Genomic DNA, 122579 nt, shown 5'->3' with positions numbered 1-122579 from the left:
CGAAGAATTTAATCAAATGAGGTGTTCTAAGTGCCGACTATTTTCGTTCAGCAGCATCTTTTCTGAATATGTTGTCCCTGAATATTCTTTGCTGAATTGATGAGTTCTATGGAAGTAAGAGAAGCAAAAACATGAAAAACAGCCATTTCCAGTTCTTCTCAATTATACCTTTTAGCTTCCCCAGAAATATTTGACTATAGGTGTTAAGTCAGGTGACCTAGCCGGTCACTTGTTCTGACCTTGGCTGGCAATGCAATTGTTGCCAAAATTTCCAATGAAAGAATTCCTAACGATGATGACCTTGAAGGAGGAGCGCTCTTTTGTTGGAAATATTTAATTTTCCCTTCGGGGAAGATTAAAAGATTATAATAAAGGGTGTTTTTTCTTCGAGCTATAGAACTTTAAATTGCAATAAAACAACGATGGATTATTCGATTGACATGAATTTTATTTATCCGCAAGATAATCTTGTGGCATTACGTTTTAAATATGATTTCTGGCATATGACTGGCTCAGATGTAGTCCAATCTGGACGTCCAATTTTCGATGACTTTTTCCAACATTTGTGGCCGTATATCGGCAATAACACGTAGAATGTTGTCTTCCAAATGGTCAAGGGTTTGTGGCTTATCCGCATAGACCAATGACTTTACATAGCCCCACAGGAAGTAGTCTAGCGGTGTTAAATCACAAGATCTTGGAGGCCAATTCACAGGTCCAAAACGTGAAATTAGGCGCTCACCACGTGGTGCGAAAACGTTCCACGTAGAATATTTTTTGTTAAAGTAGGGGGAATACTAATGGTCGAACTAGGTAGAAGGTAGAACAGTGTGAGACTCTCAAGGACAGTTTCATAATCGAAAGTAAAGTCTCCTTCAGAAATGAAACGTGTTCCAAAAAGATATTTCAAGGTTAGGTTAGGTTAGGTGTCATTTTAAAGAACTTCCAACTCAACTTTCAAGTGATTTGATTCGATAGTATCTACCTATCCTGAAATACGTCATCCAATCGACACCCTTTTAGTGAAAAAAACTTCTTTCAAATTGAAATCTTGATAATTCCAAACAAAACATGCATTTATTATATTATACATTCACTGAAAAACTACACCAATACGAGATAATTCAATTTAAATTCAGATGCTTGAATCTTGTTGGCTATTTTGGAAGAACAAATCAGAAGTTGATACATTTTTCAAGGCTAGGCTGTCCTCTTCAATTTTTTTTTCGATTTCAGCGATTTTTTCTTCATATTCATTAATTTCCTCTTCCAAGCGAAGCGTATCCTTTTCATTTTCCCCATTCCAAGCAATTTTGGGTTTTAGGTGCCCATTCTTGTAAACATCATTTCTTTTCTTAAAATTTTTTACGACTCGTATTCCTTTTCTGAGAGATCTCTTTGCATTTTTGATATTCAGCTCAAGTTGCCTCAGAGCCGCTTTTTGTTGTTCCTTCTCCTGTTTTTTCGATTGAATATGGGCAAAAAGATCGAATTTTGTGGATTCTAATTGGGCTTTTGAAATGATTAAATTGTTGTTCATATTGGAAGTAGTTTCAAATATCTTCTGATAACGTATTAAATCTTTTCTTGCTTCAACTAAACTATTATCCATAAGTTCTTATTCGAAAGAAAAAACAAATCAATTTAAAGAAAGTTTTGCTTTGCTGTAAATAACATACAGTAAAAGTATTATAAATTTTGATATCCTACTCGAACATAGATCTCGTCATATCTCATAGTTATTATGGAATCTATGGGTTTACCAAATATCTATAAGTATCTAGAAACACAGAAGTCGATCCTAAAAACTCACTCTCAAGCTGAGTTCAGTTTTGTTGAATATCTATGTTCTGTGTATCTATGACGTAATTTTATGAACTTTCTTTTCTTCTGCGATTGATCCGGATTCCACAGAGATCTTGTTCCATAGAAGAAAAATAAAATTATGTTTGTTTTAAGATGCATAGAATCCCTGGTGTGGGTACTGATTCTATTTTGTTTCAGACTTTTTGAGATAGTCCACCTGTTGCTTTGGTATTCTGATTAACCAGAGTTTTGTAAGGTGGCAGAATTGTTCGAATTCCCGCTATCGGTTTGGCACTTAAAAATGAAAAACAGATTTTAGACACTGCAAACTCACGAAAAATTACAATTCAATTCCTATTGCATTTTTAATGAAATGAATGGAATATAGATAATGACAGACGGCTATTGGTCTATTATGAGTATAGAAGAGCCGAGTATCGAGAGAAATGTCAAATAAAAACGCTGTATGCGCCATCTCAAACAGACGGGATCACCCGAAATCAAGTATGTATAATGGTAAGTTTATGCACCGTTCCTTAGAACTAAGACTAAACCAAAGAACTAAGAATTGAACGCTAACAAATCAATGAGGTCGTTTATGCACTTTACCTAAGAACTAACACTAACACTAGAAAGTTGAGTGTTGACCAACTTTTAACTAAGAACTTAGGTAAAATATAGAAGTGCGCGTGAATTTCAATATTCTCGAGTACCAGTTTCTATCATTTTATGTTCCATTATTCGTGTTTATCGATGAAAAGTATTAGGTGTATCTAAAAAAATTGAATTTAATTTTTTCACAATCAATACAATGTCAAACATCAAAGTATATAACAAATAGAAAGTAGTTCGAGCACGTGCGCATTCCTTAACTAAGGCCCAGTTTCACCAAGCAGCACTTGATCCCAGATTGATTAAACTCCGCTTGTTACTAAAGCAGGCTTAACAGTGTTTTCTGTTTCACCATGCATCAACCCGTCCGAAGATGATCGCGATTAACCAAATCGCGATTAAATAGTCAGACCATTTGGCAACGTTGTGAACAAAGAGTTATATAGTGTTCTGTATCGTATTAGCAGTGATGACCACCATTGGCGCTAGGTGTCAGGTGTCATTCATTCATAACTCATAACATTTCAAATCATTTGTCATCTTGTAAACAAAAAACAAAGGTAATTTTTGCCGAAAATGTCGAGTGATGTGCTTCGAAATGTCGGAAACTTGCAGAAGTTAAAAAAAAATTACCCCATTTCACAAAACCACACATTCTGGAAAAAAAACTATATAAGTAATTTTATTAACTTATTTATTTTTATTAACAAGTTTAACTGCTTCTTAAATAATATTTCAATCAAACATATCAATAAATTATTCTTTGCAATAAATTTCATAAAACACAAAAACAAAGTTTACGTGTATTTTAAATGAGAAATATTGAGCCTATACATATAGTCATATTTTGATAAAATTGACCCAAAAATTAGAAATTTCCGTAAAAATAATTACATAGACAAGAGTTCCATACTGATAAATAATTATTAATCTCAACTTGAAAGGTTATAATCCTCCAAAAATGGCCGATTAGTGCTAAATCGCGATTCGTCGATTAAATGGCGCTTTGGAGTGTGGTGAAACGCTACATTACATTAATTGTGATCTAAGGCCTCACTTAAGAGCCAAGTCAAGATTAAAGCATTTGGTGAAACTGGGCCTAAGAACTAACAAGAGAGTGCATAAACATCACTGAATTCTTAGGTTTAGTTCTTAGTTCTTAGGAATGGTGCATAAACCCACCATAAATCTGAAAAATCTCCCGTTTTGTCTGAAAATTTTACAGGTTTCAGCTTTTTTATGCATCTTAGTTTGTTTCTCACTGACAGCACTTCATTTATAATATAATATTGCCTTATCTTTCTTGTAATTTTAACCTATGGATTTTGATCGTTTGGATATTCAATAATTGAACAAACCATCCAAACATCTCTATTATTCCTCAGAAATTATGGTAGAATTAGAAAATAAATTCAAAATTAAATTAAGAAGAACGTAGATAAGTAACCAATATTCATTCTATTTAAGAATAAATAAGGGTTATTCATTTAAAAGGACTCAAAAGAATTGTCTTTTCTCACGCGTTTGACCCCATTTGTAGCTCAAAATTTTGGAGGAATTCATTCTGATTTTACATCAATGCAACAAATTGAGACTGGTCGTTGTTATTAAACATGAATTTATTATTATTTAAAAAGACGAACTTGAAGGATAAATAATTAATTTGGATGAATAATAATGCATATATAGATACTTTGTCTAGTTCTCCTGTTCGAAAAAAATTTGGATTGTAGGTTTATTTATTCAATTTGTTGTTTTCAATAATGAATGGACCTCCCGATAATATAGGATGTATAAATAATAGTGCAAAATGAAGACATGAATTATGAACAAAAAATAAATTCAAATGAATAAATTGTTCAAATAATCATAAAATATACCTAACATTCTGCATCAAATTCAATTTCAAAAATAAAAAGGAAAATTTGAGAGAGAAGCATTGATTTGGAATCAGTAGGGGACCACAGAAAATGGTTTTATATATGACCAGATTCTTCATGGTGTTATTATTGTTTTTTAGTTTATCTAGATATTTCGCTTGAGTTTTATCAAATCGATTAGATCTGCTATAATGAGATTTTTTCATATATTGCTCTAGAAATTTCTGTGGTTGTGGTAACGCGATCGACATGATTTTCCGCATAAGGCTTAAACTATGTTAGTTTACATCTGAACACAAAATTTCATCTCGATTTAATTCGTACTTTTGAAATTATGAAGTAGGAAACAATCTTTCAAATGGTCACATTTACGGAATCCTAGGTCGAATTTTCCCTCGGATTTTCCCATCAACGACCTTAACTTCGGTATTCGAGATCGTAACCTTTCTATTGAAAATGTCTTTACGACCGGATGGCCGGCACAACAAAATACAAACTATAGGTAACATCGCAATGTAATGCCTCTATTATAGGATCGGCGAGGTGCTGCCGTAATAATTGTTATTTTTTTATATTCAGTTTTGATTTTAAGTAATTTATAATATCTTGAGAGTGATCAGGAGATTAGAACTCTGTACATTAGGTAGCAAAACACGATAACGCACTACCTTCACAGTATTTACGGATTTAAATATTAGAGTATTATATAAATAAGGGGATTATTGGTTTTGAGTTAGTCTTCGATAGAAGTAAAAATAAACCTTCTATCTTCGAAATATTTTTCCTGAATGAAGTTTTTTTTTCATATAGAATCATCTTTCAGGATGTATGTAGGTAACAATAATTTCTATCACGTCAAGGTTGAAATGGAATTTCGAAGCCTCCGGCCAAATGTAGCATTTGATGATCATAAGAAGCACGAACACTGATTTCTGTAATCAAGCCTCATTACTATAAATAGACGAATATTTGTTTATGATGATATCTGATGGAAAAAACAAGAATACCTAGAGGGTACCCCATGCAGAATGGTCTAAAGTTCGATTCAATATCACCACTATACCAATTGTCAAAGCTCTGTCGTTTCGGATATACAGGATGGTTTATGATTTTGGTCGAAATTTGGAACCACCGAAAATTTTACATGAATGCAAAGAATCGAATGAATGTTTTCCCAAAAAACTACTATACTTGGTTCCAACTATCAATCCAGTTCAGATCCAAATCAAAACTTGACAATGAACTCGATAATGCACACTCTTTTTTGAGCGTTCGGCTCCCCTTATCCCTCTCCTCTTGGGTACGCCCCTCAATTACAGACATTGTGACAACTAACAAAATAACAAAGCGATCTCTTTGAAGAACAAACGCTCAAAAAGCCTATTGGACTGAACGGTAATAAGAATTTCTCAACATTAAGAGGGATTACCACCACGTATAGTATCAGTTAAATTTTGGTACCCATTCATTTCCCTTCTGGCTCTCCTGCGATAACCAAACTATGAACGGTGTACAAAGTGTATTATGGTGACATAAAAACAAAACTCGAGTTAAAACTACACTGTACAACTACAAACGGCGCGAGAGCCTTGGCGCGGCTAAGTATTTAAACGTAATTTATGGTGTAGCGATCACAGGCAAGTGGCGTGACGTCACAGACGAGTCGGAGACCAAAGACGTTCCGCGCGAAAATACGTAAATTTAAATAATCTATTTCTCAGTCATTTATTGATGGATTTTCAAAATTTTTTCACTGGTTTATCAGTTTTGCTCTATATTTTGATTCTATCGTGTCAAATATAGTATTATCAACATCACTAAACTAGTCCATTACCAATTGGAAAAAGTCCATAATTTCAAATTTTCGCCATTTTCTCGTGAATGGGGATTCTAAGAATAAAGTGATCTGAAGAAACTCATCATTATTTTAGCTAGCGATTCCATTTTCGAATTCATATACAGGGTATTATAATGAAAGAAGTGTAACTTTGGTATATAGCTTTGTATACACTGTATACAGGGTGTTAGTGAATAAGTGCGAAAAACTTCCGGAGGTGATTCTGCATGAAAAAATAATGACATATGCTATACAAGGTGTTTCATTGGCAAACGGAAGTACTTCACAGGTGTATAGGTGGCACCAAGGCGGTTCTGGAGGAAAACCAATGTGAAAATGTATTACAAAGTAATGTTATTATAATTATGGATTCAATGTTTTTGATAATTCATTGTTAAAAGTGACTTCAAACAACTTTCAGGTATTCAAGTTCTTAAAAACTTCACTTTTACATTGAAAATTTGTGCAGTAAAACTGTCTGCGCGAAAATTTGAAGTACACGTTTCAGTTTAGTTTTTAGTGGTGTTTCCGAATATTAAAATAGATTTTCAAAGTCCGAGGGTGTTGTTTCGAGGATTCAAACGATTAATAATTTTTTGTTAACCCGGACCTTTAGGCTCTCAATTAGAAACATATTTGCCAAATATGAAGAAAATATACCGGATGGTTCGTTTGATATGGCCACAGAAAGAAACGGGCAAAATTCATAAAACACCCTGTATCTCGGCTACGAAGACAGTAAGACCCACTAAATGGAGTATCTCCAGAACCGCCTTGGTGCCACCATTGTTTAAACAATGGTGCCACCTATGTACCAGTGAAGTATTTCCGTTTCCCAATGAAACACCCCTGTATATCTCTAACTTTTGTCCGCAAATGCTTCGTTTTCCGAGATTAAAGTTTTACTTAAAAAAAATTTATTGAAATTTGGGGGGTTTCAGGAGGTAGTTATTAGGCATTTTATGGCATGCAATTAAGAATTTTATGTTTATCATTGGCGCGCATACGCGTAATGATCTAAATTTTTTCAAGGAAAAAATGGAACGCCACTGAGATATTTCAAACTAACAATAATTTTTGAATTTTTCAATCAATTCGTGACAAAAATCTCACCTGCCTTTTTTCGTATGAGGCCCCGTTTTTTTGCAAAAAAATAAAGTAAACATCTCAACGCGTATTTAGCATTTCTTTGATACATTTAGTAGGGACGTTATCGCAAATTGTTATTCGTTATTCGAAAATGATTTTCAGTTTGAAATATCTCAATGGCGTACTATTGAGAGTAGTTTAAATGTTCACTTTTTGATGAAAACTTTAACACCATGTATCTCGGAATACGAAGCATTTTCGAACAAAAGTTTTATAGCAAAACTATTTTTCATGCAGATTCACTCCCTGACGTTTGTTGCACTTATTCACTAATACCCTGTATATGAAAATAATTTTAGAATGTGTTCTAACTACCCTATGCATATTACAAAAAAAGTTTATCAAAATATCTTCATTTAATCCCTCAAAATGATATCCGAGTCTGGAGTGAGCCACCTGGTATATATTCAAATGTTTTAGGAGCAATTTTCTTCATTTGGTATGATATACTTATAAGTTACCATTTCCTAATTCTAATACCTATAATAAAATTAAATAAACTAGTTTTTTTGAGTAAGAAGGTTGACTTCCAAGGCGCTAAAATTTCATTATTTCTTATTTGACTTGTACAATCCAATTGTTAATCTAGGAATAAAAAATAATAGGTCTTCTGGCTCCAAAATCATTCATAACTTACCAAGCAAATTTTGCACTATGCGAATCTCGCATGACCATCAAAATCAATTCAATGGAGATTTAAGTCTGACTTTATTATTGTTCTATTCCAGTGTGAAGATTGGGAGTCGCCATTGAAAAAGCCCTGGCCCAATCAATATTCAGATTTAAATTCAAATGGATGAGAAAGATCTAATCTTGATATATACTATGAAATATTCCGAAGGAAATTCAATGATTTTATTTGAATGTATATTGTTCGTTCGGGATTTTTTTTCTGATTCACTATTGAAAATCTGAATATACTGTTAATCGAAAGTCATTAACACACATCCCATCACGACGCACAGTTCAAAATACAGTTACAGATTTGCGACTTCTCTCATTTCAATGCCCTCAGTTCTCGATATTAGTGCCATATAGTTCGCCGACTTGAAATAAATGAAAATGAGGACCACGTTTTTATTGTTGAATGTTTGTATTGTAGGCTGTTTAGGTGAGAAAATATTTTTATTCTATAAGAAGTGTGCGTAGTTAAATAATTTGATAATGTTTTAGTGACCTTTTTAAATTATGCCAAACTTGTCAGAATATTGTGGGAGTATGGAGAATCGGTATCTCACAAATATATTAATTTGTTATATTATAGACCTTTAGACATATTAAAAAGTAACTAGTGGCGGAGTCGTTTGGAGACTTTTCATCTCTGAAAAATTATAATAAATTTTTTGTATTCATCACCAAAATTTATGCGTATAAATATTTTATGATTTGAGGCTCAATATATCCCTATATATTCAACCGATTCTACATCCTTTCTTAATTTAATCACTGATTTGGTATGGTTATCTATTTTTCAAAGACATGTCCATTTTTCAAAATCTGGTAATTATCTCTTAAATTAGACAATCGTTAAATTGGAATACACCCAGTAGAAATACCTCAGAATAGTTGTGAAAGAATAATCCTAAATAAGGTAAAAATTACGGAACTAATGTAAGATTTTATTCAAAAATATTTCGCTCTTGTTCTAGGGTGCATCTTTCTGCCAAATGTATGTAATTTTCGAATTTACTGCAGCTAATAGTATCATTCAGTTATTTAGATTTGATATGATTCCGAATGAAAAGATCATAACCAAATTTATAGCAGTGAACACGATAATATTCGAAAGAAAATTTTTGATCCACCTGAAATAAAACTAAGTGTATTCAATTATCGAATGGAAAACTCATGTTGATTCAAAATTTCATGAATATCGTATGACTGTAGCTTTTCGCTACATTTTATTGAAGATTGTTGTGCTTATACAGGGTGTTATTGAAAAAGTGCGACAAACTTCAATGGGTAGTTTAGCATGAAAAAATAATGCAAGTTTGCTAAAAAAAATTTTGTTCGTAAATGGTATTCCAAGATGCAGAATGTTAATTTTTCTTGAAAAATGTCAATTTTTATGTATGTCTGAAACCAGTCGAAGTATTCAAATGAAATCTGGTTGATTTCAAGAGGTAGTTATTGCGCATTTATTGACATGCTTCAATTAACATCATTAGCTGATGATGTTAATTATTATTCGAAAATAATTATTAGCTTTAAATATTTAACTGGTGTATCAATTTTTTTTTGAAGAAAAATTGATACACCAGTTAAATATTTAAAGCTAATAATTATTTTTGAATAATTCCTTGTTCAATCTCTAGAGATTATTTTAATTCGTAACGCAAAAAAAAATTAAATCTTAACGCGAGTTTTTTTCATTTGTTTGATAAATTATTAGATAATTATTATTATTAGATAGTTCTTGATAATTTATTGATATCAAGATGTTTTTTTTGCTTAAAACGGCGGCTCATAGAAAAAAAGTTGAGAAATTTTTTTCACAAATCAAAACAAGCGATTAAAAAGTTATTTCTAGTTTGAAATATCTCAGTGGCGGACCATTTTTTCATGAAAAATATTGAGAGAAAGATATAAATATCAACAAGAAAGTGGGTTTGATATGCAAAAATATATTGGACTGTTAAATTTTTCATTTGGTTAATTATTTCAATTGCTAAACGTTCAACCTTCAGAAACGTTTAAAGAAGAAATATTTTTCAGCCAAATGACTTCAAGCGTTCTATGTAATTCAGAAAATATTTCATGAAACTATGATCTTCCTATTCTAGGATTATTCAACGAGCCCAATAATCCGCAGTACACATTACAAGGTCTGAATGGTTTTGGTTTCAACAATGGTATTAACTCTTTGATAAATCCTTTCGAATCAAGAAGAAGATGCCCAGAATGTGATCGTTCAGTTTTTAGCTACTGTGGAGACAAACTTTTTCACGATTCCTGTTGCTGCAGTAATCCTAACAATCCCTATGGTAAGAAAATTATGACTTATATTTTCAAGATTGGCATTCTATTGAAAGTCTTGCAGCTTTTCAATGGCTCGTTCCCCGAACATTGTTCTATAGTTATCATGCCGTCATGACGTCTGTATTTATCGAATTTTGAGCATTTTCCACTCACTAATGACGAACCCGTGATCATAATTCAATTTTGTCCTAACCTAAAAAAAATAATTCTTCAATGGAAAAACCAACAACTTAAAATTTTCAGTGTAGGTTCTAATTTTGATTATGCCGCGTGTGAATAGCGCAAAAATAATCACTGAAAATTCGAACAGAATATCGAAAAAACTTAACATTTTATCAACGACATAAACAGATCCGACTAGATTAGATTTAATTAAGGAGGTTCCTTCTCACTGCTACCTAATATGCCCCCCATATTCTCTCCATAACGTGATTTACTGCTCTGGCTATTCCATCTGGGATGCTTTGCAGAATACCGCTTGATAGTCAGTATCAAGCATCAGTGATCTCCCAGGTTTGTTGTAACAAGAAAAAAGGTGGAGTAGGCCATTTGACGTTGGTATATTCAGTTGCTGTCGGTACTCTTGCTCCACATAGATCACTGTTCCCCCTCCGTTTCCAGTTGGGTGGGCTGAACGATTCAGGTTGTATCCTAGGATCCTGGAGTGCCAGTAGGATGGCTTCAGTTTTGTGTCCCTTATATCTAGGTCATCCTGAGATGCGAACTCTTCTAGTTCATCTCTCGCTGGTTGAAGTCCATTATTTGCATTATATTTGTGTGTCAATGCACTACCTAGCATTCAAAAGCCAGAGCTTCCCCTGCTAGAAAAATATGAATCTGCGTAAATTATTTTTTCTACAAGCTTGCGCTTACAACCCTTTTTTCGTACGTACAGAGTCACTTTCCCAGACAGTGTGGAAAAAGCACCTTATATTTCTTTTCCGCACGAATATGCGAACAGAAGAGTATCAAAGAATGTTAAGTATTAAAGAATTAATTAAATTCGTCTAGGAAAAGTGAACCACTTTCCGCACTTGTTAGGAAGTTGACTATTTTCCTTCACCCGGATTACACGTTTACCGCAACACAATAATTAAATGACAAAGAAATAACACAGTAATGGTGTGCGAAAGAAGGTAAATAAACAAATATCAGACGGACAAAAGTAGAGAAACACTATAACTTGCAAGAAGGAAGGATGGGTTTTTGAACGTCCAGGTCTAACATGCTCGAGAGTTGTATTCGGTGGCCGTATACACTGCTCAACAATTGATAGGGATCACTTACTTGTTCTAAATTTATTTCTGAAATATCCGCTCCAAGATTATAAATTTAGTCAGATATCAGATTATTTTCAGTTGATAATATGGTTCACTTGAATGAAGAATGAAAAAATGGAAAGTTGGAGAGAAAAAAAGACTTTATTAGGAACACTCAAAATTCTGTGTTTGAATAACATAAAAATTTTATGATGAAACCACAAGAAGGCTGAAGTTTCGGTTAAGCCAGTACCTAGTTGGTCCCCCACGAGCTCGTCTCAAGCATTCTACCCTACGAGGCATACTTTCGATCAAACGATTTATAAAATTTTGGGGCAAATTCGTCCAAATATCCCGTAAAGCGTTAGAAAGGTCCTCCAGGTTATTGATCGGTTATTCTAAGGTTGACAATTGTCTAGACATCTCAGACCAGACATGTTCGATGCAATTCATGTCTGGAGAGCGAGCTGGCCAGTCCATCCTATCAATAGCATGAGTTTCTAGCGCTTCATTAACCAGACGACTACGGTGTGGACGGGCATTATCGTCAATTAAAATGAAATTCTCGCCCACGGCAGCCGCAAACGGAAAAATTATGAGTTCAATAATCATATCGTGATATCTCTGGCTGGTCATGGTGGTGTTCTGCAGAACAACCAACTCTGTGCGTTGGTTCAAACAAATGCCTCCCCATACACATATAGAACCTCCGCCAAAAGCTGTTGTGGGTTCCATAAACTGTTCTGCATACCTTCGACCTCTTTCCCTCCAAGCAATAATACGTCCATCGGAGTTGACCAAACGAAATCTAGACTCATCCGTAAATAAACATCGGCTCCAATCTTCAAGTGTCCAATTGCGGTGCTCCTCAGCCCATTGCCGTCGATGAACCCGGTGTTCCCTATTCAAACGGGGATGTTGTACCCTCCTACGTGCTCTCAAACCACGAACATGTAGTCGTCGTCTTACAGTCTGGTTCGAAATTAGAACTCCTGTTGCAACTCTCAGTGATCTGAGTCGGCAGCTGTTGTACTGCGCTGCCGACCTCCCCCGAACATAAGCTACTGAGTCGTTTTGGATGAACCTATTCCAAGCCCGACTCACGACACTTTGCGAAACATTCAACCGCCGGGACACTTCTCGCTGGGACAAACCTTCCTGTATCCACCGTATGATTTGGTCCAGTTGCACAGGAGCCAAACGTCTTCTCGGCATGACTGATAAGCTGATATTGTTCTCATTTCTTCAATTATTGTCACCTTATGTGTTTGAACGAGAGAAAAAACAGATTTAATAACAAATACCACATTGCTTTTCACTCCACCTGTAACAGCCTACAGATAATATAATCGATTTTGTGAACAAGAGCCGATGAAGTGAGGAAGACTTTGATATAATCAACTCAAAACATCTTACTTTTTCCTTAGAGAACATATAATGTACAGATAGACACTTTCTTACTACCAAAACGAAGACTCTCTTATGTGATACATTAGTGTTATCTCAATTCAACTTTTGCGACGTATTATATGGCTCATTTTTATCATATAGAAATGTAAAAAGAATTCAAATGGTTCAAAATTCGTGTCTTCGTTTTATTTATGGTATCAGAAGACGAGAACGGATCTCTCATAGAATAAAAGAGATTGGCTGGTTGGACATAGATGCTCGCAGAAAGCTCCACTGTGCGTGCATGTTCCATAAGGTAGTACTCAATAAAACCCCTGCATATCTATATAACAAGATAACATTTAGGACTGACGTTCATAATTTGAACCTGAGACATAGAGGGGTGGTGATGATTCCGTCACATCGTACTCAATTTTTCAAAAAGGGGTTTTCATATAAAATATCTAAGGTATACAACAACTTGCCAAATTTCCTGAAGAGCACATCCATTCATCGTTTCAAAGCAGATTATGTAAGATTTTTTCACCATGTTTAGATATCCATATATTTATATACATATTTACTTATTTATTTTTGTTTGTTTTATTTCAATTATAAGATATAGATTATTCCCATTACACTTCATTTTACTTTATTTTTGATTATCAGGGTTGTACTGGACTGTTGAGTTTTCATTTTATGCACCTCCCCATGAAATGTTTATAATGAAAGATTGTTACAGGGATTATTTTCGTTGGATATATTTTTCCCAATTTGGTATTGTAGACTAGTTATTTTACTATTTTTTTTTTGTTTGGTCGGAATTGAAAACCGGTGGGAGTTTTGTTTCAAAACTCTCTTCGATATTCTCACCAATTTCCAACAGCTGTTTATATATAATGTATTTTTGTATGATTATTGTTATGAAAAGTATTGTTGGAAATAAAGTATATATCCGACTTTTGCCTATACGCGTAGGATTTATCCTCGCCGTCGGCTTCTCACTCCTCGCTAAGAGGAACATTCACTCAATCCCAGATATTTAAAATATCAGAAGGGTAGAGCTCGGTCGTGTCCGGTCCTTGTGGTCCCCCTGGTTGTCGTCGAACTTCTGGTCCTCTTACACGCGATCCTTGGACCTGTCCTTCGCTTCCTAGGAATTTTCTCACCGTCCTTGCAGTACCTAAAAGAACAGCTTTTTGCATTACATTACATATATACTCACTAAGCCCTAGTTGCTTGATATTTCTCTTGAGATTTTTGGGTACTATTCCTGTTGTTGAGATGATAATTGGAATAGTTCTCGTTGATATCATTCCCCACTGGCGCTTCATCTGAAATTCGAGGTCCCTATATTTTGAAATTTTTTCGACCTCTTTTTGACGCAAGTTGTTGTTATTAGGTATTGCTACGTCGATGAGTATAGCTGCCTTTTGATGTTTATCAACTAGCAATATATCTGGCCTGTTGTGAGGGACTGTTTTATCAGTCAAAACTGTACGATCCCAGTACAGTTTATAGCGTTCGTTTTCCAGGATGGTCTCCGGTCGGTACTTGTAGTATGGTACTTTTTCAGATTGAATTAGTGTTAATTTAGTTGCCATTTCTTGGTGTAATATCTTTCCTACTGCATCGTGTCTCTCTTTATATTCATTTCCTGCAAACATCTGACATCCACCCGTGATATGTTGTATTGTCTCATTTGTTGGACACCCATATCGGCATCGATCGTCGGTAATAGTTCGATCCTTTATGATATGCCTGCAGTAATTTCTAGTTGAGATCACTTGATCTTGGATGGCTAAAAGAAAACCCTCTGTTTCTGGGTACATCGCACCTGATGTGAGCCAATAGTTCGACGCTTCAATGTCGACATGATCCTGGTTCACCTCGTTGAAATGTCTTCCATGCAGGGGCTTCTCTCTCCATCTATCCAATTTTTCTTGGTTTGTCTGGTGGTTGTATGAAAATTGCTCCTTGTGAAGTTGTAAAGGTGTTGATTCGTCTGCTTATTATTATTATTATTATATTCACGAGATAACTTGAAAAAAATACAAATGATGAAGAGAAGTTCATAAGTGATCCCTAGCAATTGTTGATCAGTGTATAAACAATTTTGACCTATAATTCTTCATCTGTGTGTAGAAACCAATAGTTCAAGCTCAAAATTCGTAAATACAGACATTTGGGTGAATTGATAATACGCTGATAATCCTCTGGAATAAAAAAAAAAAACATTTGAAGATTTTATGGAAGAGAGGAGGTTTCAGGTTGTGATAAACTCCCATGTTTTTTCTCGTATTTCAGATGAGAAAAATAATTTTACCTCATTCGAAATGTTCAGCTTAATATTATAATTTTTTTTTTTTTCAGAACAATTACCACGACAGTGCTATTACGCCGACTGTAGTTTTCTTCATGCTAACTCTTGTAGGGAACATAAGCTAATCACTGCATGTTGTTGTGTTAAAAAATGATAACTTTACTTTTGTGATATTCTATTTAGCCATTAAATATTTATTTCCACAATTTTTTTACTCATCAAATCATATAACAATCAATTTCAGTATTTCAATGATATTTAGTTGAAATCTACACATTCTAGTTTACAACATAACAAACAATACAAGTTGCAGATTCTCACCCTGAATTATAAATAATTTTTGAGAAAAACATCCAATTCATTTGTAAGTATTTATTTATCATCCTGAAGTAAATAGTTATAACTCGATTTTTTTATCTGTGGGATTTTTTTTCCTGGACGAGAGACAAGTGAAACATAAATATTAATGAAATAGTTGTCTGTTCAAGTTTTTTAAATAATCCATTCCAACCAATGCTAGGAAGTAGGAATAATAACATATTACTACTATTACATTTTAAAGACCGAAAGTTATAAATCAATCGAATTTCTAATTTCCTTCTTCATTTAATTCAAAATCAATCAGTTCGGTTGAATTTTCTACTATTTATGATAAATTCATCAAAATTATTTGTCCACAAAAATGTTTTAGTTAGACAATTATTCATTTTTAAATTATCACTAATTTTTAATGATACAAATAAGTAGTTTTACAATAAAAGAATTATTTTTCACAGGAGAATTCAGCTTATCTTCAACCTTCATAAACTCTTTTTTCATAAAGATATGACAAACTGAACATGACTAGAAATTTTTTATGCCCAAACATTATTTATCATATTATTATGATAAATTTGAATGAATCATAATTTCAACATTCACAGTGGATTGTAAAATTTGTGCCCCTTATTTTGAGTCAATATGCTTATATATTTTCTTACTGTGCATTACTTACAGCTATCAGAGGTTGAAAAAGGCAAGGTGATTGTGCACATATTTGTTTTCTTCAAATATTGTCCTTTCATTAGAAAAAAATATGCTATTGAGCATTTGAGTTTTTTTTTTCTATTATCTGGTTATTCCAATTACTAAAGATTTTATAAGATTGCTGTATAATAAGAAGAAATAGAATATGATGCGGACTTCAAGTAGATCATCTCTCCAATAAGAGGAAAAAAAAATTGGTATTGAAAAATTAGTGCAAAGTTTCAATATAATAATAATTATAGTATCAATCATTTATTTCAAATAATTCAGTACCTATTTTGAAATTGTTCGTGTTAAAAATTAATTGTATGATGAATGCCTTATTTTTGTTTGATATTTCTTACGTAATGAGATCAAGTATGCATATGGATTAACATGTTCTATGTGCAAATCTATGAGCATCAAAGTTCATATAACAACAGTTATTTATCTACATGTAGCACTCAGTTAATAGTTCATTTCATCTGAAAATTCTCTTTGAACCTATAGTTTCATGTTTTTTATACAAATACGGTATAATAGTACTTATGGACTAGGTTTTTCTCAAACCTGTTTCACAACCATCTTTCAGTTCCTATTCATAGGGAGGAATAAATCAAAGTAAAACTATAATAATGTTAACAGAATATCAAGTGGCTGGATAATGGCAAGTGAAAAAAATATTTTCAAGGCAATTAAAAAACCATTTTTGAAATGAAACATGAGGAAAATGTTAACATAAAGAATTTGAATGTTTTTTATTCAAATCAGTTTTTTCAAACATGTCCTAACTTCTAGTCTAATTATCCAAGTCAAAGATTTTACTAAAAAATTTTATGGAGCTAATTATTCTTCTGGTTCAATTTCTGTATAAAGAAAATTGAATTGATTATATCAATCTTAGGCATTTGTAACAGGCTATTCACTTTAGGTATGAAATGACGTCATTTCTAATGAGATTATAGAACTAACTAAAAACTTCTTGTTAATGAAATTAATATCAGTATTAATTTCATGGTTAAACTAAAAATCTAGAGTCTGTCAATGATGCTGAAAAATATTTTATGATTTCATTTCATTACTAAGATGAATATAAATATCATACCTATTCTATTTTGTCCTACCATCAATTCACCTTGAGGAAATCTTGTGTGAATTAAAATGGCTAAAACAACAATTTCCACTAATTTAGATTAATCGAAATTACTAAAAATTTAAAATGTGTTATTTGCTGTCAGCTTACCTATAAATTAAGACAATATGTTCTTAAATCCGCTAACAGAGATAATATTGATGATATTCAGAATTATATAGCAGTTTCAAAAATTTCATCCTTTCCCTGTCACTAGCACCATAGTCCTTTAAACTTTTTTCTGGGATATATCAACTAATGTTTATTCCTTCTTTCATTATTCTATTTCTTTATTTGATTACAGTAATAAGATGGCTCCTTGTGTTGAAATTTTAGAATACTATTCTATCTTCTGGAGCAAAAGCAATTTCAAAATACATGTTAGGTTTAAACTTTCAGATGAGAGCAAGTTGAAGCTTCACTAGGAGCTGAACTATTTTACAGAAATGGACTCATATTTTGAAAATTCTGTTATCGTGGATAAATTATTTTTCTGATTCAGCTATCATGCCAGAAAGACCAAGTTTGCTTTAAACAATGTTAACATGTCAAATGTTTCATTCGACTATTTAAACATTTCTATTTATCCAACTCCATTGCATTTTTCTCACTTCCACATTTCACAGCAATATATACATTGGAAAAAAATTATCAATGAAAACTAGAAAATACCATCTGGTAATAAGCATTTCTTCTTTGATGTACTTATTGTATTGAATTGCATCTAGTTGTACCATTAAACAAAAATTCAGAAATAGATAATTTTTCAAAAGACAGTTCCTGTAAGACTTTTGTGACAATATAATTGTAATGTATAATTTTTCAGTTTAATTTTTGTGAGAATTACGAAATCATAATGGTTCCCAATTCGGAAGACTAAATAATTGTCACAAGACTTATTCATATATATAAAATTAAAAAAAAGAGACAAATCTCAACAATTTCAAACTAAGACTCAGAAGAATGTAGAATAGAAAGTGTGTGTTATAATCAATCTCTTATTATGAATAAGACTCAATATACCCATACAAAGACTATCTTAAGAAAAATCAAATGAGATAGATTATATGCAATTCGTTAATTCAACTGATGTAGCAGGTAGTTTCAGCTATAAATGATCTAGAAATAATTTATATATATGTATAATGATGAATGCATTATAGATGGAAGGGTGATTGCTATTAGATTTTTTAAATTAAAAGGTTCAATTGATTGCAAGAGATTGCAGAAATATATTTGTATCAGAAAATGAAATCAATTTAAGACTTTGAAGTATTTTGTGCACTGTCTGAGCCTGACAACCCAGATCTAGGCACAGGTTTACAAAATCCCAACCTAACAGGTCCTGGCACCGTACATTTCAGTGCTTGAACAGCTTCATCCAAAGGTACATTGATGATACTTTTATTGTTGACACTAACCAATTTATCCCCTGGTGTTATTCTACCATCTTGTTCTGCAACACCTTTCGGTACTAGGCTCCTTACAACGATTACCTAAAATAAATGAGATTGGGATTTCATGATCTTTACAATTCCAAGCAGATTAGGAATCATAAGTAACAAACATTGAGAGGATTTGATGTTCACAAATCAAATCTCAAAAAAGAAGTGAGTATTACTTACTGTAGATTTTGGATCAATGGGATCCTGATAATCTAAGATAGAAAATCCAAATCCTCTATCATTTTTAGTTAATTCAATATACTCTACTTCGTCCTTCCACATTGCTATATTTGAATCTTCCATTGATCTTGATTTTTCTCTTGTTAGATTCAAGTCATCTGATACTGTCAGAGTGCTTGAAGTATTAATACTGGTGTCACTCAAAGCTTTTAGTAAACGCTGTTCTGGATGAGGGAGTAAATTTTTCAAACTGCCTCCTAATATATTTCTTGCTTCAAAACCTAAAAATATTTATGGATATCATCATATCAATTCTACTCATAAATATATTATAAATATAGTCCAATCAGATACTCGGAACCTTCAAGATTTAGAAATATTTTTTCAATTACAAGATTAAAAGTATTTAAAAGTGATTTGTTATCATGTTCATACTCAGAATTGAAGTCGATAAGGCTCTCAATAAAATTGACCATAAGCAACACTACTCAAGTAATATAGACAACAAACTGCATGACTCAATTCAATGCAACGATGGCATGATTGCTCAAAAAAAAGTGTTTAGCTTTTTTATGTAGTCGATGAAAAGGGATAACACATGAGTTCACACATGTGAAATATAGTTTCAAATTAGATTTAGTTGACGAATTTAATAGATTGCTATTACAAAGATTAACATTCATTCAGATAGCAGTGCAGTTATTGAATTGTTCAAACTTAGTTTTCAATTGAATATGCAATGAATTCAAATGGAGAAGTTTTAAATGAAAGAAAATTGAGGAATGAAAACAAACCATTCAACTTCAACTGACTATAACATGAATAGTTTCACTCAATATCCCCGTATTCGTACGGAATATATCCCCCTATCTTGAAAATTCTATTCGATTTTCCGTATTTCCTAATCAAATAAGGAAAATTGAGGACAAAACAGGCAAATGCTGAGAAAAATATTTCCTTCTTTCCACAGAAATTGTTTTCAACTGTTTGAAAAATAATCAGAATATAAATATTTTCTTGTAGTTTGAAATAAAAAATCAATGTAGATACTAGGATTTTCAAATCTAAACATTCCAAATATACTTGGTGACATTATGAGTGTTACAACCATCAGGAATAATTTTTCAACTCGATTTTTTGGCAAAATGTGTATTACATTAAAAACACGGCAAATTTTATACTATGGTTTATTATTTCCTCGTTCATTGACCAGTATCTCGACATGTAAATTAAAAATATAAAAACATTGATATAAAAATTTCAATGAATATGCAGTGGCGGAATTCGAACCTGGGACCATTAGTTCCGAATGCAAGGATATAGCGGTAAAAAATATTGTATTTGGTATCATCATCAAGGAGCGCTCTAGAAGCTGGCAAACCGTCTTTTTCCCGGCGCGGCATTTTCTACTTTTTCCGAGAAAACCGAATTCTTAGAAAAATGTATTGAACAAATTCTTTTTCAATTCAACGAATTTCAAAGATGATTTTTCGTATAAAATTAACTAATATTGGACGTGTGCGCATTCGAGTTTAATGAAATAATCGTTCATCCGATTGTTATACTCAATCATTTAAAAAAAAAAAACAAAATGTTCAAGCGTTTTATACATTTGAAACACAACGAAGAACCTGAAACCAGAGGAGAGTCAAATATTATGGGGCGGAATTTTCTACTTTTTCCAAGAAATCTGGATTTCTAGAAGAATGTATTAAATCATTTTTTCAATTTCAACTAATTTCAAAGATGATTTTTTATATCGAATTCACTAATCTCAAACATCTTTGCGTCAAGAATGTCTACAATATCTATCCTTTTTTCGTTATACCTAGTGTTGGGCGTGGGTGCATTTGAATTAAAAATAAAAGTTCATCCGCATCATCTGATTGTTTTATTCAATCATCTTAAAGAAAAAAAAAGGAAATTTTAGAGCGTTTTTTAAAGTCGAAACTCAGCAGAGGATCTGAAACCTGAATTCAATTCATATAGTTCATCATTTATTCAGAAGAGGATAAAGGAAATTTTGTTTTGGTTGAAGAGGAAGTCCTTCAATATAAATTATGTCAGCTTATTCTGTAAACGTTTACACAAACCAGTCACTACACCGATACGGGGAGACAGAGTTTTTGCTGAGGTTTTTATCTGTTCTCTTGTATCATACGTTGAAATGTATGATGCCCCGTTACATTTCCTCTGCTAATACTGAGATTCATCGACACATATGCTTGATTGTTTGAAATTAATATTTTGTATTTGCTCTTTCTCAAAAGAATATATATATATATTCAGAAGATTTCAGTAGAGCACGTGAATAGTGGCTCTTTAAATTTTTGATGCCTTGATTCTAATATTTGTTTTATTATTACTTATATTCTATAATTTAATTTCAGTTATTTTTTTGGAAACAGTCAAACAGAAGCTAAATTATAAGCTTTTCTCTTAAACGCGCCTAGAGACACCAAACAGATCCCAGTCAGAAGACAAGCTGTTCAGAGCCGTATCTAGGGCGTGGCAAAGGTGGCACTTGCCACGGGTGCAAGGTCCGCAGGAGCGCCCAAAAAATTTGGAGCACCAGGCGAAATAATTTGAAAGATCACAACTCAGTTTTCATGAATAGGTCACACAACAAGCGATGCAGAGGAATCTGGAAGCATTTAAAATATTGCTAGCCTTCCCTAGAATTTGCGTACTAAGTCTAAAATAATCACAAGATCAGCAAAACGAAAATATAGGGCTCAAAAATTATGAACAAAAAAATACTATAAGAAAATATAATGGATAAAAAAAAGGTCGAAAATGAGGGCGATGTCTAATATATTGCCACAGGCGCAATAGTACCTAGATACGGCACTGAAGCTGTTAAATTGTTTCACAGTTTTTATTATTGACTATTACAGCTGATTAACTCCTTACATACTTGAGAATAAGACATGGAAATCTGAACAAAAAATTGCATTGTTTGGAAGTTCGCGGGGCTCAATTTTAGCATTTGTTGGTTTCAACTTTCAACTATTCAGGACACCCATATCGTTTTTCCCATTAAGTTTTACCTGCCTGCCTTATTTCATTGAAGTTCACTTGTGCAGCTATGGGGGGGACTGGGGACTGCAACCTTCTCCAAAAATGCCATCAATTCAGAGAAAGTTTGTCAATGAAGAGAACATTATGTTTCTAATGGATTTTAATTTATTATTTACAACCCAGCATCATTTATTGTCTCGAACGTCATTTTCAATATAGAAAAAATTTCTTGGTGGTTGCTTCTCAAAGTTAACCATAAAATTGGAATATTATTGCCACCAGATAGTAGTTCAGTAGTTGAACACCATGATACAAAGAAATATTATTATTTACTTGTATCGAGTATCATGGTTGAGCACGTCCTACAAAAATACATAGTAAAGGCAACGAAGTTGCCTATGAGTGCTGGGATTGTTCCAATTATGCTACCTGGAAAAGGTTCCGAAGCAATAGTAACATCAAGCTTCAAAATTTTCGAATGATTAACAGATTTCTCAAACATCAATCAATATTATCATCATTCAGGTGTTTAATTGATCGGAGTAATGACTCTTCGAATTAATAGAATTGTATGTAATGGATTTAGAAACAGCCAAGAAATAACCCTTGAGTATGAATTCAAGATGTGGAAGATGGAATTATCGAGAATTCCCGAATCATAAATTTAATGCAAAGTACTTTCTAAATATGATGTGCATATCTTTTACGCAAAATATTTTGTGCGATACCAGTATAGACGGTTTGTAAGAATTTATTCTACCCTCAAGAGACTGAAAATGTACTTAAGAAGTACAATGGTAAGTCAGAGATTGCCTGGCTCGCTCCATTGAATATTAATTATGAGTTTGAATTCGATATTCAGAATGTAGTATCGATTTTCCAAAATCTTGATTGTTCTACCGGTTAATACCTGTTTCCTTTTTAATGTGACACAGCTTTAGAAAATAAGGTCGTAAAGATAGGAGATTCAACGTTATTCCAGAGAATAATCATGGTCCACTGCAAAAATCAAAACATCTGCGTGATATGATATCGAATAAACTCTTTCAATAACGAAGAGGGGATGGTCACACTAGCGACCTGCCGCCTGCGCTGCGGCGTTGCAAGATCTTTCTGTTTATAAGAATCTGGGAGAAAAATACTTCGGGTTTAAATCCCGCAGCTAAATATTCATAATTTATTATATTGTTTGATCAATTTTTTCAAAGTTGTCGAGATATTTTGCGTTAAAAGAAGAAATAAGAAATAACAGACCAGACAAAATTTGCAGTGCTTTTCCTATCTCGTTGCTTTTAAAAGGACTTTAAATTTAGATTGATATTCAGCAACTATTTTCACTTTAGACAGCAACATTTTGTTTTGTCATATAGAAACTAATTTCTTCCATTGAAAGAAAACAACAGAAAGCGTAATTAAATAAAGTTATTACAATGAGTGATAAACTAAGCAGGTATGCTGATATTCCATATATATTCGTAACCCTTGTACACTCCTACTAATTTCAGTTTCATGTTCCGTCCACTTCATTCTCGTTTATACGTAGTAAGCAAAATTTGAGTTCCAACTTTTAACTAAAAAATGCTCGAAGCACACAAGCAGCTAGGACGACACACTGTCCTCCTTTAAAATTAAACTTGTGTTTGTTTACATTGTCAACAAACAAACCAGTAGAGTAGAGTAGAATTGTGGAAGTGGGGGTGGGATAGTAGAGTGTACTATTCCACACATCCACTATCCACTTTACTGTCCCCTGCACTATCTGTAGTACTCTCCTATCACTAGCACAACTTTTTACACTATTATAGTAGGGGAATAATAAGCACTCTACTACCGAACTCTACTACTATATTTATGCAATTTACTCATTCTCAGCATTAAAAAGACCTACTGTATTTTCAGACTCTGAACTATAGTAACGAACTCACTTTAAGACACCCTAATGGAGACTTGCAGTCTTCTGACTAGAATTTTTGGGATTGCGAATTGATAACAAGCTCAACTGGCGAACTTACTGCATTTATGTTTGTACTCAATTGAATAGTGCTTTTTTTTGCATTGAACCGACTCAAGAATATTTTACCTAAAGAATCACCGATAGGAGTGTATCATTCACTATCCTACACCCATATGAATTATAACACCATTCTATGGGGAGGATCTCCAAATGAAAGAGAGGTTTTTGTTTTTCAGAAAAGAATCATTAGGTTGATTTTCAGCTGGACATCCCAGAAGTCATGTACACCATCATTTATATTATATCGAATACTTTGGTTTACTTTCATTTATATCTTTAATTTCTTACTGTTTATTTGTAAAAATATACAAAACCTGAAATAGTGTTCTGAATATCACAAGTATGATACCAGACATAAGAATATAATCTGTCTACCAACGCACAGAACCACCAAATTCCAACAATCACCCATAAATCAAGCTCTTCAATAACCTACCAGAGCGAATTGAATATCTTGAGTATTTAAGGTGTGAAAAAATTATCGAGGATTTATTGCTGGAGAAGGAGAATATTTTTGTTGCAAAATCATTTGAATATTCAATATAATTTTTTTCCTGTGTACTTAATTTCTGACCTGTTCTATATAAATGTAAATTCATCTCATGGGATGTAATAAATGATTATGATTATACCAATATAAACCAGGCTTATCACGGTGGTTGATCAATTTGTTTTTTCTCTGTTCTTCAATTTACTTTGTTCACATATATTATTATTGTTGCAGTTCTATTTACACAATAGAAGACAACAAGTTTACTAGTGAATGGATATACACAAACTAAAAGCACCTCTCACAAATCTGTTATTTCTCAAAATAAACTAAGAGCTTTTTATGAAGATCATGTAATATTATTTTACAATATTAAGAGATGAAATTTTAGTTTTACCAGAGCATTAAAAATACTCATCTGTTAGCGAAAAAATCAAGTTAAACAAATTATTATTACCCCTATTACATTATTATTATTTTATTACACCTTATTATTACATACACTAAGGGTCTTTTTCATCCCTATTAGTCTGGTCAACTGACATAGGTTGAAATAAATGGGATACTTATGCACTCAAGCTTATTTGTTAATTAATAGAACCAGCATCATTTGCCACTGTAGGCCAAAATGGCCTACATTTATTTTTCTTTTGATACATTCAGACTTGACTTCAAGTACTGTTTTTATTTAATCTCACATTTTCCTCTAAATTTCATTAGACATCAGGATTTATATCCAATTAAAAAAAGTATTTCTTGTTTCTTAATCTATCTTACCTTCAATATCTTGGGAAGTATTAATAACTCTATTCTTATTCTTCCTTGCACATACTAATCGTACAGTGCTAGGTAATTCTTTAAGTAGTTTCACAACTTCAACATGTCGTATTCCTAATAACTTTTGGCCATTTACTTCCAACAATTCATCTCCAGAACATAATTTTCCATTTTGTCCAACAGGTCCCTCAGGTAAAATAGATCTTATGTAATGATGTGGTCTTAGTTCTACACCTTTTTCTACATCTACAGTTCCCTCTAAGCTGATTCCCAAACCTTTAAGCTTTGTTAGGTTAGCCACTACTATTTCACAGTCTGAATCTACAAGCGTTTCCCACTTATTCTTTATTGCCGATTCCAAATCATCTTCTGGATTAGCTTCAAAATTCTCTTCAATAAATATTTCTTTATGATTATTGGCTTGTTCATATATCTCACTATTTTCACTAATGGAATCTATTTCTGGTTCAACTCCAGACTGAAAAGAGTTTTTTATCTTTAGAAAGCTATCACTCTGTTGGATTCTAAATATGCAAATGAAATTTCCAGAATCATTTGTAATGGTACAATCATATGAAGCAATCACTAAAAAGTAGTTCATTAGTTTTTTTCACAAAATAAAATGAAGTGAACGTTCAAAACATAACATAAATAATGCTTCAAAGTCTAATGAACACAGAGTGGTCAAATAACTTTTGGATTAAAAAAATATTTGTCCTCAGAGTTCCAAATTACCACTAGCAAAATGCATATTAAACCATACTGAAGAATTTTGACTTCTTGTTTGTGTGTTAGTTCTCATATAATTTAATATATTTATTATGGACAACCTGCTTGGATTGTAGAAGGTCCCATACGTATTTCAGCTATTGCTATGCATGCACAAACATGTAATTCCCAACGTCTCTAATATATCGTGTACTGTTCGTCCAACTTTCATGAAATTTGGTATCTATGTTCAGGTTGGATGATAAGTGATTACATCGAGCAAAGGGTAAAGAAGGAATTTGTCACACCCATTGGCACAATATATTTTTTTTTTGTCAACTGTAAGGGGAGAAAAATATACTCCTGAAAGTGATATCTGAGCAAAACTATCATTATTGTTTTAAATTACTTCTCTTGATATGTTTCAAATTGAAAGGATTTTGAGAAAAAAATTCGTTGATGGGTATGTGGCACAATAACATAGACCAGAATTCAAATTGGAATTTAAAATATCTAGTCGGTTAAAAGTATTATACCTAATGACATAAATATCATAGGACTAGGAGGTGGCGTGTATCAGGACCTAAAACAGTGATCATTTTTGCTTGATTAAACTAAACTACTAAAGTAGATAAGGTCCCAATATGTTCTTTTGTACTAGGGTCCACCTAGCTAATCCACTGCTTATACAATAAAGCAGTGCTAATTTCACAGTAATTAATCCAATTTGTGTTTGTGAAGTCACTGCCAAACTTGATTGTTCTAATCTCGAATATTGAATATGTATGGAAATTTAATGTCTTATTGAAAACCAGTAGATCAGATGATGTAAACAAGTCATTTGCTGAATTCACTTTCACTGTTTGAGACTAGGAAAGGGATCTTGCGAAAAATATTGTTAGGTCAGCTAATATGTTAATCATACCACAAAATATTCATGCATGTTTATTTCCCTTTTGCCATTTCATATTAATTGTCTATGCAATATGATGAATACATTTTACAAATTGTTGTTAACCTACCCCAGAGTGAAATTTTGAAGGAAACTGTAGACACAGTGACATCAATTGATGACAGAGTATTGAAAAATAAGAGGAAAGAAGAACTATGTGAGAGATCTTTTTTATGCTAGGTTGAAACTATTTTCATAAAGGACTCAGAATAAAGTTTTAATGCCTCAATTTTTCCTCAATAAGATGTGCCTTAAACTCCCTATACTAACTAATATTCACTAGAAAAATCAGTCGCATAGGTTCATGTGACAAACTGTATAGTTGTACCAAAATAAATTTGAAATATTTGATTGGAGTATATATTTTTGGTCATATGGAATGTTCTGTAAGTAGTCTTCTCAGCCTTCTCTTGCATTATATTCGCATTATATTTGGATATTTTAATTCGCTCATTGTGTTTCTTGTTGGAATTATGTTTCTTGTATGAAAAATTATAATTACACCTCTCATTCCACAATTCAAAAAACTTTCTTATAATATTTAGTCACTTATTCGGAATCATAACAGCAATATTTTTATATATTTTTAACATTTTAATTATGTTGAGTAATCAAAGAGAGTTTTAATCAATTTTAAGATATTGACACCAGGAATTTTATCTCACATATTGATGTCTTTGTTATGAGATTGTTAAGGGATTTTTGTTTCTAGATAATAATCATTCATCATTTTGTAAGTCAAGTTTAAAGACAAGATATGGTCATGTGGTTCATCTGTTACATCACTATAATGTGTATTATGTATATAAATATATTGATATTGAAAGATAGCTTATATTGAGCACTCCATCACATTTCAAGCTTGTTCTCAGCAAAAATAAATCAAAACAGATTAGAGTTAGCATATAACAAAAAAAAAGAACTAATACAGTTTGTAACCCTTCTTTTCAGATAAATATTATCTCATAAATTCCAAATAGATTTCTCACAGAGAACTTCATATTGAGAATAGTTATATATCTTACTTCCTGGATCTTGGGAATTTGGTCACTATGGAGCGGATCGCATGTTGTGCGTACGCGAATTTTACAAAAATGGTAATTCTGAGACACAGCGCAAAGACATTTTTCCAATATTCGAGGTTTTTATCACTTAAAGGTTGCGCCAAGCATTCGTCTCATTCGGAAATTGGTAAAAAATTTGAGGAGACTGGTACAACAATATGATGATCCGACTGCTCCATTCGAAAAGGTGCAAGTGCTTCGAATGGGCATAGATCATCACTATACCACAAAGATCTTTAACCAATGAAGATGTTTCTAGCAGGATGGAGCAACTTACATGTGTCTCAGCTGAGATTTCGTCAAATTTTTTCAGGCAAGTTAATCTTCTGGACAGACGAAAAGTAGTTTTTAATTTTTTTCTTGAAAAGCAAGAAATTCACGAAAATGAAATTGAGTTGACATTTTATGCAGGCAAGAAGGCATCCAAAAAATTTTTGGTGGTGTTCGTCTATGATTCCAAGGGGTAGAAAAAGCCACCCCTTGATCTTGTTTTGCAATAACTTTTTCTACATTCATATTTTACAATAAGAAAGTTAATTTTGGATAGACTGATCAATTCTTAACAACTTAGGTCTCTTGTAACTTATTGCTAAAATTCTCGGTTTTTGAGAAAAAAAATTTATCAACAGATAATACGCCTGAGTTGTGGAGGCTGGAATTATTTACGACCTTAAATTTATCTAGTACAAATGTGAAATAAATGTAAAAAAAAAAAAAATGAACTTTTCACAAATTAAAAACTACTTTTCGGGCGCCATCTTTACTGCAACTAAGCAGGGGGGTTAAAAAAAGTTTATATGAAAGACCCACCCTATTATTTGACATGGAATCGTCCCCTAAATTTTTTCGCAACTATTCATGTACACTCAGCATTTATCAAATATCATTTCTGTGTTTGTAGGTAATTTCTGATAATATTTAGGTCAATAAAGTATATATAAAATGTTTAAATTGGAAGTAAGGCCTATTCTCTTACCTCATTGTTTTCAATGGGTATCCAACTTAAAGTAGTAACTGATGGTGAGGGTGGACTCAAATCATTTTCTTCCTGACTTGCCAAGGCCTCTCGTAAATGTTCAAACTTTGGTCCTCTCAAAAATCTCTCAAATGTAAGTTTTACTATATCACCAGTTTTTTTCAACTTTTCAACAGCCTCATGATTTGAACAACTCTCTATTGACTCTCCATCAACTTCTATAATCCTATCATTCAACTGAATTTTACGACATTTGAAAGCTTCACTGCATTCACTTAGACTCTTCACAAATATACCACTTAAGTCTTCTCTCTCACAAACGTAGCCTGCTACAGTTATGCCCAGACCATATTCATTTTTGTTCAGTTCTACTGAAAACTTCTCATTCTCTGGTAACGTATATTCTAATTCAATAGGTGCATGAGTTAAAGTTTTTATACTGTCTGGAGAGATACAATTCTGATTTCTTGTATTATTAATAGTAACAGCTGTTTCATGCTCGATATCATTTATTCCATTCAAAGTTTCAACTTCTACAGAGCTATTATAATGTATATCTTCTTCATCTTCAATACAACTATATTTTCGATTATAATTGCAAAATGCTGAAAAACCGTTTTGTAGAAGAGTTCGATCTAGTTCTTCAGGATCAGTTAAAATTCTTGTGGGAACAATAGGTGCGCTAAAGTCCAAATTGTGGAAGTCAGCTGATGAAGGTTCTACAGGTCTAGCCACTACCATTCTAACCTGCAAAATTTATACCTATGGAATTATTAAATCATCAGAAATTAAAATTTAAATAATATGTGTAAAAATAAGATATAAGATAATTTCAGACATTCACTAATCCATAATTCGATAAAAAAATTATATAAAATGAATAATATAATACACTATCATTCTATTATTTTTGATTATGTATAAAAAGCATAAAACATTCACATACTAGCTTTATAATGACTTGAATATTATTTTTAAGAAGAGTCTTACATTTTGCTACTCAAAATTAAAATACATCTATATTTGTCAATAGGATCACTTATTGCTTTGATGTTCACAATACCAATATTGAGTTGAAGGGTACTCCCTTAAGCATAGAATTGAAATATATCCATAATAAACCCTTGAGCGTCAGTAGTATTAATAGTTCAAGTGGCTTTAAACATATGCTTCCCAAAATATTTATGAGATTGCAGAATGAAATTTAAATTTGATAGTATTTATAATTCATAAACTTGATATAGTAATTAATTTTTATATATCATATTTTTTGTATACTGTTTTGTATCATAAGGTATTGAAATTTTTGATATTGTTGATTATAGACTACTCTAGAATCAAAGATAAGGTCATGCAGTATACTAGAACACTGTACTCAGTGCACTAAATCTCTGCTTCACTTAATTGTTATTATAATTAAGATTAGTTAAGTTATATATTCTCTAATTTGGAATAAAGACCTTAATAACTATTGTCTTATTATGGCTAAAATGATAATTGTCATAAAGAAATTATTTATTAAGTTGTTGAAAAAGACATTTTTGTGTTTTGTATATTTGTTCTATTTAGATTTATAAGGTCTACAACTACAATTTTTTTTATTCAATTTCGAGCAACCAATAGTTGCATAGGTACAAATTAAACTTACTTCTTGTCCAGTTTGCCTTAAGACGGTTGCAACTTGATCAGCTGCAAGACCTCTGAGATTAACATCACCAATCTGAAGTATATGGTCTCCACTTTGTAAACGGTTATCTTTATCAGCTATGCCACCAGGAAGAATAGATTTTATAACAACCCCTGTACTTTTACCACCCACAATTCCAAATCCAAGTCCAGAACCGTCATTTACCAAGTCTATCACTTCAACTTGTGACCATTCTGTACTTAACACCATATTGTTGCTCAATCATCTCTTTACTTTAAGAATAATATAACTTTTATCATGAAATTTAAATTTTTCTATTATTTCAATTTCCTGCAAAGAAATATTTGTCATTTTTCAAATGAATGAATATATAAAACTATAAGAACTTGATCAGATATATAATGAGTTTGAATAACAGAAAAGAATCCATAACTAATTGGTTCAAAAATTTTATTTACCTTATTTCAAAATAAATATAGATTATTTCCATCATCTTGAATGAAAATATCTATTCTAGAAATAGAGTTGTTCAATTTTTTCAGAATGAATATGTTATTTAGATTTTATAATATCTCGAAAATTATCCATTTCTGCCAGTAGAATATCAAATAAAAATTTAAAATCCGATCGAATTTCGAAGTTTAAAACACAGAACATCCAATATGAGGAAATCGCTAATTTTAATTTTGACACTGACAATCTGACATCTAAATAACCAATAATCTGTCAACTAATGTCGACCACAGAACACTAATATGGTCGACTGTCCAGAGCATAGACTATATCTTTGGTCCAGAGACTTCTGGAAAAAAAAAATTCTACTAAAGATTAGATAGCTTATTCTATGCATTTCCAGAATATGTTTCTTGAGCGGTTGTTCCCCGAACAGAGTGCTTTATTATTTTGTCAAGATGTCTCTTGTCTCATCGAATATCTAGGCGGGGATGGTCTCAAACAATAATGTTGACTTCGTTACGGGATGTAATATACATTATATCTGGCCGAGCCAAAGTTCTGCTACGAGATATATTATATCTACAATGAGAAGGGCAATATTGGAAAGTATATATATAACGAGCGTTCATTGAAATTCGTGGTCAAGAGTTGCTGTGGAGAAATTAGAGTTGATTTTCTTTGAGTGTGAGAGCGCTTTGATTGTACCATATTCTTCTCAAATTCTAAGTATTTAAACAAATGATAGTAATATGGTACAAGCTAAGCGCTACTCGTTGTCACAGATAATTCACTCGAATTTCTCCACAGCACTCTTGACCACGAATTTTAATGAACGCTCGTTATAACTATATCGCATGATGAAAAGTCACTTTAAAACTCAACTCACTGATGACGAATCAGTATCTAATTCAATTCTATCCGGTTATTCATAACCGTAATTATCGAATGGAAAGATATAGAAATTTGAAGATTTCAGGGTAGGTTTTAATTTAATACTTCGGTTCGGTGCGTTAATCAAAAAACAATTATTAAATATGGCCGTGAACACAAAACCAACGGAGTTGATATTTTGGGTCTAGGTATAAATTAATAATTTTACAATTCGTGCAGTATTACAAGCTGATCACAGCGTTAGAACTTCAAGCTTCCTGCGAAATTTGATATTCATTGCATTGTCCGAACCCTATAAAATTCAAACCGAACTTCGAAAGAAATCGTTTTCGTGTACAGCATTGTTTAAACAATGATAATAGCAATTTTATGCTTAGTACCTATAACTTTCATCTTTCATGCGAATCACATTATTACCAGAACAGAACCATAAGGAATTCAAGCAGAATATGGGGAAAACTTAATATATCCGTAACAACAGATTCGATTACGTTGAATTTGGACTGTACATTCAAATAATCACGAGAATATTCATAACAAATTTCTTGAAGATCAGGGCCACTCATCGAGATAAACAAAACCTACTACAATCAGACAAAAATTTTTGTATCTGCTACAATAACATCATTATGAATCATATCGTATATAAATGTTTTTTGTGTTGTTGTGAGCTCTGTGGTCTCCAAGGGAACATACATGAACGAGCGCTCCAAAACTCCTGATGCCAATTCAGTGCTTTTCTTAAATGTTTTATCCAATTTTTAATTTAAATACCTCATCTTTCCGACGTAAACCGTAATAAGTTCTTCTCGGAAACGACGGAAACTAGGAGCTACATACAATTTTTCCCACCAACAGTGAACTAATCGCAAATGAACGACCGTTTACGTCATAATACGAGCTTTAAACGTCAGTACAAAATCACAATCACAGATGAATTTTGAATATCCAGCAAGTGTACAATAGTGTTGTGATATCAAAGATTATTATAACAATTCAACCTTTGTTCTTTCGAATATAAGTTTTTCCATCGAGTGGTCCTTAATCTATCAAGAAGAGGTTTTATTTTCAAATCAAATTTCTTATATAATTGATATGGAAACAAATCAAAATGACAGATCAGGAATTCAGGCAATTTTATTCGACCTAGATAACACCATTATCGCCACAAGACAGGCAGATAAATTGGCATGTAATAAAGTAAGTTTAGAAATCATTGAATTTATCCTATGTTTGATTGTGTCCATTTAAAACCGCAATATTTATTGAATTTTGTGTGCAGTGTCATGAATTATTAAACTACGTCTCTGGTACATCAGCTGTTTTTGACACTAGCACATTTTCATTACCTGCTTTTTCAATTCATTTTCACCGTCATAATAAAAGGTTAGTTTGTTCAGCGTCAGTTTGTTTTGTTGCTACTTATAGAGCTTCCTGCGCTTCGTAACAAATTTCAATCTGAAAGAGTCGATGACTCGTTCTAAATATAATACAGTGATTTGAGACGCTGGAAATGACTGAATTTAGAAATCTTATAGAATGTAACTCATTCTAAATATAAAAGTACCCCAATTTCAACGAACTCAGTATTAGATGGTGAGGCGCTTTGCACAGTTTGAATGAGTGTAATATTGTGAAGTATTTTGTGCATTTGATCAAAAATAAAGCTCAAAATGTCGGGTCAAGTGTCCGACGCAGTGAAAAAATGCTGTGCAATTTTGCAAAACTCTACAAGCGATACGGAGAAATTTGCTGCCTTATTCATGGTCACAAAATTAGTTAAAGGAAGAGATTGTAACTTGGCTGCAAAGAAAGCTATCTTCAATGCCATTGGTTTTGATTTTCTGAAAAGATTGCTGCTTACAACTGATGTTCCTGTAGATTGCCCACCATCAATCTATAAATCCATAGCTCTTTCAATATTGACAGTGTTCTGCAATGAAGAAGAGTTGGCATGCCTTCCAGAATTGCTAGAAAACGTTCCAATATTGCTGGATATCGTGAAACAATCAGATAATAGTGACTACGATGATAATTTAATGGCAGTGGGTGAAGCTTATAATTGTTTGAAAGGCATTGCTTCTTATCCTGCTGGACAAGATGCTTTGATTAATGCAGATGGAGTAACTAAAATGAGTGAAATTTATTATCAAGGAAGCTTTCAGTCCGATGAAGCTCTTCAAGTACTTGTTTTACTTATATCTCGAAAAGGAACCAATAGTTGGGATGATAATATTAAGGCATTTCATACTTTAATGAACAAAATAGCTTTAGACTTTGAAACTGACCAAGACAAAAGAAAATTCGAATTGTGTGAAATATTGAAAATTTTGATGTTCAATTGCCCTCGAAGGGAAATGAAAGATACATTTCTCACTGAATCTTGGCCTCAGAGTCTGTACAAAGGTTTGAGTGACATATTACAGAGTAAAATTGGTGCACAACAGAGAAATCCAGCCCTAATGTTAGCTGCTAATGTCATTGATATATTGGGAGTTGAATGGGTTGTACAAGAGGAAGAAAAGTGTAAACAATTTTTTTTACTCTTGATACAGTTGGCTGCTGTTGAAATTCGCATGCAACTTGATGGTAAATCTTTAAAAGCGGCTAATTCTAATGCCCAGCTAATTACTGCTTGTTACATTATTCTTGAATTATCCATGACTTATATTGCTACAGATCAGTTGGAATTGGATCAGAAAGAAAAACAAACTCTCTACACAGGTCTGAAAGGTGCCTTCACTGCTGTAATAAATTTCTTAATCAAAATATCAAATGATAAAAATCGACCTGTTGGTGAAGATAAGTTATTTGTATGTGCAACCATAAGAGTTTTAGCTTCATGGCTAGCACAAGAAACAACTGCAATGAGAGCCCAAGTGTATCAGCTTTTACCTTTCATACTTGAAATGGCTAATGAAACATTCAATGCATACAAGTCAATAAAAATTGCAGAAAAATCAGGAAAAACTGATGATTCTCTAGATCCCTTGGGTAAAGTAGATATCCTAAGAATTCTTATGCCGGCTCTTTGTCATCTTGCAGTGGAGGATACTTCAAGAAAAATACTTCTGAAACAGAATGAGCACCAAGTCCTATATGAATTTATTGAATTTCATTGGACAATCGTTCACTATAAACGTCCACCAGTTCCAAGGTCTGAAAGATTGAAAGTTTTAGCTCAACCTAAGCTAGAGTTGTCACAGGAAATATTGGAGGACATGAAAGATTCCCGAATTGCTATGATTAGTACCTGTAATGTTTTCATGAACTTAACCGTCCTTGAGGCTAAGTTTGTTGATGATTCTCCAGTTTTTAATAATTTGATGAAGTTCATTTTTGAAAATTTGCCTGAACTGAGAGATATTCCAGAAAATTTGGTTCTTCATGGAAATCTAGCAGTTTTGGGATTGCTGCTATTGAAACAAATGACAAATAAAGTCAAGAAAAATGATTTCTCCATTTGCAGATATATTCAGGCAACAATACGATTTCTTTGGGATGCATATACCATTGATGAAAGTAACGATCCAACTTCATTAGTTGTGGCTATGTCATATAAGGAAAATTGGATGGAACTGGCTGAATTGTGGTTCCTAGGAATGCAAACGATGTCTAGTGTTATTTCACTGATACCTTGGATATCTGAATTTGCTATTGAGAGCGGTTGGGCGGAGGGAATAATAAGTTTATTAAAAGAAGTAAAAATCGGTTCTCTACCATCTAATGTAAAATTGGCTTTTGAAGATTTTCTTTGCCACTTAGTTGATGCTAATGAATCTGTTGTTAGTGTTCTCAAAAAAGCTGATGCCCTGAAAGTGTGCAAAAACCATAGACTAATGGAATTTGGAAAAAAATTGTTTGGAGATTGATATGTATGCAAAAATGGAATAACCATTTCGTAAGGCTGAAAGAATTTAATATTTGAATATTAAGATAATACGAAGTTTTGTGATTTTATATAAACAACTTACATTGTTTTTTATGTTTTTTTGAATTATATATACCTAAAAATAACTGTTTCTATTGATTAAATATAGATCATACAATATTTTTTTGGATGCTTGCTGGGATTATCCATACTATGATCATTTTATAACCACTGAACTTCATTTGCTGATTGGTGAAAATTTTTGTTTCATTTTCAAAAGTTGATTTATGTAAACCTCTGAAAAACAAAGTTATATCTTCTGAGTACCTGAAATCAAATGCCAGTAGTTTCTCACTCTATATGAACTAGTTAAATAAAATTCTGTTATCCTACAGTAATCCTCTTTATTTTCCAATATTCAATCTATAAATTTGAAATTTTATCTAGAAATCTTGTTTGAAAAAGTGTTAGTGAAAACTAACCCAATTATTATTAGAATACAAGAAGATTCCACACCGAAATTCTTTAATTTGTACAATAGTATTTATAGAGATACAAATAAATATTTTAGGAAATATGATATGTGGAGTCATGAGGATATAATGTCATGTTTGAAGTTCACAAATAAATTAGTGTTAATTTAATAATGTACTTGTTGAACATAACAAATTTTCTCTTTGAGTGAATGTTTCCTGAAGTTAGTGAAAAATATTCTCATTCTGTAAGTTGGTGTGATGATACGTATAGTATATTTGGCATTACATTGTTGAATACACATTATGATTATATTATGTATGCATAGTAGGAATAGTGTATGAGACTTATACAGAATCAATAAATTTTGTAATAATGTTTGAAGAAAACGTTTAATTTCTGTAAGTTTTTCATGATGGAATGGAACATACTTATTGATCCAAGTCCTTTAATTTGAGTCATTTTACCTTACAGTATTTACTTCAACCTACAAACCAGTAATACTATTCCTCATACTCAATATCTTGGTGCGCCTCTAATAATGAAAACAAATCAAAAATTCACAATAACAAAATTTTAAAAGCTAATGGGATAGAATTCCTTGACCATTTAGCCTATAAGATTTCTCTTCGGATAATATGTTTATGATTTTAATGGATCACTTATCATTCTTAACTAAGTATAAGTATATAATATTATTTATTTCATAGTTTTGAGGTCTCGTTCCCCGAACAGATCGTTATTTCGCCACTACTGCTTCAGTTTTTGGGGGGGTTTGTTAGATGTTAGGTGAGTTTCAATCAGGTTATCGACTGCGGCTGCGTGAAGGTTGATCGACAGTTATAATGCACGCCAGTTTGCCTCTTTTTATTTAAATGAATGGCGTCACCTTCACATTTCGGGGTAGGTTTGAACTCCACTCCTGGGTACGCCTGTGGTATCATAGGATACCACATAGGATCATGAATTCGTGGTAAAAGTTAATTATGTCCGTCCGTTTGACCGTGAACACTACAACTCTTTAACAAAAATTTCGAATTTTTAGGATAGGTTCTAATCTCGGATGACGGTTGAGTTCGTTAATGAGCAAAATTGGCCTAGGGGTTCCGTAAAATATGACCGTTAGAAATTTTGTTTTCATGATCCTTTCATGACTGTAATTTCGATCGAGATGAAATTCTGCAATAAACTAGGATACCAATTATTTTGAGTTTCGTGCAATATTTCACGTTGATCGCGTCGCCAGAACTAGAGAATATTCAAGGAGAATATAGAAAAAACTCAATACTTAAATGACAACAGATCCGAACGAGTTGGAATTTTACATGCATTTGACGATAATTTCAGCAATGTGCTATACCTCGGGTATAAACTTAACGGTTCCTGAGTTAATAAGATTCGTACAAAAAAATTGTTGTTGAGGACAAATTTTTTTGAATATTTCTGCAGAAAAAGTTTTTTTTTGAAAAAATCTTTTTTCATTTTCGATTCTGCCATTACGTGGTACCTATTATAATACTGTTTGCGGTTTGGACCAAAAATGTACACGGTGTTTATGAACTTGGACAACTTGAGTTCAACTTATATATTTTATTATTTCTGTTAATTCTACGTATAGAAAGAGTGGGGTTACTTAAGTAAACCCTAGACCTAAAATCTGTCTCTGGAAATAAACATTATTATTATTAAAATGGAAACTTTAAGAGTTATCGAAAAAAAACTTGAACTAAGTATTTTAAAACTGAGTGGAGTAGTATCTGTGACTTCAGGAAAACATAAAAAGAACATACATGAAAAATTCAAGCAAATCCACCGAAAGCTGCTCTTTTGAAATTTGTTTAATTTTTCTGTGAAATATCTACTTCGGTGAAACATTTGTGGGCATCCACATCATATTTTTATTTTTAATTGGCCGAAGAAATTAAAAATGTTTCTCGTTGAAAAAGATTTACTTCGAGAAAATGAATGCTACCAGCAATCTCTACTTTCTATTTTCATAAAGCGAGGAGAACTGCCAAGAAGTATATCACGAATTTATGGTAGTGGGTGTTCTACATGTATATTTGGGTAAGAAAGTTTTTGTTAAATAGCACAGACTAACATGCAAGCCTTTCTATATTAAGATCACTCCAAATAGAACCTTTCAGTTCTAAATAAAACTCAAATACTGATGGCGGAACGGATATATTATAGTTCGGTGTTGTTTCTCAGGTCATAAGACTTTAATTCTATCAATTTTTCCACTTAGGATATATGATAATATTTCTAATTTTACAAATTCTGATCTGATTGAAGGTATATTTCAGAGGGGATGAAAAACTTCAAAAAAACGAGGTTGATGTGAGGATGCTATTGACACGAAATTTTGCCCAAAGTTTGGAATTGATATTCTATATGCAGGGTTATTCGCCGCGATGGCCTATTAGACGTTCGTGGAGAACTTATCATAATTTTGTGCTGAAAATTTGCATGTTTGGGTTTGAGACAATGATCTTTCTCCCTAAAATATTTTCAGATTTCTACAACTTCCGGTTATACCGGAAACAGACTACTACTTCCTTATTTCAAATGGCACACCTAGTATATTATTGCATCTTTAGATAGCTTTCTTGATGAAAATTTCAGCAATATGCCATACCTTGATGGGTGTAAACTCAACGGTTCATGAGTTAATGAAATTCTTATGAAAAAAAATGGTGGCGACGAGGATTCACATTTTTTTGAATATTTCTGCAAATTAGTAATTTACGTTACAGGTCCGGAAAATAGGGTTTTTTTGGATGAATAGACAAAATTCCAGGACGAGCGTAAGCGAGTCCTGGAAGTCTGTGAGTCCAAAAAAAAAACATTTTCGGGCGTGTTGCGTACAAAATTTTTTCGGCAACCATGTAGAATAACAAATCAATGAGACGACACATTTCTTTTATATACATTTTAATTCTTATTTAAATTAAACAGAACAGAAAATACCACATATGAACTGTCAGCCGTTTTCTCGGTTACTATGGTAATTATCAACTGCATTTATTAAAAATATACCTACCAAGATTTTCATATCCACAATGACACAAACGAGTAACGACGTGATTCTTTTCCGGCCTAGTCCGGGAAGTACGTACTTTCCGGACTAGGCCGGGAAATGCTACTTTCTCAGAGAAAAAACGTCCGGAAAGTGAGCACTTCCCGGACGGTTGCCGAAAAAAGTTTTTTCCGGGAAAACCTTTTTTATTTTCGATTCTGCTAATTCGTAGTATTATAAGACTGTTTTCGATTTGCATAAAAAATGTACCGGGCGTTTATCAAAAGATTATGAACTTGGACAATTGAATTAATCAAAAATCAAGATTTTCAAATTAGAACCTATATTTTTTATCATTTCAGTCAATTCTACGTATAAAAGTCTCAAAAGATATTTTGCGCTTTCTGAACTTGTCAACTGTTCTTGTTAATTTTTTTTCTCTTTAATATTTTTTTTCTCTAGATTTTTGCAGTAGGTATTAATTTTAGGTCATTTTATTTCGGCTTTTTATACGTAGAATTGACTGAAATAATAAAAAATAGGTTCTAATTTGAAAATCTAGAGTTTTGATGAAATTGAATTGTCCGTCCAACTTCATAATCTTTCGATGAACATACATTTTTGATCAAAATAGCAAACAGTCTTATAAAACTACGTATTTGCAGAATCGAAAATGAAAAAGGTTTTCCGAAAAAAATTTTTCAGCAGAAATTCAAAAAAATGTGAGTCCTCGTCGTTTCTATTTTTTTATAAAATTCCATTAACTGATGAACCGTTGAATTTACACCCAAAGTATGGCATGTTGCTGAAATTGTCATCAAGAAAGCTATCTAATGATGCAATAGTATACTTGGTGTGTCATTTGGAATAAGAAATTAGTAGTATGTTTCCGGTTAACCGGAAGTTGTGGAGATCAGAAAATATTTTAAGGAGAAAGACTCAAACCCAAACATGCAATTTTTCAGCACAAAATTATGATTAGTTGATCATCGCGATGAATCACCCTGTATACACACAACATTTCAACACGGTCGGATCTTTTGTCACTGAAATGTTGGGTTTTATTTTTCGATATTCTGCTTCAATTTTATGTATTTCTGATAAAGACACGTAATATTTTACGGATCTTGAAATAGTTAGGCTTTATAATAGACTCAAAATCTCAACCCTATCGAATTTGAAATCATGGATGTATTGGGTATTGCTTTTTCAACATTGTTCTTGAATTCTCATTATTTTATCAGTTTGAAATTTTACAAGGCGCTTGAAATTATCATTTCAGATTTACACCCAAAATACAAACTCCGTCGGCTTTTTAGTCACGGAAATATTGGCTAATTTTTCTTAGACATTTTGTGTCCCGTCATACACACTACTATTGCTCACTCCACCGAATGGTTTGATGGCTTGCCGAAACCGGAAGACTCTGTTTCCAACAGGGGTTCTTGAATTGCAATCCACAAAGACGTTCAGATAATGACTCCTGAAACCATATCATAGTATAAGGAAGGAAGGATCTACAGTCAGATACTTAGGCAAATCAACTCAACAATTGCTCTCTTTGTCCGAAATAAAACAAAGGTTGTCTTTTCCGTGTTCAGAACCAAGCGATTATTCAAAAACCACTCTTTTACAAAATTGAGTAGTTCGGAGGATATTTTCTCGATATCATTGAGATTATTACTCCACAACAGAATATTCGTATCATCTACATATTTCAATAGCAGGTATAAGAGAAGGTATATAGAAGCACAATAGGCTTTCATTGAGTTTCAACATAATATCATAAACGGAATTGTTGTCATACTACCAAAATATTTTCATTAACATATGGCTGACTACCTTTCCATTCTCTGTATTGTATTGGGATTTGATTCTTGAGTCGATCTTGAATAAGCCTTTCTGTCAATGAATTTTTGAGCCCACATTTTTATCCGTTTCAAGTTGCTACACGGTTTTTATATATAGTGACAAGGAAACCATCAAATATATGGGTCTCGGTACCTAATTTGTTATTTTTGCTTCACTTTGCTTTTACTTCAAAGAAATAATTGCCAGTTAATTCATAATAATTATTGATGGTTGCAAGAGCATTCGCGTTGATATCACTCAGTACCTTCATGATTACAAGGTTTTATTGACTGAAACTGTGTGCTTTTCAAAGCATCAAATTCATTATCATCAGGGCAGCACTGAGACTCAATAACCCTCATCAATATAGTATAGTGTCTTATATCGGAAAAGCTTTATTCCCATAGAAAATTATTTTGTGAAGAATTGGTGCGGGTAGAATTCAAATGATCGAGAGTATCGAAAAAATACATCATATTGTTTCCTTCCAAGAACAAAAAAAAATCAGAAACTTTTGATTTCTAATTAGTAAAAATCGAGGAAATCTCTCTAAATTTTTATTGAATTAGAAATCGAAAGCTTCTGACCTGGTCGTAGCTAAATTCTTTAATGTATTTCTGACATCTAAATTCACCTTGATACTCACTTGTTACCATTTACTTGAATATTGAAGGGATTGAGGCAATAGGTCCTTTCTCAAATGCTGGATAAATAACAGATTTAGAACAAGATCTTGTAGAACTGATGTTAACCAGAGAGCTAAGAGTTTAAATTAAACACGGATAACAACGATTCTGATTTAAAAAATCATTTTCAGTTCTTTCTTCGTTAATGGTTGAGCTTGGATTTAATAAAGTAGCTTATTTACTTTATAAAAAAACTGCACAGCACTGAGAGTGGCTATTTGCTTATATGTATAGGAAAACTAAAATTCCATCTGTCTCTACCAACTCTTGCACTTTTCTTTATAAAATTTCTTTTATTTGATATTAAAGCTGAATTTTCCAATTTTCAAGTTTTTTCCTTCATTTTTACCAAAAAAGATGTATTACTAGGAAACCTCTAATATTTCAAGCTCCTGAGCTATATGAAAAATCCATTGATATGTTCAATCCACAAACTACAACCCGAAAATATTCATTTCAATTTTAAATATAAGGTAAATATAAAAATAAAACATGATTTTATTTATTTTCAACATAATTGAGATATTTCAATATAATTTGGTTGTTTAAGGTAAACTTTTCTTCAGATATTCATAAAAACATGGACTGATTTTTCGGCCAGAAAAAATTATTACAGTCGAATAATAAAATACATAACTCGAAGAATCGTAAAAGGTTGGGAAAAATGATCGAAACCAACTGTCAAATGCTAAATATAGCTTTTGAGAAACTTCATTGGAACTTACGACATTAGGAAATTAATGTTGATATAAACTTTACCTATTCTCACTCAATCTATAACAAAACAATATCAATCGAATATTCTTCAAATACATTCAATTGCAATAGGTATCGATATTCCGGAAAATGGAGTTTATTCCATTCATAAATCCTGAAAAAACCTAGAGATATCATTTCATGATGACTGGACCTGATTAGTGATTTCATGATAACTTGTAGCATTTTACTTGTTTATCACAAATACACGCCACTGGCGTATATTCTTATTACAGAGCAGAATAGTTATTTATAATACAAGTGCAGAAGGCATTGATATTCTTCCATGAGTTCAAAATTCAAAAACGAGCCACGAAGTGCCGAGTTTTGGAATGAACGAGTGGTAGAATGAGCCTTCTGTACGAGTATTATATATTATTTTCTCTAATTCATTGCATTTTCATTGAAATTAATGAAATATTTCCATAAATATATTTTAGTGATTTTTGCATTGAAAAATGTTGGTTGGCAGAACTGATTTCTTTAAGGCAAATTGATGAATTGGCAGATAAAGCCGTGGCGGAAAGTTCGGAGTACCAACATATAATAATAAAATATAACCATGTAAACTGTGCGTTTCTGATATATTCTCGCACGATTTTGTTCTACAAGAAGTGGAAGAATGAACGGGATAACCACAGAATTAGAGAAAAAATATTAAAATATAGAAATCTTCTGACCACTCTATTTCAAATATTTTAGTTCTTCAAAATAACACCAATTTTTTCAGAGGGCTCCACTTTACTGACCAATTTTTGACAGTAAAATTCGAGGTTAAACGTGAGTGCAACTAGATGGCGCTCAACATCAACAAAATCGAAAAAATCACTACACTGGCTTACTATCCTTTCCTTATACTATGACCATATCTGCTATTTGTCAAGTTTACAGGTAGTTGGCAAAGGAAAACCTCATATGTAGGTACCTAAAAGAAAAAACCGATTCGATGGTACCAGGTTTATAGCTAATGAATATTTAGTATTACAATAACTCGAAGAAAAATACTGATTCTTCTTCAATAGCCATTTTCAGGGTGAAATTTAAGTGTAAGTGGCATAGAAACAAGTAAGCGCACCAAAGCTCTTGGTTCCATTTTGCTTTCCTCTAATATTTAGAATTTTTCCGGAGAAATCTCCTGATTTCTTTGGTTCCGTTGATATTTGTTGTAGCCATATTGCAACAGCTATTGATGAATTAATTGATTCAAATAAATTTTTTGTTTGCGATTGAGTAATTAGTATTGGAAGGTGAGCTAATATAATAATATGTTCTTCTGATTTCAGATATCAGAAATCTTGTCTCAAACATATGGTGTACCAGAAGAATCCGCAGTACAGAGTTGCAAACATTTTCTACGTGAATTCCGAAAATGTCCACAACATCCTTCTACGGATCTGCACATATGGAGACAAAAATTGTGGTATCAGGCATTATATCCAAATTATCAGAAATATTGTGGTAAGTATGTGGAAGTATGTAAGAATAAATTCCTAATTTTGTCTTGGAACCGTCATGGAGAAGGTTTATTGGAAGGGCTCAGATGATCATTTCGTCATTGTAATTTCTGTTTAATCATTTATTGAGAACGTTTTTAGAGAAAACCACCCCTAAGGGCAATTACAAGATGTAACACAGTGCCAGCCTTTAATTTGTAGCAGCTGACTGACTTGTCATCTTTGAGCTGCTTTCCTTGGTAAATTAACCTCTGTTGATCTGGTGGAATACCTTCTTTTTCTTCCAGTTTTTGCTTAATGTTGAGAATTTTGTCTGATGGTTCCACATCTATCGTTTTTTCTTCACCAGTTAGGGTAACTACTTTCAGAAGCATCTTATATAGTGTATAGTGCAATACCTAGGTATTTCGGTTTTATTTCAGTTATGTTCATACAGGAAATTTTGAAGGAATTTTCCACATGGCATTGTTTGACAAAATAATGACAACATTCAATCTTATCAGAAAGTGAAAAAAATAAAATATTCTTCTTTTTCCCTAATGAAGTTACAATTTGTGTTTTATGTTTGTATGAAAGTAAATAGTAAGATATGATTAGAAAAAAGAATAGTGTTGATAATCATTTCTATTTATTTTGTCAGATTTTTGAATTTTTTCTAAAATGATTTGATAATATGCCATATTTCTATGTCTTTATTATACATCTAAAGCGGAGTCCTTTACTTTTTTGAAATTTTGATTAATTCTAGAAATAAAACATTAAAAACTAAAATGAAAAGGTCCCAAGTTCCTCCTAAAAACACATATCTATGAATGAAATGGTATCTTAGACATTTTATTAATAGTCCTAGCTGGAATCACTGAATTAGCCAATATGTGTGAAGAAAAATGAGACATACGAATTTGAAAAAAATAATAATATTCAGCAATAATTCAACGAGACGGTTTGTTCATGTGTTCAGTCAAGGAAAAATAATTCTGCGGTATTTTTGTTCCATAAACACTAGTATGTATGTTTGGGGCTAGGGCCTACTACCAAATTTGACATCCTGAAGATATCTTCAAGATATCCATTTGGCTCAACTCACAAGTGAACGTATTGTTACTATTGTTTATATGTGCACACGAATCAACAAATTTCAGCCAACAAAGTTGCGTTTCTTTATCTAATAATTCGCTTCCCACCCAACACCATGCTTACCATGATTTTGTGGGTGGAAAGTGGTACGTATGAGTTAGGTTGTAGATACTATTTCATTACCTTCATATTTTTTGCAACGTACAAGAATCTGTATTGAAAATATGAGCAATTCATCCGAAATCTAGATGAGAATTGAGTTCTTTCATGTAAACGTTACCTTTTTGCTAGAACTAAATGCCCTTTTCACATCCAGGTTTCCCACTTGTTGTTTTATTATGTTATCTGGTCTCAGATCTCAGAAAGAGAAAGAGCGAGAGAAAGAAATTAACTCTATTGAAAATATAATCATTTGAGTCGATGGCCACAAATACATTTATTATTATTAATCATTTGACCATCGACCTACGTAAGTCCTTCAGTTGTGGCCATTTTTATATTACAAGACTAATTTCAGTGTGATAGATTATGTTATAAAGACATTAAGTATTGGAAAACTGGAACTCCTGACATTTTTGCCTTGGGGGAGGTTTCTCTATCGTACTTATAAGTGTATCGGTGGTTCGATAATGTTTTTGGAGTCTTTTTATCATACTTCTATAGTCTGGTAGATCTGATTTGAAGGGTTGTGTAGTGGGTTGTTGGGGTGTCTGAGTTTCACGAATTTTTAGGCAAGAGTGTTGTTTTGAGGGTAGTCAGGAATACTATATGTCAGTCTGTATTACTCTAATAATGGCCTGCTGACCATTTTGTAAGTTGTGCTTGCTGTTTTGCTGCAGATTCCTGAGTTTTTACATGTGAGCGATCTATTGGAACTCATTATTATATAATAATGTTATTTTACGAAATTTGTTTAGGAAAACCTTTAATCATTTATGTATTTCAGAAAATTTTCTTCTGCCATTCTTCAGTATGGAGTGGTGTGAGTTAAGTCACATTCCAGAAAACACTGTAAAATAAACTATTCATAGATTGTTGCGTTTTATTGAGTCTCAGGAGATTACAATATTCAGAAATTGATTTATCTGTTGTAATTCTCCTTTTTTGAGGGAACTTTCTAGATGTTCAAGTGAGACAATAATCAATCTATGGGTGGAAAGGTTTCTCTGAAATTATTTTAATCCATACTTTGTCGTTATTTTAGACTCTGTATACAAACAATGGCTCCAACTGCGATATCATTTCCTACAAATATCCCACGAAACCTTCGATTTGTTGAAGAAACTTAAGAAGTCATATTTGATTGGGTTGATAACGAATGGGCCATCGACATCTCAATGGGAAAAAATAGAAAAACTCAGCTTGAAACCACTTTTCGATGTCATCTTGGTATCTGGCGATTTGCCTTGGGAAAAACCGAACGAGAAAATATTCAAAATGGCCTGTGATTACCTTGGAATTAGGACGGAAAATGCTTTGATGGTTGGAGATAAATTGGAGACAGATATTTTGGGTGGAATCAAAGCAAAGCTTGGTGGTACAGTATGGGTTCCTGTGCAATCGAATGATAAGGCAAACAAGAGCGAACTTCAACCCGATTTTATCATCGATCACGTAAACGATCTTCCCAAGGTGCTCAAAAATGGTTCTAGATCCCCCAAACTGCGAAGAAAGAGCAAGGAACTTGCTCGACCTTATAATATGAAAAAAATTTCTAAACCGGATTTGAGTGATTGCAATAGTAACAGCAGTGATGGAAGCTAAATCGAGAATAAAGGAATTGTTGAATTCATATTGATGGAGAAGAAGGTTTTGGAAATGTGGCAGTATTGGAGCTAATGACTACAGTTTCGATATAAGGGAATTGTATCGAAAATATCTTCAGATGGTTAGGGAGAATACCGAGAATGATCCAATTTAGAATCTATGTCTTGTAGAAATACCTGAGAAGTAATTAGAAGTTTTATTTTTATTACAATGATGAAATTCATATACCTCAATATCCGAAACTGTAAATATATAGTTCTTTATTAATCTTGTGGTGTTTTTTTGAATAAATAATATAATGGTATGGTTGTTTATGTAGCGAACTGTTTAGGAATGTCTAGTGATATGAAATTAATCTGAATTATTTGATTGATTCGGTCTTCACTTGATGGAAATTCATTTTAAATAAATAATAATACACTGCTGATTTCCACAAAATTTATTGATGACGACAATTGTTTCGCTACACTGTAGCTTTTTCAAGTCGGGTGCTGAACTGAGCATTCCCAAAGTATAACATTCATTTAAATAGGTAATTGGCAACATAGTTGAGAAGAAAAATGTGTTTTAAATGAGGTAATGAGAAAATGTGATTTAAATGAGGTGATTAACATTATATTGGAGGGTGCTGCTGGTTATTGCAGGGTTGTATAAAGATGTTAAGTAGCGGTGATCTATTTACATCTGTTTGTTCATTCAGAAGGACCTTCTTGGAATTGTACCTGTTTATTTCTAGAGATTCTAAGAGTGTGAGTCTAGAACTCTTGTTTTCTGTATGGAGGATCTGGTAATTATTGTTGAACTCATGTCGGCATTCTTTTAGGTGGTTGGCGTATGTAGAATGGGTGGTGTTGGATGTGAAACTCTTCTGATGTTCATGTATTCTCTTTTTGAAGGATCTTCCGGTTTGGCCTATGTAAACCATGTGACAATCCCCACATTTTAACTTGTAGACTCCAGATTTATTTATTCCCCAGTATCCCCCCAATAGAAACCATTCAACTAGTCGAACAACTACTTACTAAAAATAATTGCAACCCTATCATAAAAGTCGATATTTTAAATTGTCTTGAAATTTGTTTAAAACAGAACTACTTTCAATTCAATGAAACTATTTATTGCTCCGACGAAGGTCTAATCATGGGTAATCCTCTAAGTTCAATACTAGCCGAAATTTTCATGGACAATTTAGAAAAGAAAATCCGCACACATCCATTATTTAAATATTTCCTTTATTGGTACAGATATGTAGACGATATATTCTGCTGCTTTAGAGGTACTAACAGACAGCTAAGCATGTTTATGAAGTTTATTAATGAAATCCATCCTAACATGAAATTTACAGTAGAAGAAGAAATGAATAGTAGAATAAACTTCCTAGACATTTCAATTTCTAAACTGAACGACACACATAACTTCAGTATATTTCACAAACCTACCCATACTGATACCACCATTCACATCACTTCTAATCATCCATATAGTCACAAGATGGCCGCTTACAATTCTATGATCCATAGACTAATAACTATACCTATGAATCACGATCATTTCAACACAGAATTAAACTTAATCAAACAAATAGCAATCAATAACGGTTATAACCCTACCATCATAGATAAAATCCTGTTCAATAAACAAATAAAACATGCTTTGCTGTTAGCGTACCCTTCCCACATAAAAGATGACACCAAAAAGTACATATCTTTAACCTACGTTAATCGAACTTCCGAGCGTATTGCTAAGTATTTCAAAGATAAATTCAATCTCAAAGTATCCTTCAAGACAAACAATAATTTGGGAACTTTCGTCAGAAATAATAAAGATAAAACAAACAAAGATAATAAATCTGGAGTCTACAAGTTAAAATGTGGGGATTGTCACATGGTTTACATAGGCCAAACCGGAAGATCCTTCAAAAAGAGAATACATGAACATCAGAAGAGTTTCACATCCAACACCACCCATTCTACATACGCCAACCACCTAAAAGAATGCCGACATGAGTTCAACAATAATTACCAGATCCTCCATACAGAAAACAAGAGTTCTAGACTCACACTCTTAGAATCTCTAGAAATAAACAGGTACAATTCCAAGAAGGTCCTTCTGAATGAACAAACAGATGTAAATAGATCACCGCTACTTAACATCTTTATACAACCCTGCAATAACCAGCAGCACCCTCCAATATAATGTTAATCACCTCATTTAAATCACATTTTCTCATTACCTCATTTAAAACACATTTTTCTTCTCAACTATGTTGCCAATTACCTATTTAAATGAATGTTATACTTTGGGAATGCTCAGTTCAGCACCCGACTTGAAAAAGCTACAGTGTAGCGAAACAATTGTCGTCATCAATAAATTTTGTGGAAATCAGCAGTGTATTATTATTTATTTAATCTGAATTGTTTGTGAAAGTATCCTGAAATACTCTGATACCTAAAACATGAATCACTGGGTAGTTCAAAGTGACAAAATAAAACTAATTGGTTATTGGATATGGCATGGATCTTGTATCCATCAGTTCATTTATTTCATTCATATAAAGGTACTCAAATGAATCTGCCGAAACATTAAGAGATAATGCATAGAGAGAACTGTATCATCATCAGACTGTGAAGATTCTACAAATGGTACAGAGTATTTATATGGTACAAAAAGGTGATAAAAATCTAAAAAGGGTGGCTGGAATAACACAGTTCTGTTCGTTAATTAATTTTAGAACTATTCATTAATTAATAAATTTTGATTATAAATGTTTAATTTACGTGTTGTCAATTGTGAGAAAAGAGTGATCATTATCTATGCAGTTTGTTGCAAAGTTGGAGAATCGTTTATTTTTGGTAAAATATATTAGATTTTCGTTAAATCTAGTTTTTTATGAACGTCCTGACTGTCCCTTGTATTTCATATTGGATATTGAACATGTTAACTGATAAACTCTTGATTTACTTGTGTGGGGTTGAATATTTTGCATTGAATAATATCCATGATATTTTATTTATTGGTCTGAGGCCTTATTCAGGTTTAATTTGGAAGAAAAATTAGCTACTTCACTTATGCCAAGGAAGTACGAGAAAGAAATTAATTTTTTGTTTTTATGATGGGGTATATTCGGTTAATAGCCTTTTGTGATATTTTCTGTTTTACTGAATTCTCTATAATTATATGTTTGAACCCATTGTTTGCACGTTATTTCATTTTAGGAAAATATATCTCAATAGAAAGTATTTTCGGAACATTTTTATTTTTGACACCTTATGTTGACTGCAGGTAACAGATTAAACTTTCCCTGTAGTATACCAGTTGACTCATGAAACTAATAAATAACATCCATTGTATTTGAATACTATTTTGAAATGTTTGAAAACCTGTATTACCTGTTAGGGGTCCTCATGTGGAGACCAAGAAATTGATAGTTATTGTAAAAATATTCTTGATAACTTGATGATAGCCATTGTGGTTTTCGAATGATCGAATGAAGAGGAATATAGGTAGGTATAGATTATTTTCCTTTAATAGGTAAACTGTATAAATTGTCGCAGATCATAGCTTATACGAGGAATGCTCAACAATTGTACGATATGAATCCATAACCATGTTAAAAGCGAATGCGAGGACCTACATAAATTATAACATTATTTCTAAAAAATGTACTGCCTCAAAACGGACTGAGAAGGTGTATGAATGCTAAAACAATAACAATGAATTTCAAAAACACTACTATATACTCCTGCAAATAGAATCGAGTGTTTAGTTATCTTCCTAACAAGAAACTCCTGGGGAGATCAGAAGGATCGATGGGTCGATGATCAAACGCTGTTAGTTGTCAATTGACGATGAAGGTAATCCTCTTTCTTATCCATATTGTAAATGTCTGCATATAGAATTTCATCCCATTAAGATGATTAAGATTCCTGATAATCTTATAGTGACTTTCAAGGTAGGTATTCTCCCTTGTATTAAAAAGTAAAAGGCAAATATATACATGGATTCCTGCTAATAACATACTAACTTCCAGATCCAGGAAAATTTTCAGTACTGCCACCCTTTTATTGAACTTCGCTGATGTTATATTGAGGGCGTTGGATGAAAAACAGTCTACTATTTTTACCCTTTTAGATTTCGCATTTGATAGTTTCGATCATGATGATGATGCCCAAATATGCATTTCTTTCCAAACATTTTTGACCTTGCAAATAACCAAAAAAACTCGAAAGAACTCAGTCAGTTGTCTGAAATATATGCTGTGGTACGTAGGGTTATCATAAGATGTCTTAAAATACTATTGGGCCCACTAACTCTTTATAAACATTGAGTCAACTTGTATGCCAGATTTCTTGGTTTAAAGGAGATTGGTTTTATATAAATCCCGCCATTTCATTATATATAGCTCTATCTAAAGAAGGAAAAGAAGTTTTCAAGAAAATATGAAGGCTCTGTAGGTTCCAATGTTTTATATTCCGACTCTGTGTAATCTCTGAGCAAGTAAGAGCTTGTACGAATTTGGAAAAAGGGTTGTATCTTATGTGGGCTTTGTTACTGTGTCCCAAGGCAACTTCATGTACATCACTAAAAATTTTTCACCAAAAGCGAATGGTTGTAAGATCACCGTAACCAGAAAAATTTCCACTTTCGGCCTAGGAGAAGGTACTGGGTTTCAATCACTGGACCAATCGACCGCTATTTTCAAATATAGAAGTTTTTCAGGCGTCTCTATTTGAGGGTTGGAAATTCGGCCAAGTTTGTTGGCCGCCTTCTCATATGTCTTACTTGATTCTCAAGAACAACATGAGGTTCTTCCGATCCGCTGCGTTGTCAACATTTCCTGCAATAAAAATCACCAAACCTCCTTTACTAAGCAGCCTGTATAATAAATAACACATGGCAGCCCAACCAATATAAACATAATGCCCTATTACCCTAATTGAGAGAGGAATAAAAACCTTATGCATTTCACAAAGACGAAAAACAACACTACCTTCGATTTCAAATTATTAGGAAGCCGATGTCTACACATTCAACATATGGAAAATTCATATGATTTTGCATTCGAAACTAGTCGATAAATCGGAACACATGTATGTAATCCCAATTAGCTTTCAAAGCAAAACTGACACTTTGCATACCCTATACTGCCCTTGTTATCTTGTGGTGTTATAGGTAATCATTCTGCGGTAGTAGGTACGAAGTAGGTTTCATGTGGAGTGGAAGTTAGATTTTCACGATATACATATGTGTATTACGATATATTTGACTAATGTATATGTATTTGTTCTATTTTGCTGTTTTGTTTTATTCAAAAACCTTGGAAACACTTAGTGTAATATTATAATGTATTAATACATTTCAATATTCTTCATTCACTAGAATTCAAATTTCTTATTATTATTGCAAGATTCTTCATCGGAACAAGGAAGTTCTGTATATACTCGGAGCAGGTGTTCTTTTTTTTTGGAGGGGATTTTTTCAAGAAATCAAAAGTTGATGACGCAATTGCGAAATGTCTGCCTGAAGAGTATTTTCTTATGCGACCGATAATGAAATTTCATTTGTAGGTCAGTTTTCCTCAAGAATGAGTGTGTAAATTTATTCAACTACCATATTTCTTGGTTCATGGCATCTAAGCATTTTTTCAAATTCACTCACAGCAGACAGAGTATATACCTATATCAGTAGGGGGTGGGGATTTTATTGTAAAAATTTCTTATCAATATGTTAATAACTTTCAATAGTTTCTAATAAGAACACACTGAATAAAATATAACTCATAATCATTATACAAACATGACAAAACAAACATCAGATATGATCATTTTCGAAGAAACATTGAACTTATCTTATTCAAAAAATATTTCACATGTGATATTCCAAATAGCACAAGAATTTCAAAATTTGTTGGAAGTTATCCAAATTAGTTAAGGGGGGTTTCAAAAGATACCTTCTTTGTTAGAAAACAATCCTAGTGGAGTCAAAATAAATATAAATAAAATTATATTAGCACTTCACCATTAGGCCTGTCGAATATAACGTGAATTGGTTCAAAATCTTTCTGCACTTTGGGGAAAACAAAACTGAACTATTCATGGCGATTCATCACTTCTAACATAATTGAGCTGAAAAATCACAATATTTTACAAGCATTCTTCAAAACATTCTTTTTCTTTTTGTGATTTTTATTGGGTCGCAACACTATAGTTCCATTATTATGATTTTTGGAAGAATGACTAGGACTAAAGGCACCTGAAACAAAATGAAAAATGAAGTTAATACCATTATAAATAAAATAAAACAAAATAATTTCCACCATTGAATCTATCAAATACCATCATGAAATAAATGATTATTGAAAAAAAAAATGTAAGATCTAATCTAATCTAATAATCTAATGCATATTGAAACCGAAACATTGAACCCAAAAATTGTTTGTCTAATTAGACAATCAAGTGTTAAGAGTTTTTATTTCACAAAATTGGTAATTTGGAGTAAATGTGACTTTCTATCAAGGGATATAATGCACAAGAGTTTTTCAATAAGATATTAGTTTCATTTTGAATAGCCCACTATATCTAGGCAGCTGTCATCTTTTGACATATAGTAAAAACTCATTGGAACGATACACTCTTTAACAACGCATTAGAATTGTTAAAATTCAGTACAAAAATGATGACAATTTTCCATCCACAGTTTGCAGAACTAAAGAGCTTTTGGGTTGTCGTGAAGCACCTTCTCGGCCTGAAATAATGAATTGGGTGGAAAAATTAATGGATTATTGAGTGATGTGAAGAAACAAAACCGTGGGTGTCTATCAAGGACAACTGAGAATATTGCTGTTCAGTTAACACAAGAACTCAAGCCGGCCGATTGATTGGAACCCTGAAATGCATGAAAATGCCTCGGATTTTCAGCTCAAGTAGCTTGAGCTTGACTTGAGTTATTAATAAATACATAGGTACTTGATTTGCCATTGAAAAACTACTGCTTGACTTGAACTTGATTTGATTTGAGTCAAGCTCGAGCTACTTGAGTTTGAGCTTGAATCAAGTAGCTTGAATATCAAGTCAAGCCGTGAATCCCTTATCGCAAATGTGCGAATTGGTCATAGAAAATTTCATGATATGATGCTGGAACCATTTTCTATTGTAAATGTCATACCTTCATCTTTACTATGAAATAAATATCCATTGAACTCACACTATACTCGTTTTTTTCAAAATGAACCCTCTTATTGAAAAATCTTTCATTATCCATGATACATCTAGTAAAACACCCTGTACATATTTCTTTTAAAAATAAATTTTACTCTTAGGAAGTACATTGAATTATTCACCAAACAAGCCTATTGGCAATAGTGCCACATTTCGTATTCGGATTTTATATTCTTTAAATTAAATTATTGTCAATCTCGAATAATGCGTTGATCCATTGTGCACAACTAATGAACACCACCACGTGGTTGTTCAGTTCAAAACGAAATGAGATATATTTCCTCAAATCACCGATTATTCTGGGGTTTTCACATCATTTCCTTGAACAATAATTTACATGGAAGAAAGTTATTATTTTTTATTTGCGAATGAAAAGAGAAAAAACTTTTCGTTTTTCGCAAAAAAAAATTGATGATATGTACTTAGTACAATGCAATGATATATGATATATTTTTAAAATATTCGTGAAAAAATCTACCAAAAATCATTACAAAGAGGTAAAATTATAATTTCGTGGAAGTTGTCGTACAGTGCTGCCCTCTACTTATTTGCTTCGAAAAAAGAAAGAAGACGAAGTGAATTCACAACGCTATACGCCGTACAAAGTTTGGTCATCGTAGGAGCGCCAGAGGGAAAACGAATGGGTACCAAATTTTGACTGATACGCGAAAAACCACGTGGTGGTAATCCCTCTCAAGTACCAAGGGATTAATGGTGTATGGAAGATTTGGAGGAATTTTCGAAATTAAGCTGAGAATCTCTTCCTTTTTTATTGATTAATTTTTGTGGTCAGTCATTTTACGTTTTCAATGAAATTTTCATTCTTCACTTTCACTGCTGTCGACATAATTTTTTCATGCTGTAACCATAAGTTCGAATTCGAATGAAATGTTTATATCACTTAGATATACCCAAACACCATAATCAGACCTTGATGGTCTTAAATCTTCGAGTATTTTTTTTAGAAAATTCTTTTCGCTGATGTGATTACGCTCTCATTATTTGTGGTTCACATTTGACATAACGATTATTTGATTCACGCTTTTGATACAGAGGTTCTTAAAAAAAATCACCCTCACCTGAAGAAACAACTCCTGGAATTACAAAATTCATGTATTCAGGTCAAATAAGACTTTTTTATCTTTAATTGTGAAATTCAATCATTTATGGAGATTTTATGGTCAATTGATCAACGAATTATTCAGAGATTGACAGGTCCACATTTACAATGATCGTATATTCGATATTTGATGCTACATTAAATTTTATTACGAAGAGTTGCACAATTCCCAATATAGTCTAAGATCCCGATATAAAACGACCTTCACCGAGATGCTTATTTGATAAAACGTATTTTATATTTAATTTAACATGTCAATAAATATATCACATATGGGTTGCCTAACAAATTTTAGTCCAGAGTATGTTTAATTAATAATTGAAAAAAAATTTATTTTCGAACATTTCACCGGTTTGCTTATTAAATAAATTCTATACCAATCGAAAGTATGAAGCCCATAGAATGTACAAACGTTAGGTTGCCTATTTTTTTCCGGTCACAACTCTTGGGTTGCCAGGTATAAACAGGTCAATCTATACTAGCATTTTGCAACGGTCTGACTATTTAATCAAAATCAATAAAATTGAAGATTATTTCATTATGAACACGGTGGTATAGGGCTGCCTGCGAAAAATCATACCTGAATCCCGGTTGTCGAATTTTAAAAAGTTAAATATTGCTGCGAGTGAATGTGAGCGACTGAGAGGTCCCAATCAACCATCTCATGCGATAGAAGAGGACACAGCATAGCAGCTGTTTGAAGTACGTCCAGTGAATTTTCATGGAGTTTTTAGTAGGAAGAAATCCTTTGGTAGATTTTAGTAGATTTTGGTAGTTTTAAAAAATATAACCGAGACGATTGGGAATATGGAAATTCGGAGGTCTAGACTGTTTCTATGAATCAATTCATTGTTCATTCTCATTGAGGTTCTACGTTCTACATGTTTCTAGAAGAACGTACCTACTTAAACATAATAAAATCATAAAACTTCTGTCGGCTGAGAATAAATACGAAGAATGATGGAATATCCGAAGGGTGCCTCATTGAAAACAGATGGTGTGTAAACTTCCGTTGAAAATATACCATTATCTCACATTTGGTATTCAAAACAAAAATAGAAACAGATTTCTAAATAAAAATATAGCATAATTATAACATGCTAAAGAAGGACTTTAAGAGATAGGTGATTGTTGTCGTTTTCAACCTACAAAAAATATGCTCGATTCGATGGATAGTGAAAGTTTATGTATGGATGTTAAAGACGATGATTTGACCGCAGATTGATACTGATTTTTCGATTATTTTTTTTATGTTCAACTGTAGTATTTCATTTCTTTATTTAATGTTATTTTTATCCGGAAGATTTTGGTTTTTATTTCTATTTATATCCTTTTGTTTACTTAAATATATAAATTTGTTTGTTTATATTTTCTATTTCGATCCTATTTGTTTTTGTTCGGTTTTTTTTCCTTTTTTTTGTCTTTTGAAATAAAATCTTGTTTTATTTTCGAATCTGGACACATCTGTACTGTATATCCTATTCATGAAGTAAAATTTAACCATAAGAGACTTCAGAATAAAGTGTATTCTGAATAATGTTAAAATCTAATGCAGCGTCATCTGTGAAATTTTGTCAAGAAATATGTAGATTTTTAGTAGATTTCTGAACGGTGTTGGTAGATTCACTATATTTCAACCTGGTCACGCTGCCTCTCAGTTGCACACATTCACTCGCAACAATATTTAACTTTTTAAAATTCGACAACCGGGATTCTGGACTGATTTTTCGCAGGCAACCCTATACCACCGTGTTCATAATGAAATAATCTTCAATTTGATTGATTTTGATTAAATAGTCAGACCGTTGCAAAATGCTAGTATAGATTGACCTGTTTATACCTGGCAACCTAAGAGTTGTGACCGGAAAAAAATAGGCAACCTAACGTTTGCACATTCTATGGGCTTCATACTTTCGATTGGTATAGAATTCATCTCTAATAAGCAAACCGGTGAAATGTTCGAAAAAAATTTTTTTTAAATTATTAATTAAACCTACTCTGGACTAAAATTTGCTAGGCAACCCATATGTGATATATTTATTGACATGTTAAATTAAATATAAAATACGTTTTATCAAATAAGCATCTCGGTGAAGGTCGTTTTATATCGGGATCCTATACTAATAGGCTTGTTTAATAGAGTATTCGATGTAGTTTATAATAGTATATTTGGTTTTGGAAAAATAGATTTTCAAGGTATTTCACTACATAAATAAAACGCTCACAACTCATTAACAGATAGACTTAGGACAATTTTCAACCCTGATTCAGTCTATCCATATTGTTTTGAATTTGCGCTGAAAGCATGTAAAGTTATTGACGAAACACCTTGTACCTATATCGCTTAATGAAAAGTCACCTTAAATCCTAGATAAATTCATATATAGTTTCGGAAAACAGTGATAACAATAAATGAATCTTACTGATTGTTAAGGCGTTGGGAAGGTGGTGGTGAGTAGGCGCTGTGATGTAGTCAAAATCATGGGTGTCGTGTAATTCTGTCAAACACTTTGAGGCTAGATGTCGGAAAACTGTAGCCACATTTAGGTCTTCTTTCACCGAGGTCCTTATTAGTTTACAACCAAGAGCACGGGCAAGAAGTTCAACTTCTTCTCTGAAATGAATATACATTATTTTATTTTATATAGGTGTGGTTTGAGCTGAAGAATTTTCTTAATAAAAACCGAATTTAATATTTTTTGAAGACCGGCTTTTAAAGAGACTGAAATTGAGTAAATGAACAAATTATTATTGAAAATTTCTAATAGTACGGTTTTTGCTGCGTATATTTTACATGAGAAAAAAAATCAAATTTTAATCTTCTAATTACCCTCCGCACCAGATAACATTTTTCAGAGAAGAATGAGACAGACCAGGAAATGTTTTAAACAGAAGATTGAAGTGAGGCTATTGAATCAAATATCAAGCAGAAATCTACAACTAGTTGTAAAATTACGGTTTGGAGAAGCTTTCAATGCTTTCCTATTTTTTTTTCAAAACTACCCCAAATAAAAATATGTAAAAATATTATGCTAGATAATATACTTACGGATTTACAACTGACTGATCCAGTAGGTCTATTTTGTTTTGAACAATCACAGTTGGAATTTCACCACATTCGTTTTCGACCTGGAAAACATACAGGAATAAGTGATACTTATGTGACTTTATGACATGAGATTATTTTACGCGAGATTTGCGCTTGCACAACGCGCATTGTCCATCCGAAAAAGTTCATATTATTGCATAACCACTCAGGGGAGGATACAGGGGGGAGGGCCATGGGGGCCATGGCCCCCTCCCTCGCGGACCTTATACATGTATAAATGTATGAAAAATCGAAAAATATGCGTGGGCACAAAGGTGAAAAATTGGATATAATCTAGAATGGTTAATTGTATTGGCATTAATGTTTATACATAGAACCATTTGCGGCAGTCTTAATGTTGAAAATATTATACAAAAATTCGCTAGTGACAAAAAAAGGAGACTTGAATTTGTTATTAAATTTATAATATTTGATCATATGTTCTCATTTAATAGGTGTATTGAAAAGGAATTCATTATTTTTCCAATAGATGGTTTTAGTTATCTGTATCTCGTGTTGTACGAGTCTGATCGGGTTTCACTATATGGCGTTAGAAATGTGAGATTTTGCACTACAAAAACATTCTGACAGTTTTGTCATGAGTTGGCTCAGTTAAGTTTGAGCGCGCCACAAAGATGGACACTAGCAAAAAGGAAATACGCTATATTTTATAGTTCTTCTTAGATAAAGACAAAAATACTAGTCAGGCGGCTGAAAATGTAAATAATGTTTTTGGACCTGATACTGTAATAGCCAATCACGTACAATTTTGGTTTCTTCGATTCCGTTCCGGTAATTTTGTTGTCCAAGATGCACCACGCACTGGAAGGCAAATCAGGGCCGCCGCCAGGAGCGGCATACCAGACATTTTGCCGGGGCGCCAAATCGTTGGGGCGCAAATTCAGTTAATAAAACAAGACTTGTTGCACCTTTAAGAACTATGTCGTTTTTTTGCTACAGATTTATTAACAGAGCGTCATGCTTTTAAACAATGCAAGACGTTTTGATAAATTTGACAATCTGATTTTGAGTTGAAAAATACGATTTCATATAAAATTGAAAAGATGCCTGAGAGGAATAACAGAGGCTCCTTCAAAGAAAATTCAGATAAATAAGGCAAAACGGGCGGTGAAATTTAATTCGCCGGGGCGCTAAAATGTCTGGCGGCGGCCCTGAGGCCAATTGTCGAAAATATCGAAAAAACCATGGACATGTCGACTCCAGTTTCGATTGCTGAAGAGCTCAAGAGTGTACAATAAACCGTTTGGATCAGGCTGATCTCAAGAAGATGCTAGATGTATGGATACCACACGAGCTAACGCAAAAAACCGCATGGACCGAATTTCCACAGCGAATCACTGCAGAATCTCAACAAAATAGACCCATTTTTGAAACACTTGGTACCTGGTGATGAAAAGTGGATCATTTATGACAACGTCAAGCAAAAACGGTCGTGGTCGAAACGCGGTGAGCCTTCGGAAAACGGCCAGGAAGGTTTTGCTGTGTGTTTAGTGAGATTGATAGAGAATTATCTACGAAGAGCTGTTCCCCTAAGTTACAACTGTTAACTTGAAACCATAGTTATCGAACGAAACAGCAACCCAAATTGGATCATTTTAACAATGGTAATTGAAGCCTTGTTCTTCATGCAAAAATAATGGTTATCTTTTTACTACACCTTATACTTTCTTGCTCTTTTCTTATGAAATGAATTTACATATATTTATGAAATATGTGAAATTTTTTTGAACTTGTTTTTGACCTACAAAAATTTTGAAAACTGAATATGATATGATTTACTAAAATCCATATTTCTATAAAAAAACACTTGATCCAGTAGGTTTCAACAAAAATTTCCGCTATTTTGCTATCCTATATGAGCCGTGACTTTCTATGCACCCACCCCCCCCCTCAAACATCGTCTGGATCCGCCCCTGTAACCATTAGCACCTCATCCCGAAAATTCATACCAAATTTGATAAATATCGTAAAAATAGAACCCCGCGCATCGAATATTACGAAGAGCTGAAAATTAATATGGATCCAAAGGACACTCATAACAAATTTCATTGAAATCGAAAAAGATTTGTATAAGAAAATATTGCTCCGTTGAAAACGGCATTATAGGTTTATCCTTACAACCACCGATTTTTATGGGGTTTTCATATGATTTCTTTGAACAATAATCTACATTGTAGTATGACAATAACTTTAATTTGCGAATAAGAAAAAAAGATTGATATCATTTCGTTTTTTGCGAAAGAATTGATGATCTATATAACGTACAAAGCACTGATATACAGGGTCCTGCAATAGTGTGTTAAAGCGGCCACTCACGAGGCACCCATGTCCGAGCGTTCGGTACATTTTACAGTCGGGCAGCTCGGGACACGGCTGCACGACTGTAAATCAGAGAATGAACTTGACTGCCCGACTGGAATCACTTGGACGCTTGGCGTCCAAAGTCTCGAATAAACGCCTCGTGAGTAGCGGGCATTAGGCTTCCATAGCTGCCAAACCAGACGTTTTAGAAATTTAGTTGAAAAGCATCCTCTTTGTACTTTCGATTCTGCATCTCTGGAAATTATTTTCTGATATACAGGGTGTTCCGAAATAAAATTATTCAACAAATGAGTGATTTTTTAAATGAAACACCCCTTATATTTTTGCATATTTTCAATGCTCTTTGATACCTCTATCATGATGCAAAATATTAGGGATATTTTTCCAACGATACCGATCTTTATCAGAAAAAACTGTAAAATTTCGACGAAACAGTAGTTTCGTAAAAAATCGCTTTACCAATTTCCAGAAGCGATAGAAATATGAATTTGATCAGAATTTCTTTTAAATAAATATTTTAATAAGAATTTGCCTATGGAAGCTATGGAAGCCTAACGCACTATTGCAGGACCCTGTATTTTTAGAATATCCGTGAAATAAAACATTCGAAAAATCATTACAAAAGAGGTTAAACTATAATTTTGTGAAAAAAATTATCGACCGTCATACAGTGGTCCCTTCTGTAAAGAAAAGAAGATAAAGTTATCTTATGAGCGCCAAATGGGTACCTAATGTTTGGCGGAAATGCGGAAAGCCACGTGAGGGTAATCCTCTTAACGCTGAGACAATAGACCAGTTAACTTAGGCCCAGTTTCACCAAACAGCACTTGATCCCAGATTGATTAAACTCCGCTTGTTACTAAAGCAGGCTTAACAGTGTTTTCTGTTTCACCATGCATCAACCCGTCCGGAGATGATCGCGATTAAATAGTCAAACCATTTGACAACGTTGTGAACAAAGAGTTATATAGTGTTCTGTATCGTATTAGCAGTGATGACCACCATTGGCGCTAGGTGTCAGGTGTCATTCATTCATAACTCATAACATTTCAAATCATTTGTCATCTTGTAAACAAAAAACAAAGTTAATTTTTGCCGAAAATGTCGAGTGATGTGCTTCGAAATGTCGGAAACTTGCAGAAGTTAAAAAGAAATTATCCCATTTCACAAAACCACACATTTTGGAAAAAAAAACTATATAAGTAATTTTATTAACTTATTTATTTTCATTAACAAGTTTAACTGCTTCTTGAATAATATTTCAATCAAACATATCAATAAATTATTCTTTGCAATAAATTTCATAAAACACAAAAATAAAGTTTATGTGTATTTTAAATGGGAAATATTGAGCCCATACATATAGTCATATTTTGATGAAATTGACCCAAAAATCAGAAATTTCCGGAAAAATAATTACATAGACAAGAGTTCCATACTGATAAATAATTATTAATCTCAACTTGAAAGGTTATAATCCTCCAAAAATGGCCGATTAGTGCTAAATCGCGATTGGTCGATTAAATGGCGCTTTGGAGTGTGGTGAAACGCTACATTACATTAATCGTGATCTAAGGCCTCACTTAAGAGCCAAGTCAAGATTAAAGCATTTGGTGAAACTGGGCCTTAGTAGTTTACCTCGGAATTTGAGAAACCCAGTGAGAAACTTGTGTGAACTTGTATTTTAACATCCTAAAAGTTCTCGAAACCTACATACATATGGTATCTGAATGCTGATATAATTAACACTAATAGGTGAATTCTTAAATACATAAATTGAAAAAAAATTCTTATGTAATGTTCTTATTAAAAGATATCATTCCATACATCAATGGAAAAATTGAATATAAAATAATATTTAATAAGAAATGAAAGTTATTGATAATTATGTATTTATCAGAAATAGGCTTTATAATATTTACGGATACATAGAATGTCCCCCATGAAAATCAAGTTAGGGCTAAATTAATTAGGTTGATTCGTATTTGAATTGGGACACTGGACACTAAATAATGTTAGTGTTTTGTGGATTTTACTTTGAGGAAGGTCGTGCTCCGTTGTTAGGGAAACTTGTTTATTCATAAAAGCCGTTAGAGCAACCAGCAACCGATATAATGACAAGTATGAAAAAGGCAATTCATCACATTTTATGACATTGACCAAAATAATCCGCTTTACTGTTCGATCAATCATAACATAAATTGAGGAAATGATTGCAATAGAATGTTATTAATATTACGGACGTAGGATAAACGAATTTTTTCACTGAATGAATAGCAGGATAAGCCAAAACCTAAAGATACTTAAATACCTATTGATGGCATGAGAATTCATCATTGTGTACTTAAAGTTGATTGACGCAATTCAAACATTTCTTCTCGCATTTCTTTGTCATAGCTTATGCGGTCTCATTCAATCCAACCGTTGAAATAGCGTTTTAACCTCGGTTTTAACTCCTGTTAAGTTTATAGTGTATCGTGATGTTTAAATATAAAAACCATAATCTGGGAAAATGTATTATATTATTACTTATACATATATGGAAATGTTGATGTATAGATAGGTACTTACTTTCAATTTCCACGAATGGGCAGCTTCGAAGGAATCTCTGTCAGTGGTAGAAAAAGCTAAGACACATGCCTGTGCTCCACGGTAATAAGCTTTGGTAATGGCGTCGAATTCTTCTTGTCCAGCTGTATCCCATAACATTAACCTCACATCTTCACCATCTACCCTACAAAAAATAAATATTGTAGAACCAACTGTCTATCCCACAATAAGAATTTTAGTCTGAAAGTCCGTCTCATAGAATATATTATTTGGATGGAAATTAAGAGGGGCGAATATTTTAATGATATCAAGAGAAAAATCTAATGAAATGCTTTGTTTTCTATATAAAAGGTGATAATGTTTCAATTGTCTCAGTTTTCATATTAGGTGTACAACTTTACTTCTGCAGTTTTGCAATAGATGGCTCTAGAGGTAAGTGGTAGTCGAAATAAGAAGATGTAGATGTCATACAATAAGATTAGGTATCTGTAAACATAACGCCATCGAAATATTAGTCGATTCATGTCTGCATCAGTTATTCTCGATTGAATATGCCAGCTTACGAGCCAAATTCACGTCATTTGCGGGATATTTCAATATTCTGCTTTAATATGAAGAAATCTGCGGATGAGGCTCATCGAATGCTCACATATAGCTATGGTGAGGCCGCATCAAGGGCGGTGATTTTGACGTCGAAGACCGGCATGGCGGTGAAAGAGAGATGGTTTTCGAAGATGAAGAATTGGAGAAATTACTTGCTCAAGGCTCGTGTCAAACGAAACAAGAATTTGCAGGATCATTGGAAGTGAAACAACTGAAAGTCATGGAAATGATTCAGAAACAAGGAAATTGGGTGCCGTACGAGTTGAAGCTGAGAGATGTTGAACGGCGTTTGTTTTCTTGTGAACAGCTGCTTGCAAGGCAAAGACGGAAGGGATTTCTGCATTGCATTGTGACTGGTGACGAAAAATGGGTTCATTACAATTTTGGTCTTATGAAGAAGTGAAAATTGAACCAATTCGTGGATCTCTTCAAAACATGACCAGTTTTTTCAAAGCGGGATTCGTACGCTGCCCGAAAGATGGGAGAAGGTAGTGGTTAGCGATGGACAATACTTTGAATCATAAATGTATAACTAGTTTTTTACAAAGTTGTACGCTTATACAGGGTGTTTCCTAAACATGCGGCAAAAATTCAGGGGGTTGTTCCTTGGACTATTTTAAGCATGTTTTGTCCTTGGATGATTTTTGAAAAGCTCTTTGTTTCGAAGATACCGGGCGAACAACATTTTTCATATTTTTAAAATTAATAATAGTTTAAATAAAAATGCGTACCGCACTGTGTTTACTAAGTAGGTACAATTTATTTTTAAATTTGTTTAACAACATTCCAATTACTAAAAACGGCCAATTTTTTGACTAAAAATTGATAAGTGCAGATGGTAAAGGAATACAGATTAAACACGGTTTTCTTTTGAATTCGTTTTGTGATGTATTAGCAAATAACATTTTATCTTTGACTATTATGAATCGCTTGTATGCTGGCTAGAGGTGGTCATTTTCAACAGTTTTTGTAGGTTGAGTTGAATTTTCATGTAATTTTTCATAATAAAATGTTATTATCTGAAATTTTGTTTCCCCTATATCTTCGAAACAAATAGGTTTTTCAAAAATCATCAAAGGACAAAATATTCTTAGAATAGTCCAAGGAACAACCCCCTGAATTTTTGCCGCATGTTTAGGAAACACCCTGTATATTATCTGCATTAGTCAAGATATTCATCTGAACTTTGGCGAATTTATCATACTTTGAGGTTTGTCATATGACAAAGTCTACATGTTGATATTTTTTCCGAACACTGTCCTTCATAATTTTTGTTGTGCATCACTGGTCGCTAGAGAAATATCAAAACGGTCTTTGTTTCGTTGATAAACTTTTTGGTGGCTTGCAGTTTCACTATCTGCTACCGTTTCCGAAAGAAAATGAATTATTCTCTCTGAGTCGTCTGAAAATCAGAATTTCCAATGAAATTCAGTGAGCTCTGGAATATTTGGATAAATTCATGTTAAAATAAATATTAGTTTTATCAGCTATTATCTCGAACTATATTTTGGGAAATTGTTATTTATATTTATTAGGTACTACTGACTAAAATGAAACCTTGGATCTAAATCTTGAAGCAGGAGTGCCTACCTTCATAATGTGTGGTAGGAATGAATCACGCTAGATCGCAACTTGACGACTGATATATTCACGCTAGTTTTTATCTGATCTACTATGCTTCTACCATCCGTGGCGTTCATGGTTTGTCCATTGTCAATTTTTCTGACTGATAAATATCCATTTTCTGAGTTTTAGAGGCACCACTCCATTCCGATTGTGTTTTACGCTCGGTTTTACGTAGACTTTTAGTTTCTTTTGCGAAGCCTATATGCCAGCCTTGTAGGAATTCGTGAAAATCGCCATCAAAAGATACTTTGGAAACACTCTCACTATTGAAAGCACAGAAGTTTGATTTGATCTGTCAAAACCAATAATGGGACCATCAATCGATTCAAATATGTCATAGCCTACTGAACGTTATATTTTCAGAAAGAGTAATTATTTCTTTTTCGCGAAAAAGGTTGCAGAAAAATCAGGATAACATTGACGTGAAGTCAGAAGATTTTGCAAGCTTGATCAGTTACGAGTATGCGGCGAATGTATAATTGGAGATCAAATAACTGTATATACATACATATGTATATACAAGGGAGCAATTGGCGTACTCATGAACGAACACTTAAAATCTCCTGACTTCACGTCAGTGCGTTCCTAATTTCTTATTCGATATTCTATATGGTTATGATGACACTGTCATCATAGGAAATTTTGCAAGAGAGTTGAAATTATTATTTATATACACTCAGAATTTCAACTCGCTCGGATCTGTTGTTACTGAGATACAAGGTTATTCTTTCGATATTCTGCTTCAATTTTTTTATGGTTCTGGTGATTCGTCGTGACTTATGTAATATAAAAAAATCAATATAAACCTGTTAATTACCACATCAAATTCTTTTTTTTTTTGTATTGAATTCATATAACAAAGCCTGAAATGCAAATATAATTGAATATTATTAATAATGAAAATAAAAATCATCCATAACTAAATGTATGTTGGTATAAAAATAAACAGCTTATTTGCAAAAGTAATCATGCCACGCTCAGAAGGGTTGAGCGCTCGGCATGTTTATGACGCTGACTGACTGTCTTAAACCTGTTACAGCTGACGATTGTTTTATTTTTTAAGGAGTATAAAGATTCATCTGTTAAAAATTCAGCGGTATGGAATGAATTTTGTTTTCCAATTTAGATTATTTACACGACTGACATATAACCCCTCCTTTTTTTTCAATAGCTGATTACAATTTTTTTATTTGGAAATAGTCTGAAAAATCATGCAATAAATTTTTGCGTGGTATGGAATCACTACTTTTTTTTTTCGACTTTCATGTGCTCTCATCTTCAACTCCACTGCTTGTGGAGCAGCTACGCTCTTAGATCTACTATAGTAGGAAGATGATGATTATAATGATTTTCAGTCTCTATGAAATGACTTGTTCAAATATAGTGCAACCACCCGTTCTATACGTTCAGATCTAGAAATAAAGATATAAATATACCTTACAACCTATATTTAGGGTATACTAATACATTAAGAAATAAAGGTATCAATTGTTATGGATCTCTCCAGTTATAATTTTGAAAATTTTCTATAATAGATCCAAATAAAAATATAAATTTCTAATCTCTACTTGAAATAACTTTCTATCTCAGGTGGGTTCATGGAAATGAAAATATAAATTCATTCCTTCTTTTAAAACAACAATCCTATCTACCTAACTAATTGCTTAACTATTTAAATGAAATTTATACAAAATTAAAAAAGAATTTAACTAAAAATTTTCTCTTCCATTCAGTCCAATATTTCTTTCTTCATTCTTTTCAATTCCAAATTTCATTCTTTCCAATTCCAAATTCCATTCTTTCAAATTTTCCAACTTTTATGTTCTCAGTATTATCTATATACTGTCTATGGCACTGTCACTCAACTTTTCTTTTTCTTACTTAACTAAACTTTAATAACAAACATATCGACTATTTCTAAATCTGAATATTACGTATAAAACTAAATGATATCTTTGAAATCAACTGAGAATTTTGAATTATTTCCACTTTTACTTGAATTTTAATGACTATAAAATTTTAAATTGAGGAATCCATAACACAATATACACTAAACTTCACGTTTAGGATATAATAATTCTAGATATGAAGACTCTACGTTAAGGAAAATTAGAGAAATGAGTAGGATTTCAGTTAAATAACAATAACAGGAATTTGGACAACTTTAATTTAAGGGTTTCACATTTGAAAGATGTTTCCTTGGTTTCTCTTGTCTAAAATGGTGAAAAAAGATTGCATTGACCCCAAAATAAAATTTAAAATAGAAATTCCGATAACCTCTAGTAAAAGCAATTTCACCAGTTAATAAAAATTTTGAGAAATGAGTTGTTCCTGACATTTATGCAAGATCCAAAAGACGATGTAATGACAGCATGTCGCTACTTTAAACTTGGACGATTAACAACATTTCACTCATCTAAAAATAAGCAATACCTGCCCGTCACGCAATTTTCCGAACGTTTTTCAGTGAGTCACTTTTCCATATTTAAAACGAGAAATTATTTTTGATACATTTACCTCGTGTCAAAGATTTATAACAGACTTTCATTGAAATCTGACAATTTTATCCCTGAATTAATCTTTCATGAACAATGATCAAAGGATTTTGATTTATTATAAGCAACAATGAGTTGTTCAAGTAAGAAATATATGTTGAAACGCCATGAAATTAATGAATGACAATCTGAAACTATTGATGAAGATAAAATAAATATAAAATAGTTATTTATGTATCAAGGGCATTGAAAATATGTTTATGATCCGAGGGCGAAGAATTGCAAACTCAAGGGCCTCTGGCCCGAGGACTTGAATATTGACCAACTTTCATGTTATACCAATTAATGACTAGATCTTCAAATTTGAGATTTGAGATCAATTTACATTAAGACGCTCTATCGTTGCTCTGTAAAAACTGTCGAACTTTATATGTAGGACAACATTGAGGAAAAAAATATTTAAAACTTCCGACAAAATTTCCGAAAACGCAAAAAATGCAGTAGAAAATTTATTGCCAAAAAGTTCACAAAATTTTTAAGACCAAGAGTACTAAAATGTGAATTGAATCAATAAAACTGTGTAAAGATCACTTTGAAACATTTTCTCCGATATCTTTTTGGACCAAATTATAAAAAATACAGAAGACTGATGGTAAAAAAGAATTCATACTAATAGTGGTAATTGAGATATGCTTGTCGAATAACAAAGTTGCATTAATATTCGGTGTATTTGGTGGATATACTTGTGATTATGATAGTTACTCACCTAGAAGATAAAAAGTCAGTTTACCTGGTAAATGAATCAGAGACAAAACCGTGTTTTTACAATTACTAAAGAAGACTAAATGAAAAGTTTAAGCTGACAAGAGAATATTTGTTTTCTGTACTCACAGAAAAAAGGCTTTTTCTGACCTGAAGATGAGCAGTATTTCCTTCAGAAAAATTTTTCCTGAGAGGATTTTAGAAACATATTTGAAAAAATTGCTTTCTCAGTAGGCACTTTGAATTTTGAATATGCAATTTTTTTGTTCGTAGCAGAACGCCGCACATAGGTCAATTTCAACCATCTACGCGGCCAAAATTGGATTTTAAAAACTTACGATAATCACTTAAAACAAATTATCGTCGATTAGAAAACATTCCAGGTAATCCTAAATCACTCATTATAACCACCCCAGGTACATCCTGAGCGTGCACGGAACTTGACCAATCAACCAGTGCGCTCTTCTTCGAGATCACAGAGTTTGAAACAACAACAAATTTGAACATAAATATTTCTTTACCGGTGTCAGTTTTTGGAGTGAAAGTGATGGATTTCGATAACCCTGGTAATATTCTTCATTTCTAATATTTTACTTAATTTACTTAGCCTCAATGCAAAATTAGTATATTTACGTAGTATATAACAAAGAGTGTTTTCTTAAACAAATTTTTGAAGTAACTTTAAGCTCCAAAAGTTAATTTGTTTCAGTCCTCCGTTAAACCCCGTGATTATTCTTTTTTTATCATGAAGTACCATCCTTTCCTTAGTAAATGTCACAAAAATTTCCTGTAGAAATTTGCAGATGAATTAGGGCGATTTTTAACGACATAGTTTTTTTCAACAAAAATTTCAATTTTTTTATTATTTCGCTAATCATTGTTTTCGTTATTTTAGAAACTGCCGGAACATCAATTGTGAAAACTGTTACCCGGAGTTACCTTTATGGAATAATGAAAGACCAAAATTTACCAAATTTTGAAGCAAAACTCGATTATCTGGAAAATCACTTACTATCGAACTATGACACTAGTGGTGATAATTTAAAAATAATTATTACTGCACAAAGATATGTATTTTTCATGTTATTTTGCGGAGAAATTGTTTCACTCAACGTGAAAATGAAATAAATCCAACATTTGTTTTGAATATCACGGCTTTTCATTTACGGAATCCCAAGACGATTTTTTTTTTCTATTCCAATGTTTTTTTATTTACATTTTACGAGATGAACTGATTAAAAAATCTTTAATCAGACATATAATACTGGATAGAAACGATAAATACCGAATATAAAAGTGAGAAAATATTTTTGGCCGCGTAGATCGTTAAAATTGACCTATGTGCGCCGTAACTGAATCTTGGCGCCGTCAATTTTTTCCACTGCCACCCTGGAAACATACCTGAAAGAAACACTGTAGATGTGGCCAGTGCCATCACCAGACATTTCAGCGCCCAGCAAAATAAAATTTTGCCGTTATTCTTTGCCTATTCTATTTTAATGAAACTGGCGCTTGCAATAGCCAATTTTAATGAGATCGAATAGGCGAATGGCATCTTTTTATTGTACTATAAAAGTCTTGTTTCATCAACTAACTTTGCGCCCCTACAATTTGGCGCCCCGGTAAAATGTCCGGTATGCCGTTCCTGTTTTTCAACTTAATTTGTATCTTTCAACTGGAGTAAATGAACGTAAAATCCAAAAGGTTTTTTTTATTAGAAATCTGCAATTGTACGATTTTCATTCAAATACTATGCTAACTATGACCACAAAACCGATGGAGTTGAGATTTTGAGTGTATATATATAGGTAAAATAACAATTTCAAGATTTTTGCAACATTTAAAGCTAATTTCACTTTCAGAAAGGAAAAAAATTCAATTAGAATAAGAACAAAAATTAAAGAATATTTAAAAAATTGAAAAAAAAGAATTAAGAATATTAAAAAATGTATCGACTATTGTGTTTTTTCCATTTATTCTTACGTGTAGGTGTTATTGGTTCATGGAATTGATTTCTAAAATGTTTCACTTGAACAAAAATTATTATGTGGTGTTAAAAATAATTGCCGTTCATTTTCAGTGAACTAAATCTTCGATAATCGTTTCCAAGTACGCTTATTGGCGAATGAAATTTATATGGAATTTGTAGAATTGAAACTATGTTGATAATTGTGTGCAATTTTCAGATATAATATGGTCATCCATCAATTCTGAACCGTTATCTAGTTTTATTAATCTTGTGTCTAAGCAGACTGAACGGGTTTTGTATTTGTTTGTTCAACATTTCTGCAGTAAACGAACAAAATGTTAATTTAGGTTGCTATTTATACTGTAACCGCAAGAGAAACAATTAGAAATTAACGATGAAAGAACATTATACATCATATAATATATGCAGTTATATCATGTGGAGAATTCACTCTGTTTTTATTGCTAATTTCTGAAATATTCAATCCCTCTATGATATTCATTATATCCATACTTAAACTGAATGAAAGAAAATATATGTTACGAGTGAACTTCGCAGTATATACTCCTGAAATTGTCAATCAGAGCCGATTCATGCATAACAAACTCCTTTTTATAAGTTTGAAAAAAAATGATGAATGAAGGATTCAAAATTTTCAGTTTCAACATCTTTCATAATCGGAAATTATTATTATTATTCCGAAAAAAGAGATCGGTCGTCCTTGAAGGCTTTTTCTCTTAGTCTTACAGTTTTAGGGATACTTTCAATGAGCATCGATTTTGGGACCACCTGTACATATGCTTCTTCGACCATTTTCCGGTAATTTTTGGACAGAGTTATACATATACATCATACGAATACGATAATTTTCATGAATTTCAGTTATCCGATAATTTTGTCGAGTCTGAACGCGAGAAAAATGTTCTCATAGAAAGAGAGTAATTAAAAAAATGAAGATATGATCAAAAATGTTGCAAACGAATATACAAATATATATTTATATGACTGTTTCAAGAGTTGATTGTCGATATTCAAGATTTCAAATATGTAGCTACCATAGATAATACTTTTCTCCACTTATATTTCTTTACCATGGGGGTTATATTATTAACTATATCAAATATTTTCAATATTTCTCCGAATTTTTTATCATAGATAAATTTCGAATTGATTTCAAATTATTTCACTTACTCTATTTGTCTTTCTAAGAAATCTACACCTATTGTTTTCTTATAGTCTTTGGTGAAAACGCCTTTGCAGTATCGTTGGATCATGCTTGATTTCCCGACACCACCATTGCCCACAATCACCACCTGAAAATACCAAAAACAATGATATTATAAACAAGTTTGAAAACAATATGAATCAATCTTATAAAGGAAATTACAAATTTTCAATTTTTGAGTGAATTTGGGACAATGTAGGTATGTCATTTTTTAATTTTGAGCCCAAAATGATGAATATCGTAGTTCGAAATTTTGTTTTCCTGTTAATTTCAGAACTACAGATTCGATCAAGACATAAATTTGTATTTGGATGGAAAGTAACAATTTCAAGCAAAATTTCACGTTGATCGCATAACTACAATAAGAAGAGTATCGAAAAACAAATAGCCAATATTTCCGTGACCATGGAAATGACGGGGTTTTGATTATGGTTTATAAAATAAGACTTGAATTGAGCTTCTTGCAAAAGTTCAAGGTGACATAATCAGAACCATAGATAATTAGAAAAGAAATACGCAATGTTTCGTAAACAACAAATTCGATAGCGATGATATTGAATGTGTATATTAAAAATAAAAATTTCAAGACAAATGCAAAATTTCAGATTGATCGTGTCAACAGAACCATATAAAAGCACTGACGTGAAGACCGAAACTTTTAAGCACCTGTCATTCATGCGCCAATTGCACTGTGGTCTCCAAGGACACAATTGGCTCATGAATAAACAAGCATTCTTTACCTCCGGATTTTAGATCTGAGCTTATTTTTTATTACATACTAAAATAATTACATGATTGCTAATCATTGTGTGCCTAGTAGTAATCGAATAAGTTATAAGTAAATTTATAACTATCAGTTATAATTCAAGTAATTCGATCAATTAAAATCATTGCTATTGTTGTTGCAACAATTCTCACAATTGTGAACGAAATACATTTTTTCATTTCGATGAATAATGGATTCTGCTAAAATGAAAATGAGATAAGCACTGACTTGTCGTCAGTAGTTTTTGAACGCTCTTTCATTCAAGCAGCTATTGCGCCGTTGGAAACCACATACATGTATATATGATTATTTAAGATATGATTCATTATGATGTTTGTTTTCGGAAATTTATATTTACGAGAGGCATTCCAATGATTCGGCATGAAACTTCATATGGCTATTTGACATATTGGAACAAGCTTAATTTAACCTGGTCTTATTGTTCTGGATCTATTAAGTATTTTCGATATTACACTTGAATTTTTTGTGCTTCTTGTTACGTGATCAACATAAAATATTGTGTAAACCTTGAAATTGTTAATATATGTACAGGGTGGGCAAATAAGCGAGGTAAGCGGCTAAATCTCAGGATCCACTCATCGTAGAGACTTGCGGTAAAAAATTTTATCACTAAAGTATACAAGAGAACACACTGGAAATTGTTTTGAAGTTCATACCTCTACCGCTAGGGGGCGTAATAGCTACCGTCGAGTAGAAAAATGAATTTTACTCGAAAATGTTTCATATGAAGTTGAAGAAAAAATATCATCACTGTAATCCTTGGAAAATTCTCTATCTTTTTGAATTGCCACTTTCGATTTTACGACATCAAATAATGGTAGGTGAAAGGGAGAAATCTGACAGACTGAAACGACTGTAACTTCAGTTTGGCTCAACATTTTTGAGCAAATTAGATCTCGTCTGAAAGAAAAAACTAAAAGGTCGCAAAGCGATAGCTTCAGGCGTTCTGGAGTTATGGACGAAAAAAGATATTCTTCAACTGATGCACTGAAAAACTAAATTGTGTCTTCTTTCGGCCATAATTCCAGAACGCATGAAGCTATCGCTTCGCGGCCTTTTGGTTTTTTCATGCAAATTTGATGGGATTTCTATTTCTGTCAGAACTTAAAGACACAATTTGGTTTTTCGCAGTGCATCAGTTGAAGAATATCTTCTTTCGGCCATAACTTCAGAACGGCAGAAATTATCGCTTTGCGACCTTCAGGTTTTTTCATGCAAATTTGATAGAAATTCTGTTTCTGTTGAGAATATCCTATCATTACATTTGAAATATAGGAGTAAAATGAACAAAACAATGAACTTCTGACTTAGCGCCCCCTATCGAAAGCAGAAAGACAAATTTATCATGACTATATTTTGTCCTCAATCAACAAGATATTATCTTTCAGACGAGATCATAATTTGCTCAAAAATGTTGAGCCAAACTGAAGTTACAGTCGTTTCAATCTGTCAGATTCATCCCTTTCGCCTACCCTTATTTGATGTCGCAAAATCGAAAGTGGCAATTCAAAAAGATAGAGAATTTTCCAAGGATTACAGTGATGATATTTTTTCTCCAACTTCATATGAAACATTTTCGAGTAAAATTCATTTTTCTACTCGACTGTAGCTATTACGCCCGCTAGCGGTAGAGGTATGAAGTTCAAAACAATTTCCAGTGTGCTCTCTTGTATACTTTAGTAGTAAAATTTTTTACCGCAAGTCTCTACGATGAGTGGATCCTGAAATTTAGCCGCTTACCTCGCTTATTTGCCCACCCTGTACATACATCTACACGCAAAATTTCAGCACAGTTTCGCTCATCCAGATTTGCTCAGTGTAGGTAAACGTGGTATCCATAGTTGCGCGAGGGATGAATGGGTTCTTGTAATTTTTCTCCCATGAGGTAACTTCCATATCGCCCTCCCCTATCATCCAGGGCAAGGATTTTTTTCTGAAATTTAGCCGCTTACCTCGCTTAATTGCCCACCCTGTACATACATCTACACGCAAAATTTCAGCACAGTTTCGCTCATCCAGATTTGCTCAGTGTAGGTAAACGTGGTATCCATAGTTGCGCGAGGGATGAATGGGTTCTTGTAATTTTTCTCCCATGAGGTAACTTCCATATCGCCCTCCCCTATCATCCAGGGCAAGGATTTTTTTCTTTCCTTTCTTGCTCAAAAATAACATTGATATGACAGTAAACGCGGCTGAGGAACAAAACAATTTTTAGCGCTGAATTGCGTTCTGTTTTGGGTGGTGCTAAATTCCACTCGAACTTTCGCTAATGTAAATGCAGCTTTAGGTCCTTATGTCAAATGTTTACGATACGCATATTATTATTTGTTGTACAAACCTTAAGGGCTACTTCTAATTCTTCTTCGCGCATCGTTAGGCCCCTGGCCTCGCAAGATCCGAGAAATATGCTGAGGAGGTCATCGTTGATGGACCTGATCCATCCCCTTCAGAAGAATTACCGTAGGGACCCTGAAAAAAATAAACATGTTATAATAAAGCTGAAAACAGAATAACGAGAGATAAAATATAATTTTGATTTTTGTTGTGTCTGTAGATGCTAATCTCCTAGGCTTCTGTGAGCGTAAGAAGATTGAAGCTTGTATGAAAAAGCACTGCATGCATCGCTGTTAATTTTTTACCCAATAACACAGCGTTGTGCTACTTGATATCAATGAACCAAGTCTCTCATAATGAATTGAAGAACGAAGAAATGATTAACATTTGTTTGGATGTTAGTTGCGGGGTAGCTTCGGATCTCGTGATTGAGTTAGGGTAAATATTGCTGTTGAAAATTTTTTGATTCGATCGAGATGAGAATTAGCATTTGGATGTAAAATGATAATTTGAAGTCTCGTCATAAAACATACTGTTTGCGAGTTATTGACGCTAAAAAAACACATGCACTCATCAGTCTTGTCGACGTTCGCTTTGCTAAACGTTGCCGAATTTTATTGCCACTTGGGGCGGCCGATCAGAATGTTGATTCCTCTGAATGGATTGCAAAATATACGAGAAACGATTTCATTTAACCATTTCAACTTATCCTTCTTAGATATAATAAGTTGAAATAGTTATGAGAAGTTTTATTATTTCATACCACATTCCATTACATTATAATATTTTTTATATCAAATTAACTAGTGTTGGGCGTGGCCGCATTCGAATTTGAAATAATGGTTCATCCGCATAATTCGATTGTTTTATTCGATAATCTTAATAAGAAAAAAAATAAAATGTTCAAGCTTTTTATAGCCGAAGAACTTGAAACTGCAGGACCCGCTCTAGAGAGGCGACAAATAATGGAGGGCGGCATTATCTACTGTTTCCGAGAAAACTGGATTCCTGGAAGAATGAAGTGAATAATTTTTTTAATTTCAACAATTTCACAAATGATTTTTTCATCGAATTCACTATTCTTGAACATCTTTGGATCGAGAATGTCTGCCACATCTATTCTAATGGAAAATAATGGTTAATCAGCATCATCCTGCAGTTGTTTTATTGATTATATTGAAAAAAAAATTTTTTTTGAGCGTTTTGTAAAGCCGAAACCTAGCAGAAGAATTCAAATTTGAATCCATAAAAAATAATTAAACCTTAAATTTTTTTTTATTCCCTAAAATATTTTTCATAATAAAAGTATTTTGCTTAGTACAAAAACTGCAAGGGTGTCGACTTGTGTTTTTGCTGGGCGGAAGAAACGCTAGAGCGAGTCCTAGAGCCCGATTATCCAATTAATTTTTAACATTCTGTAGAGTTAGCTTCTGTTAGGGTGGCAAATTGGGTCTCTGCCCAGGGCGGCAGTTCGGCTAACGACAGAGCTGAGTGAAAACACCAGTATATTAGACATCTTCCTTTGACAGACAGGTAGGTTTAATCGGCAGTTACCTAAAATTTCAGGTTTGAATGGGGTACTAACATATACATGGATCTTGATAGAATTTCAACACTCAACAGCTTGTGTACGCCCAAAAAATATACTTAGTAGGTAACTTCTATTGCTGAAGCCTGTTTAGTTACTTCATTTCCCTGTATCAGCACAAACCTACCGTTATACTGTGTATGAGCCGTTGGTTCATTCTTAGGATCACTTAGATAATGAGAATATTTTTCTCGATTATTCTTATTGCGACCTTGCAAAGCGGTTAGTGAACCTACGCCGTCCAGAAGGAATACTTTGCCATGCTTGGTTGCTCCTCATGCAGATTGTGTACTAATAAAGACCGACTGACTTCACTTATCTTCCCTTTAAATCAGTAGCACCAACGTGAAGACGAGTGCGTAGTAGAACGGTCTGATAAATCGGTAGCTGGCAAGAAATCGTGTTGTTTCAATGAAGACGTTGTTTTCATTGGGTGGCATCGCTATATTTGGCAGGGCCTAATTGACCCACTCGGATTTATGGGCATCCTTGGAAGAACTGGACCAGCTTCTTCTGCTCCCAATAATTCAGCTGCGCGGCGTGCAATTTTTCAGTGGCGTTGATGCATTTATAATCGCTCTATTTTAAGACCGGATCAACACATGCGACATGAAATGTTCGAAATGGGTGGCAAAAAAAGGTCCTACGCTTTAATGAGTAATGACGATGCGTTGAAACGCATGTTTTACTTTGAAATAGAGGACGCGAGGGGAAAAGATCGTTGAAACAGATTTCTCCAAATGAACTTTTTCATTCTACTTTGTTTTCCGAAGTCATACACAGGGTTTTCCTGAATTATAGGAGCAAACGAAAAAAACAGATTCTTAGGATCATTTCAAGGGAAAAAGTCTATAAACATTGGTCCACAAACGACTTGTTTTCGAGATACAGGCTGTTAAAATGTAATTTCGAGTTTCTTCTCATAGCACTTTGACTTCATAAAATATTCAACTTGAAGTTTTAATCATGTGATATGCTAATTTTGAACGTAAATATTCAGGCTGATTTTTTGTTGAATTTTGAACGGGTCTTTCCTCCAGAACTTTTTTTCGTGGACCACTGGTAGTTAAGAAAAATGTAAAAAGTAAATTTAATATGATACCAAATTTCTTAGATTAGAGGTACAAATGAAAAATGAAAATGAGGAGATGCCCGGATAATTTCGAGGAGACAAAGCCCCATAAACATATTTTGAAGTATTTATTGCAATTTGGCATTGTTATTCCAATTTAGAGAATATTCTCTAAATTGTGATATGCCAAATTCGATTGCAAATCTACAGGGTGATATATTTTTTTGGAACAGTTCTCGCTTTTTTCTTCAGAAACATTTTTTGGGTGGACCACTGGCGGTTTAAAAAATGAAACTGTAATCTTATACTAAATTTGTTGGATTATAGTAGTTTTGTCGTATCTGCTACAGATCTCGAGAAGAAAATTTTAAACTATTCTGTCGAAATCCTCGGGAGAGTTCAAATTATCAGTAAGCTGTGATGAATATATTAATTATTAGTTTTGGTTCTTATTTTCCCGATAGCTAGCAATGTTCATAAAGATTCGATAATAGTATGTATATTATTCAACGAGCGGTAATTTAGGTCATAACTCACGCAGAAGGAGTTTGCAGCACGAGCCGCAGGCGAGTGCTGTAATTCATCAAGTGAGTTATGACCATTACCGAAAGTTGAATACTATACTTTATCTACGACTATAACAATAAATACTAAGAAACAAGTACAGAGAAAGAATTTTATTGACCAACTTACTAGTTACCTTTAACAATGCTATACAAATTTCAGTGGTAATTACTCATTTTGTTTATTGATAAAAAGTGTAAATTTTGAACTACCAGTAAAATTATTTGCCTTCTTAGTTTCTCTGATTGACGTCTCAGAAACGCACATAATTTGAAAAAATTCTCTATATGGATTCCATTATTCATATGTGGTTCTTATGGAGTAGAAAGTCCATAGAGACGATGCTTTATAATTAGTGCTAATTTCACTAAAATACACAAAAATCATTTTCTGTAAACGATGACTTAATGTTCTTACTGCTACACCAATCTTGAAAATTTTTGTGAACGCCTTTTTATTTTTTATATTATAGCGGTGTACTAGTTGTTCCATAATGTTTCTGTTATTTTGGTTTTTGATAAATTTCATGCCCAGCCTATGCAGTCTCGTCAGTATTGGCTCCACTTCTGTTGTTTCATATAATAGAGTGTTGGAGGGGTTGTGTAAGGGATTGTTGGGATGTCTCAATTTTGTTATTTTTCTAAGGCAAGTTCTTTCTGCTATTTCCAGGTTATTAAGTGAGGTTTTTGTCGCATTCGAGAATATTATGCTACCATAGTTCAGTAACGGTCTGCATATCATCTTGTAAATTGAACTGGCTGTTTTGATGTTGATTCCTAAGTTCTTGTACGTGAGTGATCTGAAGTGTCCGGCTCGTGTGATGGCTGCTTTTTTCTGTACCTTCATATGGTGTTTGAAATTGAGTTTGTTGTCCACGTGTATTCCCAAATACTTGCACTTAGTTGTTGGTCTAATTGTATCATTGCCAATTTTTATACCTGGGGAGTTGTTCTTTATCTTATGGTGGAATATTAGGGGTTAGGTTGTATCCGCGAGCGTCTCATCCATGCTATAGTTATATCTGTGAGTTTTGTAGCCTTTCCACACATTTTTTTAATGTTTTGCTGTGGGTAATTAGTTAGATACTATTAATTGCTCGAAAGCAGTTGAATAATGAATATATGATTCAATAGAAAAAGATAAACTCTAATCATCACGAAAAAGTAGCACTACAAGAAGCACCCTGTATTTCGCAAAATATCCTTAAAATTATTAGTGAGAAAAATATCGAGCTTGAAATAATAATTTTTTCTGTTCATAACTTTTGATCGAAAATGCTTCGTATTCCAAGAGGGTGTTAAAGTTTTTATTTGAGAGTGAACATATCATTACCTACTCTCAATTTGTTTAAAAGAAAAAATGGAACGTCATCGAGATATTTCAAACTGGAAATCATTTTTAAATTCAAATTTGCGCCAACGTACTGGATAATGTATCAAAAAAATGCAAAATACGCGTTCAGATGTTTTATTTTTTTGTATAAAAACGGCGGCACATACGAAAAAAAGCCAAGAGAGATTTTTTTGTCACGAATTGAACGAAAATTCAAAAATGATTGTGAATTCGAAATATCTCAGTGGCGTACCAGTTTTTTCTTATAAAAAAATGAGATCATCACTTGTATGCGCGCCAATGATGGACATCAAATTCTTGATTGCATGTCAGAAAATGCGTTATAACTACATCTTGAAACTCACCAAATTTTATACGCATATCTCGACCGGTTTCAGAGCAATAAATAGTCAGTTTTTGAGTAAAACTTTAACACACCGTATCTCGGAAAACGAAACATTTGCGGACAAAAGTGATATAGCAAAATGTCATTATTCTTTCATACAGAATCCCTTCCTGAAGTTTGTCGCACATATTTACTAACATGCTGCATTTGAAGCATTTCTCTTGAAATGATTATACTCGTGTATGATTATACTAAAGTGGCACGAAGTATATTTCATCTGCTTCTTTTAATTAGTTGATGAATGATAAGATTTCATTGTAGCTTTCCTATGGAAATGAACCAAGTTTCTGAATCAATAATGTTGTCCCAAGAAGCCGGTTCTGTTTTATATAGTTTCAAATGAAATCTGTAGTCAGTCTTTTGTATGTATGAGGAAGATAATGCGTCTGTTGAAAACTCAAGTATGTAGCTGCTATCATAAAGATTCGTCTAGTTGCCAGCATGCTATATAATCAGTTTCTCTTAAAAATTCTGAGTAGTAATTAAACAGGTTAGAGAATGTTCCAATATTGCATCTGTGAATAAAGTATGTGGCACTTAATTGATTTCGATATTGAAGTTTGTTGTACCTATTTGGAAATACCATATAAGCCTTGTTCGTTTAATCATTAAAACCACAACCAACTGGTACTTGTTGACATGATTAACTTTCTCCATGCAAGGAAAAATTGGATCAATCAATAATGCATTTCCATTCGGCATTATTTTTCTTTGAAAGTTTGAACATATTTAAAAGCCAAATATGTAGTTCTTTAAGTTCCAAGTTACATCGTTATCCGTTCACTTCTTTTTTGTTGGGTGTAGATCCAATTGAAATGAGATTAATTAATTGTGAAAAATTCACATACCACCTTATTTTTCAAAATATTCTAAGGAGTTAGTTCAGAAACAAGAAAAATCAAGTTTTTCAATTCAGTCATTTCATTTCATGAATATGGATACAGATGCTTCCATCATTCACGTTGTTTCCACAAAAACAAACAATTATTGCATTAATAGAACCATTAGAACGTTTGAAATTTGTGGGATCTTGTTTCAGTTTTATGTGCTAATTTTTTACAACATATTTTCAGAATTAATCGAAATGAACTTATATATTATTCAGAATCACCTATTAACATACTTAAAATTCTATGCTAATAGGTGTTCCTGAATTTGATAAATAATTTATGCAATTATGTCCATCTCCTTATTCTTCTCCATTTCGAACAAGATAAACTTGTTTAACATCCGTTTACAATGAATGAGAATATCAGGTGATTTGATTATATTGAATTCTAATATCGCAATGAAAATGAATTTTTTATTGTCAGACACAAAGCATAGGATTTGTTGGAAATTACTGTACTAAATTTGATAAAATAAATTTGATTGATTGATTATTGAGAAGACATATGATACAGTTTTGAATTTCAATTGATTGGGAAAGATGTAATATCAATTATGCGTAACCGTGTGCGTACGTATACCATGTGATATTAATCCAGAATTTTTATTCAATTTCCATAAATTCATCACTCGCAACGCAACAGTATTATATCACATGCCATTCTCGAGATATGTCGAAGTTTAACTAATTTTTCCTGCTCAGCGTTTTCGAGATCTTACAACTTTTCAGGATGAGTGAAGCAATCTCAAATGTTCCTCTGATTTACCGCCTTTTTCAACCACATGCGAGAATTCAAAATATGTTTATACGTCTTTATTTTTAATTTTATAAAGATCGCATTTTCAGCCTTTGACAAAACTTTTTTTTTTAAATTTCCATGTGGAAATTCATAAAAAAATAAATGTTTTAAATTCGAGATGGAGAAAATAGATTTTCTCTATTTCACCTGTACCTACACTGTCAATACACAGTTAATCACGTCTGCTCAAGTGAATAATTCAGTTGAATCGATGTCAAGTATAGGGTACTGTGAGACTGTAAGAAATAACACACCTCGTTTTATTGCCTAGACATACATGCCGAAAGCGTTTTCATCAATTCGAAACTAGGTGTTAGAAAGCCAGTGATATACTTCTACATCTCAATGCCAGTTGTATGTTATTTCACAGGTATAGGGTGTCCTGAATTCTATGCTCACTGAAAGCATCTCGAGAACTTTAAAATTTTGAGACAAAATTTTCAAGGATCCTTTATCTCTTTTTTTGAAATAATAAGATATCAGAAAGCAGATCATAGATATCTGAAAAATAATTGTTTCAAATATTTCGCTATATCTTGGTTTCTGTTCGGGGTATTCGAGAAATACTGAAATCTTTTTTTCAGTAATTTTCATGGTTTAAGTAAGTGTTACTCAACTGGGACACTCTATATATTTCAACGTGGTCTTTAAGCCGCAGAAAAAGCATCTTATTATCTAATGATCTTATTGTGACTAGGCTTGTGTAATCTTTATTATTCATGTATTTGATTCTCGGGTGAAATGAGAAAAACACGGTATTAACAACTGAATATCCTCATAACTTGTTTCATATTGTAGTTATCAAGATTAATAGATGTTCATGAGATCTCAGTGCTAATGAATGAACAATGAGATACATCTTTCCTTCATCGAATATAACCTATCAACTAATAGATTCATATAATTAACAAGATCGCGTCGAAACGTTCACTCTGAATGCCATTTGGTTGTCTACAACAGTGTTCCAGAAATATCATAATGAACGAGTGAAAACGTATAAATAGATCAAACTCATTTCAACTCATTCAAGATCAAACACGAGGGGTCTTGATGCTGAAAAGATGAGTTCTATAATCTTCGTTTAGATCAAATTTTTCAATGGAAGTAGGTTCTCTTTATATCACAGCCAATTTTTATCAGCTTCTTAGATTATACATTGACTAATTCAACCCTTCCATTCAACAACAAAAAATTACATTCCTCAAATTCGAAATAACTTAGGAAATTAATATTAGTTAACTAGTCAATTGAAGATTGCATTATGTGCATTCATTTGAAAAATGAGCTGTTAAGAAGGGGATAGACACGGAAATACTTCATCGAAAGAAATTTAGAATGAAATTGCTGGTGCCTCTTAATGCCACGAAAACAAGAAAGTCTGTGTGGAATCAGTTTTCGAGATTTCCTGCTGAAGACAAACTACTCCTTGACTCCAGAAGAACTTTTCAGAAATATTAGAAGACTACGCTTTAAATATGAAGAAGAAAAATGATTATAAAGAATCCATTGGGAACTACTTTCGAAACACCAAAATGTAATATAATATAATAGAATGATTAATTCTTCCAAGGATCAATTTTAAAATCAACTTATTTGGCTCGGGATATGAAGAGCATAAAACTGCAAACTTTAAGAAAGAAGAAAATCAAGTTCCAAAGCTTTTTCGACCGGAGAGCTTTTGAGAATGGTTAAGTGTTACGGTGAAGATAAGCTAGGTGGGTTGAAATAAATTATTCCATTTGTTCCTTCCATTTGAATTAGCGTGCAATGAGGCATTGATAATTGATCAATTTATCACTTACAAAAAGAGTATGATCTTCTGAAAAACTTCACTAGGAGGGTGGAATATAATCGAATATTGTCAAAAACATCCCAAGGTGGTTAGAAAAATTTAATGAATAGTAAATGGTTAGTGAAAAATGAAGAAAATGAAGAGACATGTCCCTTTCGCTTATACCTTGAACTAATAGAAAAAAGATGGACAAATCCAAATGTAATAACTGACAGACTCTTTTTGACTATATATCCCAATTGGAAAAGAAGAATAAGGTATAGTTCTTCCAGGGCCGTCGCTAGCCAAACTGCCGCCCTAGGCAGAGACAAAATTTGTCGCCCTAACAGAAGTTTTACAGAATGCTAAAACTGAATTCTTATGAATAAATGATGAAATATATGAATTGAATTCAGGTTTCAGATTCTTCTGCTGAGTTTCGACTCCATAAAACACTCGAATATTCATTTTTTTCTTCAATATGATTAAATGAACCATTATTTTTAATTCGAATATATGTTGCAGACATTCTTGATGGAAAAACTTTTAAGATTAGTGAATTTGACGAAAAAAATCGTTTGTGATATTCGTTGAAATAAAAAAAAAATAATTTAATTCATTTTTTCAGTAATCTAGTTTTCTTGAAAAAAGTTGATAATGTCGCCCTCCGTTATTTGCCGTCCCTCTAGAAACCCTGCGGTTCAGGTTCTTCTGCTCAGTTTCGACTTCATAAAAAGCTCTAACATTTTGTTTCCTTTTCTTCAAGGTTATCGAGCAAAACAATCGGATGAACCATCATTTTGAATTCGAATGCGCCCACGCCCAGCACTAGTTAATTTGATATAAAAAATGAAAAATATCAAAATACAATGGAATGCTTTACAAAATAATAAAACTCCTTATATTTCTTAAGAAGAATAAGCTTTGAATGGTGAAATGAAATCGTTTTTCGTATATTTTGCTTTCCATTCTGTGCAATCAACATTCTGATTATTGAAGAATTGAAAACAAAAATAATCCAGAAGCCGCCCCAAATGGCAATAAATTCGGGAATGTTTATTAGCAAATCGAACGCCGACAAAGTGATGAATGCGTGGGTTTTTTAGCGTCAACTTGTAAACAACACTATGAGGGGATAACGCAACATCTGGTTATTTATGATTATAATGCGGCACCTTTGATGGTTTTTGATTTTTATTTGTCGGTATTTTTCCGAATCAAATCTCATTCGGTACTTTCCATTTCTACACATGTGATATTTGTTGACCGAGCTTGAAATGCCGCCCTTGAAATTTGGCGCCCTAGGCGACCGCCTACTCTGCCTACCCCCTAGCGACGGCCCTGAGTTCTTCCAATCTCAAGAAAGACTCTATAAAAATGCTCGTCCAGTCTTCACTCGATGTCATACCGCAACCATGTAAATGATGTATATAGCTTCATTCACATCATTATTATTATTCTATTTTCTCGTCCTGTAGTTTAGTAGCAAGGAACATTATCAGCTACGATGACGTAATAGTTGTATAAAATTACAAGTGCACGAAATTGTTCCAGATGAACTTGGAAATGTTCTATCTGAAGTTAAGGCAAACTAATATTAACATTAATAAAATCGATGGGAAAATTTAGTGGAAATTTTATCGATTAATCTCACCTATTATTTTCGTCCTGTACCAAAAATAATTTGTTCTCTGGATAGATGGTCCTTAGAATGCGAAATAATTTCCTTTAGAACTTGACGTATCATTACTGACTTTGAAAGTAACTGGAGAATATATTTGATTGCAAAATATTCATCTTTAGTTCATGTGTCACAGAATTTCATCATTGAAGTGACCAAATTGACATATATTATTTCATATGACGATCAACTAGGATACTGGGATCTATTAAAAAGGAGTAATAAGACAATAAATTCCCTGCTGATCTTGCTACCTAATAAACTTGTGGTAACTTGGAAAACTCTTGAATATTAGAAATTTTCTGTCCTATTCAAGTGAGTTCAATGCTCATTTTTATTAATCCATTTACGGACCTCACAGGTCTATGCGATTGATCAGAAACATAATGAAAAAATGACAGCTGCAGCCAATGAAAGTAACCAAATCCGCATGCGGTAGAACGTGGACTATAATACCTAATAGAAACAACCAAATCTACACATTCTGGTTCCAGAGACGATCTGCTATAATACCTGGGTTTATTCGAAAGTATTATTGGGCAATAAATACTCTGGCTTCTAATGAATTGCTGGAAGCTTGGACAACCCCTGTAGGTATAATAAAAAAGTTCTGGCTTTCTCCAAGTGACTTTGGATATACTATACAAACACATGCCTCTCTTTGAAAAATACTTAATTAGAATAAACACGAAAAAGTTCAAAATAACGAACTATCAACATAGAGCACCTGCCATTTTAGCATGGGTAATTGACTTAATGAACAAGAGTTAATTAAAATTACTGGGTATTTGAGTGTACACTCCTTAAAACCATATGTACAACTAGATGTAGATGTCAAACTTGTTCAAAATCTTAGAGAGGACAACCATATATAGTGCTGGCCTGGCAAGTCTGTATATCAAATAATAATGTAATGTAAATGTAGGTACTATATGCTATAATGATAATGAAGAAACTCGTCCTCTCTCTTAAGAAACAGTCGAAAAGGATTCAAATGTATGTGCCTGTGTAGAAGAAGCAAATGAGCATTTCTCCAGCACTGAAATTTTTCCAGAAAATGATATTCAGGATGGCACAGTGAGACATAATTAAAAAAAGGTTGGTATGAAACCTATGAATTGAAAACTACCCAAGAAATTTTCCCAGAAGATTGTATCAGGCGTATGTAATTTTGTTAGATCGTTAAAATAATTCTAAAAAAAAAGGGATTCCTAAAATTAATTTTGTTCACCGATTTTCTTTTTTCGCCTATTTTCTCTTCATGGAAACCACAGTAGCTAGATATTAATCTCGGGAAAATAAATACTTGATCTTCTCATCATAAGGAGGCAATACCATAAAAAATTTAAAGGATCATGGACCGGTTTATTGTGAAATATTGTTGTTTGACCTTTTGTAATTACTACCCACTCAAATGGAGAAAAATATTTGCAGATGCTTCAAGATGTCATTAAACCAACTGTATGGAAATTTGGTTTCAGCAGGATGGATGCTCTGCTGAATTATTCTATTCAAAAGAAGTTGCTGTTAATAATGTTAATAGCTCAATATACTAAATCTATGAGTGGCAGTAATGAAAATAAAGCTACTTGCTTTAGATTTCGGGAGTCACATAAAAAATAAATTGCTTAATTAAATGAAAATTTGAGCTTTATTCCGAGAAAACCATAGTCAAAACAAGGAAATTATAAAGGAATGTAGATAACTTATCACTATAAATAGGTGTGTTAGAATAAAGTTCTGAATATTTCTAATTTGTCATATCTGAGAAAATAATTCGGTATTTATGTTGTCGATGAGTAACGGAACCAAGATTAACGTACAATAAATGCTGTTGATTTGGAAATGTTTTTGGCCAGCAACTGGTTGGCAAATAAGGTAGCAACATACTTACTCACTCTATTCAAACGAATTGTCAAATAAATTTCCATTTTTCGTTTTGAATACATGTTTTTCTACCCACGTGCTTGAAATTCCCATCCTCTGCAAACTTGGATAGGAGGTATAAGCAGCACATTATCAAGATAAATAGCTATAATTCAACGAATATGTGAAGTTCTTGGCTCGATATTTGATTTGTATACCTGGCAAACTCATTCCGACTAACTTTCTTCAAGATTTTATTGAGCGAGTAAAAAAGGCATTACCCTCTTAATTGGAGATATATGTAATCGGATATGCAAATTCGCTATAGGCCGATGATTCAGTTGATTACCATCATTCTTGTCAATTGGGGTATAGATATTGCATCCAGTAGCAATTGTATGAGGGTACAATTTTGTTCATATTTCTGCGAATTGCATACGAAATTTGATAATTTTCACTCAGTTCAGTATAGTTTTTCCAATCTTACTTGAACGAGACTATAAGAACGCTTGTCCAATTTTTATTTGATGTTATACTGCAATCATCGGTTCAAGCTTTTTGAACCCTTTGAAACCAATAGTTATTCGTTTGTATTAAATTCAGATTTCGATTTTTTCAGATAATTTGCGACGTGCATAGTTTTTTTTTGGCACATTATTAATGCTTCTATGTTATTCTACTGTCTTGAAATTTAATTATTCGATATTCTCGACATGTAATATACTAGCAAGGAACATCATCAACTATGATCACATTATGATCGTTGCATGAAATTATGAGGACACGAAAGTGTTTTAGATGAACATAGAAAATTCCTGTCTGAAGTTGAGGCAAGCTAACTAGTAATGAAATTGATTAGGAAAGTAAGTGAAAATTTAATCGGTTGATCTGACCTAGTGCTTTTCGTATTCCATCAAAAATCCTTTCTTCTGTGGTATGAAGGTTCTTAGGATGAGAAATCATTTTCTTCAAAACTTGACTCATCATTACCCACTTTGAAAGAACTGGAGGAAGAGATTTGATAGCAAAATATCCATCTTCAGTTTTTAACAATTTCTCAATGACTGTGCCTTCGTCGTTGTTTGATTAATTTTTCTTTAACTGCTATTAATAACAGCCCAAAACAGTTCTAATGATGAGATGTGGAAGATGAATACAACTCCAACCAATAAGGGCGATCGGCGAACAAATTACCATGAGGCAGCACGTGTACTATTTCGAGCAATGAAAGTGAGCAAATCGGTACATACTTTTTCCATATACGATCAACTAGCTTACTGGGAACTATGCAAAAGGACTGGTAAGACAATAAATTTTCTGCTGAACCTGCTTCCTGATAAATATATTCTATATAGTTTGATAGATATATTCTGGCCTATTCAAGGGAATGTGAACTATGAAAATACTTTAGCTAAATAAAAATAAGAAATCAGTTCCACATCGAGCTGAAACCGGGTAAAATGCCCATTTTATCAATCCATCTACGAACCCCACTGGTCTATGCGAATTATCACAAAGATAGCTGACAGCTGAAGCCAATGAAAGTAACCAAATAGGTATGCGGTGATACTATATAACCAATAGAAACAACCAAATCTACACATTCTGGTTCCAGAGACGATCCGCTATAATACAAGGGTTTATTCAAAAGTCCTATCAGGCAATAAATATCCTGGCTCTTAATGAATTGCTGGAAACTTGAATGACCCCTTTATAATAAAAAATTCTGGCTTCCTTCAAGTGACTTTAAATGTACTATAGAAGCTAAGGCATATATTTCACAATAATATAATCCACAAATTATTCAGTAGCAGAGTTTTGAAGTGAATAGCTGCCAACAACTGTCGACTACTTGTTCATTCACGAAATTGCAACTGTTTATTCTTCAAAACAAATTCATATAATACATAGCAGAAGTGTTTCCTGCAGATATGTTCTAAGAGTTACAAAGAGTTGCGTGAGTATCTACCATTCGAAAGGAAATGCCTTTATTCGCATAATTAGTAGATAGCCTGGGAAGACGCACGGAAAATTTTTGATTGCAACTTTCATCTGAGCACCACCTTGATTCAAACCCGCATTATCAACCAGCAATTACCAACATAATTGCTTAAGAATCGAATAGTACCCATTGGGAGAGAACACATCAACAATATATGAAAAACAAAGCACTTTCCTGTTTATTCTTTGTTGTTGTAATTAACGGATTATGATACTGTAATAAAAGTGTTAATGACTTTTATGATCTTTATCTGCTATTACTGTCTTTTTCGAGATTACTTTCAATAGGGAAGAGCAGACTTTGAGAATGAAAGTGCATATAAAGTGTTGATTAAGCTACCTTTATTACGTTACTCAATCTTGATACTAGGGTATTTATAGCTCGAACTCATGATTTTTTCGGGAAGTATTGAACTGAGGTCCCAAAGTCATGTCCCATTATATATCAATCACACAGGACAACTAAAACAAATCTTTTTTTGGTGCCTGGGATTTTATAGCTGATTTTAACTACATTTGGGAAGCTTGATCTGTATATGCAATCCCTTTTTTTCTATCAGCTCTACTTTTTCAGATACATCAGCGTATCTACCAATGTGGGTGGGGTTCATTCAGTATATTCATTTATTAGAGTTCTAAAATTATTATGGAACCATTGCCTATCAGGTACCTGAACTGATCATTTTAATCCCCTAACTCGAGTAAGTAAGAGAAAATAATTATTCCCCCGTTACATATGAAGTTGAAGCAATTTGTAAAGGGATTGTATTTGTAAAAGATAAGAATGGGTCATGTTTTGCATATATAGGGGTGAAAATGCATCAATTGAGCACAGAAAAACTTAAAGTAGGGATAATTGACACGGTCCACAAATAAGAAAATTAATTCAATGAATCAAGTTGAACGAGAAGCTTGGACATCATTTGTTGCAGTTGTAGAAAATTTTCTAGGCAAACATAAACATCAAAACTATGTTGTTGAAATGGTTAGTAACAAGATGCTTGATAGTTTCAAATCATTGGGGTGCAATACGAGTATTCAAATACACTATTTACACAGCCACTTAGGACCGTTTTCCAGAAAATTTAGAAGACATGAGTGAGGAACAAGGTGAAAGATCTCACCAAGATATAAGGGTTATGGAGGACCACTACCAAGGAAGATGGGACATACACATGATGGCAGAGTACTGCTGGAGTTTAAAAAGGCACTGTTTAAAAAACATTAAAGAATGTCGCGGAAAAAAGCTTTCGAAGTGTTGAGTGACTATTCGATTTTTCGATGCGACATAATATTGTATTTAACTAAAATAAAAATTTCGTATCTACTACAATTACGGATTTGAGTTGAAATAATGTAACTTATATTTCTCTAAAATTGTATATCTTAAAAATTTGAGTTCCTAGGTAAAATTGAATACGTTATTTGAATTCAGGATATCAAATTGATATAGCTCAAAAAACCTCGACATCAAAACAGCTGTTCCCCTTTTTGTGTGAGATAAGATGTCTTTGGGTATAGTTGTGTCAGACCTATAACAATAATAGTCCAGTCCGACGTTTGGTTCCAGAAAATAGTGCAAAATTTTACCATAAATTTTGAGGATTAACGATTGAGGAAAGTAAGATAGAAAGTTGAAAAATTTAACAATTTTTATTTTGTCTTGGATTGTGTTGCGGCCTAGGGTGTATTTTGGAAGAAGTAAACATTCGTCATCCAACGTAGAGAAATATCTGAAACTTAATAAGTTATTTCAGTAATAGTCCATAGTTCTTAAATCGTCCCTAGTTCATGCGAATCATTGGAGAGTATGAAAGAGAGTTGAAGCCACTATAAGATCAATGAGAGCATCTCTTATTGAAGGAGAAATAATTAATTAACATATCTGCAACAACATCCCTTGATCAGTGGAAAGCCACTCTTTCAACCACCACAAGAGGCGATGGATTATTACAAGTTTGTTTACTAGAAGTCGAATCAGTATAAGAGAAAATAACATCCCTGCTAGTGAAAGTGACAAGATGATGGCTACAGGCAGCAAATTGAATATTATCGGAACACAATCAACGTCATCTTGTACAAGGTCAATACGAAATCTAAGAGACATTGATCGGCATTCCGAGAAATCTAGGAAATGCAAATTAGTAGTTTCGATCTGCATTCCGATGTAGGTTATAAAATGGAGTTAACGGTCGATAATTATGTCTCACTCTGCAATACAACCAAATCCATCGATTCGAGATGGAAATTTAGAAGAACAACGGCTCGGAATACACTATCTTTATACCTGGAGATATAATTGGAGTGGGGCCCAGAGCAAATATTTTCAATTGAGGGGACAGCATATGGCAAGCGGAGAAGTGCCAGTGAACGTACTAGTTGGTACCATCCATGCGAGATCGTCTGCTGAATATCGGAATCAATGGTGCTGGTATGGATTCGATACGGATACGAAATTGACACCCACGTGAAAGTGGAATGAGATGTTGGACGTCTGCAAAAATGATAGAAGAGACATTGCACGTTTTCATTTCGAAAGAAGAGTGATTGATCTATTTATTCATTATCATTGGAAAGGGGTGCTAGTTTCTCCATACAGCTTTCCTCAAATCCTTAATAATTTGGGAAAAACTTCAAGTTCATTAATTTTTGAGTTATAATTTTTAAGAGTCTGAAAAAGTTCTAGGTTTCAATCTTCCTAGGAAAATTTGGTGTATTTTAAATCGACTTAGAACTGGTCATGGTCGTTGTAATAGTACCCTCTTCAAATGGCATTCTATTGATAGCCCACTATGTGAATGTGGTGTAGAAGAGACCATTGACCACTTGGTGAATGATTGTCCGATTTATAAATTTCATGATGGTTTCCAAGCTATCCATTAAGTTTCAGATTCCTTTTCAGAATGGGTAGTTAACTTCAAATCGATATAATGAAAACTAATATTTAGTACTCCTTTCTGCTTCTTTTTTTTTTGTTTTAGGATCCAATTGGAAATTATAGAGTCGTCAACCGAAAAGAGAGGATAAAGAAAATTTTGTTTTGGTTGAAGAGGAAGTCCTTCAATATAAATTATGTCAGCTTATTCTGTAAACGTTTACACAAACCAGTCACTACACCGATACGGGGAGACAGAGTTTTTGCTGAGGTTTTTATCTGTTCTCTTGTATCATACGTTGAAATGTATGATGCCCCGTTACATTTCCTCTGCTTATACTGAGATTCATCGACACATATGCTTGATTGTTTGAAATTAATATTTTGTATTGCTCTTTCTCAAAAAAATATATATAGAGTCTGACCTTAATTTTTTTATTTTCAAACATAAACGAACCAAAAGATGTTTCAGGTTTAAACCATTATGTTATGTCTGAAGACACCCCGAAACAACAGACTTACATGACGAAAATACGGTTAACATTTTTTTGTTTAGTATCATTGCAGAAATAGTTGTTCTCAAATTCATGATAATATAATATAATACGCCAAAAAAATTTTGTTTTCTTTCTTTTTTGGGTTCAAAATCCATAGAGCGTATTCTCGAGCTAGGAGAATCAATAAGGTATAAGAACTGATTTTTGTACCAAAATTAACAAGTACTAATTAATACCTCTGATAGTTTCCGAAATAACTATGTATGATTGACGGATTCTTTGTATATTCGATATTTGGATTATGTTCAAAGTAAACTATAAAAATTTCAGGGGAGGGTTAAAAATGGTTTTTTCCTGAAATGATTCCAAACGTTTATTATAAGAAAATATCAACAAAAAGTATCACGCATGAATTCAGGTAGGAAATTCGTCTTAACCAGGTGATTTTTAATGATTAGGCTTTCCAGCTGTTCTATTATTTTGTCCATCTGCTAAACGGCCATCATCTTTCAGTAGCAAAAAGCCAAAGAACATATTTCGATATAGAAATAATTACAGGAGCTAGGTAAGGAATATTCAAAGATCCATTCAAAATTTATAAGGTTAATTAACTGCAAAAATTACTATTTTGGTTTGGTAATGAAAACTAAATATCAAGGTATATACTTGCAATAAATTGTAATTGAGAGTTTACTCTTGTTTTTATTATTTACAAAAACAATGTAGTTATATGTGATATGTATATGAAAATGACAGAAAGAAGAAAGCCGTTTGCCATTTGCTAGAACAATAAAGATCTTTTTTCTCTCTATTGTTAATAGTATCAAGCCCATATCACCAGAAGTTTTTTATGACTGTTTTAACTCGAGTCATGAATACGTACTGATACTACATTTTTTGTACGTAGATGGATTTTTTATTGTATTTGGGAACGGTATATTTACTAAGAAGTTGAATTCAAATAAATTATGCAATTTATCAATAGTATATAATTGGTGTGTGAAATTATAAGTTGCTCAAAGATGTTGTTATCGCTCAGGGTGTCAGAAAAATTGAGTTTCCAGGAATTATTTCTCAAGTAAGAATTATTCAATCATAAAAAATATGAAATTTGGGGATCGATGGCTCCTGAAATTTAACAGTGAATTAATCGCTTTGCCTTTGAGATCTTAAGAGGGAACATCACCACGTGACATTCGTGAACTGTCAATATTTTCCTAGAGGAGGGGGGACAAACATTATGTGAGGTTTTGTGAAAACGATTGAACAAACAGTAAAAGTTGGGAATATTACAATAGTTTCAATGTCGAAAGGGACTTCTTTACTGGTCCTTTTAAAATTCTCACAATATTAGAATCTCGCCTCTTTTGTAATGATTTCTTTTACGATTATTATTAAAATATATTAGTTCTTTGTAGGAATACCACCATATCATCAATTACTTTGCGGAAAATGAAAATTACCAAAATTATTGTTTTTCTCATTCGCAAATTGAAAATATTGAAATACTACAATGTAGATTATGTGAAAACCGCGAAAAATTCGGTGATTTGTAGGAAGAAATATATCTAATTTCGTTTTGAACTGAACAGTCACGTGATGTTGTTTCCTCTTAATGTGAGGTTTCTGCCAAAGCGTAGCTTTTCGTGAATTTTTCTTTGCACAGTATATTATCGTAATAGATTAATTTGTCAATTTAAACTCAAGTATAACAGAAGGTTTTTCATTTTCTTCCCTTAATTATCTCTGGACTTTCCCTTATCCTTCTGGGTGCTTTTATGTTTTACCTAAGTCGATGAATTATTCATCAGATTTATCAATTCAAATTAATTTTTAATGCTCTTAACTCATATTATTTCACTCTAGGCGTTATAAATTACTTAATGTTCTCTTATTTTAGTTTCACCACCATGATGGAGTGAAAAAAAACCCATGAGTTGAATCCTGATCAGATATATGACTAGGTATATAATATAAAGCTATGTTTTGACTCAGTTTTGAGGTTATGAATAGTACGTACTTTTTCTATAAGAACAAGTAACAACAAAAAGCGATCTCATATTTATTCGATCAAGGTGATTCAGATATTTTTAAGACGATTTGGATAGGTGAAACGTTACAACCATTTTGTATTCTTCAGATTATTTATATCTTCATGAATAATTTATATGTGATATCAGCCATAAAAACCGAAATACGAATCTCCTCAGTAACATTAGAAATATATGGAATAGAACAGCAATAAAAAAGAATACCGTGAAGATGTTTTCAGTTCTCGGAATATAAATATGCAGTTTGATTTCCGAGAATCATAGACGCGAAGATCGAGGCTTCTGAAGGACCAATAAACCAGTAAAATTCAAAGCTATTTTTAGGTGTCGTAAATATCAAATGGGAGGATTTGATGGCAATAATTATTTTCAACGAAATTAGACGTTAAGAAGTGTTTCGTGCTTATTGTTAGATGTGTATTGTTATAGACCGGAAGTGGTTAACCATGAGAAGTTTTATAATATTTTCGTATATACAACTTACATATTATCGTTGAATTAGCATCATCCAGTTATATCCATAAACAAAACATACAAATTTTGAACTGTCAATATCCGACAACACACAGAAACACTTCTTCTGAACTACCGGACGAATCTCTTGCAGAAATGCTGTAAGCGATACTCGCAACTACCACCTCGGATTCCGATGGTAGCTTTGTATTATCTGAAAGCTTGAACAAGACTGAAACGTAAACGACTTTTATGGAAGCGGAGTTTCACCTGCCCCTCATTACAAGTCGACTCACCGGCCAGGTTATTCGCACCTGTCTTTCTTTTTCCTCACCATCGAGGTAGAGAGAATATGGGTAATCTATTCGAATGCAAGGACAACGGAAGAATCGAAAGAACCTTCAAGGAACTAGTGATCTATGAACCATGCATTGGGATATATTGGTGCGCTCTCATCGATCGATTTGAATAAATGGCTCAAATTTTGAGACAAATATTATTTTTGGCTAGTCAATCCCTCTTATGAAATAAAGACCAAGCAGCAGCCTAATGGAAAAATGGTTACCTTATGGGTGAGCATTGTTTGTCGCGAAAAATTGTTTCATTCAAGATGTTCTCCTACGAGAATATAATATAATAAGTTTGTGACTCGAGCCTGAAAGTCGAGTGCCACAAACACACGAGTGAGAAAAAGGAATTTCTTGCCTAGGTAGCAAAATGATTATTCTCAATGCGAATAAAATGTTCGACATTTTCTGATAATCAATATTTTTTGTCACCTTTCTTATTTCTGGAGGAGTAAGTACTTCTAAGTCGATATCAGTGTCCATAATAAACATATATCCGATATTTTTCCAAGAAACTGTCAGATATTTTATAAGTTCCAACAATTGCGATTTCTATCAAATTTCGTTTCGATTTATCATTAGAGGAAAAATATAAAGATTGTAGGAACTGTAATAATTTGCAAATACAATATCCTACATGTACATTATAAATCATCGAAAAAAAAATATATATGTTTAACTCGACAGCAAAGTAGATTGACTGCCTTGGCTGAATTCCTAGACTCGCTACCCTCAGCTATGAACTATCAGCCGCGGCAGTCAATCTACTTCTTTGCTGCCTAGTAAAACAAATAACTATTTCTTCACATGATGAATACTATACTTTTCCTGCAACTGCACAAATTTAAATAATACAAGTAATGTTCCTGATCCAATTCAAAATGGCCTTCATTGACAGTACCTATGCTTTTCCATAGAAACAACTTTTCAAAAGCCAAATTTCATAGGTCTATCAAGCGAGGTGTGGGTGAAATGCCCACATGTGGGAATAATATTCCCACAGTATGAGCAATACATAGTTTTGAAATTCAGTAAGCTTTGAAGAATAACCTACTTGTCATAGCAGTTGTAGGAAAATTCCATTTTCCAACATCGACACCCCGAACACGTGGAAATTTTTCATTAGTTTGCTGTAAGATGCATCTTAGTTTGCTGCCATGTCCTTTTCATAGATGAAGTTTCATGAAATTTTATGGATAGATAAAGATTTTGAGTGATCTGACAGCTTGTTCGAATCATATACTATCCTCAAGAAGTGTTGCATGTTTTAATCGGAAACCAGTATTTTTTTTTCTTAAGTATGTAGTTAGTTGACACAACAAACTAACACACTCATATCGATGTTTTCCTTTATATTCAATGAACATTTGGTCAAGGAATAGCGTGACTAATGTGTATTCGATTGATATCGACGAAGTACGTTATTTAATTATTTAATTAATTGATTCTCTCGACAATCAAGCTCGAAAATGTTTCCTTTGAGGATAGGTTCAACTGTTTCCAAGTTATAAGAAAAAGGGAAAAATGGCGTGTAATGAAAAGTTCTCATATCTTTTTTACAACTGATACTACAAGGATGAAACTAAAACATTCCACAAGCACTTTTTCCACTAGAACCCATTGGTGTTATCAATTTCTGTTATTACAATTAGTTTTGAATTTTTGCGACAGTGAACTGTTGGAGAGAGAAAATGGCTGAATTTTGGTGTACAAATAGTTTGGTGAGGACCGCAAAATCATTATTTCTCGAAGAGGCGATTACAACTGGCCACCGAGACCTTGTAATTTTTTCTCAGGGGTCACTTGAAAGATAAAGACTCAAAGATCTTAAAGATGGAATTCGAATTTACCGAGGAAATGCACACAGCTCCAATTGTGTGAATTGGTCATGGAAAATTTCATGAAAAGCCGAAGCCGTGGTTATCAATTGGCTCATATCATGGCATACCTTCCATTTAAAATGAAATAAACATTAATTCAATATCTTGAAATCTAGTAACTTTTTTTGATATCAATATAACCACAAAATTTTTTTTAATTGAGAGCAAATCTTGCTGATCGACATGAGTTCAGCTGAGAGTCTCTGAAATGGATTGCATTTTCATATCTCAATCATTATCATAATTCATAATATCATCAGAAACATAGGTAGAGACGAGAACCTCGTGCTAAAGTGTAAAACGACATTCTTTTCATTTTGACATGAATATTTCGATTTCAAATAAATATTGTTAATTTTGCACTATAGTTTATTATTTTATTTCCTCTTTCACAGAAAACACCTAAAACTATCAAAAATCCTAAAATATTATATTTAAATAAAAGTTAGAATGAAATAGAAGTGGTCAGATCGAATGCAATCCATTTCAGGAGATTCGATAGATTTCTATACCAAAATCTATTCGACTTGGAATCTCAATCGACAAATTGAGGAGGCGTTTCCGCGTTTCATTAAACTCGGCTCAAATAACACGCTCAGTTTGCGATCATCATAATGTTGACACATTCATAGGAGACAAGAGGGAAGGGGTTATTGGGAACATAACTCCCTCCATCCATTGATAAGAAGATTAAAAAAAAATTGGAAGTAATAATTCATAAAAAATTGAAAGATTTACCCCGAAGTGGAGGTAACTCTGCCTCCATTAGTCAATTTTACGTCAATTGTTCATCCAAAAGATGTATTCCTAAAGTTATTAACCAGTGTTACTCATCAGAATAATTTTTATAAAAAAATACTCACATAAATTCCTTTCCCTATGAGTTCAGGAGATATAAACCTCCTTCGGTATTTGATCTTCCGAGGTCGGAATGGCAATTCCCTCAAATGCGCCCCAATGCAAGGAAAATCTTGAATCCTCCTTCTTTCTGTATTGTCCAATTTTAAAGCTACCATCATATGTTTTGGTTCAAACAGAGTCATTCCCTTCTCATTAACCAGATAGTAAGATACTTTGCCTGACATTACATCTCTGGTAGCCTCCTTGGGAATGACAATGTTCAATCCAGAAGGATTACTGACTAACATAGGTATCCGAGGAGGATCTTCGACTACTTCTAACTTCGGTTCTAGCAGTTGAACTGAAGTGGATGCAGTCGAAGATTCCGAAGATGAAACTTGACGATTTGATCGTTTTTTGGGGACGACACTAGGACCTGCTTCCATCTTGGATTCCTTTTGATAAACAGGTCGGAAGAGCATCGATAATCTTGGGAAAAAGTCTGGAAATAAAAGAAATCACTTATGAGAAATTTGAAAACAATAATAAATTAATTTTTTTCTATTATTGACACAAGATCTACTGCCTACATCTCATATTATTCAGGAGATCAGGAGTATAATGTTTGGCAAAAATCGTTTTAGGTCCTGTTCTCATTGGGCCAAATGGAGTCGTAGTCGTCCTCCGACTAATGACAAGCAATGAAGAACCAGAACAACGTCTAGGAGTCGCTTAGCTCCTTAGGGGTTGTCCATTAATCACGTGATCTTTTTTTAGCATTTTTTAAACCCCCCTCCCCCATTGGTGATACGTAGTGAGGTTTAAGACCACCCCCCCTCCCCCTTCTCAACATCACGTGTATTTTTAGTACCTACAACGAATCTTAAAATTTTCTGAATATTATCTTAATTTAAATACAGGTATAAACTATAATCTTTCTTCTGAAATTAAGGACCATAATAAAAATGTCTACACCTGGTTGCAAGTTTTTTTTGATTGCCATAACAATAATAATAAACGAAAAGTGTAATCATAGGAAAAACATGAATTGTACTAGTACATGAATATATTTAACGTAGTCAAGGTCACTACACGCCGCGCCGTGCCGCTTAATATTTGTTTAAAAATCGCGAGTTTGACGAAAAAATAAATACACGTGATATCTTACTACACCCCCCCTCCCCCTTGTGATATTTTCGTGATTTTTATTAAACCCCTCCCCCCCCTTTCAAGCCTCACGTGATTAATGGACAACCCCTTAGCAAAATAGCGACGATCATAAGAATTGATTATCTATGAATTTGAATGAAATATGACATTCGTTATGATATTGTGACCTTCAGTTTATCAAATATGATTGTTTTTTTGTTATAAGTATAAGTGTTTTTGTTTATAAATATAAATATATAGGTATGTCATAATTATGAATATCTTTTTTTATAGATTCATAATCAATGTATTGATTATGTGTAACGTTAATATATTTCTATTACAGAGAACCCTGTTGCAATAAAGAAGCAACGATGAGATGAACGAAGAAGTCTAACTCCCTACTGCCCCCACAGCACTATCCAAGACCGATGACCAAAATGTGCCTGTTACCAGCAAACCCAAAGCCACCATAAGCAGATAATTCGTATGCTCATCCTAGAGGACTCTAAAGCTGTGACCACAGTTTCCAGTTTTCTCCAAAAGGAAAATATGAAGGCCACATCGAAAAAAATGGTGAATCCAAGAATTCACATTCAGGTGATCACTACAGAAAAGTAACCAAACAGCTCGAAGCCTATAGAACGCTGGCTTCAACATGTACCTTTTAGAAGAAGAGATACCACTGAGGGTAGTCATCAGAGGTCTACTTACCATCTTCAAGGTAGATAGAATCCGCGAGAAAACATTTGGAAACAAATATTTGGAATAAGAGTTGCCCGCCCTGATGGTTTCCCTACCAACCAACATGAAAGAGAAGAACTACAAACTGATGCGATTTTATGAGGTAGTCGTGGCGATATAAATACAACACAAATCCACAGAAATCCAGCAGTGCAATAAATATCCCCACGCATAGGGAACCTGCAGAGTTGGCCCAAGATGCGTCATGTGTGGAGGCAAGAACCCGTCAAGAAAGTTCAAGAAGGCGGTGGTTTCACCAGGAGACTATGCCAATTATAATGGTCCGCACCCATCAGCTAGCTATAGGGTATGTCCCAAATTCTCCAAAAAATGAAAGAAGAACGTCCCTTAGAACAACGTATCCAAAAAAGGTAGACCCTACAAAGCAGCCCAGAAGATAAATTTGAAGCCGACCCACAGGCATCTGAACAATTATATTCCCGAGGAATCAAACTACAATTCAAAAAATAATTGTTTCAAGAGAAAATGAACTACAAACTTCGTTGAGAATTTGTCCGTTTCCCTAATTTTGCCGGTGTGTATACAGGGAGTTTCCTGATTGAATGTCGACATTTATGGGGGTGATTTTTGGTCTCATTTTGAGAAAAAAACTTCATATGAACATACGTCTTAAACGTCTTACCTTTTGAGATACAGGGTGGTAAAGTTTTCAAAAATAAAAAAAAAATTAAATATGTATTCAATTATGAGCAAATTTGATCTCTTGAATTTTTTTAGTCTGACGCACAGGTTTCATCTAGTAGTAGTAGTAGTAACTGATATTTATTGTTAAACAAAAGGCCACCGACCTAGGGTCCTTCAGCCTTTTAATTTACATTTTTTTTTATACTTAAATATAATACATTTTATAACATATAATATTATTTAATTGGTATTCAAAATTTTCAAAAGTGTTTGTGTAGGGTGTTTTCTTGTTGACTTATTTATTCCATCGTCATGGTATTGTTCAATTATATTCTGATGTTCAATGAGTTTAGAATGAAACTTCTTGTTGAGTCTCTTAATTCTTTCATTTATCTGTTCAATTCCTGTCTTTTCATATAAAAGTTGGTTAGGGGGATTATGTAGAATATTATTTGGATGTCGCATTCTTGTTATTTTTCTCAGGGCTGCTGTTTCTGCTACTTGTAGATTTTTCATTGCTCTGGATTTGCAGTTTGCATACAGTGGGTGAGCATATTCAATCAAGGGCCTGCAAATTGCTTTATATTTTTTTGCTGCGGTTTGTATGTTGATTCCTTGTGACCTATATGTTAATTTGGCAAAATATGTGGCTCTGGAAATAGTCTTTTTCTTTATCATCTTTGTGTGAGCATTAAAGTTGTATCTGTTGTCAATTTGAACTCCTAAATATTTTATAGTTGGTGACGGTTTTATATTTATTCCATTGATATTTATAGATGGTGAATTTGGGCTAATTAAGTGATCAAAGATGATAAACTGAGACTTATTTGGATTTGGTTTCAATCTCCACTTGTGGAACCATGTTGTGATTGTATTTACTTGTTCTTGTAGGTTTTGTATACAGCCTTGTATTGTTTTTTCATGTACTATCAATGTTGTGTCGTCAGCAAATTGTAGCAGATATTGATTTTTAGATGGATTGGTGTACATATCATAACAATAGAAATTATACAGTGATGACGAAAGTGGAGATCCTTGAGGTGTGCCTTGATCTGGACTAAAGTGGTTGGAAACAGTATTATTTATTTTAACAGTTAGTTTTCTGTTTTCTAGGAAATGCTGACATATCTTTATTAGGTAGTAAGGGCATTTTGTTTCATTCAACTTATATAAAAGTCCTCTGTGCCACACACTGTCAAAGGCTTTCTGGATGTCCAAGCATAAAGCAGCAGATCTTGATTTTCCTAGGGTTGAGTTTTGTACATTAGATATGAAAATTGAGAGAGGATGGTTTGTTGAATTATTTTCCTTGAATCCGAACTGAAAATTTGGTATATGTTTGTTTATATGTACATCTAGCACCTTCTTTATTAATTTTTCGTAAAATTTCCCTAGTACTGGAAGCAGGGTGATAGGTCTGTAGTTTTCAACTTTTCGGTTATCTGTATTTGGTTTATGTATATTTATTATGGTACCTGTTTTCCAAATTTTAGGGAATATGCTGTTATTCAAACAATACTCATAAATTTCCCTCAGTTTCTTATGTGTACTCTCTTTCAGTGCTTTGACAATGGACCATGGGATGTTGTCGACTCCTGGTGTTGAATTTTTAGATTTATGAAGGATATAAAATCTACGTTTGTCTCTGCATGGTGATATTGTCATATGTTTTATGTGTTATGTATTAACGATATTGTTATGATCATGCATAGAAACGGTTTTTATTTTTTTAAACGAAAACCGTGCATCGGATTGAAAAAAGTCAAGTGATCCAATTTTGGTAAGAAATGATTGGGAATTTCAAAAATAGTTTTTATTTCAGGGAAAATATGTGGCGAACCATCAATGTCTGCCAAAATAGGCAGGTCAAATTAAATTAACTCAGATCAAATTTTAAAAAAAAGTGATACATTAAAAAAGCCTCTTGATTCATCGTACATCTATGACAAATTTCATTGAAATATTTGATAAGGGATTGTAGATATTAATAATAAATTTTTTATTTTTCAAAACTTTACCACCCGGTATCTCAAAAGGTAAGACGTTTAGTGCATATGTTCATATGAAGTTTTTTCTTAAAATGGGCCCAAAAATCACCCTCATAAATATTGACATTCAATTAGGGAACACCCTGGATTATGTTCTCCAAAAAAAATTATTATCTATTATATCAAAATTCATTAATTAACTATTATCTCAACTCAATCGCTACAAATCTTGATCTTGATAGAGTGCAATTAATTTCCTGAACTCCATTGATTAGTTTGAATCTCAGGCAACATTATCGATACAGTTAAGATGTTTTCTTCATGAATACAAATACATTACCGCTATTCAGATTATTACACTTGAATGAGAAATATTTTGTTTGCTGGAGATTACATCGTATTTTAATAGGAAACTACATAAAAGAGGAGGAGCAACGAAGCATTATTCAATACTGATTTAATCAAGAAACTAGAGTTCGGAAATGTTGGTTTGCCCTATACATCAGTTTGAAGAATCACTCAATATCGCTCGAAACACTATGGAATAGTACTTCCTTACAGCCATGTGAATATAACAATATCGATATGGAAAAATTGGAACACTCTTGTTCACTGGACGTCTTTGCCGCACGTTATTCAGACAACAAAGTTGTCATTATCAGAAATTACAGTAGGACTACAGTAACCTGCAGCTTCATCAAAGTAAAATTGAGTGAGATGAAATATATATGAAAAAAAGTATATGGTTTATTTTTGTGGTTAATTTATTTTAAATCAAATCAAATTTAAATGAGGAGCTATTTCGTTATACGGGAGAAGGATTGGAAAAAACCTATTCTGCAAAAACTCAAAAAAGCTTTCTTGAATTTAAAACTTTTATTGGCAATATGAATTCTGACAATTTTTCATATTTCATAATCCAAGAGTGAATGAGCAAATCATTAAAGCATCATTGAATGAATAGAGCCGAATTATGTATAAAAAAAATATGTGTGTCTTGAAAAATTAAGAGAATATAATCTTATATTATTTAAAAAATGCATCATTCTTGAAATTAAGAAGCAAAATTTTGGCATTAATGTCTAATATCAGTCTTTAAAGTTTTTAGTTGGAATGTAAATTCGGAACATAAATTAACTAAGACGTTTTTTCAACTTCTCAAGTGAAAACAAATAGATACTATTGATGATAGGTACACGCTTCATGTGGAATAAAAAAGAAACCTATTATACCATCATTACATAAGAATTCAACATGATATCAATTATAGTAATAATGAGAAATGGTTTGTAGGTACTCCAAGTATTTGATTTTGATATTCGGTATAACGTTTTCGGCTAAACAGCAACAACTGGAGACCATAGTATGCCATCTACTTACTCGTCAAAAATAAGTTGTTTTCAAACCAAAACTAGCATAAATTCTCGAAATTTTGAATGCGAAAAATGAGAAAACAATAACAATCATCAAGTTAAAAGCGAAAACACGAAGGAAACATAACTTATGCTAAGAATGAGTCTGAGAATCGTGTAACCATCAGCTGAATATAAAAAACAAAATAGCAACAAAGAATGACAAAATATGTAACGATGTAAGAGCTAAACATGTCAACAAATAGAAAAATAAATTGTAGTCATAAATTGGTCAGAAAAATGCAAAATAGAGATATAACAACAAGTGCATTCAAGTTTGTGTGTATGTTCAACAAATTATCGTTCTTCATATTCTCCAAAAAGTCTAACTTTGTGTTTGTTTGCAGCAAAATTTTGGCATTCTCATGTCCGCTGAACGTAATGTGGTGTCTCATTATTATTATCACATACTCAAGTACAGAGCCAAAATAACTTCGAACATGATATCGATTATGAAACAATGAATCATATAGATGGATGAATGCCATTAGTGATTTTTCTATCTAATTCACCAAAAACTTACATTCAGACGATAACTTGCACCTCGGGCTCAACTTTACGATCAAACCAAACACCACTTGAATATCAATGCGAAATAGGTAATGGAATCTTATTCCGTGGCAAAAACGTTCTAGCAGCCAAATGCCGATTCAAAATAGGTAGCCACCATTGCGACAATATCAATCATTTTAGACAAGGGTCTACTGGATTTTATTTTCAGATGCGCAAAAATAATTCTGCAATCCTTTGTTGTCAATGCTATAGCATCCGATACGAAAGATGTATTTTCAGGTCTATTTGGTTGGGCGTATTGATGAAGTGGAAACGCTTCATGGCCAATACAGTAAATATGCAATATTCACTACACGATTTATTATACACCTTTGTTTTCGAACTATATGCGAGCCAATAGAATGATTAAACTACAGTTGGACCTATAGTCTCTTAACTTGGCGTTTGAAGCTTTTGAACAATTTATTTATTTATTTAACATAAGCAGGAATCCTAACAGGAATAACCCAATTACAAGGATTCACCACAAAAAAGAAGATATTTACAATTGAGAATGAACATAAACTATAAGATAAAACATATCAACAATATCAAAAAAAATAAACAATTCAGTAATTTCTACATAGATACAAATATAATTTTTCCCTAAAAGCAACTGGAGAAATATTGAAAATGTCAATAAAAAAAATGTGCCAGTTATAAAACCGCATGATTCTCAAGAAAATGGAGTTATAAAACAACGACGTGCGCGCTCTTGGAACATAAAACAGTTCTCTTCGACGTCCGGTGAAAGCACGAGTGTTCAAATAATTCCTCATTAATGAGAGGAAAATCGAAGTGGCCATTCATTATCCGATATAAAAAAGTTTGATCGAATACGACCCTTCTTTGCTCCAGAGTAGTCAATCTATAAAGCCTCAACCTTGCATCATAAGGACACTCAACTTGTCTATTCCCGAACCTGTAGTATAAGACTCTAGTGAACTTTCTTTGTACCCTTTCGATCCGATTAATATACAGGGTGGCCATTTGAAAACGAAACAGACGAGATTACAGACGATATAAAGTTTTTCGATAGAAATGCTCGGACAGGTCGATTTCTGTTTCGAGGGGGACAACTTAAGATGTAGTTTATGGACGCATAGCGCTTCAACCCTTGCTGCTACAACCCCCACCCCCAATTTTTGAATAGGGAAGATGGGGTGAGTGATACCTCAATTTAAAGGTATTTTTATACTGATTTCAGCACAGTAATTGTTTTTTCATTTTATGCATTAGTTCTCGAAATATTGATGCGTTAGTTAGTTAGGAAGGAAGCCACAGTCATGGTTGTTTTGAAGCTCAAAATGTCGAACACTACAACTGCCATGAAAACACCACTTCATTTTCAAATACTTAGTTGAGAATATTTCGAGAACTAATGCATAAAATGAAAAAACAATTACTGTGCTGAAATCAGTATAAAAATACCTTTCAAATGAGGTATCACTCACCCCATCTTCCCTATTCAAAATTTGGGGGTGAGGGTTGTAGTAGCAAGGGTTGAAGCGCTATGCGTCCGTAACCTACATCTTAAGTTGTCCCCCTCGAAACAGAAATCGACCTGTCCGAGCATTTCTATCGAAAAACTTTATTTCGTCTGTAATCTCGTCTGTTTCGTTTTCAAATGGCCACCCTGTATTTGTGATATATCCTTCCTATATTGTTTGTTTATATATGCGCCTTTTTGGCTCTAAAAGCACACAGAACTGAATTTTGGTATATGAGATGTAATTAACTATTATGTTATTGCTATCTAGGTCTTGATGATAGGTACTATCCTCCTGAAATTAGGCTCTAATATTCAAGTGATTATTTCACATTTGAAAACCAAATATTGGGCTTTCTTATTTTATATTTTGAATTTTCGATGGTTCAGATTATGCAATCCACATGAAATTCTGCATCGAGCTTGAATTTGTTATTTTATATCAACATACAATATCTCAAGTCCGTTGTTTTTGTGGTCACGGGAATATTGGGTAACTTTTTTGGGCGATCGATCATTTCGTCACAATGTTAGATTTTTTTCTTTGGTGACATTTATCAATTTTGAAATATTGAAATCTTGGAAAAATCTGACGGTGTTAAATCCGGAGACCTTGGTGGCACCGAATATTTTAGTTATCTGAAAATCACAGATTATCAAAGGTGAAGATAGACACCTGGTTAATTTGTAGTATTCAAACTTTTGATGATTTTTATAATAGGATGAGGAATTTATACAGAGTGTTTCATTGGTAAATGTACATACGTTAACCTGAGGTAGAGCTGCCCTAGACGAGTCCAAAAATCTATATATGATAGGTCTAATCTTCCCCATAGCCGAGATACAGGGTGGTTTATAAATTCACCAATATTTTCAATCCCTTATGAACCACCCAGTATATTTGATTGATATTTGGAACGAACAATTTACTCCATAAGGTCCTTTGATTAATTTTGAACTGATTGAAAAAGTCAGGTCCGTATTAGAAAAATATGGGACTCTTAACAAGCTGAGATTCAACACCCTGTATAGTGGAATATTGGAATTTAATGGAAATATTCGGAAAGAGCAGAGATTTTTCAATAGGGATCAGTAAATTTCAATGTCCCGCACGTCATTCAACTCATCAAAAATTTCGGACAAAAATTTAGTTCAGTAGTGGAATTTCCCTAACTTCTCAGGAAAATCGTACATTGAGATTTAATTGGAAAATTTTCTTGTTCGCTGATTGAATACATTAATTCAGTTGTATATCCTTCCATCCTGATAATTATTTCTCGCGAAATGATAAAATTGTGAGAAATTATTTCCTGTTGAATTCCACTAGAGACACTAGAGTTTATTCGAGTAGGCTTCAACAATTATAGACTATATTCGTGAAAATGGCCATTTTCCAGGCGCGGATCCAGGGGGGGGGATTGGGGGAATGTTCACCCCCAAATGGGCCGGGCACCTCTTAAATTTTGCCGCCCTTCCTAGAATTTGACATACTAAGGCTCAAATAATTACAAGATCAGCAAAAATTTCACCTTCAACACATTTTGTGAAAACCCATATCAATGAATGGCAAAAAATGACTTTCCAAAATGGCGGAAGTGTCTGGGTTCCACATTTTCAGTATTTTGAGTATCTAAAAGTCACCCCCCCCCCCAAAAGTGGGGCCTGGATCCGCGCCTGCCTTTTTCCAACATCAAAATTGAATGAATCCCAAGAAAGTAGGCACTTAAATATCAATTAAGTCATTTTTGAAATGATAAAGATACGTGCAGAAAATAGCACTAGGATGATTGCTCATGCTCTGAAAGTACGGCATGTGACTGTATGGCGTAGATTGGAGAGAAATAACCTTTACCCTTTTCATCTCCAGAAAATACGATTAAAGTCGATAGATTTTAAAAAATGAAAAATAATGGATAGAATTTTTATTATTTTATTATTACGGATGAAGAACCATTTTCACGAGGAATAGCATCTTCAATCTGAAGAATTCGGATATGTGGGCTGAAGAAAATCCTCATGAAATCAGGTACATCAAAACCCAACACAAATTTTCAAAGTACGTATGGTGTGGAGTTTAATATAAGACCCAATTGATTGGAGCACACATGTTACAGGTGGTCATTATTTAGATTTCTTTCAAAATTATCTACCTGCATTACTCAAAGATATGGACATTGCAGGAATGTATTTTCAGCATAATGGGACTTCACCTCAATTTATAGATAAAGTCAGGAACTTTTTGGACCCGAACTTTCCAAATATGTGGATAGGAAAAGGTGGATCCCATACATGGTCCGCTAGATCACCAGATTTCAATCCTGTTAATTATTTCGTTTAGGGATATTTGAAATCCTTATTGTATTCGTCTCAAAATATGAAGTTCGGAAATTCTCTCACAACTTATCGAAGTTGCATGCAATAAGATCCGTAATAATCCGGACATGATGAAAAAGGCTATTTAACATAATTTGAAAAGGGCAAGAATGTGTATCGAGCAAAACGATTGGCCTTTCGAACAACATCTGTGATTTTTGAAATATTTTTATCTATCTATAATTAGGCTATAGCCTGATTAATTATACTGTATAAGACCAAATCTTTCATTTATCATTAGAAGTATACTATGGGTTTTCCTGAATTAGCCTAATTAATCAATAATGAAGTGTTCAACATTATAGTGTATAAGACCAAATCTTTCCTTCATCATTTCCAAAATGAAGTTAAATAATAAATAATACTATCTGTAACCAAACAGTGCAAAAATTATAAATCGTAAATCTTCTTTGCTTCCCATTTTAGATTTTAAATGATTCAGAGTGTGAATTTCTTACATTTGCAATGATCAATGAAGAAGAAATTAAGCCTGAATAATAAATTCAGGTTGTTAACATTTTACGTCTACTCGAAATTTATGCATGGCGTACTTCGCATATTAATGCCAAGCATCAGATTTAACGATTGTATATTTTGATTTCAGATTCAGTTATTTCAAATCCTGTGCCAAATGAATTACTGACAACAAATATACGGAAAATAAATATTTAATAACTGAAGACATGTTCTGAGAATACCTACCGAGATCATGTACCTAATACCTATGCACATTTTCTGAATTCCTCAACGTACTCATTTATAGATACATTATGCAAGGAAGAATTATACCGGGTGGAAAACCCCGAGGCCCACCCCAGATGCGGATCTCATTCTGAGGGAATAAATAATGATAATTTGAGAATCTTTTTTTGTGATGTGGAGAGGGTAGTTAGAAGCACAATTCAAAATTAGGTGAAAAAAAATGTGGAATCGCAATCTCAAAGAATAATGAGTTTCTTTATCCTTAGAAGCACGATTTAGGTTCGCAAAAATGGCGAAAATGAAAATATGGAGATTTTTGAATTGGTAATGAAGAAACCAATTTTACGCCGCCGATACAGACAATGTTTTTTGGTAAGAGATATTGGCTATTTCTATGCAGAAAAATAAACATCTCTGCATTATACAGAGTGATCATAATTAATATTCGAAAATTAACTACTGTAATGGCCAAAAACTTACTGAAAAAAGTTCAGAAGCAGGAAACCATAATCAAAATAGAAATTAATTTTTACGTTCAAGAAGATATAGAAATACAGGGTGTGCCATTTGAAATAAAATAATTTTTGGTCATTTAATACAGAGTTGATTTTTTCTGCATAGAAGTAGCCTATATCTCTACTCGAAATAACATTGTTTGTATCGGCGTAACTGGTTTTTTCATTAATTACCAATTCAAGGAACACCATATTTCTAATTTTTTCCCTTTTTCTCCTATAATGGTGCTTCTAAGGATAAAGTGACCTAAAAACAAATCATTATTCAAGCTTGCAATTCCATTTTCGAATTTATATTCAGGGTGTTACAAGGAAAAAAGTGTTACTTTGGTCTATATCTCTGTTTTCGAGCACCCTGTATATATGAAAATTATTTCAAATTGTGCTTCCAACTATCCTATACACGTCACAAAAAAAAATTTCGAAATATCTTCATTAACTCCCTCAAAATGAGATCCGCTTATGTGGTGGACCACCCCGTATAGTGGAAATAGCAGTAGCAAAACAGAAAAGCATGGTGGATTAGTGTACGAGTAATAATAGAAGGTTTTATCTAGTGAGGTTTCACATTGCATCAATACATTAATCTTAAGAGTTGAATTAAGCGATCTGCGATGTACTATAAGTACATATGTACAGGGTGGGCAAATTTCGATGTTTTAGCACTACAACTTTTGAACCAGAGGAGATAGACAAAATCTGATACCCACTTCTCGATCTCTTTTTCTGAGAAACTAAAAAGGGTAGTTTTCGTTTTTGGCCACCTTCTTTTGTTTTCGAGTTATAAGCGAAAATTGGAAAAATGGCGAAATCGAAAAACAGTTATATCTCCGCTAATACTCATGATAGAGCTCTGAAATTAAAACATTATACAGGCACTTTTTCACGTAGAATCCAGTGGCGTGCTTGTATTTTCAAAAGGGTTTTTAATTACGAAGCTATGACCCAAAGTTATGTTTTTTTAAATGGGAACACTAGATTTTTGTGCCATTTTCTGAAAGCTTAATTTTTCCTGATTTCAAAAATATATAACATCGTATGATTCGGATCAATATAAATAATAGAAAATGGCCAAAAACCTCTTTTCACCTAAGAGTCTCAATATTTCTATGGTTTCAACTGTTGATGAACACAGAAAACTTGAGCTTTCTATAACAAGAGCAGTATCCTTCCGTCAATCTGATTATTTCTATGCTTTTCACTTATTTCTACAAAATTCGAATCTAGATATGTTTTATAAATTTTTTATCTAAAAATTGATTTGGAAATAACGGAGAAACCACAAGATCGAATTTTTCAATCGACAGAGTTGTAATGAGATGCATGTATCAGGAGATTATTTACATAGGTCTCCAGAATCAATAAGCACAAGTACCAATCCATTTTAAACAGCATATGAAACAATGCATATCTGATTGAACTCAACATTTTAATTACGAAGGGACAAACAAGAAATAATATTTTACCTAATAATGACAACAATTGCACAATGCACAGTCGACACCTCTTCTAGATATTTCAATAGATGAATATTTGAAACTGTGTTCAAGCTACCTAGGAACCTTTTTCCAAGTTCGTTTATCTTTTCGAAACTATTTGTATAAAATGAATATAGATTCGAATTTTGTAGAAATAAGTGAAAAGCATAGAAATAATCAGATTGACGGAAGGACACTGCTCTTGTTATAGGAAGGCTCATCAACAGTTGAAACCATAGAAATATTGAGACTCTTAAGGAAAAAAAGGTTTTTGACCATTTTCTGTTATTCATTTTGATACGAATCATACGATGTTATATATTTTTGAAATCAGGAAAAATAAAGCTTTCAGAAAATGGCACAAAAATCTAGTGTTCCCATTTAAAAAAACATAACTTTGGGTCATAGCTTCGTAATTAAAAACCCTTTTGAAAATACAAGCACTCCACTGGATTCTACGTAAAAAAGTGCCTGTATAATGTTTTAATTTCAGAGCTCTATCATCAGTATTAGCGGAGATATAAATGTTTTTCGATATCGCCATTTTTCCAATTTTCGCTTATAACTCGAAAACAAAAGAAGCTGGCCAAAAATGAATACTACCCTTGTTAGTTTCTCAGAAAAAGAGATCGAGAAGTGGGTATCAGATTTTGTCTAACTCCTCTGGTTCAAAAGTTGTAGTGCTAAAACATCGAAATTTGCCCACCCTGTACTTATATTGCCTTGTAAAATTTCTAATTGTAAATGTTTTTCTTTTTTTTATTCTTCTATCTTGTATGAAATTTTCCCAAAAAACATATATCTATATTGCCTTGTGAATATCGTGGTGAATTCCCAGGATGAAGTATTATTCAAATGTGAATTTTTATCGGTTGTTCAAGTTGTTTAAAAAAAATGATGATATACCACTAATAAAGAGAATATATTATTGGCATGACGGACAATTTTTATTTCCGGAAAAATGTTCATAATTTGGATATTCATCCTTTCACTTGATTGAAATAAATATTTCAGTTTCTTATTATTGGATAGTACAACAACAAAGTATAACGCTCTAACAGAAATTAATCATAGATAAATAAGATTATCAGAAATAGCCTTTGTTTTATCTGATATTAATCGATGTTGAGTTATGTGGTACCATAGTATAAGAAATTTTGTCGATGTTGAGCGCCATCTAGTTGTACTCACGTTTTACTCAAATTTTACTGTCAAAAATTGGTCCGTAAAGTGGAGCCCTATGAAGAATTCGGTGAAGAACTAAAATATTTGAAATAGGGTGGTCAGAAGATTTCTATATTTTGATATTTTTTCAGCTCTGTTATAAGCATTTACGACAGTGGCGTGTATTTGTGATAAAAAAGTACAATGCTACAAGTTATCATGAAATCACTAATCACGTCCAGTCGTCATGAAATGATATCTCTAGGTTTTTTCAGGATTTATGAATGGAATAAACTTCATTTTCCGGAATATCGATATTTCAATTGAATGTATTTGAAGAATATTCGATTGATATTATTTTGTTATAGATTGAGTGAGAATAGGTATAGTTTCTATCAACATTAAGTTCCTAATGTCATAAGTTTCAATGAAATTTCTCAAAAGCTATATTTAGCTTTTGACAGTTGGTTTCGATCATTTTTTCCCAACGTTTTACGATTCTTCGAGTTATGTATTTTATTATTCACCTGTAATAATTTTTTCTGACCGAAATATCAGCCCATGTTTTTATGAATATTTGAAGAAAAGCACACCTTGAACAACCAAATTATATTGAAATATCTCAATTATGTTGAAAATAAATGAAATCATGTTTTATTTTTATATTTAACTCATATTTAAAATTGAAATGAATATTTTCGAATGTAGAATCTTATATTCAATTTTATATTTTTTTCATTGATAATATCGCAATTCTATTCATATTTCTTCGGATGAAAACCCCTTTCTACTATTATATGAATAATTTTAATTCAATTGTATCTATCAATTTGTTTTAATTATTCCTGAATAGAGAGTTAAGTGATCATTCATACTTTTATCGTAATGCGAGACGCAATTATTCGAATAAATATTCAATGAATATTCGAATATTCAAATGTAGTGGTAACTTAATAATAACATAAAAATTGTTGGCAATGTCATGCGACCCCTTTTCAACCACGCCAATGAATGAATTATCGTATTATTTCTGCGCCATCTATAGCTCATGATTCAGCGCTATCTATTATCGATTTACTTCTCCAAATCCAACTACAGTAGCGACCCCTGGTGACCATTTCCTTGCCGTCAAACGGCGGTTGGCTTACTATCCTTTCCTTATACTATGGTGGTACTGATGATATGTAAAAAAATTGAAACCACTTAATATAAATTTTCACAAGATGATCACCTCTTGTGAAAATTTATATTAAGTGGTTTAAATTTTTTTACGTTTTGTTGCGATTCAATGTCTTCCAGCCAACCCTATATACTTTAAATAAATAACGTCTTACACATTCTGAAGAATTTAAAAAAAAACTTACGACTACATCTTTCGTTAACGCAAGTGGCCAAGTGTTGGTCAAGAGTAGCAATTACATTTATTCAGGTTCATTTTGGATGGGAAAAATGTAGGCTCGTAGATTATACTGGTGGGAATACGATTCCATATTTTTGTGCATATTCAATGTATCGTTCCATTTCATCGATGAAAATCATAAAAATATGCTGGCAACCTGTCTCTTTGCTGCTTTCCACACAATTAAATGTGTATAATATTTTTCATATTATATATGTTTTGATTTCTGAGGTGGTAAACTTTTGGTTATTGTATGAGCAGTTTCAATAATTTCAGGTGGATATTTCGATATTCAAGATCTAATTCGTTCGATACATCCTTTTTCGTTCGTTTTAATGCTAAATATTGAATCATGTAATTCAAAACTGAAAATGACTTTTGAAATCGTTAATAATATGACAATCAATTTGGATCACAGAAAAATGTTATTCTCTGTTATCGGAATAGTTGTGTAACAATAGTTGTAAAATGAACATTTATTGGACAAGAATCGGCAACTTTTGAAACGGTCACAAAATTTTTGAACTTTCTCAACTAAAAAAAATTGTGTATATTATCGTCACATTTGAACTGATGAAAATATCTCTAATCTGTTCAGGTATACTGTGTGCACGATGGCAATAGAACGGTGAGATGTCTTTGTGGGTAGTAACGTGATATTGCGATTGCTGTTATATGTTCATTTAAGACTATGAGAATAATACTTTGCTTTGAGATCTATTTCCTATGGCAGTCAATAATCGATTTCCACTTCTCTTATTCTTCTTATTTGATCTGCTCTTGATGTTGATGATCGCAGACAACCACGTTTTCACTTATCTTAAGATTCTTAGATGGTTGTCTGAAAGCGTTTCATTAGCAAGACAACGCTGGTAATTATATACTTATCAAACTTCAGACTTTCTCTAAAAAACAGGCATAGATCTTTTGCCGAGAAAACAAAATACTTCAGTTCTTGATTTCTTCGAAAATGCATGGGATATGTTGTGAAGGAGACACTTTACTCATTCCTCAACAGACTTTGACTGAGTTAATATACACGAGGTGCCTTTAGCAGACATGACCAGAGTTATTTGAGTGTTTGTTCCTGGAACAGTCGATATATCATTTCCTCGAAGTATCTATAATTTTCGAATTTTGAACAAGGAATGGTTTCAAATGACAAGGTTCCCAGAATCAATTCTGTCCGTCCGTCCGAATTTCAATAATTATCGAAAGAAAATACATTGAAACTTGAAATTATGGGGGTAGGTTATAATAATAATAATATTCATTCATTCCAAAAAATTATTACAAAATGAAAATTGAATTTGTCAATGGAGAAACATATACAGTGTCCCGAAACTATGGTGTCAAATTAAAATAGAAGATTTCCCTTGAAAACTAAATGAGACTTTCCTAAAAAGTATTTTCTCAAATGTAGTTCGTTGCAGAGATGCAGGGTGTTGAATATGAAATATTCCAAGCAATTTTTTTGGTTGAATGTTGAAAATCTAGTTATTATTTGGACCAGTAATTGGGATTGTAAGATTAATTTCTACCAAACAAATTTTTCATTAGGATGTTTGTATTCATAAGTGCGCAATTATCTTGACAGTTTTTCCAGATTCATACAAGTATACATTTTTCACTCAAAATTGAATAGGGAATGCATAATTTTTCTGATTTCACCAGTGGCGAAAAAATAATGGAGAAAAGGGACCATGATGCCCTTCTTGTATGCCACTGGTGGCAACTTTAGATGTATACCTACGTTTTTTTTTCGAAATAAAGCATCTATTGAACACAAACATTCTTTTGAGTTTAATTGTGAAATTTTTTGGAAACTGTGGAATATAAAAATTAGTTTTATTTTTTCATATTCAACATCCTTTATAATTCTGCAACGAACGATATTTGAGAAAATAAATATTAGGAGTCTTATTAATTTTTCAAGGTGAATCTTCTGTTTCAATTTGGCATCCTGTACAAAGAACTGAAAAACTATCCATCCCAAAGTATTTCAAGGAACATAAAATTCATTCAAAGGAATATGGCTCGCATTCAATTATAATAATAATAATAATAATAATCGTTATTTAGCACTCGGCTATTATATATAATAATCAAATCAATCAATAGCTTCGAATCCCATTTATGATCAAAATTGGAATTCCGTGAATATGACTGTTATAATTTTCGCTTTTCAGATGATTTTAAAACGACAGATTTTATCGCGATGAAATATTTATAAGTGAAATAACAATTTTAATTAAAAGTTTCATATTGAACGTGTCATCAAAAACACATCAAATTCAATACCAATAAAAGACGAAAAAAAAACGATATTTCTGTGATATTATGAGTGCAAATAAAAAAAATAAATGATCATATCATTAGAACTAAGGAAAATTCAAGAAACACGTGGTGTCTCAATATATTGCGAACAAATTCAGGATATTGTTCTCCTAGTAATTTGTAGCTGTCAAGGTCCTTTGGGCTTTTAGCCGAAAATCTTTCTTTTCCAAGATACAAGGTGTTCCATATAAATAACAAATTCGTCGATATTTTCGAAACAACTTTAGATATATCCGAACTAGATTTGAGAAAACTGACAGCACATTAAGATGATAATTTCACGTTGAAAGCGAAGACTTCAGCTATTACAGGGTGGTCCATATTTTGGTTCAATAACTTTGGCGTCGGATAGGACCACTCTTTCTAATGGGAAAAAGTTCATATAAACATATAACAAGCTACATTTTACAGATTCGGGTATTACATTTTCGAAAAAAAAATCAGTTTTTTACCTACTTATAACTCTAATACTATTCATTGTTTTAATTTTCAGCTATTGAATGCTAGATAATGTAATGTTTCGGATTAGGTAAGTGTCTCGTGCCAAAATTATCCAGTGACGTAGATATAGGGGTGCGATGATCCTTTTCCTATTGAAAATCTATACAACTTTCTTTTTTTCGAAAAAAATAGTTGGAGTTTCACTAAAAAAAAATATCTTCTGAATTTTTTTCATAAAACATAGATACCATTTTTGCGAAAATCGAGTTTGAAACGAATTCTATCCTCGAAATTCTATAAAAATCAATTTTTCAAATTTTCCCGTTAGTGATTAATGAAAGTACAAAAATTGACGTAATGATTTTGAATGCTTTCTGATGGCGTTCAATTGAACATTTAAAAAACACTTGTCCGTTTCAAACAATAAAAAATTCTTGTGAATATTTTTTCTTCATCGCCTTATCAACAAGACCTATCCAATAAGACAAGATTTTTGTGGATCCGTTCTGTACGTGAAAAATATTCGTCACTCGTCCAAAATGACTTCCGAATGAAATGATGACATTTCAACTAAATATTATGTTACATTTTGGCTTTAATGACGCTTTAAACCCAACTATTTTTGGTGCTCCTATGAACGACAAGAGTTGAAAACTGACAAAGATTAATGATTTTGAAACTAAATATGTATGTATTAATCGATTAACCTCGCTATATCCTCAAAACGGATTGAGAGACTTCCTGGTAGTTTAATGGAAAAAAAATAGAATATGAGTTCAATAACTTGCACAGTTTATTGTTTGATCTGGCATTGCGTCAAGACATCTTGCAATTGTAACCTGTTAGGAGATGATCGATGTTCTAGGATTTGTTTCATTTTTAAAATAGTTCATTTGGGTCATTCACTCTAAATAATTTTTACGATCCACCACATGTTTTCCACCCATACTCATAACATTATACTATAAATTTGTTAATACGTTATGTTTTTATATCCGTTCAATATTCGTTGAAGATGAAACGTAGTGTGAATCATAAATTAAACTTTTTATGATTAGGATTGAGAGAAATGGTTTCATGAATACAACACTGCAGGAGTGACCAAATAATCGTTATTCAATATCAGAAATACATTGTGCTATTTTTCAACGCATTCTGAAACTCAGTATAAAATTTTGTTTTTCTTGGATTCACTTGAATTATTATGAAAAATCAAAACTACGAATTCAATAATATACTGGGTGTGTCATTTTAAATGAGGAAGTAGTTGTTTGTTTTCGGTATAACCGGATGTTGTAGAGATCTGAAAATATTTTAGGGAGAATGATCATTGTCTCCCAACATGCAAATTTTCAGCACAAAATTATGATTAGTTTTTTTATGAACGTCTAAAAGGCCATCGCGGTGATTCACCCTGTATAATAATTTGGGAATGAATAATGAGGAAAGCACTGATGTGAAGTCAGTAGCTCTTGTTAATTCATGCGAATGAAAGTGCGATAAAAATCTCCTGACTTCTCCTCAGTGCATCCTTTTTGATATCCTGAATTTTCTTCGGCTCCGATAAAGCTTTCAACATAAAATTTTGCATGAAGCTTGAAACGATTCTACCATAGGTATATGATACCTACATGCGAATATTCTTCTTGAATTTACTGTGCTTCTGGTTAAGCGATCAAGATGGAATTATGCACCAGGATTTAAATTGCCATTCTATATTCTGATGTAAATTTGGGTGTGCTGTTTTGAAGTTAACAAAATTCGAACGGACACATTCACAGAACATCTGCTTGAATTTCGCCCAAAACTGAATTTAACCGCGGGATTTGAGGTTCGATCCTACCTTAAAAATTGAAGTAATATTTTATCACATCATTTTTTATTTCCAATCTTTAATTTTGAACCCGCGATAATGTACCTACACATTTAGATGACAATAACTTTGTCAACTCACATTCTATTTTGATGAAACATTTGGATAATATTGGCCCAAGATGATTTAAATCTACATGTGAAAACCATAACAAAATTTGTTCAGTAATTCTGAATATTTCCGTGTACGTACAGACTCGCAAATATAAAAAAAAATACTTTTTACCTTCCGGTACCCTTTCGCCCTCCTTATTCTTTATGTGTCTATGAATATACTCTCAGACATAAATCAGGGGTTATAGAATTGATTTCTCCTAAACTATAAGATTACCACACTTGATACTAATGCTATTCAATTTCATAGACAGAACTGCATATAGAATTAATTGAGAATGAAATATGTTAATTCTTGATTGGAATTTAAAGCATGCTCCATATTTAATAGTTTTATGAAATTAATGAGGTATTAATTATTGATGCAGTTTTGAGAATATAATCAATTTACCTTTTTGAAGTACAGACTCGCAAATATAAAAAAAAATACTTTTTACCTTCCGGTACCCTTTCGCCCTCCTTATTCTTTATGTGTCTATGAATATACTCTCAGACATAAATCAGGGGTTATAGAATTGATTTCTCCTAAACTATAAGATTACCACACTTGATACTAATGCTATTCAATTTCATAGACAGAACTGCATATAGAATTAATTGAGAATGAAATATGTTAATTCTTGATTGGAATTTAAAGCATGCTCCATATTTAATAGTTTTATGAAATTAATGAGGTATTAATTATTGATGAACGTTTTGAGAATATAATCAATTTACCTTTTTGAAGTAGGAATGTTGAGGAACGAACACTTGCACACACAAACTGTCGAAAAAATCAAGCATAATTCATACTAGTCCTTGTGGCCACACTTTGTCGACGTTCCATGTTGGATTCGATATCTCCATTGTATTTAGAATAGTTATTATTAGATATGTAATCGACATTTTTGCCCCCTTTCAATGCAGCCAGACTATGCAGGGGCTTAAAATTAGAAATACCGCTTTCATCTATAAGAACATATGGCATCCTTCCAGATTGCACTCCTTGAAGTGCTTCTTTAGGTATCACAGCTTGAAAATCGCTCCTAATTATCAGTACAGCACAGTCCATTTTCATTCTCTGCACCAAAAAATCCTCAAGCGCCAGCAGATTCTGGGATTTGAGCAGTTGCAGAGGTATCGTTCTGGAGTTCGATAACGTGAAACCATTCGATAACAGCATCCCCGATTCCCTTATTATTTGACGTATTCTCGGGTCATATTTAGCTTGATCGGGATTTCGTTGTAGTCTATCCACTGCTCTCCTCAATGTGAAGTCTTTGCTCACGAGTTTATCAATCAGGAACATTCTCTTCAAGAACTTCTGCGTGTTGTTCCCATAATTTTCCAGTTCTAGTGACTTTTGACACGATAATTCGTCAACGACATCTGTAAGCTGTAACGCTTTGCCGAAGCAAATGGATTGGTCGATGAAGCGTTGAAAATCATCCTTACCTAACTCGAAAATTTCGTGAAATTTATTGTTCGTGAACCTTTTAGTGGCAAAAGCTATACTGTCTTCCAACAAATTTATCACGTCGTTTTCCATCTTAACTTTATATGAATGACTTCGGCAATGTTCCAACATATCGTGAAGTATATCTTCGTCTACTTTACACAGTTTTACAAATGCTTCGCACATTACTTTGTTATCATTCACCATGAGCTCCTCAATTACGTCCAAAACTTTATCAACACCTTTACGAGAGCAATTAATTATTTGACTGAGTTTATTGACCTTTGAATCTCTATAGTCGTATGAAAGATATTTGAATAGTATTTCGCAAACATCATTACGTTCCGTTGGAGTTTTCATAAGCTCTATAATTTCTGCCAGAAGCGGAGTATCATTCTTGAAAATATCCGTGAAAATACATCCTATTCTTTCTAGAGCTAATAACTGATCTTTAGGCCGTTCCTTGAATACCTTATTAGCTGCTACAATTGACGATTTCAGTAATATTTTCAAACTATTTGAAGAACAATGATATTTTTCACTGCTATTTTCACCGTCATTCAGATTCACGTGGGTCTCGATGATATTTTCAGGATGAATGCTATTTTTATATCTTATTGTCGATGTCTTACGAATCATTGTGAGCAAAATGTCAACTAACCTATTAATAGTTTCTTTATCTTGAGTTATGCTCGACGCTATTTCACAGGCATCTTTTTCGGTTGCATACGATACTAACGGTCTCTCACATTCCATTTTCAGCTTCCTCAGCTCTTCCAACCGTTGTTGCAAATTCAATTTTTTGTCCTCTATATCAGTTACCAGTTTCTCCATACCGTCGCCCATCAATATTCTTTTTAGTTCTTCCAATTCGAGTCGATCTTTTTCTTGCTTCAATCTATAAGTTTCTGAATCGATTTCTGAAATACCAGAATCGGAATCAGATGACTCAGAATCAATCAGATCCTTATCGTTGATGAATAAAATTATGGCTTCTTCTTCTTTTTCAGTTTCCTTCATGGAAATATCTTCTTCGGTTAGGTTTTGTTGCATTTCATCATTCGTTTCTTCCTCAAGAATAGCCTGATTATTTTCATTATTTTGAGGGTCCTGTAATTTTTGCCTGCGTTCTTTCCTCAACTGAATGTATTCTTCAGTAGGTGGTGGAGGCCTTTCTTCTTCACTAAGTGCAAACGTAAGCTGCCCATCAGCTGTAATTGCTGACTGAGTGGGAAGAAACATTGGTTCATTTTCTTTCTGTGACATAATCAAACCGTTAATGAGTGATGGCTTTCCATCTATATTTATGGTAAAACCGGGGTTGTATTCCATTCCATGTTCAGTTTGAATGGTTTGACCAGGTACAAAGACTTCACCTTCTTCGGTGTGTACCATTTGCCCGCTTACAAATACCTCCCTTCCTGATGATAGGGTTACCATTACACCTGAAATTTTTTTACTGTTTTCTCCTTCTGACTCATTCAACAGGAGTTCATGCAGATGTGCATGTTCCATATTTTTCAGTACATCTGAAATTTCGTTCATTTTAGGAAGTAAATTCATAATTTTTTCTGATTCCGAGAAGAATTCATTTACCCCCAGAGTTTTCTTTAAATCGTCAATTTCCATATCTATAGGTTCTTCCTTATTAGGTTCTGCTATTTCTTGAACAACCCTCTTAGCGTCTTCTTCAAACTGATCCCAGTCCAATTTCCTCAAATTTTCTTTCACTAGAGCCTTATATTCCTTAGATTTCTCCGCAGCATGACGCTTTCGTCTTTTTATAATTTTCTGTAACATAATTTCCCATTCTTCTTCTTGACGTTCTTTGTCCTCGAATATTTTCGCTAGACTCATTGTGTATTTACCGTAATGATGTAATTTTTCATCGGCTTCAGTAGTAGCTCCTTCGCCACAGAACATCGGCTCTTTAACATCATAATAGTCTAGTTCGATTGGAATTTTTTTGAAATCCTTCAGTTTAATCAGTATTTTATCAGATTTTTGAGACACTAAAACATCTATAACATCTCCATCCCTAACAGCGTATTCTAAATCGGCTTGTAGCACTATATTCATTTTTTTGTCTTCAACAGTATAAACGAAAACACCGTTACCATTTTTTTTTTCGAGGATGCTTAACAATAATTTTTGTGTCTCATTATCAGTATCTAATATAGGTGTCAAATAAGTATAGTTTTCCATTTCTTTGTGCTTTAATTTACCATAATTCTTGACAAATTTTGATCTTTTCTTCTTATGGTTTAAAAGAACTGGTATATATCTCTGAATTTTGGAGCCTAGTAACCATTTTCCAGTTATTCGAAAAGTTCGGAATGCTTCTCTAGGTGTTAAGGGTTTGAGAAGAGGCAAGTAAAAATTTCTAGTGAAAATCTTGCTGGCTCCAGTAATTTTACAGAAAGATAGCACAAAATTTACCATTTTGGATTTTCAACAGCACAAACAATCACAAAACACAAACACAAATAATGTTTGAATTGAAAACAAACTTAAGAAATTTTTTATTTATTATAATGGTCAATGTTCATAACAATATTTCATTTTTTTCGTTCAATTGAAACCATTTCGTAAACTATTATACAAAGATTTGAGGAAGAAAACAAATGGAAATTACTTTCAAGGATAAATTGATTATATCGGTAGAAGCGAATGAATTTCGAATGACACTGTTAGATCGGAGCTCGATATATTTCCACACGTCGCGACGGCGATGAGAAACCGACTGAAGCGTCGAGAGGCGTCTCTCCTGCTACATTTTAGAATTTCCGTT

The 122579-nt window shown here is 32.9% G+C and overlaps 6 protein-coding genes across 11 annotated transcripts; 3 read left to right on the top strand and 3 right to left on the bottom strand.

The window, feature by feature from the left end:
• The first annotated feature begins 8188 nt into the window (after positions 1-8188).
• Positions 8189-15440, top strand: LOC123680908. Its single transcript, XM_045619032.1, has 3 exons — positions 8189-8395; positions 10068-10268; positions 15285-15440. The coding sequence occupies exons 1-3, from the start codon at positions 8341-8343 to the stop codon at positions 15386-15388; spliced, it is 360 nt and encodes a 119-aa protein (XP_045474988.1). The 5' UTR covers positions 8189-8340; the 3' UTR covers positions 15389-15440.
• Positions 15441-18579: 3139 nt separating this feature from the next.
• Positions 18580-31346, bottom strand: LOC123680876 (patj homolog). 3 transcript variants are annotated; one of them, XM_045618995.1, is made up of 6 exons: positions 31105-31346; positions 30647-30976; positions 28999-29745; positions 25299-25776; positions 18997-19277; positions 18580-18867 (listed from the first exon to the last, which is right to left on the bottom strand). In XM_045618995.1, exons 2-6 carry the CDS (start codon positions 30893-30895, stop codon positions 18631-18633), a joined length of 1992 nt encoding a protein of 663 aa, XP_045474951.1. In that variant the 5' UTR covers positions 30896-30976; positions 31105-31346; the 3' UTR covers positions 18580-18630. The 3 variants fall into 3 exon arrangements, with proteins under 3 accessions (XP_045474951.1, XP_045474959.1, XP_045474954.1); XM_045619003.1 differs by having other exon boundaries at positions 25299-25485; positions 31105-31344; XM_045618998.1 differs by lacking the exon at positions 31105-31346 and having other exon boundaries at positions 28999-29760; positions 30647-30783.
• Positions 31347-32650: 1304 nt separating this feature from the next.
• LOC123680894 (N-acylneuraminate-9-phosphatase) lies at positions 32651-47252 on the top strand. 2 transcript variants are annotated; one of them, XM_045619016.1, is made up of 3 exons: positions 32651-33193; positions 43934-44108; positions 46386-47252. In XM_045619016.1, exons 1-3 carry the CDS (start codon positions 33089-33091, stop codon positions 46943-46945), a joined length of 840 nt encoding a protein of 279 aa, XP_045474972.1. In that variant the 5' UTR covers positions 32651-33088; the 3' UTR covers positions 46946-47252. The 2 variants fall into 2 exon arrangements, with proteins under 2 accessions (XP_045474972.1, XP_045474975.1); XM_045619019.1 differs by lacking the exon at positions 32651-33193 and adding an exon at positions 38379-38405.
• LOC123680872 (neurochondrin homolog) lies at positions 33386-36268 on the top strand. Its single transcript, XM_045618991.1, has one exon. It carries the CDS (start codon positions 33667-33669, stop codon positions 35863-35865), a length of 2199 nt encoding a protein of 732 aa, XP_045474947.1. The 5' UTR covers positions 33386-33666; the 3' UTR covers positions 35866-36268.
• Positions 47253-52679: 5427 nt separating the features above from the next.
• Positions 52680-98134, bottom strand: LOC123680901 (ras-related protein Rab-23). Of its 2 annotated transcripts, none has more exons than XM_045619026.1 (7): positions 98003-98134; positions 75072-75202; positions 71913-72034; positions 63288-63450; positions 58335-58414; positions 57709-57899; positions 52680-53200 (listed from the first exon to the last, which is right to left on the bottom strand). In XM_045619026.1, the coding sequence occupies exons 2-7, from the start codon at positions 75102-75104 to the stop codon at positions 53082-53084; spliced, it is 708 nt and encodes a 235-aa protein (XP_045474982.1). In that variant the 5' UTR covers positions 75105-75202; positions 98003-98134; the 3' UTR covers positions 52680-53081. The 2 variants fall into 2 exon arrangements, with proteins under 2 accessions (XP_045474982.1, XP_045474979.1); XM_045619023.1 differs by lacking the exon at positions 98003-98134 and adding an exon at positions 94944-95150.
• A 265-nt stretch (positions 98135-98399) lies between these two features.
• On the bottom strand, positions 98400-122292 carry LOC123680866. 2 transcript variants are annotated; one of them, XM_045618984.1, is made up of 2 exons: positions 119071-122292; positions 98400-98481 (listed from the first exon to the last, which is right to left on the bottom strand). In XM_045618984.1, exon 1 carries the CDS (start codon positions 122228-122230, stop codon positions 119129-119131), a length of 3102 nt encoding a protein of 1033 aa, XP_045474940.1. In that variant the 5' UTR covers positions 122231-122292; the 3' UTR covers positions 98400-98481; positions 119071-119128. The 2 variants fall into 2 exon arrangements, with proteins under 2 accessions (XP_045474940.1, XP_045474943.1); XM_045618987.1 differs by lacking the exon at positions 98400-98481 and adding an exon at positions 106306-106597.
• Positions 122293-122579: the final 287 nt, after the last annotated feature.

Source organism: Harmonia axyridis, chromosome 1 (genome assembly GCF_914767665.1).
Source record: "Harmonia axyridis chromosome 1, icHarAxyr1.1, whole genome shotgun sequence".
NCBI lineage: Eukaryota > Metazoa > Arthropoda > Insecta > Coleoptera > Coccinellidae > Harmonia > Harmonia axyridis.
The sequence above is the reverse complement of the archived record's forward strand: the minus strand, read 5'-3'. Positions and strand labels throughout refer to the sequence as shown.

What these genes read in the sequence shown, in the direction of transcription:
- LOC123680901 (XM_045619026.1), bottom strand. Translation starts at nt 75,104, where the DNA reads ATGCGCGAAGAAGAATTAGAAGTAGCCCTTAAG. An exon ending in TTCTTAGAAAGACAAATAGA is followed by an intron (nt 63,451 to 71,912) that starts GTAAGTGAAATA and finishes TATTTTTTGTAG; the next exon opens with GGTAGATGGTGAAGATGTGA. An exon ending in GATCAGTCAGTTGTAAATCC is followed by an intron (nt 57,900 to 58,334) that starts GTAAGTATATTA and finishes TATTCATTTCAG; the next exon opens with AGAAGAAGTTGAACTTCTTG.
- LOC123680908 (XM_045619032.1), top strand. Translation starts at nt 8,341, where the DNA reads ATGAAAATGAGGACCACGTTTTTATTGTTGAATGTTTGTATTGTAGGC. An exon ending in TTGTATTGTAGGCTGTTTAG is followed by an intron (nt 8,396 to 10,067) that starts GTGAGAAAATAT and finishes TTCCTATTCTAG; the next exon opens with GATTATTCAACGAGCCCAAT. An exon ending in TAATCCTAACAATCCCTATG is followed by an intron (nt 10,269 to 15,284) that starts GTAAGAAAATTA and finishes TTTTTTTTTCAG; the next exon opens with AACAATTACCACGACAGTGC.
- LOC123680872 (XM_045618991.1), top strand. Translation starts at nt 33,667, where the DNA reads ATGTCGGGTCAAGTGTCCGACGCAGTGAAAAAATGCTGTGCAATTTTG.
- LOC123680866 (XM_045618984.1), bottom strand. Translation starts at nt 122,230, where the DNA reads ATGGTAAATTTTGTGCTATCTTTCTGTAAAATTACTGGAGCCAGCAAG.
- LOC123680876 (XM_045618995.1), bottom strand. Translation starts at nt 30,895, where the DNA reads ATGGTGTTAAGTACAGAATGGTCACAAGTTGAAGTGATAGACTTGGTA. An exon ending in TAAGGCAAACTGGACAAGAA is followed by an intron (nt 29,746 to 30,646) that starts GTAAGTTTAATT and finishes TAAATTTTGCAG; the next exon opens with GTTAGAATGGTAGTGGCTAG. An exon ending in CCATTGATCCAAAATCTACA is followed by an intron (nt 18,868 to 18,996) that starts GTAAGTAATACT and finishes CATTTATTTTAG; the next exon opens with GTAATCGTTGTAAGGAGCCT.
- LOC123680894 (XM_045619016.1), top strand. Translation starts at nt 33,089, where the DNA reads ATGGAAACAAATCAAAATGACAGATCAGGAATTCAGGCAATTTTATTC. An exon ending in ATAAATTGGCATGTAATAAA is followed by an intron (nt 33,194 to 43,933) that starts GTAAGTTTAGAA and finishes TTCTGATTTCAG; the next exon opens with ATATCAGAAATCTTGTCTCA. An exon ending in AAATTATCAGAAATATTGTG is followed by an intron (nt 44,109 to 46,385) that starts GTAAGTATGTGG and finishes TCGTTATTTTAG; the next exon opens with ACTCTGTATACAAACAATGG.